Below are 144,179 nucleotides of genomic sequence, written 5' to 3' on the forward strand. Positions count from 1 at the left end.
TTGTGGCCCCAGATGTTTATTTCCATGCAATTGCAACTCCTTGTCACAAGGCTCAGTTTGATGTATTCACTCATCCCTGCCTTTCCAAAAGTTTACAATAAATAAATATGTCTATTACGTTTGGTGTGATGGAATTTATTCTTTCGGTTCAAGAGTTTTGAAGATTTTGCCGTTACTTGATTTCCAAGTAGCATTAGCAACAGAGGACTCAGGTAATGATCGATGACGTGTTGGTGAAGCCTTTTTTCATTTTTGAAAAGGAACTTTGTTAGGTATTTGCTACCATCACAGCTTCTCTACTATGCTTTTGTCTTTGGTACCGCACCACGTGATCAACCTTCATTTTGTTCTCTTCTGAAAAGATGGTTGGTTATATAAAGAGTATGTTCAGATTGTATCGAAGCATGTTATGTTATCAGAACAGAACTTGCTAAGAGGTTTTGAAACATTTTGTGCCCAAGGCACACAAAAGTAATCCAAAATATCAATCTCAAAACCTATAACTTGTTATCTAACTACTCTGTACATGTTTTTTTTGTTTTCCCAGCTTGGTTTTTAAATAATTTGTATTTATGGTATAGAATGTTCCTCTGTATTAGGAAATGAATGTGTACAAAGTACTGATATAGTAAATCAAAAACCTTTTCATTACTTACTGTAAAGTTGTGTATTGCAATAATATGCCATGGTTGCAACTAGATCCCACAACACACCATTTGTGAACCACTGTGTTAAGACACAAGAGGGCAGCATTGCTCCGAAAAGAAAAATCACAAGTGGATAAAACTCCCTTGTGATGAATGTTTTAAAACTGTGTGAAACTATAGCCTGTTCATGTGTTTAGAAAAATACAACAGCTTCCATGATGAGATCATCTTGAAGTGGTAAGACTGATATTGTACAAGGCGAGGCTTTTAAGTATATAGGAAGACAAAAATAATCACGTTGAGGAATATTATATATTCTCATCTTAAACAATAGACCACTTTCTTGAAATATTGTTCCAGTAAAGGACTAAGATATGATCATGGCATCACCTCAACTCATGAACAACAAATATTTTAACAGATAAAAGCTTCCTGTTGTGTGAAATACAGTTTATAAACAGCGCCAAACTGCAGTTTACCTTATTTATTCATTGTTCACAAGGAATTGTGGTTAAACCAACTTGACAGTACAGGATGACTTCTTGTGGCAGAGAGGATTTTCTCGTTTTTACCCTGAATTTCCATCTCTTTATCTGCCTTCTTAGAAAGTCCACACCTATGTTGATGGTGGCACAACTGGTGGAGACTACTCCAATGATGTTGTTGCCAGTGCTACAAAACCAATAAAGGCTATTAACAACACAAACCTCTGAAAAAATTTCCAACAATGCATAAGTAAACACTCTGATGTTGATGTGGGCCACGTGTTAAATCTTACAAATAAACATAATCCAAAGCAGAACCACTAATGACATATCTGTTTATTGGGTTGAGGGTTCAGTGTGGATTTGCAGAAATGTAAAATGATTGAAGAAGAAGTTGAAAGAATGGAACTAGCTGAAAGTAGTGGATAAATTGTGCTGACAAGGTTTGGCTGTAATAATGGATAAACACTTGAAAAGTCTGTCTTGGGGCTGCCCAAAGTGGTGCCGAATTATGCCCGCCATGAGGTTTGATGTGGCCTGCCAGATGTTTCTAGTAAAAAAACAAAACAGAACATGAATAAATAAAATGGCGGGCCGATTTGACACTTTGCGTAAGAAGCCAGTCAATTAAGGGAACTTGGGATCGTAGTACAATTTTGCATCTTAACAATACAATAGGTGTTTGCTTTTGGCCTGTTGCTCGCCATTACATTTCAGTTTTGGCCCTCCGAGGGGAAAAGTTTGGGCATCTCTGTTTCAGCTTCTTCAAGTGTAGCTAGTTGCATGAATGCAAACCTGACCAACACATTGACACAACTGGATGAAAACCTGGTGAAAAAATGTACACTTAAATCAAGGAACTTACAATGTACACTTTAATTATCATTTTGTAACATCCAGTTTAAACTAAGTCCAAATGAATACATTTGGAACATCTGTGATGGTGTCGATGAAGGGTAGGCCTGCTGAAGTTCATCAGTAAGGGGCTGCGGTTAGCCTATGTGATACAGAAAAACTGGGAGAACAGTTGGTGCCTGCAAACAGCTCTGAGAGCTGTCAAAAGACAGAAACACTCCCCAGCTGTTAATTTATACATGAGTGAAGTTCTCCCACACAGCAGGTGTTTTTCTTCCTGTATATCTTGTCTCTCTCCCTTTCCTTTTTGTTCACGCTCTCTTCCCTCATCACCCCATCCCCTGTATCATCTGCCTCTCACGTTACAGCTCTGTGGCTTGTGTTATAGCACGTGACTTCCGAAAGCAGTCGCGTCAAAGCAGATTTTGTCAAATTAGTTTGTTTCTAAAGGAAATTCCCCATTGGTGTCTGTAAGTAAATGAGACAGTAATTCCCCTCACTCCTAAATAATATAAACGATAGAGTTTGATCTGTCTTGAGGAGATCGGGACAAGGTTTATTCATAAATTGATTTATTCAGCCTAATTCATTTTATCATCATGGGACAAAAATATCAAACGCTGATAAAAATGTGTTGCCACTTGTAAAACTTCAGGGGCATGTAGTGTTATTATGTTCTTGTCTTCCTACACAACTGTTTTGCAGTCACACCATGTAGTTTTATGTCCTTGAATTAAGGACTGAGCATTCAGTAGTAGATTAGTAGATTCTGGTTACATTATAAATGTACGCAAATCTGATAAACATTGCATCTGTTATGCAAATCCCAACAGCTTTATGCCTTGAAGTCCTTATACTCTATTAATGAATGTGCTACAGATCAGCAATTCACTCCCTAAAGTCTCACCGATGTACTGATTTTGTCTGAAGTTATGTTTAAATGATTATCAGTATGTGAGAGATAAAAGTGAATTATGTTTAGCCTGTTAATATTTGTAAAAGTCTGAATTCTAGGTGGGCTGCAGTAAGTTGGAAAACTTTTTATTTTCCATCCACAAAAGACAACATAACAATATAGAACCACACCATTTGGCCACGGTTTGCAGATCTCTGACCACGCGTACGTAAAGGCTCCCGGGTCTTTTGAAAACACTGTAACAAACTCCAACTTTAACCCAGCACTGCTGTGTAGGAGTCAAGAAAAGACCCCTAAGGTTAAAAATACCAGCTGGCTATATAGTTTCCATGGCAATTCTATCACATACTGTACTTGGGGGAGTTTCACTGGAGGATACTGATCATGCTACACACTGCCGACCACACCGCCATCACATAATTTCTCCTCATAAATGGCTTCCACCCAACTATTAGGCTTGTTTGATGTCTCTTGGGTTAATAGGTAGGTGTTTGTCTGAAATGGGGCCCCCACCATTTGGGTGATTGTAGCAGCAGACTAGGATGGGGGAGTTTATATCCCTAAAACAACCTGGAATTTACAGCCTAGGACACTCCCTTCTCTATGAGCCTTTAAAGGGAGCAATTGAAGACTTTATGCATCTGTTTTGTGGGACATGATTAACTATTGAATGAGATTATATTAAATGTGAATGACCCCCACTGAGAAATTGGGTCTTTGCAGCATATTAACAGGATACAGAAAGAGAGATATTTGAACAAACAGAGTTTAAACAAATCAGCAACAAAAACAGTACAAACAAAAGTAAATAATGTTGAGATGAGACAAGTAAGACTACAAATGTCCAATTCAAAATGTGTGAAGAGAGAGCAAAACATTAAACATTAAATCTATACAGTATACGTAGAACAAATTGATTAATTAGTAATTGTGATCTCAAGGTACAAGTAAAATCCTGTAGGCTGTAGGTGTTAATCGTGTAATATAGACTGACATGGTGGAATGATTGATGAGCTTCAACAGAGCTGTTATGGTTTTAATTGGCTCCTGAGCAGCACAGACCCATCAGGTAATACTGAATTTTATATAACATAATACTGTATAACCCTATAGCCCCAGCTCAACCCTGACACACATCTACTGTTTGAAAAGTTTTGAAACATTTTGGCCATTTGATAGTAAGAAGGTAAGTGTTGGAGTCGCGCCTCACGCTTTCTTTTAGCTGAGCAGCTGCAGTGAAGATTTGCGATTTTTAAAGGGATCTTGAGCTGTACAGAGCCATTTTATGTTCTTTTCTGGTTGTATATTTATGTTTGGAAACAAGTCCCCATTTACTTCAGTTGTTTGGCAGAATGCTGCGACGCTGTTTTGCTGTGAAGCTCCAGAAATGATTTGGGTACTACAACACTTCATGGGTATGACGTTGAGTAGTTATGACTGAATTTTCATTTTTGGGTGAACATGTCCTTTAAAGTGGTACCTGACAGGGTTACATTATTGAATATTAGACTGGTGTAGTAAATTACCATACAGGCTAATTAACTTATTGCTGATTGTTTCAGCATCATGCACAAGTGACCAAACGACCCAGCACCTCTGAGCCAGTGATCAGTGACAGCCAGCTGCTCAGACGGAGATCCGGAGTCCCTCGAAGCCCCTGAGCGGGAGTGGCCGGTGATCCCTGCTCACCGCCGGCCAATTCTTCTCTCCCTGCCTCCCCTCGCTCCCTCTCTCCGCCCCCGCCCTCCCTCTCTCTGGTGTGGAGGGACGCATGCGGCTGGAGCAGAGTCCCGGCGACTCCTGGAGCTGAACCAACCACCCCAACGGAGGCGGTCTGTGTCTTCCTCCCACCCCCTTTAGAGGCTTCCCGTCGGCACGCTGCGAGGAGGGGAGCAGACGGCTGTCCCCGCGCTGCGCCGCTGACCGACAGAGAGCAGCGTGCCGTGCAGTGCCGTGCCGTGCCAGGTATCATGACGCACCTACAAAAACACACTTCCCCGGACTTCTCTCTCTGGGAGTCTGCCATGTGACTGTGCCCACGCTGTTCAGGTGGACTTTCACCGGCTCCCCCAGCCATATGAGACCCGTGCGTCATCCAGCCCGGTTTGTCATCTGCGTCCCGTTTTTTCATGTTGTTGTCAGTGTTTGATGATGTCATTATTTCTTTCAGATGCTCTGCTGCTGCTTCTGCTGCGTCGCATCTCTCAAACTGCGAAGACTCGCGCTGCAAACGTGCGTCCCCTGCCTCACTAACTTGGACCGCTGCCTCTGTTCGTGGCGAGATTTTAGCTGTGCAAGCATCTGCTGACTGAACGATGTGGTGTGACACCGCAGACGGACTTTAGAGCCCAGAAGTGTCACTGAACTATCAGCAAATCAACTTTTCCTCTCGCGGATGAAGATTTGTCGCGTGCGTGGACGCGGAGCTGGAATTAACCGGAGCGCGCGCACCTCTGTGTCATTTCACCTGGACTTATTTCAAGAGAGATACGCGAAGCGAGCACGATGCTCAGCTCCCCTGCTCTCCGCCGTTGCTGACGCACACAGGGAGCGAAATTGGATTGTAAACTATGTGGAGTCATTCCTGAGGACTGAACCGCTGCTCTCCGCGGCTGTATGGAGAAGGGCAGCCCGAGGATGACGGGCGGAACCCGGGAGACGCCGGTCAACTCCTCCCCGGCGGTGGCGGCCAACGCGGAGGGCGAGGAGATCGAGGTTTTGGAAAGCACCGACGTCCTCCCCGTGGCTCCGGAGGACGTGAGTCTCCACACAATTACAAAGTGCACACACAAGCACAGTGTCTCACCTTTTCACATTTTTTTTTTTTTTTTTTTTACAATCACGCAGCTTCACCTCCCTTTGCTCTGGAGAAAATCCAGGCAGTGCTTCTGATTTTATGAGGCAGACTGTCAGCATGAGCCTTAAATCTAAATGTCATGACATAACTCATAAGTGGAGTTTTACAGTGAAACCAGAGGAGATTTAAAGTCCTGAGTATCACAGTACAACACAGCATCCTTTCTAGGAATATCTGCACGCACACACCACTCTTGCTCCATTAGGTGCCTCAACCTACTTTAAGAGACCCCTCACACATAATGATCCACACTTTTCTACCTTATTATCTTTTGCTGCGGCTCATTGACCGCAATGATCAGATAATAACAGCATGTGAGAGCAGCAAGATGCAATTAAGGCAAATGCTGCCCAGAGAAGGAAAGAAACTCTCCTCTTGGCCCGACACAGGTGCCCTTCTCCGCTCTGGCACCTGTTTCTGAGATGTTTTTTTAGTGTCCACCTTCTTCTTCCTCCTCTCGCTCACTCCTTCACTTGCTTTTCTTTTTCTCTCTCTCCTTGTCTCAGCAATGGAAGTCTCTGTTTGACAAGGTATGTAGTGCAAGATACAGTGGCTTGAATGTCTCACCATTTATTCACCATTTTGCATGTCTCACTCATCGTGGAGCAGTTTTGTCTTAAAGGTTGTCGTGTGTGTGAACTGTTGGTGGCCTCTGACATAATCTCTGTTATCAGACTCAAGTGACACAGATGTGCTGAGCAGATTAGATGCTGCATTGTCCCGCTGAAAGGTCATGAAATATGGGGAAGATTTTGGATGCAATTCAATGTGGCGCCATGTGCATCATTGGGCACAGGGAAGCCTGATAAAGTTATTTTTTAATGTGGAAAAAGGTCAATAATTAGCGCTTTAGTGTAATGCATACCCATAAGTCACCTTCAATGGCGTGATTTTTATAAATTTTGTCCATGCATCATGACCTTGACATTGTACTTGTGTTGTAACACCTGCTTTATCACTAACGGATGTGACTTAAAGCTGCACTAGGAAGTTTTGCACATTGGTAGCAAGAGGCATCTGTGAGAAAAAATGTTAACTTCCATGCTTAGAAATCTTGTGTCGTGATGTTTAACTTCACACAACTTGCTTATGTTTGCCATCCCTGCTGATATGTGCTGCGTAAAGCATCCCCAAATATTTCAAGCTGTTAAACGAAGCTGTTTTCCAAATGGTCGCTCCCTGATGTCTGTAGTTTTTTTAATCATTGATTACTCTAATTTGCTTCCAAAACGTACTCCGCTCCAGATTTTTATTTGGCCAAATGAGGTGAAACTACCAGGTCTCAGCTGGTGGAGATGGCAGAGTCTTCTCTCTTTCAGGTCCAGACAGATTAGATAAATGTATTTTTAGATCAAAATCTTGCCTAGTGCAGCTTTAAATCCTTTCCCTGCTGGGTAACATTCGTGGCATAACATGTAACCAGGCCGCGGCTTTGTCCAACCAAACTCCTGCCGAGGAGTGGGAGCACACTGGAGGCTGTGGGTGTGTCGTCCGCTGACATTGACCCTGATAATGCAATTAGGGTGATACATAATCCTAGCTGCATTGATCTATCAGTCAGACCGCTCTTGTAAGAAACACATGCGGGCGTGCACACGCACACACACACACACACATGCACGCACGCACTCACTCACGCACGCACGCACACACACACAGAGTGACACACACATTGATATAGCCAAGAAACCCCAGGAGAAGAGAAACACAGACCGGCTGATCATGCAAGCAGGCGGTTGGACTGACAGACGGCAAACGGGCCCCCTGCTCTCATACACACACGCGCGCACACACACACACACACACACACACACACACACACACACACACACACTTCTAAACGCACAGCCACTACTCTGTGGGGATGCCGCAGCACCTGCCCACCCTGGGGCCCCCCTGCTTTCTCCAGAGGGGGAATTGTATGTGTGTGTGTGCAGGCGGTTAGCAGGGATGTATTTAGGGTTGAGCCAGAGGCTCGTGTCAGGCTCACTCTTTCAGGGAGAGACTGAGGTCCCCTGGGATTATGGTTTGCGAAAGGCTCGCTGGGGTGTGTGGGTGTGTGTCTGTGTGGATGTATTAGTGATGGAGCATATTCCATGGACAGGCATTAAGTGGGCCTCTCAATCCGCTGTCTTTATGCATGCGGAAAGGCTTTGAATGTCCTCAAGTGGACGTCGGTCTAAAAATGGGTCGGTTTGTCCAAATGGTGAGGTCGCTGCCCGGTCTGGTAGCAACAAATGTCCTTTCACTCTTTTATCCTCCTTCCCTTCTTCCTCCTTACAAAGAGTTGCTCCATTTGTCAAGGGGCTGACCTCGGAGACCCCCAGCTTCTGGTAAGCGACCAAGGAAGAGAAATGATGGGCCACTAAAGACAAGAAAAACAAGGATTTTAAACCAGTCTGGCACTGGGTCCCTGCATGAGAGACAAAAGACAAAGTCTGCTTGAAAACACAGCAACGCCTGGGCTTTTATATACCTAAAGATACACACTACAAGTGAATGTGTTATTTACCTTTTAGACCCAACAGATCCACAGATGATGCCATATCTACTGGCCTCCACTCAGTCTTCAAGCACCTGGAGAATGAGAACAGCTCACCCTCCTTCACAACTTCCCACAAAACACAATTTAATCAGTGGTTGTAATTTATTCAATTAGGTAAAATGTCCCACTGAGTGTAACACATTGACAAAATAAGACGTCTAGAGATGAAGACAATGATGCATCTCTTGTGTTAATCAATTCTGGCATCTCTGCCTTGTCAAATGCAGAGCACATTCATTTCTGTCCTTCCCATCAGGGATGTTTACACAGCAGAGAAAAGACAGGATCATATTCTCTCCCATGTTTTTGTTTGAGCTACTTACCATCAGATTCTTTAAAGCAGTTTGTGCTGTCTACAAAACCTTCCCCATCATATCATTTTTACCGGCTCCCATGTGAACTCGATTCATACAGCTATCAATTTCTAGGTTTCGGACCATCGGGGGCTGGAATCAAAGTGCTGCGTCGCTCTGTTCGCCGTTCCCTTCACCCCTCTCTCCTGTCCCCGGAGAGGATTTTGTTGCTGTATAAGTGCTTTCCTCCTCTGCATGCAGGAAGTACCTAGAATGCCTTTATTCGTGTTGCCCATCGCCTGAAACAAACATGAGGACTGAACACATAGAGAGGCGACATCTAATGAAGCAGAGAAGATGCTGTTAGGCGGATGGCAGCTGCACTGGCCTCTCTCTCTTTTACATTCAAAGTGTCCCAGCCTCTATCTGTCCTCCAGACACACATACACCAATCTGCAAAGACTGCAGTCACAGTAGCCTGATTACACACAATATGTATCATCCAAAAGAAGATATAGAGCCTGTTTTGGAGTCTCCGTCCTGTGCTGACTGATATGCACACTCACCACTGCCACTTCATGTTATTTTTTTCAAGGATTTCGGGGGATTTGAGGATGAACCACAGTTTAGGATTTATCTGATAAACCGTATTAAGCATGTTTAGATCGCACCCCAAAGAGAACCAAACACATATGTTTTGTACTCCTGGGAAGGCACATCAGATGGATTTCCTTGTGTCTGAAGGAATGAAATGTTTTACATTTCTCGTGCTGTGAAAAAGTGGAATCTAGAAGAGAGGCCAGAACAGAGAGTGATTTTGTAATATGTGGACTATAAAGCGCAACACCTACAGCACAGACACACACGTCTTTATCTCAGGGGACTGGGAACATCCCAGTGCTTGTAAAGCCTGAGATTGGAAGTCCCCAGGTGTACATGCTGGAAACCTGGCAGAATTTAAAGTAGATGGAGCACTTGTAGAGACAGGATGCACACAAAGCATCGACTGTCCAATAGAAACATGTTTTTTGTACACTTAAATGGATCCTCACTGCGGCCTCTCAACAGGAAAGGATCGAAGACTAAACCACTTCAACTATCACTGAACAGTGACATTCCTTTGATTCTGGTCTTTGTGTCTGTGAGTGAGAGAAATCCCTATCTGTGCCCACAGTTGCCGTTATGTTGACAGGCTGCTCCCAATGGCATGTTGAAATGCCCCAGGCACACGCCTGCAGGAGCTTAGTGATTAAACTCTTTCACATGGCTGCATACTTTCCATGGAAGTGTTTCCCCCTTAATTTCTTGCTTGGTGGCATTGAAAAGCCTCTGAATGCAAGTTATGATCCCCAAACCGCTCACTGTAACCGCACAAATAAAAGTCTTTCAGATCTTTCTGGAATGTCGTCTAGCCAGAGGGACTTACTGAGCCCATACTTTTGTACTAAAAACACTGTATTAGCCATGTGGAGCATGATTGATGATCAACCCATCTTTTCCTAACTTAATGACAGTGATGTCTGTTGTTTGAATAGCCCAGCTAGCGTCATTAATTAAAACAAGCAGGAATTCAATGATGGGGAAGCCACCTGTTCCCGGTGGGACTCGTGTTTCCCAGAGTTTCTGTCGTGCGTTTCAATGAGCTTGTTAGTTAGACATTCAGTGGCCATGGCTGAGAGAAAAGAAGGGTCATTATTTAAAGTAGCATTGTCTGGCAGTGCCGTCTCGCCTCATCGCATGGCACAGCTGGCACCTTTCTCAGTGTCGCTCTCCTTTCTTTTAAGTGCTCTTCAAATGAATGGACCACCACCCAGGTAACTGGCACTTAATGGATAAGCCAACTGGGAACCCTCAGCTGCGTTTACCAGTGCATGCAGGGATAGCATGTCTCGCCACGCCCTGTCAGTTTTAGCTACGTTATAAGCAAATGGAGGTTTAGACAATGAGATCATAGCAGTGGTCACTGCAATTACTGATGGCAACAGTTAGAGACTGTATGCAGCTGTTAAAGACATGATATCTAACATCTCTGCATGAAACGACCACACCTTTGTTATATATTTTGTTGAGTTGTTACAATATTCTTGCCAACAATGTTCAAATCCAGAGAAATATGTAGTTCTACTTTTATTCAAGGTAACAGTGCATTTCATTTGGTCACCTTGTGCTGTAACTGAGAGTCAGAGAATGAGGAAGGGAGTTGGCAACTGCGACTAAATGTAGTGTGAATGAGACTTTAAAACATGGTGGAAAAAAAGTTTTGCCAGGATAATCTTTCTAAGTTCCAGTAGTCAAACTCATGAACTCACTCATGAAATGACTTATGAATAAGTAAGTGAATAAGTGATTTAAATGAATAAAAAAACATATACTTCCACCTTTTTTCCTTTCCACAATCGTTATATAATGTGTTAAGAAATTAGGTTAAAATGTAATATTGGTTGCACTATACTATGTTGATTCCTTGGTCCTTTTTCCGCTATCTATACATCTATAGAACTGATGTGCTTATTAGCCTAATTGCCATTGACAGATACACAGATGGCGAGGTCACAGTCTGCTGACCTGCTCATCTGACACTACAGCAGTGATTGACACCGGCTGAGTCTTGGAGATAACCCAACAACAGACAGTTTTGCGGTGATGCTGAACTGTGTTGTCTCGATTCAGGATCGTAAAAAAGTAGCGGCAAACTGCATCCCCGCCCCATTCTATTAAAAAGCTCCCAGGCTGTGTGGTGATGAAATAACAGACAGAGCCTCAAAACATTTTCATTGAAAGATTTAATCAGAGCTCATCTTTCCCTGCTTCTCTGCCTCTCCCCTGCTCGGCTCTAAATAGATTTCCTTAATGAAAGACACATTTCCAGTTGGCAGAGTGTGAAAACAGTCTCTGCTTTTATGCAGAGGTAAAAATAGCTGCCCGTCGATCTGTAAATGGGAGAAAGAAGATGTGCCAGTTTACCCGTAATTGGCTACAGTGTGCAGACTCATAGCAGTGGTGTCATGAAATCGAAGTGTCTCTTTTGATGGTTGAGCAGCTCAGTGATCTAGCAACCTCCATCTGCTGTGTGTGAGTGTGTGTGTGTGAAAGTGAGTACAGTATATTTGTACCCACCAGACCTGAAAATGTAAATCCATTACTAGAGGTCGAGGGAGGGCAGTTGCAATGACAGCACACAACCCCCGCTGAGATTGCGTGTGTGTGGTTGAGGCCGTATGTGTCTGCTGCCTTTGAGGACCAGTGTCAGTGTGAGTTTGGATGAGGCTCCTGCACATATTAGCCCTGATTTGTTTGCTTTCCACCTTCCTTTTCATCTCTCTCTCACATCACTCTGTCTCTCATCTTTTTGTTCTGAAGTTTGATTCCTCATCAGAGTTAAGTGGGCGACACTGCAGATGTGAAGAGGGCTGGGTATCAGTCGATGCTTTCATCTCACCCCTTTTCATTAGCTCCATATACAGTTTTCCATTATCTCTGTGTACAGTTCACGGCTGTCACCGCGCGCTTGTTCATCAGTTTTATCGTAACAGCAGACAAACTGAAGGGCTCCAGAGCAAAAACATCAAATTAGGCTTTGATTTAGCAGTATGGAGTGTTTTTCATTGAGTTTGCATGTTGTCACGTTGTGAGTTCAACACACTGTTTGAAATATTATTATGTTTCAGTCAGTGGTTGATGCCTTAAAGGGGCACTATGTAACTTTTTTTTAACCCATATTCTTCAACTGTAGGACCTCTGTATGGACAAATGGCTGTTTTTCATCTCACCTCACCAAAACTCAAAATACATGCCTGTTTTTCTCTAATGCTTACACGTACAAATGTAAACATATGACTTTCGAGTACATCTAGAAACTCATGTTCGGTAGGTTTAAGACTTGATCCGTAAACGCCTCACATTGCCAGATAATCTCGGCCGAACAATAGTACCAACCAAGGTCCCAGACCAAATTTCTCCTCCAGTTGAATAGAATTAGGATTAAATTGGCCTTAGCTCTTGCAAACAGCTATTCTTTGTATCAAGAGCTCTGTCACTGGTGCATGGTGCACCATTAATGTTTTTGTCTGTGTTAAAGAGGCTGTGAGCAGGATTTGTTAAGCCTAGCCACATTAGGGATGGATGCCATCCAAATTTTAACCGACACAGTACAAATTCCAGGTACTGGCAACGGTACCTTTTTTAGTATTTTACTCTCTCTAATCATAAAAATGTAATTTCAGTTGTAAAAAATACAACATTTCAAATGCTTCAGAGTGTTGGCTAACATTAGTAGAAGTGCTTCGCTAATGTCAATCAAGACAGTGACTAAAGCCCACTTCTTTCCAACAACATAACCAACTAGTTAATTCAAGTGGAAACGGCCAAGTTTTCCCCCCATAGCATTTCCATGTGGTATTATTGTTGCCACTGCTGTCACAAAGACAACTGGACTGTTTCCGTTTTCCTCAGAGCAGCAACAACACAGGACAAAACATGTTTTCCTCACTCGAAGCGAGGGTCTAAGGACAGAGGATGTCGTTCACTGTACAGATTGTAAAGCCCACTGAGGCAATGTGATTGTGATTTTGGGCTAGATAAATAAATTTGATTTGATTTGATTTGATTTGATTTGATTTGATGTGAAAGCAGATAGAAATGGTGCCCGGCTGCCTGCCTGACTGGATCGGCAGTCGGCCTTTATTTTCCCGGGAGATTTCTTGCCCAGTGTTAGACAAAATAACATAGTCTTACGTTTATCAGGAACCAGTCTTAACCACAGATTTTTGTTCTATAGCCATTACATTGTGCAATCAACATTCACTTCATAATGATGTGTTAAAACAAGAAACTTGCCTATTGCCAGTTTAATTACATAAAGATGAGGCTGTCAGTGCCTCATTCAGTGCTAACATTAGCTGCGGCTGCTGCAGGGGACTTGGCTTTCATGCTATGAAACACTAAAGTCTTCACCTTTCAGATATATTTTTTGTTTTTGCCAGGTGGTTCCTCAGGTTAGATGTGTTGCTGTGGTCAGCATTGCATTTCACATTGGAAATATTCTCTGCAACAAGTTTTGAAAAATGTTGCCTTCCTTGCCGCTGCTGTCGGCTCGCTGCAGGGGTGATGTAGGGTCAAGCTCTCTCTCTCTTTGTCTGTAAATCCAGCCACAATCATCTTTATTACACTCAACCAAATGCACTCTCAGGCACTGAAATTTGGCGCAGATCAATTTTATGTAAATCGCTATCAGGTAGTACTGACGGTCGGTATCGGACCCCTAATTTGTTCTCAATCAAAAAAATCTTTCCACCCCATCAAGCCTAAAAACTAAACTGAAAATAGAAGTCATGTCTGAAGTCAAGTCAAGTCACTTATCAATCAACCAGCTTCCAGCGTCCTATTACAGTCCATCACTGATCCTTGGGGGATCAAAGACACAGTGCAGGTCCATTCATTCCTGATGGCTGAAACTGTAATACCTTCCCACAGGTTATAGTTACAGAGCTGTTGACTGAGTGATGTGCTGGCCATGACCCATCACACTAACACCTGGAGGCTTGTGTGTGTGGTTGTGTGAGTGTGAGCGTGAGATAGACTTGTAGGCCTTCTGTTTTCTAGTGACGGCTCAGAGGATCTGGGGACCTTTGGAAAATGGAAAATGTCTGTTCTTTGTCACAGAGGTTATAGACAGGAATGTTCACTGAGTAAGATCTCCAAGAAACACACATAGTTTGGGACACATTCCTGTACCATAGGCTGTGCAGACCCACAGTGAAGCCTGGCAGGTGCACTGTTGACACAGGTACAATAACCCTGTGTTTGCGGTGTACACCTGTTTGTGTGTGCGTGTGCTTGCTTGTGTTAACTGATTTCTGCCTCTTCAGTCAAGCGTTGCCCATTAGGGAATGTTCCACGGCGAGTGTACGACTCAGCCAACTCTCTCATTCCCCTCTGTTCTACATTTGGAAGAAAAGTTTAGTCTGTCCCGAGACAGATGGCAACGTTGACGACCACCACAAACAAAATCTGACAACCACCAGCGCAGATGTTTATGCCTGTGTGCAGGATTTATGACGCCAGCTACACTTTTTGGATTTGAACTCTAAATCGTTTGCTGGCTCTCATATCACTTTGTCTCGCTATGTGCGCAGCTGTCCGTGAAGCTCTGCTCAAACAAACCGCCTCAGCAGCATCTCCCTGTTTATGCCGCCTTCTCCTCCTCTCCCTTGAGAATCTGCACTGAAGTCATGGCAGACTGCGGTGCAGACAAGATAATGCGAGACACTCATAATTCAAAGGTAATGGCATTTTTTTGCTGCTTTATACGCGCCCACGCTAAACCTGTAGTTAGAGCACTGAGGTTGCAATTCAATGCCGCAGCTCTCTCTGGAGTCACTCGTCTCATTTTCTCAGAACTGTCTTTGTTTTAGGAGCATTTGTTGTCATTTTTTGATTAAAAATCTGACAACAGGCACAACCCTACGCTTATTCTCTTCCTGCAGTGCTCCCTTCTCTGGTTTGTGTTTACATGACGACTTCTAAGAAGCTTTAAGTTTTCCTTGCAACCAGCAAAGCAGTGTCTCCTTACTTGACACCTCACGTACAGGAATAAAAACAGTTTCCACTTGTCATAAAGCAGGTGGGGTCCCAGTCGGCTTTGCTCCTGTGATAGACTGTAATAAACACATTAACATCTCCGACAGCAGTCTTTCTCTCTGCAGCCCTGCATCAGATTCTTCTTTTTTGACAAGCACTGCAAGATTGCCCAAATAAATTAAGCACAAGGGTGGCTTCGCACTGACTCTGTGGATGTCCCAGTTTCAAGATCAGACTGCCTGAAGCAGGAACGACACTGTTTATATTCACAGAATATAGTCAGGTCTGTGTGAATAATCAGCTGAAAATGATTTAAAGAAATGTAATTTCTTGTAATGTTCAAATGCACTTATTTTAGTTTGTTGAGCTGTCAGTACAAGCTGCAGTGATACACACTCAGAAAACCCATATATATATTTAAAGTGGCTTTTTTCTTTCACTTAACGACTACAAGGGCCTCTGTTAACACACATCAAAAAACACCAGATATTTCAAGAATACAATTCAAATATTCAAAAATCTGAGAATAAAGACGGAATTTTACAACTAAAACCTGTAAGATATTGACAGTGAAGTTGTGACTAGAATGGCATGCAGTAGAGTGCGTACCTCGGCCAGAAAACCACCTCGGTACTATGTTCCCTGTCGTCAAATTGGCAGCCATCAGTCTCGGATGCTGCCGTCAGCTCTCTCATCACTTAATCGGCTGTGTTCACTGGAAGCTCCGGGTGACCCGATCAGACAAAGTCGGCTACATTCCCCCAAGATGCGTGCTGTGGTCACGCTGGTTATGTCCATACATTGATTATGCCTAACACTTAAAAATACTGAGTTAATTTAGGTGAAAATCAGATTACTATTATTTCAGGACATGCACTGTAAATATCGTCTGTGCCGTTTCTCCATGGCCAGCTGAATTTTGTAGGACACAGGTTAGATACGCAGGGTTTTGGTGTGACAAATAAAAGCATTCTTGGATACCCCTGGCTGTTTTGCTGTTGTCATGGCAACCTGGCCCGGCCCAGCCCAGCAGGCTCAGCAGATGCCCAAGGTGAGCGACAGTGCTTAGCTTTCACCCAGATCTCCGTTCCCCGTCCTGTCCCCTCCGTGTCGTCTTACAGGGCATCGCTGCCAAAGCCTGCCAGCCGGGCCGAAGTGCTGAAGTGGCGAAGTGTGACAAGGAGAAACCACATGACACAACACACACACACACACACACACACACACACACACACACACACACACATACACACACACACAAATACAGACCAAAAACTATAGCCATTTTTGACCTTTTACTTCCTCGTGTGATGTCTGTCTTTGTAGCAGTGTTGTTGGTGACTGCTGGTGTGTTTTCATGAAGAGCTGGAGAGGTTGGACTTTACAACATTCAGTTAAAAGCACTCAGCCAGATGTGCTGTATATGATTCATTGATGAAGGCTCTGTCTGTCCCACTGATAATGGTATGTAGTCGCGTGTACCATGACGATTCTGTGATTCCCTTCTCTTCAGCATATTCATGGCTGACATCAAGCATGTCTATTTATAGACAGATTATTCTGTTTGTTTTGATCACAATAAGAGATTAATCTCTGTTGTCTTTAAATTTGATACAGAAATGTCTTTGTGCAGAGATTATGTGAGTGAAGAGGTAATAAATCACTGAGGTATATCACAGGCCTTTTGGCTTTAGCTGGAATATCTTGTGACACTTGCTAATTTCATGGCTGAGAAGGTGGAAATTCTTGGAAATTGGGTGTCAGGGTCTTGAAAATGAAGACTGAAGGCCAGACATTTCACCTTCGAAGAAACAATGCACTGATTTAACTTTTTCTCTAGTATCTGCCAATAATGAATCCTGATCCGATAGAAGTGTTCTTTTATTCACCTATATTTTTAGTCTGTCAACCTCGTTGTGGGGAACTCATTTTAATTGTTTGGGGGTTTTTTTAGACTACTTTTGGGCAATTTTTTGCCTTTACTAGACAGCTGAGACAGACAGGAAACGGGGGAGAGACAGCGGTATGACGTGCAGCAAAGGTCGCCGGCTGGAATCGAACTGCTGATGCTGCGAAGGCCCGGTGGCTGTGTGACATGTACATCGACTAATCCGCTACTTCCATTTTAATCATTTTTACGTAAATTACAATGAGGCCAGAGATTGCTTTGGTACTAAAAACTGAGTCAACAGTCTAGTTAGTGGAGCCAAAACTTTAAAATGCTAATGGTATGTGATGTGGATCGGTCAGATCGGAGCATCTCTGCTTCAAAGTAGGCCTGCACGATATGAGAGAAAAACTGCAATGTGGGATAACTGTTTAATATTGCGATGATGTGATTCACAATAAATAAAATATTATTGAAGTGCTAGCTTGGGCTTCAACTGATCGGCCAAATGATGAATGATGCATTGCCTTTGTATCCAGGGCTCCATCCCATAGGGCTTACGTTGTCATGCTGAGAGTTTATCGTGCATGTTCATATCACAATGACGATGAAAATACCATTTGTGGGTCAACAGTGATTCAAAGTCTCTAATTACTAGTGTGGTGTGGTGCTCCGGCTTCCTCAGAGAAAGAAGATGAACCCGAGTGGTCCTGAGTTTGTCTCAGTGGGCTTTACAATCTGTACATTTTGCTAGAGTCTTTTCTATGGTTAACCTAGCTAAATTAACAACAATATATACATGACAATATAGATAACTATTTCCAAATATTGGAATGCATCAAATGTATGGACCTTTTGACACAGGTTTTGCATTTGGTGCACATTTTGTTTGAAAATTAATCAGGAAAGCTCAGAACCTCTCAGAGCTACAGGAGATTCTGGGCATTACTAATGCCACTACACTAGGACAGCACGTAACTCAGACCCTGGGAGAGCTGTTATTATCATTTTGTGCCATTGGGCAGAAAAAAATTATTTTATTGCACAAAGTTGTGTTTTCTTTTTCTTTTTTAGAGAACCTCCCCACTAGATGAGGAATTCCCACTTGCGGTACTTTTGCTGTTGCTCTACTGTCTTAAATACCAATGGTACCTGTTAGGATGACTTGGTGTAAGAACCGCAGATGAAGGAAGCTATCCTCCTTTTACAAGAGTAACTCTGGAAGGTTGTCAGTGTGTGAGTCTATCCCTAATTCTTGGCAAACCTGTGTTTTTATGTGATCATGGTGCCTCCTAATGTGGCTTTAATGATCACATCCCAGTGTGTCCTTGAAGTATTTTGTGTGCAGTCTCACGTGTATTTACAGCTGCCCGCTTGGAATTGGATTACCCGAACTGCATGTTAGTGCAAAGTGTGAAAACAGGGCCATGGAGAGCCTCTAGGCCGTCCTGTCCAGTGACAACATTATCACCCTGACAGTGTTGCTGTGTCTAATAGAAATCTTCTCAGAGTTTCAGGAGCAGACGGGGGGAAGTCTTATCTTTGACGCTGCATTTACCGCAGCCACAGTTGCAGATATAGCGGCTCATCAGGGTGCCTGTCAGGAATCTGGCACTGAGGGTGTCATTATGATAAGAATTATCTCCTTCAGGGGAACAGCTGCCACGGTTGTGATAACTTACAGTTCCATAACAGGTGGAATAAAGATCCCTTTTTTATTTGTCACTCCTTCAGCAGGGCTTTCCCAAAATAAACCTAACTTTTTTTAATTGGGTGCATGTAACTGTGTTTATGTGGGTATGTGGGTTTGTATGTTTGGCACTGAAGTGGTGATTCTTTAGTTAAGGTCAGTAGCAGTTAGTGGCATGTGTATTTGTGTTTGTCTGCATACTCTAATGAATCAGCTCTTTTTGTTTTCTGTCCGTCGTTCTGGTATTTTTTGTCTAAACAGTGACATCATGGTCCACAGTTCATTTCATTATCTTGGCTGTCACTGCAGATCTCATTATTTTGAGTCTCTTGTTCCTCAACAAGAACTGCGAGTTGTAAAGATATTGGCTCAGAGACTCTGCTCCAATTAATCACACAGGGAAGGATGGAAGAAGTAGCAAGCAATTTCACGTCCTCTGCCTCTTGAGCTGTCTCTTCTTTGAAACTTTCTGAAGACACAGGTCTATTTCCGAGACTTTCTGGAGTCTTGTCATCACAACAAGGAACTCACCGCTCCCAGCAGAGAAGGCTACAACCGGGGACTGCCCATTGTTCCAACAGACCATTATAGCACAGAGCCCAATAGTCCCAAAAATGTCCCACTGGACTGAAAGGCCATCATCCGAATACCTGTTATCCAAAAAACAAAGGCCCACTGCTCTGAAGGCCCGATGTGCTACAAATTCACACTCGCTATTTTGGATGTGCAGGAAAGGACAAAGCCAGGTGACCTTCATCTCTGTGGTAACATAGTCAGGTGACCTTTGCTGTCATGGCAAAAGTAGGGCTGGGTAGCGTTAAAAATATTTTCACACTGGTTACCAAGACGGATACTTTGACTTCGATACTAATTTAATGAAATCCGTTTCAACAAAACATTACACATGTGGTGAGCTCCGTCCTGCCTGCCTGTATCGAATGACAAGACTTTTTTTCAATACTTGATAGTATCGAGGCAATTGTTACGGTGCCCTACAACCAACACTTCGTCTTCATTAGGTTTCTGAAAAGATCAAGATTTGGGCTAAAATAAGTACATTAGTTAGTAAAGTTATGTACATAATTTGGCGATACCAATAACGGATGTTGGACGAATGGGCTTTGATTTCCTTTCGGACATTTTTCTGACTATCCGGGATTCTGAATAATGGGGCGAGATTTTGTTACCTTTGTACAGAGCCAAGCTTGCAGCTTCCCCCTGTTTCCAGTCTGCATGCTAAGCTAAACTATCCAGCCGCTGGTATCTACATATTTAGCATGTGGACATGACAGTGGTAGCAATTTTCTCATCTAACTCTGCGAAGTGAGCGTATTTCTCAAAAATGCTGAATTATTCATTTCAATGAAATGAAAAGTGGAAAAACGCTCAGGTATAGAATAAGAAACTTGTGATTTATTTCTAAAATGATTGGCAGCAACATCTTCATGTGAGAAAGTGATTTTCCTGTGAAAGACCGGGGCTCATTGTCATGATTTCATGCCTTTTCTGGAAGTTTCCAGTTTTCCTAACCCAGTAGTGAGGTTTTTTAAAGAACTCCAGTCTTGCCTTGAAAGGAAAGTGGAGTTGGTCCTAGAGAGAGCTGGACTGTTTCTTGCTCGCTGACCTCTGAGGATTATGGGAATAGGATTATGAAGTAGAGGGTGCCTAAGTGGGGTTTTCTACCACCACCAAGGATCAGGAGACAGCTGACTGGCTGACCGCCTGATTGTAACCGATTAGTAAAAGTTCCTACTTACAGAATTGCCCCAAAACAGCCCAGGAAGTGAAATGTCGGTGGTGGCAGAGGGCGTTTGTCCCTCACACTGCTATAATATGTCCTATTCAACCCCAGAGCCTTGTCCTTCTGGCAGGGGAGGGGCTCCTGGTAAAGATTGACAGACAGTTTGAAGGGTCCCACCCGACCCAGATGGCAACCTTGAAAGTGTTTCCGACAGTCCCTCCTGCTCCCCCATCCTCACCCCCAGCCTCACTCAGCTCTCCCTTTTTTAATTCCTTTTCTTCTTGAGATTTGAAGAAAATAAGTCGGGGGGCCTCCCCTCGGGGCATCCCAAGCCTCCGGTCCATTTGCCAGCTATTAGAGATCATAAATCTTGAGGGTGAATGGAACCGCCGCCATCAGTGGTGCAGGGTTTTGATGGTGTTGTGGCGGGGGGTTGACCTCAGGGCAGGCCTGGAGCAGGAGAAGGGGCTGAATGGGAGAGAAAGGCAGCCCGGGGACGGCTCCTTAAACAAATGTTTCTCCTTTCTTTTTGTTCCCCTTTTTATGCTCTGAAGAGCTGCTGAATGTGTCGGGCAGTGAAGGGATGTTTGATGGAGGGTTTGGCCCGGCGGTAATGAGGGGTTCTCACCTCGTTGTAAATGGGAGGTTTGGGGGGAAAAGGTCACCAATCTCCATCTTTGTCTCTGCGCTGACCTGCCTGTGCCCTATGCTTGAGTGACACAGATACTCCACCTCAGCGTTGTGTGTGTATGTGTGTGTTTGACAAGGATTTTGACTTTTGTTTGTCTCTCAGCAAACAGGGCTCAGATTTGTGTCTCAGTGAGAGTGACATTAATAGCCTGCTTTCCCTTCCTCGTGGGTGTTGGTGTGTCTTCCATCTTGAGTCCTGTTTGAGTGTGTTTCTGTTTGTGTGACATTGTCTTCATACATGCTTCTCTCCAGTGTGAATGCTTTCACAAGCAGCGACAGGGGGTAAAGTGTTTATTTGAACACATGCTTGAGAGCCTGCTGAGGGCCGTTCGACTGTCTGCAGCAATCCCCTCTGCTTCTGTAGACACCCTGGGGGCAGTACAGCTCTCTCCCACTCATTTAGTCTGTCTCTCCCAACTCTTTTAAACTATCAACCCATCTGTCTTGCTCCATCTCGCCTCCTGTCACACAAAATCAAACTGCATCCATACAGAATTTCCAAAACACATGTTTTTCTCTCAGTTTTGTCCTCTTATTTACTGTTAGATGTTTGGTTCTAAATGGAGCTTTTTGAGATTCTTTCTGAAGGAACCAGCTGCACTGAAACCCAAAATGAATGCTTTACCCTGCTATATTGGACAAGGCCTCTAAATGTGAAATAAAATGAATAACTCAATGTGTGAAAAAATGGTTTTACTGGGAAAACAGCGACCCACTACATAGCAAATAAAGTAAAACCCTTGAACTCGTTAAGGCAGTCAGTGAGTCCACTGCTCTACTATGATTATATGACAAAACAGGGACAAATGACGTGTTCACTTTTCTGTTTATACTACTCTGGGTGTCTGCATAGGTGGACAATCATGCATGATTGTTGTCAAGTAGTCTGCTGGACTGCAGGAAGTCACAAGCTTCATGTACACCATGATTACTTTGCATCTTTTCATCTCAGCCAAGATAAAAACTCTTTTACAAAATAATATTTCTTGCATTTCTACTTTTTTTCTTCTTGAAAATGTACATCTAAACGGGTGGATGGGAATGCACTTAGTCTTTAGTAAATTGTCACTTTATTAAACAACTTAATCACCAGAATTAATGTTGGCAATGGATGTTTCTGTATGTTGTGACGACACTGTGCTTATGATCTTGTTATGTTTAGGCACAAAGACCACTTGACTAGGGCTGGGAAAAGACCATGTTTTTGCTTAAAATACCTGGTTTTGTTGCCACAAACCTATCTGGAGATGTCATGAGGTCTCATCAGCAAACCTGAACCTGTTATGAAATGTTGTGCAACACGTTTATATGTCAATATGGTACGTAGCTTATGACACGTCATTTGCAGAAACGTTAACTGCAGACGTTTTTATCCTTGGTTATACTGGGCTGGTAAATTTTCAGTTCATTGAAAGAGGACAAATTTTGCAAATTTTTAAAAATGTGTACATCATATGGTGTGGATTTTTTCTTTTTTTTCTTTATTTGGTCAGAATTCATGGTAGTGAGAGCTTGACATACTTGCAGGATTATACTACTCCTATGGTAATGGTAAAGTAATCTGCTTCGGCCACCTTTTTGTCCCAAAGCTGAGCAGTGTCGGACCTGGATGGATTACATGTCTTGACCTATTCACCCAGAGGGCAATATACAGGCTTATCTCAAGTCACTGTGACTGTCGCCTTTTGCCTCCATGAAGCCAACAGCTTGTAGGGCTAGCATCCAGGACCGACAATCTTCCTATGCCTGATATGGCAGCATCTGTCGAATGAAAGCCCTGATGATTTTCTGATTGCATCTTTTCTGCAGAGTCTTGAGTGCCTCTCTGCCTGGGACAGCATGAAACCTGCAGGGGAATACGGTTTTAAACTGTAGGGACCGAGTTTGCAAAAGGGGAATGGGCTCTGTGCAATAACAGTGCAATGAAGTGTGCGCGTTAATGAATGCTCAGGGCTGAGACAGAGAACAGGGATGGGGAGTGGGCGTGCAGTCCTCTCCTGTAGTGATGGGTAATAGATCTCAGTGGCTGTCTGTGGAGCGAGCTGCTGTGATACATTGGGAATTAGTAAAGATGGCAGTGAACCTGCTGCTGTTTGACCAAACGTATTGATAGTGCGCTGCCTAGAAACATTTAATTTGGAAGGTGGTATCAGTCCTTAGGTATTTGTGGTGACATGGAAGAAAGTTTATGATGCTTCCTCTAAAAGAGTGTTTGCTTAAAGCATTTTTTTTTTCCATTCCACCTTAATTAGTCAAGCAAGATGAGGAGGGCGGGAGCACTGTTCACAACAATGGGCAGGCTGGTTGCCGGGAAAAGAAAGGTTGCACATTTCACACCTTCAGCAGAAACTAATATTACATGAGCCTCGCAAAGACCCGCTGAACACAAATTACATGACATATCAGCTCTTCAGACACCATTCAAACCTGAAGTGTCCATGACAAAGAAAAAAGCAGAGCGTGAACCTGAAATAAAGTGGACAGAGCAGTCAAATAGCAGCTTTGATATCCCTGAAAGCTTTGAGGGAACGAGACAAATATCATTATCTTGGTTAAATTGCCTGCCGTGCACAGATGGACTAAAATAATGACTGTGAGATCTATTTTTCTGATCTAGCTGATCCAAGGTTTCATTTATAAGATCTAAAGTGGATTCTTCCACCAATACCATTGTGCCCTGAAGGATTAACCTTGATAAAAGCACCTTGTTCAGTTATGATTTTCTTCTTCCGTCTCAAGAACTTAAAGAGTGCTTAACGATCAAGGTCACATGTGGGAAATGTACTTGATGGCGAACAGCAATGTGAAACAGCTCCTCTGGTTTGAAAGAAATGTACCTGTCGGATCAGAATTTGCAGATGAAATGAGTGTGAAGCTGCTCCAGTCTTGGTATATAGTGTGTGTGTGTGTGTGTGTGTTTTATGTGCTTCAGGTCCAGCACAGTAAAGGGGTCACATGTTCAGGGATTTAAAGTAATACTAGATGCCTATCCACATATCAAACCCCATTCTATGTGTGTGTGTACATGCACATGTACCCACTGAAGACATCTTCACACCGACCAACGTTGCCTGGTTACAAGCCAGTTGGCAAGGAAACGGTGACGGCCCATGCTAATTTGTGATGGCCTCAGTTGACTGTGTGTGTGCATGTGTGTGTGTGTGATGAATGCGGGCTTCTAATCTGTCAAGCAAGACAGGTGACCCAGCGCTCCGTTGATTATCCCAGACAGACGCAACGTCAGTCATCCCCACAGCCACCGTGAAACACATTTCTGTGTGATAGAAAACCCATTCAGGGCTGTCTGAAATCCATCCAATGAGCAATTTAGGTGACTCACCTATAAAATATAATTTGGGAACCAAAGTGTACCAAAATGTAACTGTTGGGCGGAGCTATATAGAAAGCTGAAATCTGTATTTTTATCATCAAAGTTCGGTTTAAATGGGATGAAATTCTTTCAGCCTTTCCTTGCTTTTGTGTGTTTTGCACCACAGGGCTGGAACCAAAAGAAACCAAAATTAGTTCTGCGTACAGAAAAGCACAACAGTGCAACAGATGCATGATCTGAAGATTCATTTAGGTCCCTGAATAAGGTTCTGCGTGAAGTCGGAGTAATCTCTTTTTTGGTGAGGAAGACAGGAAAGAGGAAAAGGAATGGGAGCAGAGAGTACATTAGACTGCATGCGAGAGAAAGCAATTACCTGTGGCAATCTTCGTGCATTTCCCATCACAGAGGACAGGAGAGTGGTGGAGAGAGGAGCGAATGGAAATGAAAGAAGAGAGAGGAGAAGAAAGAAGGACAGGGAAAAGAAAGTAGAAGAAGAGAGAGGAGACACGTACTGTGGCCGTCAGGGCCTGCCAGTCAGTTCTGTCTGTAGCTGCTGATAAGACTTATCTGAGTGAATATAGCTCCACAAGTAATGCCATGCACTTGAAAAATTAAATTTTTTGGCCCGATACTGGAACTCCAACTTGGTGTCTCTTGCAGGTCCAGGTAGGAGCAGCTGCTCTGCTGAGAGAACTTAAGCCTCACTGCAGGAAGGAGGCGGATTAGATTCATATTCCTCCCAGTTTTCCAACATGCATTCACATGCTTTTCCTCTCATTTTCCAATAACATGAAAGTCAGGCAAAAATCTAAATTACATTTGTGATGAAACAAAAAAAAGTGTCATATCGAAGAGAACATTGTCTGGCCTGTTTCCTTGTAAACTCACCAATCACCACCAGTCATTAAAAAAAAGAAATAACCATTGCCTTTTTGGCCTGTGTCTCCTCCTGGTTTTGTCTGCAGACCTCTTAACCCCTGTGATGCAATGCCACATTGTCTGTCTGTGTCTCCTCGTTTTAATTTTCCGAGTGAAACAAGCACACTGGCGATTTAATCTGTGTCGTGGAATGTTGCAAATCCTGCTGTTATGCTTCATTTATTTACCCACCATTGTGGGCTGGTGGCAGGTGCTAATTTCCAACCCTGGTGTCATTCCCGTATTTAAGGCTTGAACCAAAAATTTAGGTCTGCTAAGAAAAATGTCAACATTGTTTTTAATATCTAGACCCTGGAAATTCATTTGAACATCAGGCTTTTCAGGATTTATCAAACTGTTGTACTTCCAGACTGCTTGGAAGAAAGAGAGACATGCACCATGCATTGCACCTCAATTATTTGTATGTAGAGTACCTACTATGTACCTACTATTTTACCACTTCCCCTTCCTTCCCAGCCTTTCTATTTAAAAATGACAAACAACACTTCACAATCATCACCTGTTCATGATTAGTCCCCATCTTTCGTCTCGCTTCCTCTTCCTGTGTCTCTCACACTTCAAAGGACAGCGGATTCGTTCTGCTCCCTGTCCTCCAATAATCATCTCCTCGCACAATAAGCCAGGGAAATAACAAGTTCAAGTGTGCAGCCTGTGCAACACTTGCCCCCTCAGTCTTTCACCGGAGTTTCCCGGGGGAAACCACTGCTCGTATTCAAACATGAGTAACGAGGGGAAAGAAAGGAGAGTGGGTGAGAAGCTGTGGAGGAGTTTGCTGTTTAATGAAAATGGGTTATAATGGAGTGCTGTGCTGGGACAAGCGGGGTCCTCTCTCAGCTTGTTGATCTTGCTGATGTATGCTATGTCAGATTGTTGCTTAATTGACTTGGTTTGTGCCCAGCTGAAGGTTATCCTATCAAAGGCAGTAATTTCACCTGCCAGCTGCCAGCAACTGTGGTTTATTTCTGGCCTGCAAGCTAAGCTGATTTATTTCCATAACAAGTCGGAGTATTTTTTTAAAATTGTTTTTAAATACCGTTAAAGGAGATGTATTATGTGCATTTTCATGTTCATCATTTTACTTTTACTACTAGAATAGATTTACATACTTTGATGTTAAAAACACATCAGTGTTTCTCATTCAGCAGCACTGTATCCCCCCTTTGTCTGAAACACTCTGTTTTAGCTCCTGTTTTTGTCTTTAAGGCCTCCTTCCCAAATACCCAGTCTGGTGTTGAATAGCAGCTTCTAGTCCAAAAATTTCAAATACCGATATTTGTGGTTCAATTTTTCTAACCACTCTGTTCACCTCTCTTAAATAGGTGTTTGTCTGTTTGAAACACGCTTTTCAATCCTTTACCCCTTTTTCCTTTCATGCTATTTACTTTTCTGCAGACTCCACCACTTCTCTCCCTCCAGTCCTCCCTTCTCTCTTTCCTCACTCATCAGTGGCCTTGGCCTTAGCCTCCAAGTGTAGGTGTTGTTTATGGCCGTGTTAACAGGCACTGCTGTGGCATTTTGGGGGCTATTAGGAGTCTTGCTGAGACATTAGTCATGTCTTGCAAGTGTGACGTGGGCAGAGCACTGGCCGGGGGCCGTGACATGCATGGCGAGCTGGTCTTTATGCAAGCCAGACGGCTGACCTTTTCCTGCAGAATCATCCGCGACGGGAGAGGTGATGTCTGGGTAATTAATGGTGTGAACCCTCTGCGGCTCATCGCATCCCTCCCATCTGCATCCGGCCCTACTCTGCTGTCACTGTGTCACTCAGCTGTCAAGTGACACCAGTGGGAGGGTGGGTTGGATCTGCCTATCAGTGTTCACCCCAGGTGGAGATTTGTTCCCAGCTGAGTTTCAGGCAGAGTTCAATTTGAACGCTTTGATGATGATAAAATTGAAAAGAGGAATGAAAATCTGACTGAAGGCCGGACTGAAGAGAGTCAACTGGTATCAGTGGCACACGAGTCAACTTGAGCTCATCGTTTCCTGTCAGTGCAGGTGTTATCTTCTGAGATTTAACTGAAGAAAAATACACAATTTCCCTCTTGAGTTTGCACAATTAGATGCTGCAGCATTTCTGCATCTTCTCCATCGCCTCTGAATACTGCTGCTTTTGTCTGGGTAACTCTGAATTCTCTCTCTGTCAGAGAACAATGAAACAACCCACTGGCTACTGACTGGTACCCCGTCAGCATCAGTGCCTGCCCTAGACGGGAGCTGTCAGGTCAGACCCAGACTGTGGTGATTAGACCTGCTCATGTCAGATCGACCTCTGTGAGCATGGCGCTTTATTCGTACAAACTGCACTGATCGCTGTGTCGGCTTATGTGTGCATTTGTGTACGCATGTGTAAGGCTTCGCATCCATTTCAGTTTCTACAGTTTGCTCTTAATAAAAAGAATTATCTGTACTGAACACAAGGTGTTCTTTCGAGGGCTAAGCATGTGCACACTCGGGCAAATAAATCTGAAAACCCTGTTGACTGGCAAACAACAAAATTGTGCATTACAGCTACCATCTGGTAAGGAGTGGGACAGACGAAGCCCAGTTCTCAGTTTTCTCTCAGTGCATTAAACCTTTGCTGATTGTGACTTCTTTTATGTTTTCAGCATTTTTCTTGTTTGGTTTCCCTCCAAATGAGTATGAAATGGTTAGAGTCTGGCATATAAATGCTCCCCAGAAACTAAGGCAAACAGTATTTCCCGTGTGCAGCTGGAATGGCGTACACAATGGTCCACAGCCATGTCAGTGGCTCTGTGAGCATGTACATACTTGTGTTTGATGCTAGTGTCAGCATGCTGAAATGCTGATTTTTAGCGTGTACAGTTTCCCGCATCTTTGTTAGCAGGCTAAGATTTGCTAATTATCACTAAATACAAAGCTCAGCTGAGGTTGACAGGAGTCGAGTGGGGGTCGGGGCTCTGTGGTATTTTTTGGCGTATGGATGGTTCTTGTGGGGCTTTGGGGTGTGTCTGGGGTTGTTACCCTGCTGTAATACATAGTCAGATCTGGTTTGGGGGTTTCCTAGGAGCTTTGTTGGAACTGCTTGTGGACCGGGAGGGCCAGGGGCTTCTGGCTGTTGTGTGCTTTCCTGTGCAGTCGCGGAGTGATTGTGTGAACTTTGCTGTAGGAAAAGTGTTATACAAATAAAGTGTGATTAATTAATTTATTGAATGATATGTGGTCATAAACCAAAGTATTGGACAAATTAATACTTTGACCTGATAACGGCATTATAGGAAATGTTAAGGCGACACCTAAGTTTCATCCTGAGGGGAACATGATTGTCTATATCAAAGTTTTTGTCAATCCATCCAATAGTTAATGAAAAGTTTCAGAAAACCACAAATGTCAACCTCACGGTGGCGCTAGGAGGAAAAGGTGTAGGGTCACCAAAAGTTGTTATGATATATCCTCTGGGCATCATGAAAGACAGAAAGTATGCCATCTAGTCAGGTTGGTAGGTGTCAAAATTATCCCACCAACTAATAATCTTGTAACAACGGCTGTGTTTTTCTAGGTATGTCTGGCTTTATACAAGAAAAGACGCTCAACGTATGTAGAGCGTTGCTTTAATTTACTGCTAATGCAAACCAAACATTTCCTACAGCTGCAGCTTCACATTAAAAGCATTTAACTGCCAAAATGCAAGTTGACTTTTATTTTGAAGTAGGCTAGTCACAGGAAATGCAATGTGGTCAGTTAGTTTAGCACTTGCTGCCATCATTCTACTGCCAAATAGGCACTTTTGTTTTTTCGCTTTGACAAAATCCTCCGCCATCGTCTTGTCGGTCACCTTCCTATTCTCCTCACATTAGAATTGAAATGTGACTACTGCTACTGTATTCACATGGAGGTGAGGTGTGCTGTGACACTGCTGCTGGTGCTAAACTTTGACAATCTGGTTGTGCTAGATGAAAAATCCTAGAATCCTAGAAGGATTCATCCTCAGGACACAATGAATATCTGGATCCTCTTGCAGTGGTGCTTGACATAAAACCATAAGGAGTCCAGTCTAGGGACCATGAATGTCTGTTAATCCATTTGATAAATATTGAGATATTGTAGTGTGGTTGACCAACTGAAAAATTAGGACTGGATAAAATTCAACCCACCTCATGGAACCACTCTCTTCCTGACCAGAAGATTTCCATCCATGACATCTGATTGCCCCGCAGTCTTGACTGTGGCCTTCTGGGTGATGTCAGCTGTCACTTTGAGTGTTTGGCTTTTCACCTCTCCGTCACTGCCCACGCCCCTCCCATTCAGAGCCACCGCCCGCTGCCAAGCTGTCGACTCTACTCAACCTGAACTAGTCTCCGGAATGAGACGGAGTCTGGGCCACACCACCGGGTATGATAAGCCTAAAAAACCACAGAGCGTCTCCCAGCTTACATCGGCCAATAGCAATGATAAAGTACTCTTTCAGCTGTGTCAGATAATGACACAAAAGAGAAAGAGTGTGTGTGTGTGTGTGTGTGTGTGTGTGAGAGAGAGATAGAGACATGGAAGATATCACACAGGTAAAGACCCCTGGTGTCAAGGGCATGGTCTGAAAAGTCTGATTAACATGAGGAGGTGTGTGTGTGTGTTTCTCTGTGTGTGTTTCCATTCTACCTGCTCTGTCAGAGTGTGTGTGTAAGTGTGTGTGAGTGATGGCCAGTGAATTAGCTGCCCCTGGTTCTTGTCTGTCCTCCCTGGTGCTCCGGTGTAATTAGCGCAGAGACTAACGAGCTTCTCCCACTCTAACAGGCTGGCTTTTTATTAGAACTGCTAATTGCTCCATATCAAGGGAATACTGAGGCATTGTATTCAGGAAGCACCAAGAAACCGAGTAGCTGTGTATGAGAGCTCCCGTTTATAAAAGTACACTACCAGTCAAAAGTTTGGACACACCTTCTCAATCAATGGTTTTTCTCTATTTTTTATTATTTTCTACATTGTAGATCAATACTGAAGACATCAAAACTAAGAAGGAACACATGGAATTATGCAGTAAACAAAAATGTGTTAAACAAACCAGAATATGTTTTATATTTTATATTCTTCAAAGTAGCCACCTTTTGCTTTGATGAACACAGTGTGCAGAGAAAACTATGTAGGTATGGTGCTGAGTGTACCTGAACCTCATAGTTCTTGAATGAAAGTTGATTGATTGATTGATTGATTGATTAATTGTTTAACTTGCATGTTCCTTATTGCCGGCCACTGTTTCCTTTTCCTGCCCTAACCAAGACACTAAAGTCCCATTTGTATAGAATTACTCTAGGGCGATTGTAATGCTTCATATACTTTATATATAATATTATCAGTCTGGAGAACATACCATATATGTGTAGTGACAGTATTGTTTGCATTTTAAAAGTGTATCAGCACCAATCTCCTACGGTCTAGCATGGAAAGCCCTTATGACTGAGGGAAAAGAGAGTAAAGCAATTAGGAGAGTAGGACCCTCATTAAATGAGCTGTTATAATGTCAGCTACTGGTAATTGGTCTGTCCTGGCTAGTCTGCCTTCATACAATATAACAGATTTTATGTGTAGGGGTATACACTATAAACTCATATAGTAGCTACCCTTGAGATTAGAGGCTACAGGGATGAATTGAAAGTTTAAAAAATAGATCAATATCTTGTTTTGTCCGTGGGTCGGTGGATCAAGCAGGTATAGAGGCTGTGTTTTACTGCACAGTCCTTATAATAGCAACAACTCAGAGCTGCACACTGTCTGCCTCTGTGTGTGGATTGTAAGTAATTATACTGCTGGACAGGCTGTATGCTGGCCGGATTTTGCCACAGCAGTTATTTAACGAGAAGAAAACAGTAATAATATACCGAGACTCAATAATGGAGTCATATACTTCTGGGCTTAATACCCAACATAACAGTATATAACATACAGTAAATATCTGAGATGGGCACAGCTGTGCAGAATCATACTTTAAAGTCGACGTTGTTTTTCCAGACATGCAATTTAGTAACACTGATAATATAAGGTTTGCTTTCTAAGTGGTGACACATACTGCAGCTGTGGCTTAGGAGGTGGAGCAGGTCGTGTACTAATCACAGGATCGGATGTTCAATCCCGAGCCCCTACAGTCTACAAGTTGATGCGTCGTTGGTTAAGATACTAAACCCCAAATTGCTCCTGGTGGCTCTTCCATCACAGTTTGAGTCTCCTGCATCTCCTGCACCTATTATGCTTTTTAATATTTTTGGTTTCCTTCAGTGTTTAATATAGTTTGGCACGTAAGAATTGATTTAAAACAGCTGTTCAGGTGTTGTTAGCGGTGCAGGGTCAGGCGTGTGAAAGCTGACTAATCAGAGGAGACTGGGTACTCAGGAGGGGGGGCCTTAAAGAGACAGGAGCTAACAGAGGGGCAATACAGTAATAGCATGTATGTTGCTGCACTGGACAATATGAGAAAACATGTTTTTTGAGCATTAAAGCATGTAAACCTATTCTAGTAGTAACCCAAAATAAAATGATTAACCTGACAATGAGTGTGAATATGTCTCTTTTAAAGATAATCTATTTCTGACACTCTGTACCACTGTCATGATGGCCACAGAGTAACTCAAGGGCTATTGGAGGGCCTGTTGCTGAGGTGACATGTTATTACACCCTCAGTGAGTCTCGTCACGCGTGTTGCCATGCTGATTACCCATGGTCATGCCTGCTACACAGCCTCAGCCTGAAGGATGTTATTATTAAAAAGTGTGACGCCTCAGGCAGCAGCCATGGAGTGTGTTTATTGCCTCATGTCCTTGTCCACCAGCACAAGTTTGCTGTCATTTCAGGAAATGTAAGACTTTATACTTTTTTACTCTATTTCCACCTGTTGAAGTAGCATAACAAGCCCCACTTGCTGATATCCCCATGAGACAGGTCACATATGTAACGCTGGTGAATGACTGCTTCATGCCTGTTATTGCATGAGCCTGTGTGGTTGTATTATGTTCCTGTGTAAAATTGGATGACATTATATACAGTTTCCTGCCCTGTCGGTTTCTTTACTACATAGAGGAGGGACAGGATGACTCACGGCGAAAGTCTTTACACCAATTCAAAGCAAACATTTTTGATTACTCGGTACAGTGTGGGCTGTTATCCCGCAGAGCTCCCAGGGTGCGCCCTGTCTGATGATGCAGTTATCAAAGGTTTTTTGGAATCCATTTTCTGCCTATGCAGCATAAATGAGACACAAATTTATCTCTGGCAATGTAGCTATATTTAGATCCTTTGGATCCAAAAAAGGGTAGTCATGTTTGAGATGTTGTATTGGACAGATACAAACGAGAAAGGTTCTGATGTATTCACTGATCTCCAATGGAAGTTATGCATGTAAATTTTGTCCTACTGCTAAGTGATTCTCCTGCAGTGTTCTTACGAGCATACACTGCATGATTATCACATGCCAGCATTTATTACATCAGCTAATTAACACAGGTTTGGCATTTGTGATGTGGGTGTAAGAGGATTTGAGAGTGGCCACCAGTCTGGTGTTCATAGACCAGGAAAGAATTGAGTTACTCGCTCTTTCTCTTAATTAAGTCTCTTCATTCATGGTGCATGCTTCCTTCCTTCCTTTATCCTGTGTTTACTGTTCAAGACAACAGCTCATCGACAGCTCAAAGCTCCTGGACAGTGACCCGTACCAGTCTGGGTCAAAAGTCAGAGGTCACTGAAATTGTCAGAGGTCAGTCGGGGCTGAGAGTCAACGATGAAGGTGCTCACAAAGTCTTAAATGATCCCCTGCTAGGCATTTCTTTTTTGTCTTACTTTTTAAAAGATTTGATGGGAAATCAAGTTAATGACTTAAGATGAACATCCTGAAGTGCACCAGAGGACTCACCCCATGCTGATGGAAAGTCGGGTAAAGTTTTGCAGTGCACAAGACACTTCACAGCAAAACAGCATTACTGCAAACAAATAAAGTGGATGGGGACTTGTTTTAAAATGTAAAAATAGAAAACGAAACAAATAAAGAAAAGAAAAACATAAAGTGGCTCCATACTGCTTGTTTTTTAAATTAAAACGATTTCAAAAAATGTGATTTACACACTTGCACAATCCTTGTACTCAGGGCTTCCGGAGAGTTGGATTACGCCGAACAGACTGTATTCTTTTCTTTGTTCGTTTGTTTTTTGTCCCAATCTACTTCAGTTGTGTAGGAGAATGCTGTAATGTTGTTTGGTTGTGAAGCTCCATAATTGTTTTGTGGAATACAAAACTTCACCTGACTTTCCATCGGCATGAGGGTGAGAAGATAATGACTGAATTTTCATTTTTGGGTGAACTTTCCCTTTAAAATGACTGAATAGACCTTTTGTCAAAACTGAAAGGTATAACAGCAGTAAGAGTAAGTGAGAGAAGCTTGGATAATATTTCCCAGATATTTTACAGTGCATATAAAACAAGACAGTTTTAAAGGTCACAAAATATGATGTCTGCTTACTTTTTTAAAGGTCTTGTCATGGCTCAGTTTGTCACCCTGAGGGCTAAATATAATCAAATTTTAGGTTGTTTGAGTAGACATTAGTATATTTTATATTAACCATGGCTACCTCATTTCTTCAGGCTCTCTTTGCAAACTTGCATGAATACTTTTATTTGAATTAAACTCCCTGACCCTCACAGACTGCCTACCCTCTGGTTCCTTAATATTCAGCGTTATGAAAATAAGGCCGATGACAAAAAGCCTTGCATTGTGTCTGATCTGCCCCCCCACTCACTCCCCCACTCTCGCCACAGCGCAAACCAATCCTCCGTTACTCCCTGCTCCCCTCCCTCCCTCTGCTGTTTTTCACCTCTGCACTTACACCAGCCTTCCTGAGTATGAAAGCTCATTGGCTGTGAAGGTTTTGTGGTATTATGTCTGCACCAGGATCTGTGTGTGTGTGTGTTTGTGTGTGTGTGTGTATGCCTATTTTAATCTGAGGGATTTGCTCCCTTTGCTGCTTACAAAACAAGCCTTGTAGAACACAGAGACAATAACCTATTTAAAAAAATGAAAAATGTGCGGGGACGAAAGTTCAGTCAAATTCACAATCTGGTTAATGTTCCCACATGTACAAGCTAAATACTTAACGATATGTAACTACTGTATTACCCACAATCCTCCCCTCATCCATTTGTTCATGCAGTATTAGTTTTGCTCTGCATAAAATTTGTGTTGTTTCTAATGTTGTTTTTAACAGTTATAATAAAGTCATTGCATAGAGTGAGGACAGAAAAAATAAGTAGAGCTTACGATTGACATTTTTCACTATTCTATGACAGGTCATAGACCAAACATTTAATAAATAAATCAAACGAAAAGTGGCAGATTAATGAGTAATGCAGATGATAGTTATATTAGATATTTTTCCCAAATCCTGAACATATTTGTCTTGGATGAAGACTTATTCTTGTATCATATAGTGTCTTTATCGTGCCTTCTTCTCTGCATGGACCTCTGGGTTTCCGAAGGAAATGATCACTAATTGGAGTGAGCAGATTGGGTAAACCTTGCATGAAATTGCCATCGGAGGCCTCATTGTTGAGTGTGTGCGTGTCCGTCTCGTGCTCCACCCCCAGCAGTCAGCCTGTTGACTTCAGAGAGTGCTCACTCAACTATGAAGCCTGCGGTGTCGCAGAGCAGACTGAGAGAGTGTTTGAGCGTGTGAGGAAAATAATGTATGGCTGCCTGCGCCTGGGAGTGACAGTGGAAGAGATAACGGGCAAATTTATTGAAGTATTTATTTTTTCTTCTGAGGGAAGAAGCTTTCCGGAGAGGAGAGAGTGAGGAGAGAGAGTGAAGGAGAGGGGCATGAATGTAGGGTGAGGGGGCGGGGCGAGGAGGGTGAGAGGAGGCAGACTGGGGTTTTAGGGGTGTGAGTGTGTGTGTGTGTGTGTGTGTGTGTGTATTTGAGAGAGAAAGATGGGGGAGGTGTGTATTGAGGGCCTTGGATTGGACTGTAATCCTTTAGTCCTGGTTAGAAAAAAACCCTGCACAGTCTGGGACAAACAATATGACAGGGACACACACACACAACATATTGCTTCTCTCACACACACTGAGTGGTGAGAGCGACTTTGGCTGACGTTACTTCATCATGACAAAATGTCCTCGGCAGAAACTGGCTGATTACCTGCAAGAGAAGGTTGGTTCTTTCTGTGAAGTAGAGTTTACATTTGTATGCATCAAGTGTGTGTGTGTTTGCATTTGTGTGTGCCTGTGTGTGAGAGAGAGATGATTTGGTGTGTCATGCATAGGGAACTGGATAGGGTATGTATGTTGGACTCAGCAGTGCACTTTTTTTTATCATATTTAGGACTGTAAGCTCTTGTTTGTTTGCTTTTGAGGAAAAGCATCTTAAGAATATTCTCTAGTTTATAAGTTACGTCTGCAACACCTCCTTCCTCCTCCTGTTCTTCTGTCAGATGCCATGCTGCAGATGGCACACGTTCGGAGTGGTTGTCATTACTGAATCACTCACTTCTGGTAAGCGTATACACTTCTGATCCAAACCCGCTAGAATGCATAAATGTGTCTGCGTCTGGTTGCACCAAAATAGGATGTTACTCACTTCACAACTCACTGTCACACCTCCCGCTTTAGATAAACCACGTTCTCTTGTTTATATAGATGCAATTGACAGACGTAAGGCAATTAAAGTGGCAAACAGTATTGCAGACAAGGATTTTTAGTCATAAAACCTTGATTGTTGTTTGTTTTGTGAAGAAGTTTCTTAATTTAAAGCAACATCAAGTCACTTTTTACAGCTTCAAAGTCAATGTGATGGCACAGTGTCTTGTAATAGGGTGAATGGTGTTTCTGTCTGTCACTTGTTTCTGCACTATGTAACTTCAGTGAGAGGGTAGGATCACAGCGTGACATGTTTACTTCAAGTTAGTTTTCAACACATAACATTGTTATGAAGTAATGAGTTTTGTTTGTAGTTAGCACCTACATTATGTCTGACAAATTGTTACAAACCTGGGATTTTTATTTACAACAGTAATATTGCACTCAGAAACTGTGGGGGGCGCCAAATCGCACAGAATGCCAATTTCTACATAATGTTGCTTTCAGGGAAAAAACTTGGAAATTCTCTGAGATCTAAGTGGCACATTTGTAAGAACAAGAGCACTAATTTACAAGAAGAAAAAAAACAAACAAATATTGTCTCACATTATCAAGTCACAAATTTGTGAAGAAAAAAAATTAAACCACATCGCTTCACTTTGAAAGGTTGGAACAACCTCATTACACCAAAGACAGAGGTTTAACACGTGGTTTACTAATTGGAGGAAATTACTTTGTCTCGTTGAATTTTCTTCACCACGTGGGTATCTATGAATTAATATCTATCGATGAATTAATATTCAAATCTAATGACAAAAATTTTACAAACAATTATAAATTTTACTTTCACTTTCACTACAAGATATTATGTTTCCTTTTCAGGTCATTGTATGTTCTCGTTCTTACTTTACTAAACAGAATAAGTCCAAACACTTACCTGCTTTGCAAACACCCAGTTATTATCCAAGCTGTTGGTCATGAAAACTTTTGTCAGATCATAAAACACAGACACAGGAAAGAGAGGACTTTTACTAAAAAAATCTGCCAAATCACAGATTTCTGAGCGGTTTCTTACATGTTGCCCTCCATTAAACACATTAGAAGTTCTCAATGTGTTACAAATGTCGTCATGATCCCTCTATCCTTCCTCCCATCATGCCTTGTTGCACTCTGAAGGTTTTTCTCACTGTCTGCTCCAGTGACAGGAGCGATGGAGGTGTTGATGGAAGCACGTCCACCTCTTCTGAGTGTGTTATCATCCAATCTGGCCAGTTATTCTATGCCATATCTCTTCTTATGATTTTATGATTGAATAGTTTCTGCTATTGCATCAGCATGCTTGCAACACACACAGCGTTATCTACCAAAGGATGATTTGGGAGATTATCTTGTCATCACATTTTGGGAAAGATCACTACTTAGAATATTATTTTTTTTTGCCATGTGTGAATGTACATTATCAAAGCCAGATCTCAAAGATGATGTTGAGTGACAGCTGTATCTTTCGCAGCCAAGAAATTTAAAGAACCTTATCATTGTTAGGTGATATGAAGAAAAACAACACGGAGGGAGAGCCAAAACCTCTTCTCCCCGTCGTCATTTGGTGCAGCACAGAGCACCTGCTGCCAGCCTGGCTTTACTCAGCTTCTGCCAACACTAGCATATGGCAAACACACACTCACATACACACACAGACACACACACACACGCACACACACACACACACGCACAGACACACACACACACGCATGCATGTGCACACAGTCACTTTTTCTGGTTCAGGGGTGTTGGAATCTGGCAGGCGGCTCATAATGTCTGAATGTCACATCTTTATGCATGAATGCGCTGTATTTACACACAAAGACATGCTTGCGCTCACATACACACATTTGCAGATATACAAAAACACACACATTTTCACTTATACGGAGAGGTAGCAAACGTCTTCTGCCTGCATCCACAAACAACCTTCGACTCAAACGCTGTCATATTTTCGAGACAAGTTTGTCCTCAATTGAACAGACAAATGCTGTCACGCAGCTGTTGCTCCTCTTCTCTTCTATCCTTCTTTTAGGGGATCAAGAGCAGCTTGATTTTGAGGAAATCCAGGCAGAATTACTGGCAGTCTATTGCTTTGAAACAGAATAGACTAATAATAAGTGTCTTTGCTCACTTCTCGGCAATCAATGCGTCTCCTTTACAGCTTTTAACGCTCTTGGATACAGTTCACAACATGAAACACAAACAATATGTATGTTTATCTGGTGACAGATTCAGTCTAAATTGTCACTTAAGATATGAGGCGTCGAGCTACTAAGTGCAAAGCAAAGAAAAGAGTGTGTGGGATTGAGATGTCAGGGCTCTCAAAGCTGGAGAAAAGTGCAGTGCTCTTCTCGCACTCAAGCTCTCAAGAAGTCACCACTCTTTTGAATTCCGGCTTTTTAAGACTTTTTCGGTTGTGATGGAAAATCTTGTGTTTTTCAGATGTATTTGAATGCCTCCTCTGTTCTGGCTGTGAAAAAAAACAGCCTGTGGTTAAACGCAGCACTCAGTGTCATTTCAAACTGAAATCAAAAGCTGTTAAGAGTTACTGCTGCCTCTCAACAGTTGGGCCTTTTTGGAGCAATTAGGGCTCTTTAACCAGACGCTCAAACCACCGCTCGTGGGTTTTTGAGCTTTTGATGTTTGGCAGCGCAGAAAATTATGCACTGGTGGATACTGACCGCTCATGAAATTCTAACATGTTTATTTGCATCAGCTGCTTATTTAATACTCTGCGTATGTGTTGTGCCTGAAGTCTGCTGTCGGCCACATTTGGATTGTTTCAAGCAGAGATGTATTTGTCTCTATTCACTTCCACATTCTTACAGTTTGTTAGCTTACATAAAGTTCTTATCATTTTTGCATCCTCTTTGTGTGTTCATTTGCAGTACGACCCAGAGAATTCGGGCTTTATCAGTACGGAGCGGTTCAGGGACCTTCTGGCGACCCACGGCTCTGAGCTTGACCCACACAAACTGGAAGTCCTACTGGCCCTCGCCGATGGCAACGCTGACGGAAAGATCTGCTACCAAGACTTTGTCAACCTGGTGAGATGTTTTAGCGTTTAATAGGCTTGTTAACATCAGCATCCAGTGGATATCAATACTTCATCGGCACCTCTTACCCTGCAATTTGTCCTTATATAAATGTTTAGATTTACATTTAAGTATCAGTTGATACATGCAATATTGGCACACATGCAGGTGGTGAAAGTCACGTGAGGTGTGGGTTTAAGTCAAATGAGGCACAAGATTTACATAAACAGAATAACAAAAGACTTGCAACTCAAGTTTGACTTTGACGCCTCAAGACTTGTGACTTCATTTGGACTACAGACTTTGAAATAGGGATGGGACAAAATATCGATACAGCAATATATCGCGAAACTTCCTCTTAAGATATGATTATCGGTATGCTCGCCCCAATGATCGTTGCATGCTGCAACATGTGGCACATTGGAATGAGGGCACACGTGAACATGGAGTTCCCGTCAGTGTGTGTTATAAAAAGGCACAAAGCTGAGACTCTGTGCACGTTTTGTACATTGTTTCATCACAGTCAGTGTTAAATTCTGTGAAACTGACACTGCAATGCAGTGAATAAATACATAATTCCTGCACGTTGCCTTTTTAGGGGTTTTGTATTTTTTTATGTTTGAAAGACATACAAACTTTAAAGAGGCATTCATTATTTCTCTATATTCACTATACTAGCTTTTAATCATTTTAACATTTAAAATGTCATTTAAAAAAAAACAGTAAAGGTTGAATAATGACTTGTTTAGGACTTCAAACAAAAAGTGTAGGATTTTGTCTCAACTTGGTTCATGACTTGGGACTTTTGTAACCCACTCTTCGGTAAAACTCCACTGTCTAAATTATCTCCACTCATTTTTTATTTTTTTTTGTCACACATCAAACTTTTTGCTGTCTTTATATCCAGCCCCAAACAGCCATACTCCAATATCACAGCTCAGCTACAAGGTGGAGAGTCTTCCTAATAGGAAATGACTCTGAGTCTGGTGATAAATTCCCCTCTTAACGCTCACCTTGCTCCACTTTCAGATTCACCTTCACATCGCAGCCTGCTGCTGATTGTCCGAGGTCTCACTCAAGCATCTCCAGCTGTGTTCGCTGCCTCATAACCTTCTCATTTTCTGTTTTCCACTATCTCACTTGTTGTTCCCCACGGGAGGCTGAACTGCTGACCCAGGACAGTGTGGAGTGGTGTTGGAGTGGGAGTAGTTTTGTGGTGCACCATAACTACTGGGTGGCTGTGGGAAGGAGTGTGTGTGTGTGTGCATGCGTGTGTGTGTCTGTAGGGAATTCATTGTTGTCTGTGAGTGTGAGCGTGTCCATCTCTCCCTTTCTCTCTTGTTCCTCAGAGCTGTTTATTGTCTGATACAGTGGCTGAGGAATGAGGCCTGTAGGAAGCTTGGAAAAATGTCAAAAGGGCTTTTCACTGTTGGTGACCAGTTGGTGCATTCATGTCATGTGACAGGCTGTGGGTCACGGCATGCAAGTGGAAGTGGGACAGAGAGGAATGGGGTGCCGGCATCTGTTTGTGTACAGTCACTTTTTTTTTTCTTAGTCGCTATTGTGTTCACCCTCTCAATGGTTAATACATTCATAGAAGCTGCAGCAGAACAACAGGAGCTGAGCACAGAGAGGAATACAGGGAGAGAGGGAGTGACATGCATTCATGATTATGGTAATATGCTGTGCAATGCATGAATAAGTGCTTAAACAATTAGTTTAGATTACATTAATTGATTAGTTATTCATTTGTCAAGAAGAAATGCCAAACATTTGCTTGCTTCAGCTGCTTTTTTGTCTTCTGTCTTTTCTGTCTTAAATAAGTGTTAAATAGCTCTATATGTGTTTGGTCAGTAACCCATGTCTCTCCTCCTACTGCTCATGCAGTAAAAGAAATGTCCCTGCCCACTTTATCCTATCGGGACAGAGACCTCCATAAAGAGGCAGCCCTGTCTGCTCGTGAACGTGCAGGGAGCAGGATCCTCCTGTATCTGAGTGTTCATGTGGTGATGTAGAGAGGAGGGAGGGAATTGCTAACAGCAAAACGGAGAGGAACTTAGCTCAAACAAGGACAACACCTTAGCTTTAGCAGCTTTAAATGTTTCGGATTGTGAACTGTTGGTTGGAAAAACAAGGAAATTGATCACCGGAAAGAATTGCGATGTTAATTTTTCACCATTTTCTGTGTAAACTAGCTTTTTTTTTCATATGAATTTTTTTTAGCTATAAGAAAAACCAATCAGTCCTACCAGTTCATTAACACAAATAAAAATTAAATAATGACTAAATCAGAAGATGATAGAATAACTTTAAATGCTATGTGTATTTGTGACAAATGTAAGGCTCTGCACTAGGGATCGACCAATACTGTTTTTTCAGGGCTGATACCAATACTTTTTAAATTTCCTGCTACTTCCACCGCGCTACATTTAGGCCAATTGATAACTTTAGTAGCTGACTACTTCGCAGATTCAGATTTTCCAGTGTTGACAGGTTTTGAGACCACACAGTGGTGACTACAGACAGAAAGAAAATTATGCATCCAAGCCAAAGTAGTGCATATTTATATTTTATTGGCCATTGGACCTAAAAATCACCAAAACCAATAATCTGAAAATTGCTGAATATCGGCCCTGATAATCAGCCAGACCAATAATCGGTCTATCCCTACTCTAGGCTAAGCTAGAAATACATTTATTAACACATAAAGTGACACTTATTCATGATAATGTGCAGAAAAGACTATTTGATTAATCTGTCGATCAGCAGAAAGCGCGCTGACAGCTGCTATGATCTTCATTTAATTGGTGCAGTCAGGTAGTAGTAACACCAAACAAGCTTCTGAAATGTGAGGATGTGCTGCTTTTCACTTTTTAAAATCACCGTGAATTGAATATTTTTTGTCGGACAAACCAGGCAATTTGAAGACATTACCTTGAGCTCTTTAAAAATGTTACAGGCATTTATTACTTTTTCTCTTTCTATTTCAAACCAGCAAATGAATAAATGAATAGAAAATTCAACAGAATGAAAATTATTGTTGTTTTGTAAGAAAGTTTAAGCCCTACAATGAATACTACTTTTAGTTAAAGGTTATACTGAAGTTCAGGCTCTGAAAGTAAAAGTGTGTGTCAGGAGCCAGTGTTGAGGGTGTGTTATAAAGATTTCTGTACATGTAAACCCACACTTGAATATGATACAAGTATCTAAGGGAATGTCAGGTATGTAAACACAACTAAATGGACTTTCCAAGCGCAGCCATTAATGGTGTGTAAGATAAAGATCAAAAGGTTTAAAGGAACTCAAGAGTTATAATTCTTCCAGCAAGTTAATTGGCTGGTTTCTCATGGTACATTTCTATCTCTGCAACCCTTCTGCTTTCACAAAAGGAAGAAAAAAGAAATAAAATGTAAGTATAGAATTAGAGGAGGACAGACAGAGACAAACTGGGTGGGTTTATTTGTGGCACCATCTCTCCTTTGCACCGCAGCTCTTCCATCAATGTGATTGTCAGTAATTGCCTGCTCATTGCTCCGTCACAGTCAGCGTTCAAATCACAGTTATCTCCCTCTCTTAACCTCTTCCTCCCCCCCGTCTTCTCTCACTCTCTACCTTCTTCCTCCGTCTCTCTGCCTCTGCATCATAAGCTGTCTGCCTTTTCCCCACTGCTTCTTTCTTATCGGTGCCTTTCTCCTTCTTCTTTTTCTCCATCCATCTCTCTCTAATACATCACGCCGCAACTGTCCTGGGTAGCAACTGGCTCAGTAATAAGTTTATACTGTCTAAAATATCTACAGAAAAGGTTGAACCGCTTTGTTTTTTCCCCCAGTGGGTTGAAATTGTGGAATGATCATGATGGATTTGTGCAGGTTCCTGCAGATGCACTCACAGATGTCCTGATTTGGGTTGTTTGTGGTGATCCAGTTTTATTTTGCTTGAGTTACACTCTGTACTCGGGCTAGCTCTTTAGTTTTTCATCTTAGTCTTAAGTCTTTAAAACTGTTTTCTGAGTTTGGTGTTGAGGACGTTTGTAGCCTGATGTTTTCTATCTTTCTGTCCTTCCTTATTTCTTGTCATCTCTCCCCTGTCAACTGGAATGAGATGCCAGACTTAAAAAACCCTGGTTCAGCTTTCACCTAGCACTGGTGATATCTTATCGTTATCACAATATGAGACTGTATATCATCTTATATTTTGGATATTGTGATATGGCATAAATGTTGTCTTTTCTTCTGAGTTATTTTCTGAACTAACCTTACTTATATTTGCCTTTTCCCACTTTGTCACTATGCTCACGTTCCTGACGATGGATTACCGATGATTATTTATCAAAAATCTCATTGTGTTTGTGTTGCAATATTTGTGGACGTATCAACAGTCAATATTGTTGCCCCTTACATTTTTAACGCAGGGCTGGCTGCTGTTGTTGTTGTCGTGGAAAGCTTCTTAGAAGAATCGGGGCTGTTAGAGCAGCAGGATAATGACCATGGATTTGGAATGAGATTTTCAGCAATGACATATGGGTGTAGTGCTCAGGGCTTTCACTACGTAGTGTATTTCTGTTGTTAAAGATAGACTTCTGCTACTCCTGGTTGTATTTGCTCTGTACCAGCCTTCTCTATACTTCCTTCTTCCATCAGTCCATCTCACTGTCCCTCTTCTCTGACTGCGTTTCCACTGATCAAACTGTGAAATTGTCTCTCGCTGGCTGAACACCTATTTATCCCCTTCACCTCCTCTCCCCCCCTCCTCCCCTCTCCTCTCGCCGGTGGGTAAACAGACAGAACGTCATTCTTTCTTTTGTGTCGTACAAAGACGAGAGGAATTGCAGTCACTTCACACGAAGAATTGACTGTCTTTATGGAGCAGGGTTGCCTGGGGGAGGTCCATGTTTGTGTGTGTATGTGTGTGTGTGCGGTCTGGACGTGGCCATGGTAACCTGTAATCATTTTCCCACAGCTCTCTGGACCTAACACCAAGGCCGAAATAATTGGCTTTTCCTGAAGTTTATCTCCAAACGGTGATACATGCAGGGACACTAAAAGTCTCATTAAACGGTGCATTAAATCGGCCAACTGTTCATACAGAGATTTCGCTGATATTCTGGTTTTACATCTGTGTTCTTATCTGTATTTCCTCCTTGCTATGTTTGAAATGAATTATGATACGTACCGTTGTTTGCAAATTGTTCACAGATGAGTATGTCCACTATCTTCAAACGAAAATGTTCCTTATTTCCCTGATCGGTCTGTTTTTGTGCTTGAATAAACATCAATCACAGCTTCAAAACACGGGCAACACTCTAAAGTAGCTTTTGAAGTTATGTCCAATCGCCTTTCCTTTACTTTTATCACCAATAGCCAATTAGAAAACCATATCACTCATCCTCATTGCCTTAAAATAACATGCACTAACTGACAAATCTGCAGTCCTAGACACAAAAAACAGTAGTAGAGCTGAGAGTTATGGAGTGTGACATAAACAGAGCAGAGGAAGAAGGAGAGAAGGGGGGAGACAGACAGGCTGAGAGGGAGAGAGAGGTAATAAGACTGCGGGAGAGAAGTGAAGCGGGAGTTGTTGCGTCGTCTTGGTGAATCTTAAAAAGCACACAGCCAGTGTAATAAAAGGCACAACGCTTGGAGACAGCAGTGATTAAGGCACACAGCTGAGGCTGCCACACGAACCAGAGTCTGTTTCACGTCTATGCAAACAAATGGAACATTTTTTGTTCTTTTTATTAAGTGCTCTTAAAAGTGACAAGCTCAAAGCCTTACAGTGGAAGCAGGCAACTCAGCTAACGTCAACGCTAGCAGCCAGAAACAAGCATAGCAGTTTGTTTCTTTGGTTCCTGACTACCTCGCAGCTCCTGGTTAGTTTTCTGGTTGCCAGCGTTAGCAACATGGCTACCTCATGCGAACAGCGTGGCTAGCTACCGTCTAAAGAATCACAATTTGAGCTGCAAGGAAGCCTGGGAAAAGAATAAACAAACAACTATGTTCGTTTCTGGCTGCTAGCATTAGGTTTTTGGTTGTCTTCGCGAAAGCCTGATCTCAGTACAGGATGAGTAAGACACTACTTTAACACCAAAGTTAGTATGTGCAGGTTTTTTAAACGCAGCTAAACCTGATGAAAGAGGTTGTTTGCCAGTTGCCCATTTCAGGAGACGAGTTTGCCCTTCTGTTTTGTTTTTTTTTCCTTGTGTGTCATGTTCGTCTTCACAAATATGCCAGAAAAACAGGTAACAGTAGAAAACAGCAGATCCTATACCTCATCGGACTATATCCAAGGTGTTAAATCTTGTTTTCAAAAGTCTTTCTCAATAAAATTCTGAATTCTGAACCTGCTTCTTTCTAATCTGAATGCATGGACATGTTTCTGTCACTCAGTCACCCTCTTGGTCCGTTGAAGGGCCATGAATAATTTTAACCTGAATTTTACAAAAGGAAAAACATTCCTCATATTCACTCCAACATATGATGTGTGTCAAGCTTGCGGATGTACGCTCAATAGAAAACGTGTGCATGTGTGTGTGTTTCGACTTCACTGTCTGAGTGTGTGAAGAAATTCAATAGGAGAAGGCCACTGTTTGAAAAATGTGACACCTGTGTGGTGAAAACGATGCCACTAAATCAAAAAAAAATGACAGTGTTTTTGAAATGAGAGCAGAAATGTCATTTTGTCAGGTTTAAAAAAATGATACTGACTGACAGGCCCTTCCATCACTGAAAGGTTCTGAATGATGAACGTCAGGTGAGGTCTCCGCCCATAAAAAATGAACAAATATAAAATAAGATAAACACTTGTTGAGCCCTCAGTGGGGAAGGACAGATACGTGGAGAAAGTGAAAACTAATCAGGTGTGTATTAGTCTAACGAAAGAATAGAATAGAAGAGCATTTGGAGACAAAAATTACAAAATAAAGTGACGGTTGTGTGATTCATAGCAGCAGAGTCAGTGAGTCTGTGTTAACAGTAGCTGTACTAGTGTTTGTCTGTATTAATATAGAGCTGTATGATCAGTTTGACACAGAATATGATAAGTCAATAGGTAGTGTAGTATAAAATATTATATTATGTTATACTTTACTGTACTGTTGACTACCTACCTACTATAGTATAGTACAGCAATATAACATAGAGTAGAATAGAATATTAAATAATACAATTTGGGTATAATAACATATAGTATAGTATAATATTAAAACAAAACATATCAATGTATAGAGCAAGGTATATAATCAGTTTGTTGCCATAATTATATACAACTATATAGAAACAAACTTAAAAATCCATAATAATCTGACATTTTTGTCATTTATTTATATTTTGTGTATTTCAAAAATATCGGAAAAATCTGTAAAATAAAGAGAAAAAAAGTTTAATTACTTTTTTTAACAGTATGCATAGAGTAGTATGTTTGCATATAGTATAGGCTGCATAAATGTTTGCAAATGAACTCTTTATAGACAGGAAGGATGTAGAGAAAGTATTTGGTGGTTGCTAAGTGATGATAAAGGCATGCGGTTGCTATGACAAGGTGGGAGGGGCCTTTCAGTGTACTGGACTGAGATGGATTGGTGTGTGTGTGGCCTGTACCCGATGCGTGTTGAGGCCCAAGTAGTTCACTACAAAATGAAGTACGTTGAAGCATTCACATGTTAAATAAAACAACTAATTAGCAGGTAAACAGGATGCTCGTTAATGTCAAAACCTGCTGCATTAGTGATAATAAAGCAGTAAAATTCTCTGAAGTGTCTCTCACAACGCCGTCCTTCCCTTCTTCACTTTCCTCTTCTCCTTGCTCCTCTTCTCCAGATGAGTAACAAGCGCTCCAACAGTTTCCGGAGGGCCATTCTGCAGGGCAGCAGGCAGCTGAAAGGCTGCAGTCTCAGAGATGAGGTAGGCTTGGGGCTGTCCCAACGGCTGGTCCGACACGTCGCCTATGAGACGCTGCCCCGCGAGGTCGACCGCAAGTGGTACTTTGACAGCTACACCTACTGTCCCCCACCCTGGCTCATCCTGGCTATCACCATTGCTGAGGTAAATTGTGTCTCTTACGGTACGCCGTGGAGGTTTTGACCACTTGCAGCACTATGGAAACATGTTTTGATTATTCTGAGTGTGAACATTTGCAACAAGTGCAGAAGGTTGTAGTGTGAACTATGTATGCATGTGAGCCACGTAATACAAAGAAGAAGATGAACTGTCCTGTGTGATTGTAAAGGAACTGGTTTTTACTTCAAAGATTGTCCATGTCATGTCATGATTTGAGGTCCCCCTGTTTCATGCTATTCCACTACGAGTGCAGTATAAACAAACAGCAACATACGAGCCAGAGGAAGGAAAGAAGAGGCACCTAGGCGATTTAGATGTTGACAGAAACAATGCATGTTTCAAAATATTCCAAAAATTGGTCTTGCATTTATTTTGTGGGGATGGAAAATCTTTCAACTAGGACTGTCAAGTGAAAACAATCTGATTAATTACATGCTTTGTGATTAATTAATGTATCACACGTGGACTTACTCAGTCTGTGTAATAACCCCTGTTTAAGTGGGACCTCAAGGAAAACTTCATCCAAGTCACCTGTTTCTATCATGTTTATAAAGCTACTGTGGACGATTGTATGATCAGTCTTTATGGCTTCAACGAGCATCATAGAGCGTGATTAATCTGAGTTCATTTTATTGATGCATTTCTTTAAAAACCTATAACGAATTAATCAAAATGAACACTACGAAGCCACTTTGACAACCTTACTTTCAGCACTTTTATTTGGCCTCAAGGATGTGCAACAACTTTAAATATGTAAGCATTGCAGTCTTATGTTAGACTGCAATGCTCTGCAGTAATGGTGATTCTTACTAGTTATTAAGTGCATAAATTAAGTTTTTCCTGTGAAGTTTGGTAGAATAACTTGGGTCCGATATCATTATCTGTGTTAAGATAAGACAAATTACTTTCATCAGCTCTTAAAAAAGTTGATAATAGTCTATTGATTGTTCAGTTTCTTTTCTTCTTTCAAAGTTAATGTAATTTGACTGATAACTCTTGAGGATGAGTAAAGAAATTAAATTTAAAGTTTGTGCTCAACGTTCATCTAATTACTCGAGCAATTTGCTTTGATTTATGATGCTCAGCATCATTTCACTGGTGTGTAAAATGAAACGATTATTCCTGAAACCACTTGTTCTGTGTTTGCTCTGTATAGGTAGCCGTGTTCATGTACTACGGCTTCCAGCTGGACCGCTTAGTCCTGCAGGTGTCCAGCCCGTCCTTCCTAAAGAGCCCCTTACCTTACCACCCCCAGCTCCGAGCCCAGTCCTGGAGGTACCTCAGCTACATCTTCATGCACACCGGGTGAGTTTACATCTTGCTATTGGATTTCTAATCATGAGGCCACGCTGGACACAATTACGTGTTCGGATGCTGGAAATGCCTCAGTGACACATTTTGCACAACCTGAACTCCTCCTCCACATTTTGCTCACGTCAGTCTTGTGATCAGAGAATAACACCATGAAAAACACAAGCTAGAGGCACTGTATATCTGTGATGCCCCGAGTGGTTTGGGTGGTCTTAGTTAGAGCTTGTTACATAACGATTTCATTAACAAAAACTCACCGTCAAATTAATTTTCACCGAAACACAACTACTGAGGGCAATTAAATCCTCAGTCGTGAAGGACAAATGCAGATAAGCAAGAGGAGATGGGCAAATGAGGCATTGTGAGTCGCTAATAATGAGTCTTGGATGCAGTTCATGAATTGACAAAACAAACAAGTGACAAATAATCATGTGGGACACCTAAAGTAAGATCTTGAAAGAGCAATTAGTATTAGATTATTGGCCTAATGTGTATTTACTGCAATGCTGCTGTCCTATCTGAGTGTGGGGAACATTTGTCTCCATAATAACGCTCCTCTGCTCGAAGAAACCACAAAATATTGACAGATAATTTGATAAAACTAAGCGTTATACTTCTTTATCCTCCTCTCCTCTCCTCTCCTCTCCTCTCCTCTCCTCTCCTCTCCTCTCCTCTCCTCTCCTCTCCTCTCCTCTCCTCTCCTCTCCTCCTATTTTATTATCAGTTCAGGCCAGGTCGTCCAGGTTTAATTACCCTTCTGGGTAAACGTAGTCTCAGGCAATAGTGAGAACTAATAAAATGATAATTTAATTAGGAGGACGTGGAGGTGCCGGTGGTGATGACAGTGTGTGGTTAAAAGATGAACTCGAAGGGACGAATGGAGTGATAAAAGGAGAGAGGTGAGATGTTTAACATGCACTGATTACACAGGAACATCAGAGGAAGAGGCTGTGGGAATGAATCCGACCTGCCAGTGCGTCTGATTTTATGTGGAAATTGTTTATTTATTCATGTGATTCTATAATTTCATTATGCCTGCTTATGGTCAGTTGCTCCTGTTAATGCTATGCAAGTCCCAGTAGGCCTCATCATCCCTGAGTCTGAATCTGATTGTCCCAGTCAAACTAGAATAGGCTCAGTCACGAGGGAAATCTCATTGACTGTGGTCGCTGCGGTTTCTGGGAGCAGCCTAACATTCAGTACCGGCTACAAGTTGCACTTTGTGATCTTAGTCCTGCAGATTTTGTAGATTTGAAGGGTTTTCGTGATCTCAGCACACAGACTGCAAGAAATTTGCATCGCTGATCAAAAATGACTTTCAATAATTCAGGGAGTATAAATATGTGATTACTGCTTCATGGCACAGAAGAACGGCGGTCGTTATGTGCTGGCTGGCTTCACCACCTTAGCCCATTTGCTTATGCTGATACCAGAGCCACTGGGAGAGACATTCATTAGAAGGCACATGGAGACACATTTCTCAATGTCTCTGTACTCTAAATGATACAAGAGGATGATGTTTATGTAAAGGATCGAAGTGGTGAGCATGGAGCTTCATACATGTGACACCACATGTGGCTCGTACAACAATTAAAGCGCCCCCTTCTTGTAACATCGCAAGTGAAACGCTGCATATAATGTTGCACGATATGTTTGGTATTATTAATTACATTCAGACACTAAATGTGGTATCTCCCCCTACCATTGCATTCATGTTACAACACCACTGTTGTTCGAATCATCTGCCCCCTCAAGTGGTTTCTAGTTTGTTGCATTAGCTAACGTTGCTAACATCAGCTAGCAAGCATTGATGTCACTAACTAACGCTAGCTACCTATCGTTAATGTGACTAACGCTAGCTAGCAAGAGCAAAGTGAGCGTTTGGAGGACCTTAGGGCAGTACGGTATTCTGGGAGCATACTGTAGAACTCAACCATTTTTATGTTTTTCTTCCACAAACTGGCAACTACTCTCGATGCTGTCGAAACACAGGATACCGAAGACGTTATGCCATTGGCTGACAAACCTTGTTAGAGGCTGGAACCAACCGTCAGGATTCTTACACAGAGATGAACAAAACAATCATTTTGGACACGACGAACTTTGTCAAATGATTCATTCGCAATCATAATAACATTTTTAAGGAAAACCTGAAAGACACGACACTACATGGCTGTTACACAGTCAAGAGAAACAATAGAAAGTGGGGCGGTGAGAAGATTACAGTGTAAAATATTTTCTGTATGTGTTGCTATGTGTAACACCATATGAACACATACATGCATGTGATTTTGCTTCTTTTTTCTTTTTTTTAAAATTACTTTACTTGGAGTCCAACAGGTATTTTGTAATAGAATAGAATAGAATAGATTATAATAGAAAATACTTTGTCCAAGGCCGAAATTTGTCTTTGCCATGTCATTTTCTCTGAAAAAGTTATTAAAATCATCATGATGTGACATTTATTGTGGCCTGTACCAAATAAACATGTGATCTTACGTCTGGAGAACAAGATTTATTGGCCAGGGCATCTCTGCAGCACAACAGTACTTCATTATAATGCTGTTTTGTCACACAGTTGACCTAATTAAAGTAATATTTTCTTGGTTTTGGAGGCCAAGTTTTCTGAAGTAAGGGAATTCTTGTCTTTCCAGATTGATGCCAAAACTTACTAATGCTTGGATGGAATGACCTTTAACAAAAGTCAGGGACAGGAATTAAGAGTATGACACTGTGTACACCCTGATCCACTGATCCACCAGTACAGACAATACTGCTTCTAATCATTTATAATGACTCTGTCTTCTGCAAAGCTCTTGTGACTGACTGATACCACTGTTTCCATGTTTCACTTTTCCTTCACACACTCTCCCCCTTTCTTCCCCCCTCTCTCCCTCTCTCTCACACACCAGCAACTACAAACCATGTAATCCCATCAACAGCTCAGTAAGGCTGATCCTTCCCAATTCTCAACACCAAAACAGAGTGTAAATATTGGCCCCAAAACATCCCTCAGCACAGTGCATTGCAGACTCACTCTTCTCTCTCTCCCTCCCTCCCTCCCCCTTTCTCTCTATGTGCAGTGTGTCTGTAGTAGCTGTGAAAACTTCAGGAAGATTAGCCTCCTGCTAGATTAAACCATGACTTGAAACATTTTGCAGCAAGAAAAGAGCTTTATTTCCGGTTGCGTTTGTGCTGCTTTTGTCCACTCCTCATTATCATGCAGAGGTTTGTCGTCCAATAATAAATGATGCTGTTGCAGTACAGTCTGTGCTGTGCAAGTGTTGGCACGGTGAGCCCTTATTTTTTCTTGTTTCTTCTATGAAACTCTAATCAATTTATGTTTTGTTTCCTTCCTTTTTGTGAAAGCATCACAATATTTTCGTCACTTTGACGCAGCTAAAAGGGGCAAAGAGGTTTCACTGGGTTCTGATGTTGAATTGCGCAGAAAAATGAATTAATTGTGAAGCTCCGCTGTAGTTTGGTGGACAAGTGATAAAAAAAAAAAATGAAAGAACCAGGGTCATCTTGACACAAAAGGACCTCTCATGGGTTTTTTTCAAGTGCAGCCCATCCCTCACAGCCCTATTAGCAGTATAGAAATAGATAGCCACTGTTATTTGGAGTGGAGTTGTCCTTCTGCGTTTGGACAGGCCTCTCCCAGCCAATCAATATCCCCCATTGTCTCTGTGATCACTGGAACGATCCTCTGTGTCGGCATTGTGGTTGAGGCGGCTGTGTTGTTTCAAACTAAATAGATTATCGGCCTTGTCTTGTTTTTTTCATGTCTGTGTTGGGGGAATTGCCTGTGTGTGTGTGTGTGTGTGTGCGCGCGCGTGTGTGTGCGTGTGTGTGTGCTTGTTTGTTTACATTCATTTCTAGGATGATGAAGCTGTTTGATGTTGAGTTTTCTTTTTTTTCCCAGAATGCACCAACAGGAAACACACACAGCAATTCAACCGTTCAGTTTGTCAAACTGTCGATTGGGGAGAAAAAAAGAGAGAGTCATCTCTTTGTCTCTTGCTTCTGAACTGTCGTCTCCCTTTCAGCTAATGTGAAACAGTAATGACAGTATAATTAGGACAGAGAGTGAAAACAGAAGGGGAGAGTGATGGAGAGACAATGATGAAGATTATGAGAGAGAGGGAGAGAGGAAGCTGAGAGGCCGGATTATAGCAGCTCGCTGTCCTTTTGGATTCTGCTGTGACATCTGAATGTGTCTGTGCTGCTGCTGACTGAGGTTTGGCTGGAAGGACTTTCTAACCGTGAAGGGCACAGTCAGGGCGTGTGTGTGTGTTTGGTTGTGCATGTGTGTGACCCAGCTATCCCTTGTTTGTAGCCATCACACTGAAACACATGCTGTGAGTGGATTTGGGTCCATTTGCAGCTCTTTTATCGTGCAGTGTGTCTATTTCTATGTGTGTGTGTGTGTGTGTGTGTGTGCACCTCTATCTGTGTTCACATGTAATGTTTAAGTGCACTGGAGTGTGTTGATGATTATCTGTTGATGGCCACGACAGTGTGGTTTGATGAAGGAGCAGATGTTCCAGTTTGTGTGTGTGTGTGTGTGTGTGCATGTGTGTGTGTCTGTGTGTGTCTGTGTGTGCGTGTGTCTGTGTGTGAGCAAGCATAATAATATGGTCTTAGGTGATGATGTGCTATAATAAAAACCACACACTGCACACTCAGTGACTGATCTGAGTATTATCACTTTTAAAACAGACAGTGATCATTCTGGACAGGAAAATTAAAAATTATCTGACCATTTATTAAATTGTGCCACTCATCTTGGTGTCTCTTGTTTTTTTCTTTAATCATGTTTGTGCACAGTCAGTATAGTTTGTAGCTGTTTTTGCACAGCATGGTTTGATTTTGTCACAGTTTTTGTTTCATCATTGTATGGTGCCAGAATTGAGCTTGTTACCTGTCAATCTTCTGACACCTCACCCACGGGAGTGAAAGGAAGCATGTCGCCTGAAATATTGGCATGGAAACAAGTCATTTTCAAGCTGCTTGTGATTGCAAGTTTGCATAAAAATCTAAATATCATAGATTTAAATAAAATGATTGGAGAATGTTTAGCATTTGTAGATTCAAAGGTGTTTCTAGGTTGTTTTTTTCAGTGTTTGAAAGTGTGTCGCCTCGCACACATACACATACATGAACCATGTAATCCTGCCAACAGCTCAGCAACACTGATCCTTTCCAAATCTTAAAACCACAACTAGAGTGAATATTCGCTCAGAAAACAAACCTCAGTGGAGAACTGTGCAGACTTCTCTTTGTCTGTCTGGTCAGAGGTTTCACAGAATACACATGGAAATGTTTTTTTAAAGCATGACAAGGTTGATTTCCTCAAATTACAACAACATTTTAATTAAATGTGCTTTAATTAAATCAAATGCCTTGCTTCCAAGTTTGCCTAGTAGCCAAAAATGTCCCCTGCGGCTCAGAATTAATTTTCCCCATAGAGCACCATGGTGCTCTATAGGGAAAATTAATTCGGTAAAACTGTTGGCAGGACACTGTGAACAGCAAACAAGTTCTATTATGACTCTTTCTGTTCTGAATTTTGTGATCCACAGAGGTTTATATTTGTAAAATGTTCCTTGAGGCCGTGTAAAGTGCGCCAGGCGAGCAGTTCTCATCAGGCCGAGTAGGCGCCATCTTTGTGTTCACTATTTAGTGCTTTATAAATCACTAAATCACCACTAAATCCTACACACTGGACCTTTAGGATCTTTAGGATGGACATTTAATTTGACATGTCACTTTGGGCTCTCAAAACTGGTTAATTTTCACTATTTTTTTGGACATCAGTAGATTTATCAATCATGAAAATAATTATTAGTCCCAGACCTTGACATTTTCCCAGGTTTTGAAATGTCAATATCTAAGTTTTCTGCCACCTCCTACAGTGGTGGTGCTTCCAGCCTTAAACAATGACATTTAAAAGATTTGAAAAGCAGCATGTCTTTCCTGAAATTGTGTCCAGATTCATAGAACATGCCAAGGTTTTCATAAGGACTATTTCTTTAGTAAAAAGTTGTTCCAATGGAAAAAAGTTCACTGCATGTTTTGTGGATTATTCAGAGATGAACTGGGACAATGCTGCTGGAAAGACATATTGCTAATTTTTTAAATTTTATCTTTCAGTTCTTGAAGCAAAATGAAAAATATACCCTCTGTGTACTTTTAACTCCATTGAGGTACATTTGTAAGGCAAGTTTATTCATATAGCACCATTCAGACGGGGAATTCAAACTTTACAGGAGCAAAAAAATACATAAAAAAATTTAAACTGCATTTTAAAGACAATAAAAACAAGCAAATATGATTATGATCATGATCATGAATATGATCTATGATTCATTTGACTTGTTCTGACTCTCTCTCTCTCTCTGTGTGTGTGTGTGTGTGTGTGTGTGTGTGTGTGTGTGTGTGTGTGTGTGTGTTTTACAGGATTGAACACCTGAGCCTGAACATGGCCATGCAGCTGCTGGTGGGAGTCCCTCTAGAAATGGTCCACGGAGCCCTGCGGATCGGACTGGTCTATGTGTGTGGTGTGCTAGCAGGTGGGGCACACACACACACACACACGCAACAATTACAATCTCAATCATTCTCCATTCACTGCATACATTTCCCTCCCTCCTATCTACACACAATCTCCACCATTGTTCCAATCTGCTTGTTGTGTGTTTTTCATGCATTCAACAGCCTATCAGGTTACAGCCTGTGTGTTGGTGGATACTGGTCAATGAGAACATGTAGCGTATGTGTGTGTGTGGGTTGTTGAGGACAGATGGCCTTGTGTTTCTGTTTCCTACCAGACGTGGTGGGATGTAGGGGGTTGTCAGTGCCCCATCAAAGCCCCTCTGCATCCCCCTGCGGTCATGTACAATAGGTCAGAGCGGAGAGAGTTATCTCAAACGGAGCTCAATCAGAGGAACACACACACACACACACTTGCACAGCAATAATGGAATAGGAATGGGGGAGTGTGTGAGGAAGGGATGAAGAGCGAGAAGAGACAGAGGAGGGGAGATGAATTCATAAGTGTTGATAAATCAAGAGAGGGTTTGGAGAGGAGGGGCAGGATATGAGAAACATGGAGATGGGAGAGGAGAGGAGAGGAGAGGAGTTTCGGGAGAGCTTGCAGCTACAAATGAGAAAGAAAAAGCAGACACGCAGCTTTGAACAAAATGTCACTGCTCCCTTCCTGCTTCCCTATCAACCTCAGGCACTGGTGCAGTTTCAGTGCTCAGCCCTGTTTAGCTGAGACAGTAAGTCTGCATTTCTGTGTGTGTCTGTGCGTGTCTGTGTGTGTGTGTGTGTGCATGATCATGACCTCTGTTTCTCTTCACTGAATCAGTACTTACTAACAAAGCCTTCCACTCCCACTGTTGATTTCCCAAACCAATCACTTTTTTGTGCCCAGAGGTGACATTTTTTTAGCTACGAGATATCTGGAGTGGAATTATTGGGCTACTTTTTGAGTTGATAATTGGAGATATTTGGGGGGATGGAAACATGGTATCGAACAATATGCAGAGGTGGCAAAAGTACACACATTTTTTACTCAAGTAGAGGTACAGATGCCTGTGTTAAAAAGAGACTACTGATTCAACTTGTCTAATCGAGTAAAAGTAAGAAAGTGCAGGCTCTGAAATGTACTCGAGGTATAAAAGTTAGGACATTTCTGAATCTCTTGTCTAAAAGTTAGAACTTAAACTTAAAGGTAGAATCCGTAGGATTTGTCCGAGCTGTTCATAAATACACCAGAAAGAATGTTGATTGTTGAAAGCATCATAAATTATCAATAATTCCCCTCAAATGCATTAAAACTAAAGTAACAAGCCTGAAAATGTAGAGAGTAGAGTAGAAAGTACAGAAATGTGTGTTAATACATAGGGAGTAAGAAGTACTCAAGTACAGATACCAGAGAAATCTACTTAAGCACAGTAACAAAGTATTAGTAGTGTGATACTGCAACATGTGATCACATTATTCAATACTGCAATGACAATATAAGTTGCAATAAATAAACAAAGTGCCCATATTAGCTCTTCTCTTCTTCCTCAGCCATCATGAAAGCTAACCTCACAGCTGCCCCTGAATTGACACCAGTTATTCTGAGGGTAGCAGACGGATAGCTGGGGCTTCATCTGATTGGTCAAACGTTCGCATGTTGAGTGCGATTGCATGTGGCGTGTAATTAAAATGATTTTTTTGTATTCATCACGTCTCTTGCAACCTTTTTGCGATGTTTTTTTGATGATGATGGTAATGCAATTTATAGGTCCGCCCTAGTGATGTCTTGTGGCAGCGAGTATGTGGTGTGTGTGTGTATGTGTGTGTTACGCAGGGTTTGAATTTCAGCCAGTGCAATTTAATATTCATGAAAATGATGTCTCTCTATTCTCTTTCTATCTCTGAGTCTCTGTGTGTGTGTGTGTGTGTGTGTGTGTGTGTGTGTGTGTGTGTGTGTGTGTGTGTGTGTGTGTGCGCATATAGGGGTCAGTGACAAACACCCTTGGGATACCAGCTGCAGTGGCCTGTAGCATTAACCTCGCAGTGAAATGAGGAGGAAACACACCATAAATCACAACCCCTTATGTACACACACACACACACACACCAGCGCGTCTGCTGTTTTAATTAGATATCGACCACCAGCGGAAGAGAGGAGGCACGTTCTGGTTGTGTTGGTTGTAATATTTGGGTTTGTTGTGTCTGACTGGGCCTTTTTAAAAAATATTTTGGCAGCAGAAGGACTGTAGCCAAAGTCACGATTCTCACAATATTTAGCAACACGTGGGTGGATGTGATAAACAGATATTTGCTTCTCACTGTATATCAGTGTTTTATAAGCAGCAGGTTTATGAATGATTATTTCTATAAAAGGCTATACGTTATGAAAACGTGTACTGTAGGCCTAATTTGAAAAGAGGAGCAGAATTTAACTTAAAGATATTTTATGTGCTTGAAATTTTACATGTTGACTTTTGATCACTTTTTTGTACATGGCTTCACTGTTTTGAACTGAAGACTAAATTGACATCTTGTTACTCTCACTCCAACATGTCCGTGATTGAACCTTTTTAGACTGAATGCATTATAATGTCATCTGATCTGCTACTTCACTGCACGTAAACAACAAATATTACTCGGACCACAACAAAAAATTGCACATGAGCATTTGATATCCAGAAATTAAACTGACAACCTCAGCAATGTACTGGCCACATTTTCACACCTTGAGCAGACACGGTCCAGCCATACACTAGGTTTTAGCCATGTGTAGCTGGATAGTAAATAGTATAGAGAGATTGTAGATTATAACAGTTTAATTTCCAGTGAGGTTTACTGTTCATAATCTATTGTTATCTTTTATTATGTGATTTTGAAATCTATCAATCAATCAATCAATCTTCATATATATAGCACCTTTCAAGCAAATCAAATGCAATGCAAAGTGCTTTACAAGTGACTAACAAAACATGGAATCGATTTAGATGCACAAAACTCGTTATGTTACAAGAGGCTGTGCCCTCAACTTTTACGCCATTTGGAAAAAGATAGACCCCTCAGACATTTTAAATGTATAGATGCAACACCCTCCTTTTTAAATGTTTATTTCTTTCATTTTATTTTTGTTACCCCTTTCTTTCCCCCTCCTTTTTTCTTTTTCTCCTTTCTCCTTCTACCTCATTTCATTTCATACAATCGTGAACAGAGAGGGGCTCAGCTGGCACTTAACAGGAGTCAGGCCAGAGTTCAGAGGTCAAGTAATGACTCAGAGAGAGGTCGATGACCCTCTAGGGCCTACACACATTCTGACACTTTAATGGTAACAATGGACTCGCAAGTAAACACACAAATACTCACTTATGGACACAATAATGCACATAACGGGTCTGCATGAGCAGGTGCAGCAACAGGCAAGCACATGTGTGCAACAACAGAAAAAACTGACAAAAAAAGTAAACAGAGAGAGAGAAAGTCACAAAAAGTCACATATACCATCGAGTGAGTCTCATTATGAGTGCTGATGTGCATTGTTATTCCTCCTCATGTCCCCTGTTCGTTCTCTCCAGTTTGGAAGAACAGTCAAGATAAATGAGATGCCACTTTGGACTCTAAAAACTACAGGCCTCCTGGGGCCTGCTGCTGAGGCATTGTAAGAGACTGTGTCCTTGTCTATGTGTGTGCGTGTGTTTGTGTTTTTGTGTGTGCACGCAAATCACAATAATGTTATTAAAGCAAGTTAATTAAAGGGATGGAGGTCACCCTGCCCAGACACACTTCCTAAACACACGAACTACAAAAGGTGGAAGTGTCCTGAACCAGGTGTTTGAGTGTCTCTTGTGTTTGAAGAGGAAGGAAGTAGCGCAGGATGCTTTTAAAGGGTGTAACCTCGGGAGTGAAAAGCTTAATTTTATGATTGAGGGTCACAGTTAGATTCAAAATGATTTTAAATGTATTCAAATTAATTAAAGCCGCAGCCATTTTTCATAATTTTAAATGTTTATGTGCATTCTGTTATAGAGAGGAAAACAGTGTATATGCTCATTCCAGTGTGTGGTTGTGTGTTTGTGTGTAATCACCGAGCTGCTTAGATTACTCTGCAGTGTTTAATCACCTGGTGAGTCAAACGCTGCTCTTACACCACCTCGCTGTGCTGCCATTAGGGATCACACACCTGAGAAGGCCACACATTAGGCAAAAAGGAAAGTCCTATTTGGAGCTAAATGTCAGCTGCAGCTTTTCAAAGGTCCTTTCATTTCACTTTCTGTCACATATTCCTTTGAAAACACAGGGTTGGATGCCAGCACACTGACTCACTTGGGGTTATCCATGAGAATTGGAATAATTTCAGTGCAGTTTTCAAGTCTTATCAAACACAAAGACACCACACAGCGGTTTATAGATTTTATGACTCTGTAAAGAAATTACTGGAGCCATTTCTCCTCCATCTTGATGCCTTGGAGTTGAACAGCAAAATACATCACAAGCTGTTCTATACGCTGTGAACAATTTAGTGTATTTGATTCGCAAATAATGTCAAATCAGGAATAATTGAAATATGATTAGTCTAGTTTCATTTTTTACTAACATAACATTCTTATCATTCTTAAAGGGTAACTCCACTAGTTTTACATATTGATGTGAGTGCTACTGCATATGTGAAAAAAGTAGTATAAAGCCTTTTGTGGTTCCAGAAGAAGCTGCATGTAGTTGGATAAATCTGTCTAAGTTGCATCGTGGATAATGTAGCACCAGGTTTTGAAAAGGAAGACGAATGTGTGGAATTAAAAAGGTGATATCTCTTGTTCTGTTGTATCAAATTTGATCATTTGTTTTTAGGAGTGCAATGCTAGACCAGTGGAATGCTTTTCAAAAACTGGCGCCTACATTACCCACAATGCAACTTAGCAACTGAGTGACATCACTGGAGGCAATTAATTAGATTACATGCAGCTTCCTCTGGTGCCACAAAAGGCTTTATACCACTTTTTTCACATATGCAGTAGTACTCAACAAGACCTCTTAACACACTTGAGTGTGTAAAATTGATGGAGTTACCCTTAAAAACTAATTCCTGGGTTAATAGGCACATTTTTGAAAACACCTCGGTTTATAAAATATATATATATATATATAAAATATATATATATATATATAAAATATATATATATATATATATGTATATATATATATATATATATATATATATATATATATATATATATGTATGTATAAAATATATAGCCCCACACACAGTATAATACAACATCTGTATGTTGTATTATACTGTGTATGGGGCTATATATTTTCTCAAACTGTGTCTGTGCATGTTTTCTTTCACTTCATGCTGTACCCGCTTCCATAAAAAGCACCATGATTGAGATGCCATGGTTTATCCTATCATCCCTCCTTATGGTGATTTGATATCTGTGAACTCCAGAGCGCTTTCTGTCTTCTGTAATTATAAACCGTGTGCCTTTAGTGTAATATTCTCTGCTGTGAGAGAGAGAGACTTAATGTTGCTGGGTGGAATGGTTTCCTGAGCAGCGTCCAAACCATTAATGTGCACAGTTACGAGGTCGGCTAAATGTGCCTTAAGCTTAGACGGTTGATTTTACAGCTATTTGAGGGCCGAGCTTAGCCTGCAGCATTTTTAACCCGAAAATCTCACACAGTCTTAAATATCTGAATGGCATGTACTGCTCATGGGCCTGTTTATTTTGTTTATTTTCGTTTATCTGTCATGGAGTAAGTATTGTTGGTCCTTGCTCCAAAAGTACTGCAAGAAGTGGGATTATCAAGAATCACAGGATAATGTTTCAACAGATACAGTCCTCCAGGTTGAAGATTCGTTCATACATGTCCTAAACACCTTTACTACCATTTAGAATTTGCATTTTGTTATTCTACCTTTCTTATTATAGGGAAGTGAAATATTAGGCCCTTGAAATTAATTATAAAACGAGGAACACCTAAAACCTTAAATTCAAACAAAATGAGTCCACAGAAACAAAAAATAACTTGGAAGAACTGCAAATAGAAAAAGGAAAATTTTGGAGCCATTTGTCCCGGAGTGGCTTAGACTCTCATAAATATGATTTATGGACACAACATAGCCCAAACCCATAAACGACGCACATTTCTGAATCCCTCTTTACCATCCTCATTATAATAACAATAATAATAATAATAATAATAATAATAATAATAATAACTTTATTTATATAGCACCTTTCAAATCTAACAGTAAATAATGCTTCACAAACAAGAACAAGCCTCAACATTCAAAGAAGGGACATTGCTATTAAACTGTTCTAACCAATAGAAGCAAAACAAGACTAAAACAAACAAGTGACAGTTGTACCAAACTCTGTATATTCTGTGTATGAGTATATGTACAGTGTATAGGTGTGCATGCATTTATGCATTTATATGTTATGCAAATAAGGTGCCTTTGTGTTTGAGACGGTGTGTGAACATAGAGGGAAAGTATAGACCATTCATCAGCAGCTTCATGCGCTCTCCTTCTGTATGCAGCGTGGGCAGTTGTGTCTCATATACTTAGCATCAATAATGTACACAGGTCAGTGCCATGGAGACAAGGGAAGGAAAAGATATACTGAGAAATGAAGAGTGGATAGAGTGTGCGCACAGTGGAGAGAGAGAAATAAAAAGGAGAGTTTCTTTGCTTGATTTAATAGTTCAGCTAAGCATATCTCTCTCTCCTTTTTTCTGTCACCCTGACCCTGGCACCCAGTCTGACCACATTTCCTCTGTGGACTCCATCTCTGAATGACCCCGTGTTACCACTTCTGAATGCTTGAATAGAAATAAATAGAAATGCTTGATTGAATCTTTTGTGCACGTGATGAATTGGTGCTGAGGTGCTAAAGAGAGCAATTCCCTGTTTGTGGCAGCCCGATTTGTATGAATGCATTTGTTTTACATACAAATCACAGTGTGCGCTGGTACAGTATAAGCAAGCCTCTATTCATGAAGGCCCATTTATGACACACGCACAGTAAATAGCGAGAAGCAAAGCAGCCTTTATGCCATTCAGAATAGATGTTTTCAGTGCACAACGGGTCACAGTTTGAGCAAAAACAGTTTAAATTAGCCAGTTAGTCACAGTGTCTGCCAGTGTGATCCTCTGAGGAAAAAATATTCAAATCTTTCTCCTGAATAGTGGAAGTTCAGACTGAAGATTGTAGCTCGAGACACATTTAAAATAAACAAAGTACTGTATCATTTAGAATTGTACCACATTTTAGAAAATTTGCATAAAGTATATTTATTCATTTATCCCCACAATGGCCAAATGCCAGGCTAAACAAGTCTAATCTGTTTTATTCCAAACACTGTAAAGCAGCTATAATCAGTGATTTGATAGTAAAAACAGATCATGTGAGGACGTGTATGTGAAATGTGTCGCTCAAAGTGATGAACCCACAGAGAATTATCATCATGTGAACATAGTGGAGCATTTAGCACCTTAAGAGCCAGACATTTTGTTGGTTTAGACAAAAAACAGAGCTGAAAGGAGAGTGAATATTGGTGTTAAATATAAAAAAAATATGACTCCAACTGTTTGGTAACAGGTATCAACCTACAGTGAAAGTGTGTTTGTGCTGCCTTCAAGTGGTCAGAAAAGTAGAAGATTTAAAGACCAACTTGTCCATGTTGGCTTAAAAGACGAGATTCAAAGATCATTGCTGACCTTAGCAGAGTTTGTTTTCTGAATTACTGTTTCCAAGGTCAAAAGTGAACCTTGAACGTCTAATGTAATTTAATATTTCTGACTTTATTATTAAGCAGTTTTAAACTGATGTACAATTTAATACTGATGTCTCTAATTGGCCTGCATGAGCAAATGAGATAATCAGCGAGAAGATTGGCTATTTGCTTATATTCATAATGCATGTCAGAGGGTTGGATTCTCGCGTATCCTGTTTGGATAAATAATAAAATTAAACAATTTTTCAAGGTGGAGTGCTGCTCTGTAGTCGGCTGGTAGAAAGTTTACTTTTTTTAACAATCTTCATATTACAGTTATGGCTCTTACATAGCCACCGAAAGAAACATCACGTCATCGCCATGCATCCTGCAAACAGCTGTTCATGAAAGAAAAATAGTATTCCAAATACGTTGTGTCTTTCTTTCACTCGCCTCCAAAACAACTGCACACAAGCCAGATCAAGATGTTCAGACACAAGGCGGTGTTGCTCGTACTGCTTTTGTCCACAGGGGCCACCAGAATCAACATATAATCGAAGTTCCTTGTTGCTTCTGCACTCCTCATACATACCCCTCAGTATGATAATATTTAAAGGTGCACTATGTAGTTTTGGGAAAGAGCTTCATTGACTGATTTTTTTATGCTTTAACAAACATGAACAAACTCTTCATTTTCATGAATGAATAAACAGCATAAACAAATTATATAATATTTCATACTGTTTAACTTTGTTTATATTTGGCGGACCCTGCCACCTTTCTAGCTTCAAACAGTGTCCTGGGAACTGCTTGTTTATTCAGTTATGAAAAAAATACATATTTCTGAGTTTATATAATTAATATCATACATTTTTTAATTGAATTTCTTAGCCAAAACTACAAAGTGCCCCTTTAAATGTAAACTTAGTGGCTGTTTCCTCCCAGTTTGCTCCACAATTTTCTTATTGTTGCTAGTCATGATTTCAAATTTGGTTTGTAACAAAACAAACAAACAAACAAAAAAGTAACAATCAAAGGTTGAACGCTATTGTATATTTCTAGTTCAGCCAAAAGTTCAGTGTCATCTTCAATTCAATGACAGTCCCTTCCAGGGGTTTCTTGTTGCTTATTCTAGAGGTAGATGATACAAGAATGAAGAGGTCAGAACTCTAGCAATTGTCTCAAGTGTTCAAAAAAAGGAAATATTTGGTCCATCAACTATATAATATAATCTGGTGTCACCCATGTCCCCTATTGGACACTACCCTTCCCCCTCTGCCAGTTTGTAACAATGTTTGACCATACAGCCAACCCAACCTTGTAGGTGCCCCATTGGCTGATATGCGTGTCATTTCATACCTACCTTATTTAAATGTTTGTAATGTGTTTTGTGATGATCCTGATGAGTTTTGACCTCTTTAGACTGAACTCCCTTCTCCATGCACTTTGGATGTAGGTGAATTTGTGACAGAAAGCCTTAATCTGACATCACAAGCATACCACACTTGTTATTACCAATAACAAGTTGCTCTGTCATCACTACAGGGTCTCTGGCGGTGTCTGTCACTGATATGACGGCTCCAGTGGTTGGATCATCTGGTGGCGTGTACGCTCTGGTCTCAGCACATTTGGCCAATGTAGTAATGGTAAGTTTTTCTGTGTGTGCACATGTGCGTGCAGATGATTATCACATCACTCAGTTGTCCTGTCACTACAGAGCATTGCCATATCTTCACAGCAGCCTGTTTTGGGGCCCAGCAGGTGCTGCTCTATCTACAGATGCCACACATTCCTCACCATCACCATCACCATCAGTTTTTCCTTCTCCCAAAGATCAGAAAGTGTGTGTGCATGTTTATGTGACAGCATGTGAAGAAATCTCATCCCACTGCACTCTGACATCTACGTCTGCTCTGTTTGGTCTGAACGCCCCGTCCTGTGGGTCATCACAGACACATGAAGCAGAAGGCGCTCAGGTGAACCTCTGTTACATGTAATAGGGTACTCATCATGCACCCTGCCAGATCCTCCACAACATTCTTGGGGTCGGAGTTGAGGAGTTTGTCCTCCTCCTCCTCAGCTGAAACCTTATTATCTAACACAGCAAGAACAGATTGCAGGTCAGAGTGTCTCTGGGGCTTTTCAAAATTGACGTGAATTGAGACAGAGGGTGAGATCTCATGTCATTTTATGTCAGCATGTGTGTGTGTTTGTGTGTGTGTGTGTCTGAGGAGGACGTGACCTTCTAGCACAGTGTGTCTTCAGAACTTGAAAATGTCCTCATGTATTCTCCCTCTCTCTCTCTCTGTTTCTATAGAATTGGTCGGGAATGAAGTGTCAGTTTAAGTTATTCCGGATGGCCATGGCTCTGGTTTGCAGTAAGTCTGACTAAAGATGCCACACTCATCTTTGACCTCATCTTAAGAAGAGTTGTTTCTGTCACCAGAATTTAATCTCATATGGTCCCTCATTAGAGAGATATGATTTTCCTCCAAAAGCAACCATATTAAACTTTGTGGCAGTGCAGCTTCAGCATAAAGAGACCATGAAGACCTGCTGAGTGTGGCGATGCAGGACTGACCAACAGCACAGAAAGGGGAAAGGGATGATGTAGATACATATCTGTGGAGGAGAAGATCATCATTGCTGTTTCTAGGACAACTTTTTTGTATGTCCCTTCCCTCCAAGATTAAAGATTTTTGGCTCAAAGTCAAGTTAATTGTTGGAAAATGTGGTATGCTGCTTACATATACTGTAATGAGACTGAGAACAACCTCAAGGTCTAGTGGGAACTCCCCTGTTTTGTTTTATTTTCGCTGGCTAGTGGGTCAGTCTTCTGGTGTACCTCGACCACAAGATTTGTTTGCACCTGACCACTATTGTTCAGAAGAGACATGGCTTTGAGTCAGGAATTCCAGATCTCAAAACAACGAAGAATTGAAGAACATGAAAAGCTTTTATCAACTCAAACATTGTCCTCCTCACTCTCGCATTGATTTAGAAATGTTTTTAATGGAGTTTCTGTTTTAAGATTCAATTCAGACTCTTGGACAAAATTCTTTCTCCATTCGATCAAAGGATCGGTTCACATTTCTTCTCATTTTGTGCAAAAATAAAAAAAGCACTGAGTAACTATAACTATAGATCCTCACACTACATTGTGCAAGTGGAGAATTACATTTGAATTGTGTAATTGTCAGTACACACTTACATCTTGCTAATATTGTGTTTTTCCCTCTCTCTGTCTGCTCGCAGTGAGTGTAGAGTTTGGTCGGGCGGTGTGGCTGCGCTTCTACCCTCCAGCCTTCCCTCCGTGCCCCAATCCCAGCTTTGTAGCTCACCTGGGAGGGGTGGTGGTCGGCCTGACGCTGGGTGTGGTGGTCCTGCAGAACTACGAGCAGCGACTCCAGGAGCAGTCGCTGTTTTGGATCTTCTTCTGCGTCTACACCTTGTTTGTGCTCTGCGCTGTCTTCTGGAACATCTTTGCCTACAGCTTGCTGGACGTGCGACTGCCACCACCGCCGTGACTTACAGAGGCATATGTCAAGACACTGTATCCCCTCTATTCCTCCATTGGTAGATGCTTAGCTGCCTGGCTGGATGAGATCTGAGTTGTCAGCCACCATCCACTTCCATCTAGGGTGGCACCTGACATGCAGCAGCGCCTGCTGTCGCTCTCATCTTACCTTTCTCGGCCCGCCTGCTACCTTTTCGGGTTAAGCCTTACGATTGTTCCCGCTTCCCGTGCAAGCTAACCTCCACCTGCTCTTTGTCTACATTTCTGCTGGACGTTTGTCTCAAGAGTATCAGCCAGTGGGACATTTGTTTGACAACACTGTGTTGACAAATGAGAAGCCTCGGATCTAACACAACCACATGGCTTAACCTACTCTGCCTCTTCCGCCTCAATCCAACGGTGCCTTCTCGTGGAGACGTCGGCCTGATGAAAGTATTATTTCTGCACAGTTGCCTCTTGTGTAGGGTGACAGCAGTAAAACCCTGCAGTACAAACAGAAACTCTGTTTCAGACAGAGAAGTTCCTGAAAATCCTGTAGTCTGTCTGCACCCTCATAAGCAGTAAATAAAGAGTAAGGTCATGTGAGAATTTAGGTTTAGTTGGTGTTTTTTCATCGTTACAAGCAGCTCAAACGCCTGAGAGGTTTAGACTGAGCAGACAGCAGGATGTAGAGAGAGCATGGAGCCACCTTCAATAGTTATTATGAATTTACCTTTGAAGGAGAGTGTGGGTTACTTTTCAGTGTTGCCTTCAGCATTTGGCACTTCCCCAGAGAAGGATTAATTTGTGTTCAGCTCTATTTGAACCTCTAAGTCGTGTCTTTGACTTGACAATTGTACCATTGTGTGTACAGATAAAAAAAGAAGCAGAAGTGCCATTCAGACTTTAAGCTTTCAAAAATGATGCCAAAACATTGCGACACGCACCAGGGGAAGAGCACGTCCCCTGACAGGAATTGCTTTTTGTGTAAGAAAAATGAATCTAATTTTGTCTGTAAGCAGTCGGCTGAATGTACCATGAACATTTTCATGATCTCTAAAGAGTCTCTCTCTGGACAACCCCAGAAATGCAGTCAAAATCTTGTCATTTTTGTGACACCTCTTGGCATTTACAGAGAGTTTTTGCAATGGATGAGAAATTGCAAAGAAGTCACAGGAGTTTATTTATTGATTGGTGAATTAAGGAGAGTTGGTTTAGAAGAGTGAAAACATTCACGGATACAGACAGCTGGGCCATTCTGAAAAAAATCTAGTCGTTTTTCTCATTACCAAACGTAGAAGAGCACACATGCCTGACCTCGACTACATTCAGGCTGGGGTCGTTTCACTCTCACATCAGGAGGCAATGGGGGAGAGAAGTAAATCAATGCTCTCTCATTAGTTTTTGTCACACGTGAAAATGTTAATTGATTGAAGCGGATGGAAAACGACCCCAGCCCTGAGCTGTAAGTCTCAAATTGTACTGTACTTTAACCTCATGTTACAGTGGTAACTGCTTCGCACAAATATTATTATAATGTAATTATATACAGATTAATATTTTAACATGCATTTGCTGTTGATTTTTTTTTTTTAACTTGGTGATACTGGTATGTTGTGTAAATTGTTTGGTCGGTCTGCATTGTGATATGTTAGCTATATTCTGTATGTATCCTATTTAAGAGTGGGTTAAAAATGGTCTGGGATTGTACATAATAAGGGCTACGACACAAAAGGAGTGAGGGGTAAATCGCTGATAATATTTTAACATTGTGCATATTTTGTAGATTTGATATGTACATACTGGAGTACATTAAACAGTTTTTATACAGAAACAACATATGATCTCTTTGGATTTCTGTCCTCATGAACACTGTTAAGAATAACGGTAAGAAAACTATCAAATAACAATGCTGACAGACCATCAAATCCAAAGTATGTTACCGTTGTAGATAAATTGAATTACCCTTAATCAGGAAACAGTACTTAACTTTAATTGTTACTGCCATCATAAGTAGAATACACACACTTTAACTGTAAATGTACATAAATCTGGGTAAAATTCATGGGAAAATACCGTAATATATAATACAGTTGTATTGTGTTTGTCACTGAATTAGACTGTAATTAGATTTACAGAATATATGTTGTTCATTTTTAAAGCAAATTTCCCAAAACAGGTCTACAATAAATCTGTTTTTTTCATGGTAATTAAGTGTAAACAAAACATTTCTCGACTTACTTTTTTATAATAAAATTCTGGCAACCACAGCTGCCCATATTTTACTGTAAATTATATAGAATGTTTTTTTACAGTATATCAGTGTCTCATTGACGTCACTAGTAAGGCTGCAACAAATTTTCTCTCAAGTAATTGTTTAGTCTAGCTCATCATGATTTCCCAGAGCTCAAAGTGAAGTCTTTAATTTGCTTCTTTTGTCCAAAAACTCTTCATTTACTATCATAAATAACTAAGACAGCAGATCATCCTTACATTTAAGAAGCTGGAACCAGCAAATGTTTGACATTTTTACTTGGAAATGACTAAAACGATTAATCAATTAGCAAAATAGTTTATAACTAATATTCCTTTAATCGATGAATCGGCTAATTGTTGCGGCTGTATTTGTCCAATGTATCTGTGCTTCGGTGAATCTGAATGCAAATGCATGTCTGTGTGTATGTGAATGAAGGTTTTCAAGCATTTAAATCTAGTAGCCTTGCACAACTTCAAGGTCACACACACACAGTTTTATTCCAGATTCAGGGACAGGAATCACCCCCTATTGTGCAAAGTAGAGTGCTAAAACCAAACAGGTCTGCAGCCTTGAAACCAGATTAGCTTCAAACCCCAAACCTAAAGCAGACGTCAAAGTGATCAATGAAATGTGCGAGCATACAAGAATCAACCATAATTCATTTAGAGGAGGGACCCTTTAAGCTGTCACTGAACGTCTTCTCCATCTAGCCGGCACAACCATATGGAAAGTAGCGGTTTTGAAGGCGTACAATGAAAAATTCATTAGGCAGCCAAGGAAAGCCGCCTCAGTTGTGTTTCCCCTTCATAAATCTCCAATTTCAAAGGTAATCATTCACCTTGGTGAGAAAGAGAAGACAAGTGGAGCTGCAGGGAAGGAAAATCTGTCTGAATGCATTTGTAGTGTCTCTGCATTTAAGCTGCCTGCTGAGAGCAGCACTTGTTACAATTTGGCCCTGTTTTAATATGCATTTCACATCTTTTCAGGTAGAAGCAAGGAGCGGGACTTAAGTTGACAGTTTATACTCTGATGAATAATTATTACTAATGTTTCAAGCTGTGTTGATGCTGTGACAGTGGGATTGTTGTTGTAGTTCTTATCCATTTTGTGTACATCAGACTGTGCTTGGTTAACTCTATGGTCTCCAGTATTTATATGGCACAGGCAATTATGATGCCATGTGGCGAAAGTATTTTGACAACCAAACATTATTATGTTACACCATATGTGACTTTGAATGTGTTTTTCTAAAACTATTAATAAATATAAAGTCTCTACTCTCCCTGGCAGCTATGACCTGCTTCAATTCAGCCACATTAGTGAGGTTGTTGTCACAAATGATCCCAAGGGCACTGGTGCCCCCTTGTTTGAATTTTTTTTTTTTTTTTTAAAAGGTTGCAAATGTGCTGACTTGGATGCCCCTACGGTAGGTAAAACATGAGAAAGTACCCTCTATGGTGTCCTTCTTGTGAAGAAAATGTGATGCAGTGCCATAGAGGCTCCACTTGCTAGAAAAGGATTGGAAATGTTTTATCATAAATGTATCACAACATGCTGGTGCTCCACCACATGCAGCTGGTTCCTTTTTATTTTGCGGCAGACATAAATGGGGACTCAAAACCTAAAAACACAACTGAAAAGAAACCATAAAATGTAACCATACAGCTTGGCTGTCATAATCTAAGTCTCTAGAAGCTTCAAGCTTCCCAAATTGATTTGAAAAGACATTATTGAGACATTTTTAAAGCCAAAATCTTCACTGTAGCGGCTAAAATTAAAGCGTTACCCCATGAAGTGGGTGCACGAGCTCAGCTGCGTGTTGAGGTGTAAATAATGTCTATTGAAAGCAATTTGGGATCTTGGGGCTTCTGGAGAATTGGAGACTTGCTGACAAGCTGTATGGAGCCATTTGATGCCTTTTTTTTTGTGGTTGTTTATTTACATTCTAAAACAATTCCCCATCTACTTCAGTTGTTTAGCACATTGCCACATGCAATTTTATACAAATTATACAATCACAGATTGGATACTAAATGTCTATTTCGCCAACGCAGGAGACACAGTTTTATTTCTGCAACACTGTCTCCCTCAAGAGGACACTGATGATATAACAACCTGCAATAATGTGAACGTGCAAAGTTGTCTTGCAGGTCAGACAGCACACCCACAGTGATGGACTCACTGCTGAACAGTGTCCAGGTAGAGAGAGGGGTCTAGAATAGGTAACTGGACAGAAATAACACAGCAAGACAAATGTTTAAGTACTAAGAAAGGCCAGTTGCCAGAGGTAACATCTCTTTGACATCCCTTTGTACCTGATTGTTTTTTCTAATTCCTATCATTTAACTTAAACAGCTGATCAGATGCTTTAGGGAAGCTGAAAACTGTTGACCATGTTTGAGATGTCTGACACCATGCCATTTGGTAGGTCTGTAGTAAAATCAGAAAAATGACAGTCTAGCTTCTAGCCACATTGATGGCAATAAGCACCAAACCTGACTGTGGTTATCATAAACACACATTATAACTTCCTCTAATCACACATTTCATTGTTTCTTTTTGCTATTCATGTGTTTAATCATATGATATTAAATATATGATGTAAAACAATGTACAAGGCAGGATCTCACATATTAACAAAACTTGCAGTCTGTAAGAAACCCTCTAAAATCATTACAATATCTTTAAAGAAACTCACCAGAGAAGCCTACTGAGATCATATTTAGCCATCCGGCTCTAAGTCTAGGGGCGTGTCTGTGACGTGACGTCTATTTTCTGTCCTCGCGAGACTTCCGTGTCCACCACAACTTCCTCCAGCTAAGCGCCATTTTCGGCGTTGTCACTGGACTACAGCATGCTGTTGTCAAACAGATAATAAGATTGGTGTTTTGCGTTGTAACGCCTGTTTTTCAGTATTCCTCAAAAATGGGACGAAAAAAGAAGAAGCAGATGAAGCCATGGTGCTGGTATCCTTTTGACTGGATGACAAAACAACCAACGTAGAAATGCTAGAGGCTAACGTTAGCTCGACAAAAGGAGGGCCTAAGCTAGCCCCTCCGTAGGGTTGTCTTATTGTAAGCTAGCGTTAGACGCTAAAGTATTTGGTCATTGTAGGCTAACATCACCACTTTGCGGGTCGATTTTATTCAGTCTATATTTGATATATGTAATACATTTTGTGTCGAGTACATTTACGCTGCAGTTAATATCGTTTAGTTCAGAGGATTGGTTAAAAGGAAACAAGCGAAGCTAACGTAAGTTCCGTTGCGATGTTGGCTAGCTAACCCGATAGCCATGCATTGACGATACAGGAAAACAATTACGACCTAAGCGTCATTGATAATAACTCTGATACCTCGTTTTTTTCGAGTTGTTACGTAACCTTATAACTTGCAGTGCCGGGCCTTTAAATCCGTAATGTAAAGACGCAGGGTTTACAGTGGAGGCGACAATGACCTTTTGTTTTTCATGTGATGCTCTGCCTTGATTAACTTGTCTGTTTCATGGTATATTGTTGGTGCTTTGCTCATGTTTCCTGTTTCGTTCCCAACCCTTAATTCCTTACACAAGGTACTGTAATCGAGACTTTGATGATGAAAAGATCCTGATTCAGCATCAGAAGGCAAAGCATTTTAAATGCCATATTTGCCACAAGAAGCTGTACACTGGCCCAGGCTTGGCTATTCATTGCATGCAGGTGGGTGCATTTTCCTTTATTGTAAATATTACTTTATTTCCTTTGCTAAAGTGCCTTTGGTCCTGGAACATTATGGTACTCAAGTTTCAATTACTTGTCCTTTTATAAAGAGGGAAATGCATGTGCTTTGCGTGGTATGACCGTATACACTCGCTCACTTTGCATGTCTTTCAGGTGCACAAAGAGACGATTGACAGTGTACCAAATGCAATTCCGGGAAGAACAGACATTGAGTTGGAGATCTACGGTATGGAGGGGATACCAGAGAAAGACATGCAGGAAAGAAGACGAACGTTAGAGCAGAAATCACAAGGTTTGTACACTGAAATGTGCTTTTCTTGCAACTGTTTGTAAAAAGAACAAAGATTGTATCTTTGTGTACTTAAACTTAGATGACCAAATGTAAAGATTGTCGAGCAATGTTTTAAAGGGCAAAGTAAATCACAGGGTCTTGTTTAATTGAATAATAATATACAACAATATGTATTGTATGTTTTGTTTTAGAAGCTTGTATTTATTCACATTTTGTTTAAGTGCATCAGTTATCTTTTGGTATGAGTGTTATCTTTTTGTTTTCAGAGAGTCAAAAGAAAAAGAACAATCAGGACGACTCTGATGAAGACGATGATGACGATGATGAAGCAGGACCATCAGCACAGCAGGCTGCTGCTGTCCAGCCCCAGGCAGGCTACGCTGCTCCAATGGCCCAGCTAGGGATGCCCCCTGTGACTGGTGCTCCTGGGATGCACCCTGGAGGATATCAAGGCAAGGACCTCTGAGTTAACAGCAGAAATTGGGAATCAGCTTTGGTGACTCAGCTTAATAGAATAATCATAATATATAAAAAAAAAAAGAAGTGCTCATGAGTTCACTTTGAATTCGACTTTGATTTCCTTGATTTGATACTCAAGGTGAAGAATTGTAGTTGGTTCTGACAGGCACTCAGAAAAAACTTAAACAGTATAGTAGGACTTTCCTGAGGTGTCTTGATCGTTTATGTTAGGAAGTAGGAGTGAAGAGTTGCAGGATATAGATGGACTGGTTACTGTGGAATGAGAGTTGCCCAGATATCCTTTTATGTTGGCGATAATGAGGCATGAATATCTGCAGCAAGGCTGTTAATGGTTCACCAAGGAATATATTTGGGTAAAAGTATTGAGTACAGGCGTTCATAACTTATGATGCCCTGAAACTTATTCCATATTCGGAACTCAAGCTTCAGGGCTTGAGACTCGAATGTGACCTGTAAAACCTTGTCCTGGTCCCACATCTGATAATCAGGTAGTCGAATTTTTGGACACATTTTGTCAGTTTTTCTTTTTTTGATCTTTCATTTATTTATTCATAACGATGCTAAATTTAAACCTCTCCCACTATTTTCACATTACCAGCAAGTGTACTCACATCTCATTGATAATCTGTTAATGTTTTGACTATTTTAGACCTAAATTGTGTGTTTCAAATATCAGGATCTCCGTGGGGTCATACAGTATCACAAGTTGAAATATCAATCTAGCAAAAAACTCAAACCCTTTTTAAAAGAATATTTTAAAAGATTAAAATAATTAGACTTGAAAGGGTGTTGAAGTTTGAATTCTGCCCTCTTCCATCCTTATTGTAAGGCTTAAGTGCAGAGATCATACTTGGCTGTCGAGTGTTTGGAACCATGAAATGGGTCACGACATTTTTTATTGGGGTCCTGACAATGTCTTGCATTTGGTGTCAGGAAACGGTTGGAAACCCTTTGTTTTTTTTAGATTTAAAAAACACTGCACACTGTACTAATAAAACAAAGCATCCACAGTTCCACTAGGTTCAGACCAGCAATATAATATACATATGGCAAAACTGAGCTGACATTAAACTGTCTACATACAGCAGTAAGACATTGGAGAGGGTGTTGGATGATTGCACAAGTAATCTGCTGTGTGGTCAGTTGCCTGGTTATGTATCATTCTGTCTGGGCTGATACAGTTTAAGCTGCAAGTAAACAGAACATGTCCTGTGTCTCATTGTTACAGGAATGCCTCCTATGATGCCGGGTGTCCCTCCCATGATGCACGGCATGCCTCCTGCCATGCATGGAATGCCACCTGGGTAAGCACTCTCTCACTGACTGTGAATGATACACTTTTAGATTCGATAAGTTAATTTTTGTTTCTTTATTCATATCTTCATAAGATATCTAGGTGCACACTAGATGTAGTTTTACTGTAGTTATAGTGACGGCAAATCATAATGATCTTATTGTCTTCTGCAGCATGATGCCAATGGGTGGGATGATGCCTCCCATGATGCCAGGGATGCCTGGTATACCCCCTGGTGAGTTTTGGTTGTATTTTGGTCACAGGAGACATTTAAAATCCATTCCACTCACAGGTTGACAACATTGTCTTGGAAATATATGTATTCTAACAAATTATGACCTTAGAAAAAAAAAAAAAAACTCCCTCTACTTACATTTTTAAATTGTAGCTGAATGTGTTATTTTTTGTCTGTTAAATGCAAGATTTCACACTGACGTGGTATTCTAGCTGCATCTGTATTTTGCTCTTTATATGTTTTCAATGTAATATGCTGTAAGAAGGGTTTTTGACCCGTTTGGTTGATTGTTTAGGAATGCCACCTCACATGGCTCCAAGGCCAGGGATGCCCCACATGGCCCAAGCCTCCGCAGCAGGAGCAATGCAAAGTCGACCGGTAGCACCAGCTGCCCAGCCCTCCATCACTAAACCTCTCTTCCCAAGTGCAGCACAGGTGGGCACAATGTAACCCCCCTAACAAGACACACACAGACATTTCAGAGAGTTACGAAGTTTCTGAGGCATTGCTCTCATTTTCAAGGTAGACGGAAGCTTATTTTGAACACAGCACTTCTATTTCTCAACACTTCTGATTTCTATTTCCTCATTTTCTGTAGTCAGCTGTTCCTCTTTTTCAATTCCCCATTCCGTTTTTTCAATCAGTGTCACTATCATGTAGTATGTTCTGTTCTCATGATTGAATTTAGCTAGATTATGTGGACATGTTACATGCTGTACAACGCTGTGATCTCCTCTCCACCATGCTGCAGATGGGCTCTGGTGTTCATAGCAGCACAGCAGCCGTTTCCTCTCCACCTGCAGACCTTCAGTCTGTCTCCTCCCAGCCTCCCTTTCCTAACACGCCACAAGTACGCTCACAGACAGGACTTTGACTTGGACTGTGGCAGCTGCATGTTGCTTTACTTATTAATCTGCCTGTAAATTCTTGAGTTTTAAACTAGGCTGATTACTAACAGTATTTGTCATGTCGGCCTACTTGTGCATCAAAATGAGCACGTTGGCTTTGATGTTGGTGTCAGAGGATAATTATCCCTGACGATAACTGACACTTTTTTGTCTGTGAGCTTTATTTCTGTGCATGTGCTTTAATTAACACAAAATGAGGCATAGCAATGGATTTACATTGATCTTATTTTGCATCATCCACCCTTCCTAACCTCCTGACGCATGCATTCTGCAATGACGGCTCATCATGCTTTGAAATGAGTGAAACACCCTGTCAGTTTTTTATCCCACAATCTGAATTTGTACTAGTCAGTTGATTAGTTATACTTGTATCTCCGGTTTTGGATCTCACAGGGCTCCAGACCACCGTCCTGAAAAACTAAACTATCAACCATCCCCGAGTCAAAATACTGTTTCTTTATTTTATTGTCATCTATAGTTGTATAAGCATTCAAATTAGCTTTACTTCCAACCTTTAAAGTTACTCAGCGGAACTAATTCTGTAAATTTATTTAGTGTACACTTGTTTTGTTGTCACATTCAACTGCAGTTGATTGTTGTACGCTTCGCTTCTTCAGAACGGGAACTCGCTGCTGCTACTGTGTTTAGCTCTCCTCTTGCCAATTATCAATAAGGATCCGTATTTCACAATGTAGCGTCAAAGGAAAAATGGGTTGTGTATCCCATCGATAGTGAGTTTTCTGCATCCTCTCAGATTTTTTTTTCCCATAGCCACTGATAGAAGCTGTAGTAACAGCATGAGAAGACATATGCTGATGTAGTCAGCAGTTCAATTTGTCATTTGCTATGTGAAGTTATGCATACATAAAAAATGTTTTCCTCAATTCTGTTGGTCCCTCAAACATCTATCGTCCCCAGGACAATGGGACACTGTTAGTCTGGAGCCCTGTCATCTGATAATTTATTTACTGTTTTAGATTGTAAATAATTTCTATTGTGTCATGCAAAATTTGCACCTGAATGGTGTAGTTGTAAAGAGTGTTTAAAGAGTTTAGTTCTCAAAGTAAAGATTTCACTGATCTACTGGCATAATGTTATTCACAAGTCAAATTGCTGTATAATTTCCAAATTTAGAGCGAGAATATTCAGAGTGACCAGATAAAACGTAATTTTGAAATGATTTAAATTGAAGTTTTTCCTTGTATCTTGGAAAGGTAAGAAAGCAGCAGTTTGGACTTGACTTTTTTACCCGTCATATATCTGTATTTACCTGTATTGTGTCTTTGCACAGGCCCAGCAGAGCACTTCAGGAGCTGCCGCTTCAAACAGCACAGCCGCCTCCTCCGACCCTCCCAAAGCAACATTCCCAGCCTACACCCAGCCCTCTGTCTCTTCTTCCTCTTCCACTTCTTCTTCTAATCCCTCTAGCAGCACTGTGGCCAAACCCCCAGCCACAGTGACCAATAAGCCTGCCACCCTCACCACCACGAGTGCAACTAGTAAGTTGATCCACCCTGATGAGGATATCTCACTGGTAAGTTGCTTGAGCTTTCTATTTTGACCTTTCCACAGTAAGTAATGATTGATACATATAATAGTACATATAGTAATGGATGAGTTGGTGCTATATTTAACCACCAGTTTGGTTTTGAGTATTTGTTTCATAAAAAAAAGATATTAACCGTGTCAAATGGAGCATTTAGATTGTATATCCTTACTCTTTTGTGGTTATATTGAAGGTTGATTCTGAACTTGAATATCCTCAGTGTGAAATCAGGGCAGGCCAACATTGGAACCCAATTCCTAATTTTTTTGTGTTTATCTTTGTGCTGTAAGGGGCATAACAGCGTTTCCTTAGTCTGAGTGTTTGCTTTGTGTGTTGTCCCCACCAACAGGAGGAGATGAAGGCACAGTTGCCTCGTTACCAGCGTCTCATACCCAGGCCGGGTCAGGCCCATGTGGCTGCTCCCCAGGTCGCAGCTGTGGGCAGCATAATGGCCCCACAGCAAGGCATGCCACCACAGCAGCCTGGCATGAGGCATCCCATGCATGGTAAGGAAATGTTTGTTAGGAAATCAGTATATTTACAGTAGGGTTGTAACAATTTTTTCACGGTTATTTTAATACCTTGGTTTTCTTTGTCTGTTTATTTATGTAAATAAAAAGACTGCTGAGGAACAGTCTACATATTAACTAACTGAACAAAAAAATAAATAAAAATAAAACAATTCTCTTAAGATCAGTACATATTAGACATATGCAGCAAAAATCATTTTTACAGTTGGATGTGAATCAAATTGTACAGATGTAATTTCCTAGCAGCCCCTGAATGCACCATGTAGAGAGCAGGTAGTGAACAGAGGCAGTTGCTTACTGCAGGTTGCAAGAACACAGTCTGACAGAACTTGAGCTTCAGAGACAGACTGGGAGTCCAGTTTGAGAGGACACTTCAGTGTGTCAAGACAAAACTGAAAGTAAAAGAGGTGAAGTTTTATAATTTTTTTTATTACAGTATCAACACATTCTGCTCTCCATGTGCTCTCCCTGCAGGTCAGTATGGTGCTCCTCCTCAGGCCATGCCAGGCTACATGCCTGGAGGGATGCCTCCATATGGGCAGGGTCCTCCTATGGTGCCCCCTTACCAGGGAGGCCCTCCCATGGGCATGAGACCGCCTGTCATGTCTCCAGCTGGACGCTACTGAAGCAGCAAAGCAGCCACCACATTAGGTTTGGGGTTAACACCTTTCTCTCATCCTTGTGCTTATTCAAACCTAGCTGCAAGCAAAAAGCAGTCAGACCAGTGGTGGTGAAGACCAACTTTATTTGTTAGAACATGTGGACATTATATGTAACATCTTTATTGGAAAACAGCCAAACACCACACAAGTTCCTGAATGCTATTTTGTTGTTATTTGATTACATGTGAGGACATATTTTTTCCCCATAGGTTTCACTCAGGTTAATAGAAGTGAAGTGTGTTAAAATGATTCATATTTCTTTTGAAGCTGCTGGAGTTACATGAACGTACCAACCCCTTACAAAGGCAAGTTTCTCTTGTAAACATTTGTTTAATTTTATTTTGTAATTTTTTTTGTTTTGATAGTTTGATTGAGGCCCTCACAGCATGCTTAGGTGCTGTTGGACTTGCGTCCCCAACCTTGGTTGGTGAGGGTCTCAGTGATGAAAATGATTCCAACTAAGTAGTGTTACAAATTCATGACTCATCAGTCTCTAGCTTTACTCTTATTTCAGGTTTGTTTTTAATATTTCCTGGTCAGAAGGGTACCTGTATGCATCCTTTGTAATGTTTTATGAATCTGTTGTAATAAAATTCATCTTGAAATCCAATGCTGGTTTGTCCTGACGTACGTGGAGGTGAGTCATGAAGGTTTGTACTGGTGTTGTATTTCTAGACATCTTATGGCTCTTTTTAACTACAGGATTTCATCAGGTATTTGAAAACCAAGTTGGCCATCATCTGTTTATTGTAGAGTTCACCTTACATTGTCTTAATAAAAGACTGGACATTAAAGTATAAAATGAAATAAGTTTTGTGCGCTTATGTACCACCAGCCCAAAATATGATTTTGGCCAACTTCTGGTTTCAAAATACTGCATGTGACCTCATGATAATGATGGAAATAACTGCAGAATAAATAATGATACTTGTTGTTATACTGCCGTACACTTACGGAGCAGTGAAAGAGAAATTAAACATCGCTCTGGATTCATTAACTTTATTGTCCCTACATGCATACCAGTACTGAAACATGCATGAGTGCAATAATTTTAGTGTTTATCATTTCTCATAGTCATATCCCCATAATGCACTACAGTGGGGGCAAACAAGACAACAAACCCAGCAATGCAGTAGCTTTGTGTTAAATGCTTATTTTGTAAAGCTTAGTTGTTTAAGATTGAAAAGTTGACTCAGGATTTAGTTTAATTCTTTTGACCACAAGGTCGGTAATTCATTTATTTACTTTTAGACTTTTTATCTAACCAATGAGTGTTTGCCACTGTTTGCCATCATTGTTTTATCCCTGTGGAAATCTTAAATATGGGATTCTGACACACAGTTTAGTGGCAAATGACTATAGTTGTGATTTACAGAAGCAGGTCACTGGATTGCTAGTGCATCCATTTCTGCATAAGTATGTAATGAAGAAAGTAAAAGTTTCAAAATGTTAATGACCTAATACGAACACAAGAAAATCTGCTTTAGGAGCGAACAGTGGTCACAAGGAGACCTTCACCAGCACTGATACATTGCTAAAATGTACTTAAATGTACAGCCTAAGAATGAATGAATGTTTAATGCAGTGCTAGTTTGTATTGCTGGGTGGTTTTGTGTTTTATCCCACCTTCCTATTCCAAATTTTTTTACATAATCATAGTCCACTGAATACTATGCTGGAGATCACTGTACAGAAAGTGATCTCTCTAAGTAAACCTGAGTGTTCATATAAAGATGATCAAAAACATGGTGGTGCAAGAAAATACTTAAAGTTTTTCCTCTGCCCATATCACTTACTGCTTTGTATTTGTTTTTGTCTGTAGCCCCTCCATATCAGCCTTAAAACCCACTCAGCTGGCATGACAGGTCAGTTAAACCCAGTAAGTACCTGATCTTTATTATAGTGTGGGTCTGTCCTGTACAACCGGAAGCTGGGCCTTGTATTACATGATGTTTTTGGTTTTTTTTGTTAAAGTTTATTCCTAATTAAATGTACAAGACGGTGGAAGACTCTTGCATACGTGTTGTGTAAAAAATATAGAAGTGTTTGCCTTAAGTGACATGTCTTTATAGTTTTGTCCTGTCTGGTATGAATTGGACTAACATGGTAAGTAGTCAACCTTACAGGTGGTGTGTGTTTGAGAGTCTTTAATGTTAAAGGGTCAGTTCACTCCAATGAGAAAAGAAAATGTTCACTTTTCTTTGGTGGTGTCTAGCACAGTGGTTCCCAACCTTTTTGTCTTGGGGACTTTCGAGAGTGTTTTTAAAGAGTGCTCCAAATTTAAGCAGCAGAAGCTGTCAATATCAATAACTTAGCATTATTCATTAGACCCTCTCGGCCTGGTGAACATCTGTCTTTCAAATTAGTTTATAACTCAGACTTGCTGTCAAAAATATGAAGTCTAACTGTCGATCATTTATCTGATTTAAGCAGCCATGCAGAGAAGATATTACACAACTGTTTTCAAAGGCACATTAATAGTCCTCATGATGAGTGACTGATCTTCACATGTAACATCTCTGCAGTGCCTCCCTTTAAAATGAAGCAACTAATATTTGTGACAGCGTCACAGAAATACACTGGCCTCAGTGTGAACATGAAATGTGGGTTTTGGATGTTTGTATACGTGAAGAGCTGAAATTAAAATTTAAACAGTCCTCTAACAGAAATATAATTTGTTCTTTATTAACCTTGCAATCATTATTTGACCCTTCAGATTGTTTATGGGATCCTGAGCCCAGATTGGGAACCACTGATCTAGCAGATGGTTTTGGTTTTACAAGGCAAGGTTTTAAGATTTTGTCTTTACCCCAGGTGAAACTGAGGTGAACAGAATTTGATTTGTGGTGATCACAGAACTTCTATGAAATAACCATCTATTTCCAGAAACTCTTTTCCTGTTTGTCCACAAAACACACATTTAACACTTTTTAAAGGGACTTTATTTATTTTAATTTATTTATTTTATTATTATTTTAAACAATCTACTTTCACTGAAAAGGGATATTGTTTTTGCAAAGTTATGTTCCAGTTGAAAGTTACATGTAGTTTTTAAATGTAGTGAGCACCACCAACAAAAATGTATCTCAGTTGTGTTGCTGTATGAGCGAGACAAGTCAAAACGAAACCATCAGCACTGACTTGGGTGAACTGACTCTAAGTAAAAGTATTCTTTATGCAGATGGCTCTTGAAAATTAGTATGTAAGGAAAATGTGTCTTTGACACCAATGAAAGTTCAAATGTATGAAATTGTAGATAAATGTGGTTTGGACAAACTGTCATGAGCAGTTAGAATTTATAGTCTGTCACTGACACCTTTCAAGTCATTATCAAACTCTTGTTTTTGGACCAGGTGTATTTCTACGTAATGGGTAAAGTAACTTGATATTTGAATGAAAATGTGACTCATCACAATTTGTAATTTGTTTTTTTGTCTTTTTTTTTTTTTTCAATAAAAGTATAGCATTATTTTTCTGTCCTTTTGTTTTTCTTCATTCTCTGGATTCAAACTTGTAAACGGGAAATCCCCTGTTCTGAAGCACGTACACAAAAAGATCCTCTGTGTGTGGGGGCAATCAGCAACCATTGCACCACCTAGTGACGTATGGTGGTTATTACAGACCCCCTGCATCCACATTAGACCACCTGCTCCCAATGATAAAAAGCCAGAGAAACCATGTGGAGTTAGACACAGGGTTTTAAATTGAATGATTCTTGTATACTGTAATATGAGATGATGAGTATCTAGTATGTTTGTGAGCCCTGTATAGAGTGCTGTAGGGAGGCCGAGTGACATTTTATTTGCCTTCATTTAAACTCAGAATCATTGAGGACCGGCCCTTATTTACAGTGACGTTGAGTAAATGGAGAAATTCAATGTTTGTTCATTTCACGAGCCTCACTTTGGGCGTTTTAATATAGCGTCTTTTATACAAAATGTTAAAGATCAATGAATAAAAGTCATGAATATAGGGTAAAAAACAGTGATTATAATTTAGAACCTAAGGATGTAACATTACTCCAAACTTAAAAGTCAGGTTTAAAAAGATAGGTCTTTAATTTAGTTGTATATATCGAGAGAGCCGTCACTCTCATATCCCTTGCAGTGAGTTCAAAAGATAAGGTGCATAACACAAAAGTGAATCTTCACCAGTGCTTTAAGCGACAGGAACTTTCAAAAGAAAAGCAGTGGAGGACCTTAGTGATCTGGCTGAAATATAAAATGATAGACCGCTGCAGCATCCCTCAGTGTTCGCTCATAAGTGACTTTAGAAAATAAATAAATATATAGATTTAGGTTTTCTTTAGGTTATAAATATTTAAATAATTTGTTGAATTACAATTAGATTTTTCTGACATTCGCTTCATTCAGTATTGTTTTAATTAATACAGATGATTTTGCAATACATCACACAAGCTTTATATACGTTTTAAATTGAAATCATTACCTTTAACATAGCTTGGAAGTTCAGCCATTCGATGCTTGTGGGTGTTAAAAGTAGTGCAATGGAAACTTCTGGTGGACTGTTAGTCAACATTTCCAGGTATTAGTCAGACATCTTTTAACCTGATTTTGTGGTTAGAAGCAACAGTAAGGGGAAACATGCACTGCTAAGCCAAAATTGCATTGGTAGTTTTTTACCTTATAAACACTTTGTGTCACAGCCTTTAAATCCACCAATAAGTGTCAACAAGGGTGGGGTTTGAATGCACTCGCAGACAACGGCAGAAAGTTAGGCTGATTGATGAGAGTGATGAAATGCATGTAGAAGAGAAGACCCTTGAGCTGCAGCCTCTCAAACTGCAGCAGTAAACAAAAAAACCACGTGTTGTATGTGGTTTTTTGCTGGACGAGCGCAACACAATAATAGTTCCTTATAGCATGCTACATGCGTCACATTGAGACTGATCTTTTACACTGATACATAGTATACATGAACCACAGTGCAAACCGCTGGTTACTGATAAAAATGAATTTCTACTTTAAGCAAGTGAGAATTGAGTCTCAGCTCTTCTCAGGTTTTATAGATAAACAACTGACCGTGTGTGCGCAGTACATTTAAGCCATTTACTATCTTGTTTTCATTTCTTTTTGTGTTACAGCGCCGCAATGGTTAATTTCTTCTTTTCAAACTTTTTCCTTATGTCTAAACTGTAGTTGTGTAGTAGTGTGTGACCAATATTAAGATTAAAGTACCTGGAGCCTCTTGGTCACACCCCAGACAGACCTACAAATTTACCTCAATTGTGTGAAGTATGGAGGCAGAAACAGATCTCTCAAAACTTGGACACACAAAACCAAAATATCAGCACAGCTTGACACCACTGAAGATGGGTGAGAAGATAGTGCTCGCACTTAGATCTAAAGTAAAAATATTCATCATGCAGAATAGATCTTTAAAACTGTCTGGAAAATATTTAAATGACTAAAAGCTCCTCTCTTAAAGAGACAGGAGCTAAAACAGAGTTTAAGTCAGAGGGGGAATACAGTGCTGCAGCCCTGTATGTATGACAAAACACATGTTTTATTAGCATTAAAGCATGTAAACCTATTGTAGTAATAACGCAAAATACATTTATGAACCTGAAAATGAGCATGATATGTCTCTATCTTTCGCCCTGCCATGGTCAGTAACTCTCTGCACCGTACTTCTCATTTCTAAACTACAGTTGAGTGTGTGAATGAAATAAAAATGCCTGGTACCCTCAGAAACGGGCAGACACGAGGAAGTCTCCTGGGTGAGTGGCAAAAATTCAAGAATGAAACCGCAAATACTGCTGATTTTCTCCCATACTATTAGATGTCCAGTAACCAGAGTTTTCTAAGTCTTATAGAGGTCCAAGTGAAGCGTCACATTTCCCAAAAGTCAGTTCTAGGTCAAGTCACAAAACTTGAATAAGAAGTGGGGAGTTTTTAAATGTCTCATTACAAAACATTGAAATTGGAAGACTGTGTAAGAGGACAGGTGAACATCTTTTCTAATCTATCTCGAAACATTACTCATAAAAAGAGATTAGTTGCCGTAATAATTCCCCTTGTCCACGCAATCTGTGAAAAGTTTAATAACATTTCATTGTTTTTTTCTTTCGATGCACATGGCTAATAATCAAATATTGAAGCTGTGAGGCTGCACAGTGCCCATCTGATGTTTTTTTATTTACTTTATTATTGTATCAAGTTGTTCTCATGTTTAACCAGTCAAGCATTAATTCACACATTAGTCAGGGAAGTCAGTGTAAAGCCCACAACACTGTCTTTTGTGTTCAGTCAGTGGGCCTCTCTCAGAGTTGTCTGTCCACTGAAGCAAATTATTATCACAAGCAGACACATCCTGTTCAGGAAATCATTTCCTCTGGGACATGAAAAGATAATTTTGTCTGTGGAAAGTTTCCACCATGTAAAAGACAATTAACGCAAATATATGTTTAAAGAAATGTGAATAGAGCTAGTTGAACTGTGGACCTTTTAGGGCCCTCCATGCACATGCTTGTTCTTACAATGCAGATGCTTCTTAATTCTGATCCTAAACTTTCAGTCTCATCTGTGTCATCACATGTTTAATTCTATTAATAATATGTATTTCTGTGGGACGAGCTGACCCATCATACGTGGTGCTGGCTTGGCATGTGCTTCCTCTTGTGTTCCTCTTGAGATCTGAAGGCGGAGCTTCGTGGAGTTCCTCTTGGTTTCATTTACAGGCAGCCAAACTTTTGACACCCAGTCTTGAGTGCTTGTTTCTTTGCTGTCATGGTGGACATCATTGACCTCCCTCAGGGTCTTAATTAGTGTGTCTTCTGACAGTATTACAGAGATGACTGGGATGCGGTACCTGACCTGTCTGTGGATTCTGTTCATCACACACAATGGATGTGGTGAGTTTAGTTCTGATCATTTGCTTCCTTCGTCTCTGTTTGAATTGTACTTACAACTGAAGGGTGAGTGTGAGCGTTCACAAGGAAATTTGACATTTTTGGCTGTAAGAATAATTTAACTTTGGTCATATTTCAGGCTGCAGTTTGTAGTGGTTGTAAAGGTGTTGATGGTATTTAGTCTACCTAATAAATATTTAAGATAATTGCTCAGAGATTACTAAGTAGGATTTTAAAAATATGGGATGCATCTCACAATTTTTGTTTTATTTTTTTAGTATTGTGTGTGGTAATATTTTGCACACAGGTTGAATCTAACATACTAGTTTGCATGCTAGATAATAATGTATTTGTAAAAATAGTTAATTTTATTTTGAATTGTTTTTTTTCTTTTGGTGGGAGATTCATGTACTTAAGGAAAAGTAGTATTACTACGGTGTAGAAATCCTTGCTTACAAGTAAAAGTCATGCATTAGTTAATTAGTTAGTTAATTAGTTAAAGTGCTCATAATGCAGAATGGCATGTTTCAGAATATTAATGTGTTTTGATTACTGAAGGATTGCACTCATCACTTTAATGTTGAAGCCAGTAAAGGTAGTTTGACTACTTCATATAGTTTATCTGCTGGGTAGCTTGTGAATGTCCCGGCCTCGGGGATCAATTAAGTATTAAATCTTAATCTATAGTATCACATAATAATTCATTGTTTATTACATTTTGTATTATTAAACTAAACCTGCTAGTAACTAAAGTTGCCAAATAACTGTGGAGTAAAAAGTACAATGTTTGTCTCTGAATTGTAGTGGAGCAGATGTACAAGTTCAGGTACCTAGAAATTCTGCTTGACTACAGTACTCGAGTAGATGTACTCAGGCACTCTCCACCACTGATGTGCACATATCTTAAAGTACATAATCACTTCTCTAAAACGGGATGTTTTCTGACACATTTCTTTATTATTTTGATCAGTTTGCAGTGACATTCAGTTCTTTGAGAGGCAGGAGGGTGAATCTGTGGTTCTGCCCTGTGTGGTCGAACCGAGAATTCCTCCACCCTTTGGTTTGTACCTGAAGCGTAGCTGGTTGCATCACAGTAATGTGCTGTTCATGCACACCAAGAGCGACTTCCACGCAGACAAGGCCGATGACAAAAACCGCACGAGAGTCAGTGGAGACCCGAGCAGCCACTCTCTGAACGTGACCATCTCTCAGCTAAGAGCCAGTGACACAGACCGCTACTACTGTGAGTTTGTGGTGGACAACCCTTCCTCTGAAGATATACTACTGCCTGGAAAGACTGAGTTCTTCCTCCTTGTGACAGCTGGTGAGTTGTTTTTCTTTATTTCATCCCAAAGTCGTTTCGTCTCTTTGTCACTCACAGGAAGTTTCCAAAACTACCAGCCACAGTAACTAAGAACAAGAAGGTTGAAACATCCGACGCATAACCGCAGCAGGGGGTTGACATTTGTAGAGTGGGTTTGGTGCTCACACGAAGCAGCACTGTCTAATAGAGCATATTTATAAGGGTTGTAAATAATAATGATTGTCAAGAAATGAGGTTTAAGATAGATCTACTGCAAATGCTGGAGGAAGAAGGATATTTCACAACCTGGCTACCCCAAAGTTCCTCTTATTAATGGTCTAACTAATGTATAAACCCTTACAAACTATATATAAATGATGTCTTGTCAAAAATGGTCGCATGAAAGTCTAATTTTCTTTGTGGTGAGACTGTTGTCATGGTCTCTCAGCAGCTCCCGAAACCTCAACATTCAACACATACAGCTCTGATCATCTGATCTTGAAATTTGAGCTGCTTGTCTTCCATCATTTCAAACACAATCAGCATTTTGTCCACAGTGACTCACTCTGGTCAGCGATTTTCTGTTTGAAATCATGGGAGAAAAGCCTGGCCATGAAATTCCTCACCATGTTACATGGCGCTGGTTTTAGATCTAAAAATACAACACCGCCACCACAAACAAATAAAAATTAAAGTCATACTACATCTTTTGCGGAGGAAAAAAAAAGGTGTCCTGAAAACTCTCATAGAAGTCAGAATGATCTCACTGTATCCATCAGCACAAACATGTCGCAGGTCATATTCTAAGTTTTATCCCCTCTCCCCTCTGGAGATGCCCCTGGGTCGGTGGGGTTGGTAGAGACGTGCGCAGGGGGCTCGGCCATGCTCCCCTGTCTCCCCCCGAATTGGGAGGGCTTGGCTGTGGAGGGGGTGAGCCTGAAGCGGCAGAGGGGCCGGGCAGCTGTGGAGGTGTTGTACCACTCAAAGCATCACCACGGCAGCAGCCATCCATCCTCCTCCTCCTCCCAGTTTCCTGTCGAGAAGTTCCATCTCTCCTCTGCGCCCGGCCCCAGTGGCATCACCTACAACCTGACCCTGCAGCAGCTGCAGCCGGACGACAGCGGCCTGTACAGCTGCCAGCTGCTCCTGCGGGGCAGGCCCGACAGCAGCACCAGTCTAGGGAGACAAGTGTTCCTTGTTTCTGTGCAAGGTGGGTCACGGCAGGACCTGATGGCCAGGTTACTTCAACTAACCCACTATTATTTTTCAGGCTTTTGGAAAATGAAAATGTCTTTTCATACTAACTGTTGCTCTGCCATGTGTTTTGTTCCTTCTGTTTTATTTCCAACCTCAGTCAACTTCAGGATGTTGGCCTTCTAATAACACAACCACAACTGATGATATCAGTAACAGTTCTTTCTTTCTATCTATCCTTGCAACTAATCATCTAAATTGAGTAGGTTTGTGTTTCAGTTCGCACTTGCTCTGAATCCTCTTTCTCTCAGCACCATCAGTTTCACAATAGCAACACTCCCTTTTTTTTTCCTCTTGTATGTCTGAAGGTGTTTGCACAACTGATAACACGAGACAAAAATAGACATTGATAACGGATGAGATGACTATTTTTCTCCATATTTAAATGTCATGCATAAAATGAGTAGTATTAATTATTCAGTATTAATCTGATTCTAGCTAATAGAATATAAAGTGCATGTGGTTGTTGTGGTGTGATGTTTTATATCAAAATACAATTATAAGCTTTGGATTATTTTAGTTAGACTAATAAATGTGTGATTAATAATATGAGCAAAGTGAAAAACTGAAAGCTGCTGTCCCGCTACAGCTGACTATACAGCAACTTATCATAAATTGAATATTGTTTTGAAATCATAATTATGTGTCAAGTCTGGTGGTATTCTGTTATTGCAAAACAAGTCCCAATAACAGACTGAAAGCAACAATGAATTTATCCCACTAATAAGTATTGACTGTGCAGCTAATAATAATTTATTTATAGCAAAAGCACTTTTAAAAATAGTGCTTCAAATGGCAATGAAAGCAAGAGATGCGAAAGAAAAAAACATTATTAATATTAATTAGGGCAGCACAAAAAAGATCAATAACAAATATAATAGCTAAAGCCTGATATAGTTTGTTTCTGTGTCACAGAGCTCCAGTGTTGTGCATAACAAATTAACATGGCACTTACCGGACCTGTCCCTTTATCAAGATCCACACCAAAAGTTAATGGGATCTATTCTGGGCTGAGACCTGTCCTCCATCCAAGTTTGATGGAAATCTGTTGTCTAGTTTTTTGTGTAATCCTGCTGACAAACAAACTGACATAGGTGAAAACATAACCTCCTTGGCAGAGGAAATGAGCCACACTGTTGCACTGGCTGATATATCCCTTTTTCTTTTTTGGAGTAATTACAACCAGTAATAGATACTCTTATCTTACAATTTACAATATACACTCCGTTTGAGTGACAGTTTCTACAAACTACAGTGTCTAACTGTTTTACGATATTGTAGTGATGGCCGTTGAACTCATTTCACACTTTAACTGAGCAAACCAAAAAGCCACCACCTCCTAATAAAATCAGACCAAGCAGAACTCCAGTTTGATGATAACAGCCGTTGATTTGTGATCAGCATTTATCTTCATTCCGCAGTGAAAGATCATAAAAATACTCAAAATACTAATACTGTATATTGTAACTGCATCCGAGAAATGGGAAGGAAGTTCGGCTCAGTGGTTTTTGCAATCCCACTGAATGAACGTGTCATACTTGAACTGCCTTTTAACAACTATCTAACATGGACTGCTTTTATTTTCAAGTGACGATTTATCTTTGTGCACTTTATGAATGCATAGGTAACAGTCAGACACTGAACGCAGTGCAGCGAGGAAGCTGAATGGTGTCAGTGTGGTTACTCAGGGGCCGCTGTTGTTCTTATCTTTAATGTTCTCTCTCTGCTTCTTGACAGGAGGTCAGTGCAGCTGCTCCAGCTACTCTTCTCTGCTCTACGCTTTGTCTGCAGCCGTGGCCACCCTCCTCCTCTTCCTCCTCCTTGTGTTTGTGGTGATGTGTAAAGTGAGTGGACTCGATGTGCTGCAATGACACCACACAAGAATACAGAGTGAAAAATAAAACTGTATTACCATGTGCAGCACCTGCCTGCTGAGAGCGTGCCATAGAGTTCCTCTGCAGCTCACCACAAAACCACACTGGTTTCATAATATGTCGCTGTCAGTTGTCAGCATGTTTTTCTTCAAATTCAATGAGGAAGGCAGTGAAACCTCTATTCTACTTTTTAGTTTGGTTTTGAGAAGTTTAAACTGCTTATGAACAACACTATTTTTTTACAACCAACATTAAACATGTCACAGTGAGGAATAGGCAGCTTCCCACTAGAAATGCTGCCTCGAGAAAATGTGACAAACTCTGATTTTAACACAGGAAATCGAGAGTGCGTTTACTCTTGTTCCCCTCACTGATTTGTTTTCCTCCTGTCTCGGTGACTCTCAGGGCAAATCTCGCCGCAGTGTCAAGTCACACCCTCAGGCCCCCATCTACGAGGAGATGGCCGGGGTGCGGTCTGCAAGTCGTAAGCTGGTCCCTCTCCATCTGGAGGAAATGGAGTCTTCTGAGTACAGGAACTGCCCCGTGAAGAAATCCTGTCCTGATAACTATTATGAAAGCCCCAGGAAGGATTCTCTGAAATGAATTGTTAGGTCTTTTCTTCCACAGGTTTTAACAACAAAGATTCTCTTTTTCTCATATGTATTGGACTGTTGAAAGTTTGAAAGACTTTGTATTTTGGTATTTTCTTCAAACCTTGAATTTCATGTACATCGCTATTTAGAAAGTTGATGAAGCAATTATTAAAGAATAAAACACCCACATGCAAATGTTTTTGGTTTCTTCAACAAATTAAAGCTGCCATGTGTTGCTTTTTGTAAAACAAGTAATGTTTACATTTAATTATTCTCACCAAAATGCATTGTGTTCAGGTTGAATGCATTCTCTTACTCATATGTGAAGAGCAGGAAGTATTTGAAGCCTACACTCAGTTGCCAGTTTATTAGGTACACCTAGCTGAGACTAATATAATAAATACAGCCTTTCATGAAGGTTATAATGTTCGGTTTACGTTTGAAAAGAGGGATTACACAAAAACTACTGAATAGATTTCCACCAATCCTGGATGGGTCTCGTCCCAGAATACACCACGTTAACAATGGTGCTGATCGTGATGAAGGGACAGATCCAGGAATGTACTGTGAGGGCATTTTTTGACATTTTGTAATGCATGGATCTTGATGAAAAACATCAAACGTATTTAGTGTGCTGATATCTATGAGGGGCTGTTGGGCTTTGGCGGAGATACAGAGTACATAACCAAAAAAAATATTCAGAAAAAGAAATCCATTTTTGTGTTTCAATTTTGTGTTCAACATTCATTGATATAATAAAGCTTTTAGATCAGATTAGGTTTTTTTCTAAATGTAGATACAAATATTAATTTGTACCCATAATATTTATACAAACAGAGGAAGGACATAAATATAAAATCAAATTGGTGTATTTTTCTCCAGGATCTTATGGCTCATGTGTAATTGTTGATTTCATGATGTGTTGTGATCGTTACTTCATCAGTTACTGCTTCTACCCTTTGGGGTTTCTGGTTACTGGATGCAAAGAGTGCTTGGAGAACAAAGTGGCACAAAGCAGATTTCAGTTCAGCCAGTTTAATGAAGTGCACAGGAATATATAGTCAGGAACACAACTTACACAAAGCTTGATAAGAAATAAGCACATGGAAACAAGGAGGTAGTTATAAAATGTTAAAGTTGCTTAAAAACAAATGGGATGAGCCAGGAATGGAAACAGCTGGTGTCAAAATGAGTCAAGCTGTTCGTGTCCAGAAGGAAACGTCAACTGTGAATTGTTTTCACTTTAACGTAGTAAAGTTATGTCACGTACATAATAAAACTGAAGTTATGTACGTAACATAGGTAGGTTCGTCACACTCGCAATAGACCTCTTCAGATGTTTCGATACGAGGATGTGTTGCAATATCAGATTGGGACACTGTATCAGATACTCAACTATATCACAGCCACTAACTACATACCAAGAACCTGCCACTAAATGTATGATGTTAAGAGCTGAACCCTTGCTTTACAGTAGAGTCTTTCCTGTAAAGCCCAATATTATATTATTGTTTGTAAAATATGAGCTACTGTTGTGCAGTGTGTGTGTGTGTTTGGTACCATGATTGTGATGTACAATTTGGCATATGTGGTGCACACCAGACGAGGTTCAATCATAGCTAGCAGCAACAGTAACCGCTGAATTAATGTCTGGACCATTTTAAAACAAAATGACCAATGAGGCAGTTATTTTGCAGTTATTTATAGAGATACTTTCTACACCAAATTTCAGGCATGTTAGTAATGATTACAAATGTTGGTCCACATTTAGACTCATTTCATTCATATATTCAAATAACTGGTATCCAATAGATGCGATCACTACAGTATGACATCGTGCTAACAACACCAGTCACTTCTGGTTGACTTTCAGTTGATTTGCATCCTGGAGAAATGTGAAATCAGCAACCTTGTTTATTTCTGCTGTCATTTTCAGGTGTTACTTTAACATTTAAAGATTTATAATTAAGCATGATGGTCGGACCTTTCTGATTTTTCTGCTTTTTTATTTTAGGTACTTTAGGTCTCCAACCAAAGGTTAGTGAAATTGTTGATATTAGTGAGAAATGACAGCACCAGACATGCATTTGTTTTTGAAAACAAACATTGTCATTGTTGCTATAGCAACAACAGAGATTAAAGACAAGCTTAAAGGAGACTGGAACAAAGACCCAGTGAACATTCTAGAATGTTGGAAATGCTATAAAGATATGAATATATGTATATTTATGTCATTAGTACTCGGACCCTGGTTTGTTTCAGACACATCTTACCGTCTCACTGTCAAGTAGGAGAACAGAAAGAAGTCAGAGTAGACAAAACACAGAGGTTCAGTAGAAGACAAAGCTAGGAGACATGGAAAACAACTCCAAGAACGATGAATTTGCTCTGCTTTCCCTTCAAAGAAACATAGGGTGCGAGCTGAGGGACAGCAAGGTGAAGCTCACCCAAGTTGGATCTGAGGGCAGAGTTAATCTGGAAATCCAAGAGGATGCACTGACTTATATCCTTGATCAGCTCCAAGAAAAGAAAATGTGGAGCCGTGAGAAAGAGCTGATGGAGAAAGAGATATGTGGCCTGAAAGCCCAGCTAAATCAGGGCCAGGCTAATGTCCACTCCTCAAAGACGGAGAAGGAGGAAATGAAATCACAGATCAAAGTGCTCTGTAAGAAACCGTCTGACACTCTGGATGATCTTGATGTAAAGACTTCTTACAGCAGGACCCTCAAAGGCACAGTACAAAAGATGCATAAGGATAATAATCTGAACTTGAAGAAGATCAGAGATCTGGAATCACAGCTTGAAACAATGTCCGAGAAGATGGGGAAGGCTCAGAATGAACACGAGGCAGAAACCAGGAAGGTCGCATCTGCCCTGAAAAAGGCAGAGGATCTGCTGGAGACCAAGTGCCTCTGCTGGCAGCAAGAGAAAACCTCCCTGCTGGAGGACATGGAGAAATCCAGAGCTCTCTATGTGGCTCAGCTGGACGAGCAGAAACACGAGAACGCCACCCTCGTGGCTGCTCTGAAAAGCATCGACAGCCAAGCTGATGTCCACTCCTCAAAGACGGAGAAGGAGGAAATGAAATCACAGATCAAAGTGCTCTGTAAGAAACTGTCTGACACTCTGGATGATCTTGATGTAAAGACTTCTTACAGCAGGACCCTCAAAGGCACAGTACAAAAAATGCATGAGGATAATAATCTGAATTTAAAGAAGATCAGAGATCTGGAATCACAGCTTGAAACAATGTCCGAGAAGATGGAGAAGGCTCAGACTGCTCTTGTAGTGCTGCTTTTTAAGAACAAGGAGCTTCAAGGCACAGTGGACGAGTTTCAAGAGTTTAAGAATCTGAAGTTACAGGAGATTAAATATCTGGAATCACAGCTTGAAACAATGTCCGAGAAGATGGAGAAGGCTCAGAATGAACACAAGGCAGAAACCAGGAAGGTCGCATCTGCCCTGAAAAAGGCAGAGGATCTGCTGGAGACCAAGTGCCTCTGCTGGCAGCAAGAGAAAACCTCCCTGCTGGAGGACATGGAGAAATCCAGAGCTCTCTATGTGGCTCAGCTGGACAAGCAGAAACACGAGAACGCCACCCTCGTGGCTGCTCTGAAAAGCATTGACAGCCAAGCTAATGTCCACTCCTCAAAGACAGAGAAGGAGGAAATGAAATCACAGATCAAAGTGCTCTGTAAGAAACTGTCTGACACTCTGGATGATCTTGATGTAAAGACTTCTTACAGCAGGACCCTCAAAGGCACAGTACAAAAGATGCATGAGGATAATAATCTGAATTTAAAGAAGATCAGAGATCTGGAATCACAGCTTGAAACAATGTCCGAGAAGATGGAGAAGGCTCAGAATGAACATGAGGCATCAACCAGGAAGGTCGCATATGCCCTGAAAAAGGCAGAGGATCTGCTGGAGACCAAGTGCCTCTGCTGGCAGCAAGAGAAAACCTCCCTGCTGGAGGACATGGAGAAATCCAGAGCTATCTATGTGGCTCAGCTGGACAAGCAGAAACACGAGAACGCCACCCTCGTGGCTGCTCTGAAAAGCTTCGACAGCCAACGTATTGAGTGGAAGCAGGAAAAGACATCCCTCATTCAGGCCACAGAAGACTTCAAGAAAACTCTGCAGGATATGCAACAGGAGGAGAAGGAGGCTGTGAAAAGATCTCAGGCTTCCCATCAAGCCCAGCTTGAGGAACACAAAGAGGAAACCAGGAAGATCGCATCTGCCCTGAAAAAGGCAGAGGATCTGCTGGAGACCAAGTGCCTCTGCTGGCAGCAAGAGAAAACCTCCCTGCTGGAGGACATGGAGAAATCCAGAGCTCTCTTTGTGGCTCAGCTGGACGAGCAGAAACACGAGAATGACACCCTTGTGGCTGCTCTGAAAAGCTTCGACAGCCAACGTATTAAGTGGAAGCAGGAAAAGACATCCCTCATTCAGGCCACAGAAGACTTCAAGAAAACTCTGCAGGAAATGCAACTGGAGGAGAAGGAGGCTGTGAAAAGATCTCAGGCTTCCCATCAAGCCCAGCTTGAGGAACACAAAGAGGAAACCAGGAAGATCGCATCTGCCCTGAAAAAGGCAGAGGATCTGCTGGAGACCAAGTGCCTCTGCTGGCAGCAAAAGAAAACCTCCCTGCTGGAGGACATGGAGAAATCCAGAGCTCAGCTGGACGAGCAGAAACACAAGAACGCCACCCTCGTGGCTGCTCTGAGGAATGTTGAGCAGGAGTTACAGGGTCATCAAGTTGAGTGGCAGGAGTTAAAGACATCACTCATTCAGGACACAGAAGATCTTAAGAAGATGCTGCAAGAAAAGGAGCAGGAGTGGGAGGAGAAAGAAAGCTCCATGAAGGCCCAGCTGGAAGATCTAATGAGCAAGAAGAAGAAAAAGAAGAAATGGTACAGAAAGTTCTTCTAAGGCCCAGATCCATGCTCAGGAACAGAGACTTGCTTAGACACACGCATTTGGCATCCCTGTGCTGCGACGGGTTTTCTCCGGGTGCTCCGGTTCGCCCACTTTCATTGAAGAAGAAATTCTTCAATAAAAAAAAAAAAAAAAGGCAGAGGATCTGCTGGAGACCAAGTGCCTCTGCTGGCAGCAAGAGAAAACCTCACTGCTGGAGGAGATGGAGAAATCCAGAGCTCTCTATGTGGCTCAGCTGGACGAGCAGAAACACGAGAACGACACCCTCGTGGCTGCTCTGAAAAGCATCGACAGCCAAGCTAATGTCCACTCCTCAAAGACGGAGAAGGAGGAAATGAAATCACAGATCAAAGTGCTCTGTAAGAAACTGTCTGACACTCTGGATGATCTTGATGTAAAGACTTCTTACAGCAGGACCCTCAAAGGCACAGTACAAAAGATGCATGAGGATAATAATCTGAACTTAAAGAAGATCAGAGATCTGGAATCACAGCTTGAAACAATGTCCGAGAAGATGGAGAAGGCTCAGAATGAACATGAGGCAGAAACCAGGAAGGTCGCATCTGCCCTGAAAAAGGCAGAGGATCTGCTGGAGACCAAGTCGCTGGCAGCAAGAGAAAACCTCCCTGCTGGAGGACATGGAGAAATCCAGAGCTCAGCTGGACGAGCAGAAACACAAGAACGACACCCTCGACACCCTCCCAGGAGTGGGAGGAGAAAGAAAGCTCCATGAAGGCCCAGCTGGAAGATCTAATGAGCAAGAAGAAGAAAAAGAAGAAATGGTACAGAAAGTTCTTCTAAGGCCCAGATCCATGCTCAGGAACAGAGACTTGCTTAGACACACGCATTTGGCATCCCTGTGCTGCGACGGGTTTTCTCCGGGTACTCCGGTTCGCCCACTTTCATTGAAGAAGAAATTCTTCAATAAAAAAAAAAAGTTACATCAGTTCAGGCTGCATGCCACGAGCAGGCTCTTCTTAGAGAGCTTGAGCTGGGTACCTGTTCCTGATCTGGGTCTGCAAGGCCCTCTGTACCACCACCTGCATAAAATATAATTAAAACTGACCATAACAAAAACATAGCATGAAATAAAATCAGAGAAAAAAATGACATAAAAAAAAAAAAAAAATGTCAGTTGTTGTTGAGAATTTAAAATCTGCTGTAAAGCTTTAACCACATACAGGTCATTTGACAGCAAAACTGATTGTACCTTTACCTAACTAACTGCTAAAATTAGCAGAATCATTTTGGTTAAATAAAACGACCAATTTCAGAAACTTTTTTTTTCTATCAAGGCATTTCTTAATAGATAAATGGTACATATTAATTGATTTACTTATTTCACACAGCCTCTTCAGGAAGACATTCATAAGCTGTGTTTCTGTCTTAATTTTCATTTGAATTGGAAGCAAACTTTTAAAATGTCACAAAAAAGAAAAAGCAAATTAGAAGTGTTTCCGTCAACTTGTTTGGACTAGGCTACACATAGCACTGTTTCATCAGAAGCTGGTGGTATCAGCTATGTTATGCACGGTTGTAATAAACAGAGCATAAGAAGCCAATAAACCTCAAAGAAGAGGAGTAAATAAAACCAGTCGTTTTGGCCATCTATGAGAGAAAAATGTAGACGTCTTCAGCAATATCTTGGAACTGTGCAAGTTGTAATTACTCTTATGTCAGTTAGTAATGGTGTTTATATCTAGGAAGTTGTTAACAGAGGAAACAGCTTCTTCTCTTCAAGCAGAAACAGCTTATCAGTCATGCGAGTTCAATGTGCACTATGTCAGAGCTTACTTAAGTATTAAGTTTTTTCAAATTTTGTGGTCAATCCTTTAAAAATGCGACTAAAAATGGCTTGACGCAAAGTGTTGCACTTGGTTGTTGAGGCAGTTCTGATGAAGCACACTGATGCCCTTAAAAAGTCATCACTGCACGTGGGTCATGATTGGTCAAGAACCCCACAGGGCACCTTTAAATAACTGACGAATCAAAGTTCATTAACACATTGATGCTAAAAGTCATATGAAAGTCCAATATTTCCCTAAAGCATTCCTGTTACTTAATTTTCTACATTGCTTATACACCTTCATATCACCCATCCCCAACATATTGAACATTAAATATTCACTTCCATCTCTTTATTGTGCTTATATCCAGTATGCAGTACTAAAAATAAAAAATAAAGTACTTTAATATAATTCTGAATCATATGTGAAGCAAACTAGGAGCCCATTAAAAATGAAAGGGACAAGACACACAGTAACAGCCAAGAAAATTTGTAATTTATTAATATAGTCCGAAAGAAGCTCCACAATCCATGGAAACATTTTTTTCGGTGCATGTCCTTAACAATCACATTCTATGAGGAGAAAAAAGAACAACATTAAAAGCCACAACTTTGTATTTCAGTTACAGACATTTTCCTTAATGTTTTTTTTTTCAAATAAAGAGAAAGGCAAAGGCAAAGTACCCCCATTCCCCCACCCACCCTCCTCCCCTTTAAAAAACAGACAGCCTTGAAAGTCATGGGCTTTTTTTTTTTCAGTACAACCCACAGTGCTTTAGCAGAAGGATAAGCGCTCATTGGTTAAGGATTACACAGCATGGCGACGCAATGTAAAGTTTTGCTAAAACATTATGATGATGATGATGATAATAATGACGGGGGAGGGGAGGGGGAGAAAGTAGAGTGGAGGAAATTTGAGCAAGAGACAAAACAAGAACAACCCTACATCGAACCCTGAACCCCAGAGTGTGAGTCGACAAACGCCCGCAGTACAGCAGCTGGGTTTGGACTCTTCCCTCCCACTTGTGCATAGATCATGATCCTTTAAAAACCAGCTTTATTCCTCCACTTGAATCTGCCTCCGACAACCATCTGTTACATGTTAAGAAATCTCTCAACTATTGAATACCTGTCACAGGAACAGACATGTTAGCAGACAGGAGAGATGATTAAAAACAAACATAACTTCTTGCACGATGCTCCTGAACTACAGGATGGAAAGAACAAAACATACAAATGCATTTTCTGTCACTGTCTTTTTGACAATCAAAACCATTGATCGTTGTTTAAAATGTAAAGCGATTTCTACTTAGATTTCACATGTAAAGCACTCCACTTTATTCAAAGTTGATTCTCAGTCTTATTTGGTAAATATATAACTTGCTACGAACTTGTTGTTTTAAAAAAAACAATGGTACTCTCTATATTCTGTTAAACTCATAACCTTCAGTGCTTGCTTGGAGTTTTAATTGTTTTCAGTTGCTTTTATTTCACAAGAACATTTAAACCTAGAAATGATGGAGTTGGTATCTGGAACCCTGGCCTTCCTGAGACATAATCCACATCATTTTTTTCTCATTTTTTTTTTTTGAGTGTGCAAGATAGTGAGCAAACTGCGTCGCTTACAGAGAACATAAAATCACAACTCAAATACATACAGAGATAGTCTGTCGACACTGAAATCAAAACTTGAAATATGACACAACACTGATCAATCCCAGAGTTCTTAAAGTAGCATAAATCTTCATTTTGCAAGTTTTTCATGTCCATATTTGATGGAAGATGAAATTTGTCCTTTTTTTTTAAACATTCCTGTTAAAAATTTCTATCCTATTTCCTTGAACTTCAGACAAATGAAATGCTTGTAAACGACAGGTGACTTTTGCAACAAAAAACAGAAAAGATAGGCACCTCTGAAATGAGTCTTGTAACAAACTCACCTCCCACACTTTATCCCTTTCCATTTCTCCATGAAGTTAACATAAGGGATTACTAGTCCTTCTACAGCTATCTATGGCCACAGTTCTTTGTTTTTTTCCCATTTTTCTTTTGATTTTTTAGTTTTTTTTGCACTTTTATCTTTTTTGATTTTTTTTTCTCATTTTTTTGTATAATTGGAACAAAATGGTGCAATACTCAATGATAATCCTTGTATTGGATTATTCCACAATAAAAGCCACTATAAGGTAGATAAACTTTTTACAGATAGAATGAAAAAAAAAAATCCATTAAGTCCTTGAGTAAACATGTACACATGAATTGTCACCATCTCCCCTCCGTACTTAGACTCGTTTATCTACGATTAGCTGAGTGAGGGGTAGAAGACACTCAGTGCAACGTTAGAAGATAATAACAATGTCTATCAGAATAGTTTTTGACAGAAAAACAACAACAAAAAAAAAGATAAAAACAGACAAAATATAACATACTGAGTGGAACGTAACAGCAGGCCATGTGCCTGGTACACACACAGTTTTTTGCGCACACATTCATACAAACATCTGACGTTCAAGCACACATCTAAGATGACTTTTGCATTTTTTCTCCAAAGATTTTGTATTTGTAACTTAATGCAATACATTTGTAATATTCTCTAAAAGCCCCTAAGTGTACCTGTCAGATGGAGAGAACAAAAAAAAAAGAATTACTGACTTCACATTACGTTATTGGCGCTCCATGATTCAAGTATTTGTGTTCAATATTTTGTTTTTGTTTTGATATGTTTGTGATTTGTTTTATCAACTGCTTGGGCTGGGCTTTTAGACTGGCTAATTAACAAACAAATATACATATATACAGTACAAGCACTTCAAAGTACTGTAATATGTCGTCTAAACCAGAACGTGCATATCTGACTCTGTATAAGAAAGACGTAGCTTTCAATCAATCAAGTATCAGTTCACACCGGACCCGAATTCTTTCCTTCGTATCACTTATTTGCGGGGAAAATACATATTGCTCATTTTCAGTTGTATTAAACCAAGACCTTTCAAAACAACAACGAAAAGTTTCAGAGGTTACGATCCAAGAAGTCTGAAGAGGTGATACCACACACCATACTCACAGTATATACGTATATATATATGTAGTGTATACATATATACTGTTATCTAGAACAGAGCTGTAGAGAGGAGAGCCTCTCGATGCTGGTGCAGCATGGGAAACCCCCTTCACTGTCAGGGTTCTCCAGTTAGTACAGGATGCTGGGAGGTCCTCGGCTATTGGGTCTGTCTGAGCTTGGATCAAGGCAGTTACAGAAACAGGCAATAGTGATTTTTGCTTGTGTGCTGCAGGACTGCGAGTCCTGAAAAGGTAGCCTTTTCCCGTTTTCTTATTTTTTTTTTTGTAATTTTTAAAACTTTTTTTAAAATGTTTTTTTAAGACTTTGTACCTCTTGAAATGTGCCCCTCCCCTCCTGCTGATGCAGAATGAGGAGAGTGAGGCTGATACAGTGGGCCCAAGCCATCTGGGTCTGTGGAAATGTACAGTTCAGCGGGCCCCGCTTTGAGCAGGACACACAACATAAAAACAAGATAAATACAGCATCCACAAAAAAAGGCACCCCGGCCACCAGTCTACTCCTTTAGATGGTGGTAGTAGAGGCTGATGACCGGAGACGTTTCAGCTAGAAGTGCAGAGCTTTAACATATTATAGATCTTTTTTTTTCATTTAGATTTTTTAAGCATTTTTAAGATTTTTATGTCAAACTTCATAAAAATGACGTTAAAATGCGATTTCATTTTTGGTTTTTAAAAAAATATGTACCCGGGATTACCCATCATCAACTGTGCACTGTAGCAAACTGGAACCCCCAACTGAGTAAAGATTTTCTCCTTAGCATGGGGCATTCCCCACAAAATCATTAAAAAAAAAAAAAAAATCTCAGTCGTTTAAGGGTGTGATGCTGCCGCCCATTTGTTTGATCCCTTCTGTCCCCCGCTGCACCCTCTGCAAAGGTTATCAAAGCTCCTCCAAACAGGAACAGAAGTGCTCTCTATAAAGATACAGTATGACACAGCAAATTTATATTGGCACATTACGTTGGCATCTTTACATGCAATGAGGGGCCCCAAAACAGTAACAACAGGGCACCTTTAGAGAAAAGGATCAATACAAGCCTTTTCCCTTCCAATTAGGATTCGGTCGAGGCATGAGGTCTGTAAATATAGTTGCGCAGATGGCCTTTTAATTTAAGACTTTGCTCTCACAGTAGAAAGGACAGATACGGAGAGCTGCATCTCATACTTGGTATCATCAACTCCCCTACCCTGAGATCAAGCTGGACAGAAGTGTCTTCAGCGCAGAGAGAAAGGCTGACCTTTGATAAAGTGTTTGGACTTTAGTACATGACAGTGCTCTGGTGGCTTGGCCCGACTTTACAGAAACGGCGGCCATTCTGAAGTGCTGACAGAAGCGCACGGGGGGTGGGGTGGGGGTGGGGGGGTTTGCCAAGGTCTGGGAGGAGTGCTCATTCCCAAGTCAAGTTTGGCATGCTGTAAAGGGCCTCAGCCTCTAGTCTTTTGCATAGAAACAGATAGGAGGGCCTGTTGGTGCCTGGTGCAGGGGAGGGCTACTGGGTCTGGTTTGAGGTGGATGAGGAGGAGAGGAGGTCATAGCGTAGCAGCTAGGCAAAGGGCAAGGGGGGACAGCCTGCGGGCAGGCGGAGCAGCTTGGAGCGACAAACACCCACACCCCCCCTTGTCTGAGACACCCTATTTTTACACATCTCAAGATACTACCTGGAAGTACTACAGAATACTGTCAAACACAAAAGCATGATCAGTTAAAAACAAATAGACAATCAATAACGCTCTGTAGTATTGATCCTCGTTTTGCATTCAATACACAGGATGAACATACAGAGGCACCTCTGACCAAAGTGTTTCTGCATATGAACAGTGAAGGGCTAGTTCAGCAGCCAGTATTTTTGTAGACCACTGCATGTAGACAAAAATAACAATATAACACATTGAAAAGAAAAAATAAAGTCAAACGATCTTTTAAAAAAAAAAAAAAAAAAAAAATCAAAAGTACACTGGCAAAAATTCCAGAAATATGACTATAACATCTTCCAGCTAAAGTGATCTTTGTGTCAAAGAACTGAGAGATGGGGAAGGGGGCAGGAACGACAGCAGGGTCGAGCGGTGGCGGCCCCCCCACCCCATCCCCCGTCAGAGATGCCGTGAGTGGCGGAGAGCCGTGATTGGCCATGTCTTGGAGGAGCTGAGCCGAGGGAGGGTCAAGTGGAGCCCAGGAGGAAGTGCTGCGCTGTGGGACTGCCGCTTGACACCCAGAGGACCACAGCAGAGAGGCACTCGGTGGACGCTCCCCACTCCCTTCCTGACTCCCGACTGGCCAGCGGGCGTCAGAGACAGCTGACATTGCGAGTCTAGTGCCTCCAAACAGAACAAGGCTAAACATTTGGAGTAACAGTGATATACACTTTGATATTGTTCAAAGAAGGAAAAAAAAGATAATCATAGACTGCAGTTTTTTCCCCCACAAAGTCCAATGGTACATTTCAGTTTTGTTTCCCTTCATCCTGCTACCAGAGGAACAACGGCAGACACATTTCCAAGGAATAGATATAGTACATAAAAGAGCAGTATTTTTTTCTGTTGTTTTCAATGTTTTTGCTGCTCCTTTTTTGATTTATTGGATTGCAGTTGAAGCGATTTGCTCTTCATAAGTGCTATGATAAAACCCTTTGAATTTTATAAAAGTCTTAGTCTCTTCTGTTTGTACAGTACCAAACGCAAGGAACACTCGTAGGTCTACTGCATTAGGAGAAACCCCTCTTATTTGGTATTGTGCCAGATACCCAGAACCATCCGATCCCTGCTGTGGATTCAGTCTCTGTTGGGTGTGGCTGTGGCATGCAGAGAGGAAGTGTGCATTATTGTGTACCCAGTGTCACTCTCTAGTACAGTTTGCTGCATGCACACGTTTAACAGCTGCTTTCTTCCTCTTTGCAGAGAGTTTTCCCAACAATTTTCAGGGGGATCGGCGGCCTGGAGGGAATCCAAGTTTTGAAAAGGGGGTAAGGTTTTTTTTTGAAGTTCTGAAGTCTTTTGCTGCAATCAGCAACAACCAAAAAAACAAAAGAGAAACCAGCTCCGGTGGACATAGAGTATGGACGGAAGAAAGGTCTATGGTGTATATTGCACAATGTAACTGTCACATGAAGGTGAAATTGTGTTCTTTTTTTCCTCCGAAAACTGGCGGACCGTACATACAGCTGGGCTTCATAACAAAATCGGACACTAGAAAATTCAACAAAGCCCCCGTGAGTGACTGGGTTCCATGTTGAAGGTGACCAGAAGGATCTGGAATTGTAGACGTCAATGATTAGGTGCCACCGGACATACAGTACATAGACATGTACGGAGACACGCAGTGAGGTTGACAAATAATCTTCTCTCAGCTTTTATGTTGTGATAGATATCAAAAAAATGCGCTTGGGTCTAAAAAGAAGACAATCCCTTCGAGAAATTAAAAGAATTAAGCTGATGATTGGTAGGGCCAGTCACGTGGCCAGGCCTTCTTACTGCCCAGTGACAGAGTTGGTCACCAGTCATGTCCTGTACCACTCGCTGGCTCAGAGGGTGAAACTGTGCAAGATTTCAGCTATTTCTTCAATTACAAAACAAACTTTAAAAAACAAAAAAAAAGGCGGCTTGGGAAGGACCTGGGCCAGAGAGCACTTAAGGCTAATATTAGTGCTGAGAAACAAACGTTAACGTAACTAGTAAAGGTCTTTGAACCACATCATTGGCCATGGACATGCTGGGAATGGTCGTTTTTAAGTCTTATTTTGGGATGATTTTTTTTTTTTTGTTTTTTGTTTTGTTTTTTTTGGAGGGAAAAGGAAAGTCTCAGATGGCAGCTTTGATTGCTTCTCCTAAAAACACTTCACACAGAATGTCATGTATACTAATGGAAAAACTAAAAACACTTAAAAGGTTTCTTTGTGTTGTGTTCTCGTTTCAGTTTGTCTTTATATGATGCATTTCAACAATACCAAAAGAAAAAAAAAATTGCTTTTTTTTTTCTTCCAACAAAGGTAAACCAAAGAAAAAATAAGGACAAAAGTAAAACAGAAGGTCTGGAGTCTGCAGTCTGTGTGGTTGGGACCCCAGCCTTCTGATTTACTATTCACAGTTTATAACAGTTCTAATTGATACTGATTATCGCCACATGATTTGCTTGGGTTTGCTCCTGTTTTTTTTTTTGTTTTTTTTGTATTTTTTTCCCCATTCCACCCTCCACCAATGGCTTACATGACATGGTGGTGGTGCTGGGTTGGTTGGTTGGTTGGTTAGTGTATCGTGGCATCACCCTACATGGACTCCCCACTGAGCAGATCACCAGGCAGCAGGGTGTTGATCTGGGTGGGGCTCCCGATCACGCGGGCATCCTCCCCGCCCGGAGGTCCCCACAGGCTAGAGTATTGGGGCACCCCACCCCACAGAAGGTCGCCTCCGCTAGACTTGCCTCCACCGCCACCGCTGCTCCACTGGCCGATAGAGTGGGACTGTGCTGCCCCCATCCGGTTTTGATTGGTTCCTGGGTTGGCCTGCCAGCTAGTGGTGTTTGCCCCTAGCGACTGGCCTTGTGCAAAGAAGCGGTTCACCTCCTCCTCGCCAGCGAACTCCGCTAGGATGGTGGTGTTTCCAAGCACACACCTTACAGAGGAGAAAAGGGGAAATTATTCATCTTACAACAATAATTTAGCCAGGAATAAGGAACGAATACGTTTCATGAAAGTATGTTCTGTATGTTTTGTAAAAATGGGACAGCATAAACATGATATAGATTTTAATCGAATGGTACTACTTTTTTTAAAGACTTGATCACGCCATTATTCCTTTTAGGATGGTGCCATCACCACATTTTGTGCTGCTGATGATGAAGTCATACATTTTGCATTTAGTTTCCATGACAACCAGCTGCAGTGGTTGACAAATCTAAAAAACAGCCAGTCTGCCCCAAGAGTGGCTGAACACTGGCGTCGCCTCCCATTTCACTTTGATTATTGAAAGACTGACTGTAATATTACAATACAGCTGACTACAGCGTGACTCTCCACCTCTTCTTCCATGTGACTGCCCACAAGCAAAAATAACATTGTCTGCACTCAGAGAGAAAACTGAACTGATCTCATTATGGGAAATCACCAAATAAGAAACCAAGAACATTGGGTTTTCCCTAAGTGTTCCCCTTTTTCTTTCTCTGGTATTGATATGTTACTTCAACAGAAAAAGGCAGCTGAAGTTGAGTGACAGTAGGCAAATATTTCCTTAATTTGGGTCTTACATGTGCAGAGACTTCTGGGCCTTTGCGGCCTCGTCCTTGGAGCTGTAGCGCACCACAGCGTTCCCCTGGGTCAGGTTGAGGTGGAATGTGATCAGGGGGCCATGCTGCATGCACAGGGTCCGCAGAGTGGAACCATCAATCTGGAGCACAAGAGAAAAGAAAAGGGCAAAAAATTGCGTTACAACAAATATGAGCTTACTTATCTATATTATACTGTGTTTTTGTTTACCGTTTATTTCCCTTACTCACTGTCCATTCTCTATTATTATCCTTTTCTTTCTTTCTTTTATGCCTTTTTTGAGTACTGTTATACACATATTACATCTGCATAAGACCACAGATTTTTTCCTCACTTATTACATTTTACGTTTTTCTTCCACTCTGCAAATAAATAAATCCATAAAATGCAAGTATTAGTTACTAAAACAATGATTTTTTTTTTTTACATTTTGAGTATCCTAAACCCAACCTTAACCTGTTTTTTGATTGATTGACATGATTTGATTCCTAATATATACATGCTGGCTCTACTCATAATTCACTGTGGCTTCAATCTAGTAAGAATTAGCAACACAGCAGACGTACTTGTGGGGTGAGATTCCTCAGCACCAGCCAGCTGCTGGTCCTGTTGGAGCTGTCAGTGCTCCAGGTGGTTCCCTCTGAAACAGACATGTAGACATAGTCAAATATAATGTTAAGTGTTTTATTAAAAACTATTAAAGAAAAAGTAAAATAGTATAGCTGCAGGGTTTTTCCTTTCATTTTATACTCATTTAATTAAAAGCTGGTTCAAGTGTAAAACTTTAAGACAAAGGCAGTACGAGACAGAAAGAATAGAATTCTAAAATGGAAACTGTCGAAATCTAATTTCCTGTCAAACCACTGTCAAGGCACATTAGCTCTGTGCCACAGGTCAGAAAGTTTAACAGAGGAAAAACGTGACACTAAATGCATTTTTCGTCTGCACCACTACAAGTAGTCTTTCCTCTTCTATCTGTATGTTTTAGACGTGTCATGTCAAAACAAGGTCACATGTTTGATGTTAAAAGGAACCGGTAAACCTCAAGCTGTCAGTTTAACAGGGTGTTCAGCAAGCCTTTGTGCTTCCAGCACAGATGTGAACTCCACCACACCTATGCATCTTCACTCATGCCTGTGCTTGCTTGGGTGTGAAATATATCACATAGAGGTGATTTATGTTGCTTTCTCTTTGGTGCAAATTTTCTGCAAGTCAAGGCATTGCTGAACCCTTCTGATTTAACCTGACTGCAAACAGATTTTTAAACATTTTTTTAACAGCAATCTCACATAAAATCTTAGCAACATATTTGTTTCATTAGAAGTGAATGGACTAAAGAGATGGTAATACACCTATCAGTGTTTCTCATGTATAGAATTTATTTAGCCAGCCAACATAAAAAGGTACAACTCTTTCAATATTATGCTTTGACATGCAGCTGTGATTGCATGTTGGAAAGTCTGAAGGAATGGTGCATGAGTTTATATCTTCAAGCCAGTGCTCACCCGAGGAGTAGGAGCCGCTCCAACCTTGGGCCAGGCCCAGCGAGTTGCCGCCCCAGGTGGAGGAGGGCTTGTTGTTGGTGAGGCCTGGCGGGGGCCGGGAAGGGGCTGTGGTACTGCGTGGCCCTTGAGGGACTTTCCACAGCTCATGGGACAGAGAGGCTTGGCTCTGGGAGATGGGTCCTGGGGACCAGGTGGACTTCATCTCAGATAGTTTACCTTTAGATGGAGAGAGGATGGGCAGACAGTTAAGAAAAAATCAGGAATGTACGAAGATGTATCGTTACAACTAAGTTGGCTAGAGGCTCACAACGAGTTATGTATATTCTTGATCCTCCCATTGGTTCAGCTAATGCCACAAAAATTTCAGGGGTGGCTTCCTTTCTCCTGAATGTCAATTAATTGCAATCAGCCAATACTTAAAAACACGGAAAACAAGTTGCATATTGGATTGTTGTGCATCTGTGTCTACTGACTGAAATCTTTTAATTGAATAAGTGATTTCAGTCATCGTTAAAATAGACACAACTACTTATTGAAGAGTGTGTAGAAACTATATCTAACACTGCCAAACACTTTCAAGTACCACTGTGGAACCCCTGCCTTCCTTAAAATGTTTTGTAAAAGCAGAAGCTAGAAAATTTCCCTACAAACAGTGCATTTTAAGAATCACATCTCAAAAATTACACATTCACAAAGTAGAGAGCTGATTTCTTTGTGAATTTCTAACTTAAAGCACACACAAACACACACAAACACAGGGTGTGTTACTGATGTCATGACCAGCTGGGGTGTAGCTTGTTTTTTGTGGGTTGAATGAAAGAGGCACAGAGAGTTGAAGGTCATGTTTAGGTGAGGTCTTAGTATCGCTAAAGGTCTTGTTTAAAGGCACTGAGGGAACAAGTTTGGGTGTGACTATGGGTTAAGAAGGTTCATGAATACAGGTCAGGGTGAGGTTAAGGATAAGTAGGTTGTATCAGGGCTTCCATTAGGATGAGGGGAGGTTTAGCAGGTCCACACATGGAGGGAAGATACTCTGGATGTGTACCTGAGCTGTCTCCTTCAGAGGACGACAGACTGAAAGAGCTAGAGTAGCCACTGACTGGCCAGTCACTGCTGGTTGGAGGCAGAGAGCCATTCTGAAGCGGAGGAGCTGGGGAAGTGGCTATATGGCCGTAGAGGTAAAAGTGTTATGACCAGAGATGGAGAGAAAAAAAACAAGTTCATGTATGCATCAGTACAAGCACATGATAGTGGGGCATGTGGTGTGATGGAGACAGTAACATGGGTCAGCTTGTGTAGCCTCAGCGAGGTCATTAACATCTGATCATATTAAATAGATATTTGTAGCCTTGCCTCTGTTCATACCTCCGTTCCTGTCCCGCAGGAGGTATCGATTGACGTCGTGGATGTTGGTGTTGATGGTGGGACCGCTGGGGACGCTGCCAGGGGTCATGTTGGGATCATTCTCTGGGTCGATGTTCTGTAGGCCCTTCCATGGCACACCTGGGCAGAACTCTGGGGGAGAAAAATAAACTCCTTAAAGCCCAACTCCAGTGTTTTTTGGCATTTTTATATTTTATATTTTTGTGAGTCATTTACTGATAATGTTCATTAGCTACACTGTTTGAGAACTATTTTTTTACTTAATTTTGTGCTCAAACTTAAAAAAAATTGACCTGTTACTACAATGATCTTGAGGAGCCATCTCATGACTTCACCACAGTTCAATTCACACAAGATTCCTACAACTACAACTGTCTTCATACTTGTTACCCTGGTGCAACCCTGATGTATATTTTCCTGTAAGGACTTGTGTGGTGTCACAAAACTCTACATACCAATAAGAATGATGACACGGTAAGTTGTCTTGCCCTAATGGACACAGGTAAACTAACAATATAGTGAGGTTGGAGATTGGATGAGATTAGTGGGGTGAAAGGGAAAACACCTGTGTGGGTTGACAACGGATGTTTAAAGAGGGTTTTTTTTTTTTCCATCAACATGGCAAGTTTTTCCTCACTCAAATCGAGGGTCTTAGGACAGAGGATGTCGTTCACTGTACAGATTGTAAAGCCCATTGAGGCAATGTGATTGCAATTTTGGGCTATATAAATACAATTGATTTGATTTGATGTGATGTGAAGAGGTTTAAACAAATATTCATTTGCATCTTGTTCTCACCTGGGGGCCAGTTAATGTTGGTCCCATTGGAGATCTTCTCATTGGGGCTCTTGCCCTGACCCCAGCTGTCTGGGGGCACCAGGGGGCTGGTGGGGGACTCAGAGCTGGACATTAGATTGTAAGGGCTGAATGAGTCCTCCAGCTGGGGGGGCTTCCCAGGGGGGCCCAGGGTAGAAGCAGCAGATATGGCACCTAGTGTACACAAAGACAAATGAGAGAATGAACTGAAATTAGTTTACCTATTATAATGAAGGCAAAAAACATGAAAACATTGCAAAATTATAAAAGAGTATGCAGTTTATTTTGTTGTCATTTTATATATCAGCTAAATTTTAAGAGATTCTTCAGAGTTCTCTTGAGAGTTCAGTGCCAATACTATTAATACAGATTTCTATGGTATCTACTGATGCTCTGAGTGTCATTCAAGGACGTGGATACATCTCCAATAGTTCAGAAAAGGGAAGGCACACTTTAAAAAAAAGTGTTTGTGGCTGATAAAATTCTTATCTGAGTATCAGCTTGAAGTAAGATAGTGTGGGAAAAAGCCAAGAGCAGAAGCTGATGATATATCAAATGTAAATGGAAAGTGTAGGAGTCAACAAGTTGATGTCAGTCAGTTAGTTTCTCATCACAAAACAATATTCAATCCAAATGTGTTCTGGAAGGTGGCTAGCACATTATTCATTTGTGTAACATGTGTGATCTTTGTATTAACTTTGATGGTACTACATTAATAAGAATGAGGAGGAGAGGTTAAGCAGGTTGTGTATCTTAGCTATCGATAAACTACAAACTGAAATAGAAAGAGCAGCTTCTGTCTGAGGTGTCACAGCAAATGGGAGGCATTGTGACACCTCAGGGTTAGTGTTTCTGGCTTTGAATGAGCTTGCATAGAATGTGTGAAAAACACATTGAGAAAATGCTGACCAGTATTGTGATGAAAGATGCAAAGTGACAACAAGAACTGTCAGTTGTTGAATTTCTCTGCTGTAAACACTTCTAAGAAAGTCGAGTGTCAGAGCTGGTGGCTGGGGTTATCAACTCTAATCATGTTTCACAGCACTTGAGAAAGTTGCTGTTACTCGAACCTTCACCGTTGCATTTAAAAGCTCATCCATCGCTCCTGTAGAAAAAATAACTATTGTACCACATAGTGGTACTTTACAACACAACAAATTAGCTGGAATCTGTATAATGTCAACATTTATTTAGATAGCCTCGGAATTAATTTATATGATTTTTTTAAAGGCTGCATATGTGTATGTGTGATTAATGCATGCCTACCCATGTTTCTGCTTCAACGTACCGTGCTTATTGAGGTTGTTCTCCATGTTTGAGGAGTTGCCAGAGAGGCTGTCCATGGAGTTAGAGTGTGTCCACTGGGACAGGCGGGATTGGGGCTGAGGGGGCTCCTTCAGGGACAGACCCCCAACCTCCATGCAGTTTACATTCATGTTTGGATTCAGTCCAGCTGAAAACACACAATAGGGAATCATTTAATTTATTCATAATATGCAAGAATGTCAGTGCAGTTTCATCTATTAGCAAAATCTAAACCCTAATGTAAATCTGAATGTATCATTTAAAGAAAAGTAACTTTGGGCCGTTGCTTGCTACTCTCAACAAGCAAGCTACATTTTGTCAGATTATTTAATGTTAGCCCCATTCCACACTCACAGAGAGGGTAGGTGCTGTAGGCATTGGGCGAAGACGGCGGCTCTTTGGTGTGCAGAGTGTCGGCGAGGCCCGGAGCCTGGTGTGGGCCTGTGAAGGGGTCCAGGTTTGATTTGCCGGAGCCAGGGCCTCCGGTGGGGCCACCGGGAGCATGCAGACCAGCGGAGGAGCAAGAGGAGGAGGAATGAGAGGGAAGTTGCTGTTGCTTCATCAGCAGCGCTTGGTACAGCTGACGCTGGTGCTGCTGGATCTGCTGCTGCATGTTGGTGATTGTACGTGCAACCTGGGAGAGAGGAGAAACAGTGTCACAACACTGCATCATAAAATTACGTTTTGGGCAAGGAGGGTGAGGAAAAAAAGACGAGTTAAATTATTTGGTGGCATAAGCAAGATGGATGAAAAAATAAGGAAAAGAGGAAGAAGGAAAAACAGATAAGATGGGGAAATAGTGAGTAAATCAAAGGATAAAAATGTGAAGGACAAATAAAAGTGGGCAGTGAAAACTAAAGTGAACGCAGAAAAGAAAAGGTAGAAGGAGAGGTGATAGAGAATGATAAGAATATTATAAAAGGCAAAGCTGAGTTTTCACAAAAGGATCCTCTTTTTCAACACTTGCTGATATGTGTCTAACAAAAGAAGCCAAATATCCACAAAAAGGAGAACAAAGTCTTTCTCCTTTTCACAAGAGAGCCTTTTGTCATGTTCAAAGAGAAGTAACCCGTTCCCATGCAGATATCGTCAAGTTTGAGCAACTCGTGGTTACAACGTGTGTTGTTTCCTGTGTTGTTATGGGATCATATGAAAATCAAAATCATTGTTGAGATGCGTCAGTGTTATGAGTTGGTGATCACATGCAGTCACACAGTGAAAGACCTGTATGATCAGACTTCTTGTGGGTGTAACAATGCATTATGTTGACTCACTTGCTGCTCTTGTTGTCTAATTGGGCCGGAAACATTGCGTTGCGCCTGCATCATCTGCTGCTGGATTTGTAAACGCTGGTACGCCTGAAAGAGGAACAAAAAGTACAATTCACTTTTAAGAAAATACATTAATGGAAGGAAAAATCTGATGGTTTTTTGTTAATTTAAGCCATTTTGGCCCTTATTTCATAAATAGATAAATTCTTAATTCTTCTTGGATTGTCAGTCAATATCAGAATTTACATTAAAAACTAACATCTAGAAAAAAGGTGAGGCATGGCTTGGGTTCATCTCCATTTAGATAAGAGCCTGGATCAATTTAAAAAAGGTCCACACCACACATTCTAAACCACACACTTTGCTACAACTGAGGATGAAAAGAGGGACTCTGACTCACCATTTGCAGTTGCTGAAGTTGGTACAAGAGAGTCATTTGTTGAGGGTTTATTGGTGAGGTTAAAAGTGCAGGATTCAGACCAATGTTTTTTGCTGCAAACTGCAAGAGCTGTGCTTGGACCTGGGGGGTGAAAGGGAAGAAGAACGAGGAGGCAGAAAGGAGCGATGACAAGTTAGTCATTGCAAATCACAACAACTGCACAAGATTAGCTTTGGGCTAGGTAAAACTAGTCACAACTAAACGCGTGGAGGAGGAGACATGAAAAGTGAGGGTCTGCCAGAGAAGTCATAACACAAAGAGCCAAGTATGGTTCCCAGAAAATAACCAGTCTTCACAATATATTTTTGCTGGTTTATTTTTTAGAAAATTTGTATTTTTCGAGGCATATGATAGGCCGGGGCTCGACAGTAATGGTTTTGAGAAGTATAAAATATCAGGGCCAATACCGGCAACGTGATGAGTAATCATGGAACTGATGACCAATATTTGTAATCGATATACTTTTGCGGTAAAAATCTAAATCAAAAGTCAAAATTTTGAATAACCAGTGGTGGAATGTAACTAACTACACTTTACTCAAGTACTGTTCTTAAGTACAATTTCAAGGTATTTAAGATCCTTAAGATTTTCCATTATTTGCCACCACATTTATATCTAATAGATTGTTACTATTTACTTTGGAGACTCAGATTGTTCAGTGTTAATTGGCTTTACTTTACTTTTAAATTAACTCATTTTATAGGCAATTTAGACACAAAAAACACAATAATCGGAAAAATGATGAATATTTGCCCCCATAATTGGCCAGGACAGTAATCAGTCTCTCCATAAAACACAACTACAAAGAATTTTGTTTGGTTACTGTAATACAGCTTTTAAACATTCAGTCATATTTTCATTATTCAATATGATGTATATCTGCATAGTATCATAATTACTCAAAGTAAAAGTTGTCAGTTTGACAACCAATAGCTGATGCCTGGTCGCCAGCTTGGCAACCACTATTAGAAAAGTTAGCGTTGAGGCCTGTAGGCTGAAATGATAATACCGTTTTTTAATTATTCATCACAAAGCTTATCTCTCAGATTGAACATGTGTTGGAAAGTGTCAAGAAAATAAGTTGAGAATAAATCTTAAAGTCTATGATATTGTTCTGAGCTTTCATAACTTAAAAAAAATAAAAATATTTCAACATTCCTGTTATGAAGCATAAATAAATCCTATCCTTATTCATAAATTCAGGGGCCACGGGCCAACATGCAGTAGAAAGATGCACTAGTAGATAAATCAATATTTACAAATTTGGGTGTCAAATCGTGTTCCCTTGTTATTGGACAAATAGTTCATCCACGTCCGGTATGCACATCATTATGTGCTTGTATCTACCTGAGGGGAGAGAAACTGAGGCACTTGAGCACGTAGACTAGGCTGGGAGGAGCTGAGAGGTGGCACTGGTGGCTGAGGAGGCTGCTGCTGCATGGCCCGGGTTTGTGCTGCTCCACTACTGCCAAACATTCCACTGGGTATCTATAAGCAGGAGAAGTAAAAAGGCAAAATGAAACTTCTTAAAAACCTCCATGTTTGTTCAAATTGCTGAATCCATTTGAGAGCTTTGCCTTACTGAGAAGCTGCGGCACTGGAAAGAAATGTGTGGACTGTATTCTTGACCACTTCAGAGAACAGTTACAGAATACCTCAAGCAGACCAGCAAAGAGTTGAGCATTCAACTGTCAATTTGATCTGTTTGTTCTATACAAGAATGAGTGCACTTGAACTGGATGAGAAAGAAAACTTAAAGTGCACTCAAAAGCCTTGCATGGGTCAATGATATTCCCAGTCTACACAGAAATGTCTGAAAACATATTTCAAAGCATTTACCCTCAAGGTCTAGCTTCATAGTACACCTTGTGCAACAAACCACATACTGAACATTAACTAAAGGCAGCTAGTTGTTAGATCATAAAATTGTCATTATTTTGATTCATCATCAGATTTTCATTCAGATTTCAGATTCCATGTTGTTGAAGAGGTCTTTCTATTAAATAAATTTTAATAAAAGGCCTGCTTACAGTGCCTTTGTTTGGGCTTCAAGGACATACTGCAATTTTTCTGGGCCATGGCTGCCTCTGGGGGCGATATTTGATAGAGCATAACTATCTGATTTCAATGGGCACTTCAGGCAAGGTCATACACACAATAAGTGAGCAATAGAAAAGTGGGGATTTGGGAGAGGATGTAGGTAGAGTGGTGTGTGTTAAACTAATACGATTTATCTGTTGTTGCCATCACTAAATTATATACACTTAAATTTTACAGAAAGTCATTACATTTTATACATTTGCAGTGTGACAAACACATGCTGTTGATCAAAAAGGTTTTCCACTGACTAAGGAATGGTACAGTGATCTGTCAGTCCAGTCTGTTGTTAATAAAGCAGCTGTTTCAATGTATTCAAGGCCTCAAATGCTTGTGTATTATTGTTACTGGTGTAAATACTTGCAATTTGCATTCACTTCTCATCAAAACAGAGAACAATAAAATAACCACTGCACAAAAAAGGTAGTTTTGATTGAGTAATACTGTAATTTTTCCAGACTCAAGTTTAGTGCACCTGTGTGTGTGCACGATGTGTTACCTGCTGTCTGTTGTTCAAGTTTTGCATGGCCAGCCCCGGGTTGCCCTGTCCCAGACCCTGCCCAGGAAGGCTACTGTTGGCCAGGGGGAGCTTCAAGCTGGGGGAAGGCAGAAACGGTGATGGGGGGGCGTCATCTGACAGAACACCATCCTGGACAAGGGCAAAATGGGTGGGTGACGGGCGATAAAAAGACAAGAAAAAGGCATTACAACTCACAACTGTGATTCATTGAGTGAGTGAAGATCAAATTATGATTTGTACAGACAAGATGATAACAATCCTTAAACCTTTCTTTGAAGCATGAATCAAAAATATTAATATAAAAATAAAATAGGCAAATGCCCAAAAAATATGAAAAAAAACCCCCCAAAAACTATACTCATCATCTCTGGCACATGTTTGGGAAAGGTCTGATGGCTGGTCAGTTTAATTACCTTGTCAAGAAAGGAGTTGCGGTCAGAGGGGTCTTTGGAGAGTGCAGAGGGCCGACACACCATGGGCTTGTTCATGCCGTTGCTGTAATCAGTCATGCCCATGCCCCGCTTGTCCAGGTCCGTCTTCTTCTCCAACAGGGCGCCTAGGAGCAGAGAGAAAATTAATTATCAAATTTAGACCAGGAAATATACTGCAAGATGTACTTCAAACGTCCTTTGTTTCGTGTATACATATCAATATGTCTTTATAGACTAAGCTATGCTGGTATTTGACTAGTAAGAAAGTATGGCTAGGCAGTATTCCCTGTTGAAGGGCAAATGCGGCAAAAGAACTGAATTCTGATGTAAGCCTACTTTCTAACACAACGTAAATCAGTTTGTGTTGTCGCATTCAGTAAATGCATGTTATATTAGCATTTTCAATACAGACACAGGGACAAAGACTCTAAACAAGATGCTGGTGAACTTACTCATGGCCTGGTCAAGGTTCATGTTGTTGCTCTTCAGAGCCTCCTCAGCAGGGTCTCTCTGTAACACATGGATAATATAGACCTGTCACTGACTACAGATTTACTGCCTTTTTAACAGTTTCCTCAATTTTAGATGACTGTATTTATCATTGGATGGTTTATCTCCACCGAGCAGGGAATTTTGTGTTTAATCCAAATTTCAGAGATTGAAGAATGGAAAGTTTGTGGCGTAGTTGAGTAAAAAAAAAAAAAAAAACTTGAAAGACACATCTGCCTAAAAGAGAGTGTCAGTGTGAGAACTTCTTTCTAAATATATTGCAACATACCGGAAAGCCCATGTCAGTGAGCTGTTTGATGAGGCGATTCATGATCCAAGCCTCATCTGGCTTGTTGACAATCTTCCCCTGAAAATACACGAGCAAAATATAAAAAAAATGTTTTTAAATGACAACAATTCTCATCATTAACACCAGCCAGTATGTTTAAGAGTCAGGTGTGTTCTCTGACCTTGCTCGGGCCCTTCTTGGGTCCATTGCCCCAAGAGTTGCAAGAGGAGCTGCTCTCCTGAGAGGTGGGGCTGTTCCACATGTCCCCATCCTCTGTGTCCCATTGGCCAGTGGACATGCCCATCTCCTCTCCTCCATTTCCCCAGCTATCTTGCATAGGTTTGGGCCCTGAGAAAGAGATCAAATAATATCAAAGGCTTGGGGCCTCGTCCTCGCTGCAGCAGCCCCAGGTTCGAGTCCCAGCCTGGGGCTCTTTATTGCGTGTCACTCCCCCTCTCTCTCTCATCCTGTTACCTTGAGCCTGTTCTATCAATAAAGCCATATAAAAGGCCAAAAAAATACTTATCAACTAAAAAATAATATCAAAGGCTTATCTGTGACATTGTTTTACTGTTTGTGAAATTTCTTACATGCACATTGAGGATATGCAATCCATTTCAGAGGGTGAGCAGCAAGTAATTTTCAATCTGGCCACTTGGTGCCACTGTTGCCATTTGCAATGCTGTATTTTCCCCCTACACCTCCCTCTACCATTTCCAACATTTCATACAAACAGCAGAAATAACCAAGACCTACTGAGGCGTGGAATTGCTTTAATCCCAGCAACACTCCAGTAGCACCAACAAAAACCTTCAGAATTGGCACAAATGGTACAGAGGTCTGAAGAAATTTCCTGATTTTTGTCCTTTCAACTAAGTGCGATACTGAACACATACTGGGAATCAGTCTTTTACAGGAGGTGTGGTACCACTGGACACAACTCAAATTTTAAATGTCTTAATTTTCAAGTTGACAATATACAAACAGGCTGAAGCAGAAAAGCTAAAAAGTGTTTTCATTTTCTAAATGCCACACAATCTGTAGCAGCACCTCTGAAACCAACCTGAAAAAATAATCTGCTCCGTGTCACAGTTTGCTATGGAGGTATAGCAGCCAGAAGGGTTGTGTGAGTTATCAATCAATGTTACTGAACATAGTCCTGCATCTTGGTACATGCTGATTTCCAGTGGTTGACACTAAGCATCACTGAAAATAATTACTCTTGATGGGTATTACCTGGCTTGCAGGATGCAGAACCTGGGGGTCCATTGGCTCTGCCATAGGGTCCAGAGGGCTCATGGCCACCGTCTGCCCATCCTCCCACTCCCCCCTGGGGCTTGCCCCAGGCGGAGGTGCCATTGTCCACAGCTGATGTTGGAGCTGCTGGCTCTCCCCAAGCAGGCTCCGACTTGGGTTGAACACTGGGAAGCTCTCCCCAACCTGGAAGAAAGAGGCAAATTTTAAATTTAAGTTAAGTTACACTCCAGTTTAACCATCAACCACTAGTAAGTTTTACTTTAAACTTGCAGTGATATATCATTCCCCTTAAGTCCTTCCTTGAGTACTTTACTATAGAAGGATGCTCCTAAGCGGAAAAATGGCATGTCTGAAAACGATCTGGCTTCAGTTAAGTCTGGAAATCTGCATTATACTCATGCCCAAGTCAGATCTTTTAACTTTCTTTTACCAAAAACTACATTGGGATTATCCCAGCAACTGAGAAAAAACAGCACTACTTAAAACTTTTGAAATTTCATATCTCTTTTCTGTCACACTGTCTTGTGAGGCCTTCGTGATGAGCAGTAGTAACATGCTAATCAAAGTAAGCTTGTCTGTTGAAATAATGCCATGCTGTCTATGGATCGAGGCCTTTCATGCCAGCCTCCTCCTGACAGCAGCAGGTCCATGACCAGCTCAGTCTGCCTTGTCAGGTGTGGTGTTTGTGTGTGTGTGTGTGTGTGTGTGTGTGTGTGTGTGTGTGTTCAAGCAGCAGCTCAGGCCAGCCTTTGCACACTCTTCTACTCCATCTTTTCTCTCACTCCATCCAGTGTATCTTAAGGTAGTCATAATGCCCTTTGGTAAGTGAAGTGCAAATGGCAAACAGCAGGGGGCAATGGTCTCATTCACAATCAAAAGGAGAGCAGTATGATGGGCATTAAAGCTGTGCCATATCTATATGCATGGCCTTTGTCTTCGCAATGACTTATTTGAACTGACTGCAACGCCAACTTAAGCTTGCTACAGAGTCTTAATTATGTATGTGTTACCATTAGGAGGCACTCAGAACCTCTGTGATGATCTGTTTAATAACAGCTGAGAATTCTTTTAAGGAATAATCTTTGAATGGAATTACCCACGCTGCCAACGATGCCTTTTCAAGGTAATTTTGTCACTTTATATGTCGATGAGCGCAAAAAAACTCTCTATTATTTTATTCAGCTCATTATGAAGGCCGATTCTGGAGCTTAATACTATTCAATAAAACATACTGCTGTCAAATAAACACTTCGGATCCCTAATAAATTTGCTTTATACATACATACATAGTGCATTTTTGACATTCCCATGTCTTTTGCATCAGTCTTAAAGACAATAAACTTCTCATTATTTTCAGAATATGAAATATTACTTTAATTTAATAAAGTAGTATACAAATTCGAGGTTGCTAAGACAACAGCACAGCCATACTGTGTTACCTGGGTTGGCGAGGGGAGGTCTACCCGGGGGCGGCGCACCTGGATGTGAGGCACCATTGCTGGGTGACCCATTGTTATTTCCATGGTGTTGCAGAAGAGTTGGGGGTTGGCCATGATGAGGATGATGGTGCATGTGGTGAGTGTGATGATGATTGTTGTTGCCAGGGCCGACAGAGTGATTGTTGTTGTTATTGTTGGGGATAATCACTCCACCATTCTTACTGGGAGGTGGGCCGCTGTTGCCTGGGTTATTATTGGGATTGTTGCGGTCCCACATGTTGACAGTCTTGTTGTAGGTGGTGGGATCGCCCCAGGTGGACGTTCCATCGTCAATCTCCATCTTCCTGCGGATAGAGGGAGGGGAGGGCTCTTCCCAGCCAGTGGGCTCCATGCCCTGGTCCTGTTTGCTACCATTGCCCCAGCTAGATGTGTTCTGCTTCACAGAACCCGGACCACCCCATGAACCAATGCTGCCACCTCCTCCGCTGCCAGTGCTGCTGCTGCTGCTTTCCTGGGGCTTTGAAGAGCCCCAGCCTCCCTGCACTGGGCCATTGGTACGTGGGGTTTCACCCCAGTTGCTATTACTTACAGTAGGAGCAGGCTTACTCCAGCCTCCTCCTCTATTTCCTCCTCTGGGGCTATCCTTCCATCCACTATTTCCTCCATTCCCTCCTTCTCCTTCCCACATGCTGCTGGAGGATCCATTGTTCTTGACCTCTGCCTCTCCCCACTCCCCTGTGCTGGAGTTGTTGGAGCCCCCATTATTGTTGCCCCAACCATGAGAGATTTTGGGGCCCTCTCCCCAGCCAGAAGGTTGACCTTTCATCACGCCATCATCCCAGCTTGATTTCTTGTCCTCAGAACCCCAGGATGGGGTGCCTCCATTTCTAGGATCACTGGTAGGCATAGGGTCTCCCCAGCCACTGGTAGTGCCATTTGGGGCTTTGCTGAGTGACTGTGGGGTGTCCCGCCATCCTGATCCAGGCTGCATTGGCTGAGGTGGAGGGGCTCCCCAGCCAGAGGAAGATGATCCTTCACTGTCATTTTTTCCTCCAGACCCAGGCCTCTGGCTAGGGCCAATGTTTGGGTTGATGGTTCCACCATTCGTGGATGAAGGTCCACCATTAGAGCTGGAGCCTCCTAAGGTGTCTGAGCTGCTGTTGCCCTTCCCATCATTGGAGTTGGCTTCTTCCATCTCCCATACAGTGTGCTGCCGGATGGGGGTCTGTCCCCAACCTGTGTTACTCAGCACCCTTGGGTCCAGGTCCTGCCGGGGTAGCACAGGGGTATAATCCATGCTTGAGGACCTGTCTCTGTGATGGGATCGACCTTCACTGCTGTCCCCACTACCCTCGCTTGCAGGGGCTGTTCCAGGCTGCTGGCCCCATGAGCTGAGATTCTGCTCTTGGCCAGAACCAGAACTACCAGCATCTACCGAGTCCCAGCCTTTAGATGCATCTCCGCCACCAGAGGATTTCCCCCATTCGCCCCAGCCACCACTTCCACTACTTCCACCACCACTGCCTTGGCGGCCCCAGGCAGAAAGGCCTCCAGAGGGAGTTGAGTCCCAGCCTGAGTCCTTGGGAGAGTCAGCTGCCTTGGTTTCTCCACTTCCCCATACAGAGCTGCCTGTTGTGTCCCCATTGAGTTGAGATGATTCAGTGGGTGACTGGCCTCCCCAGCCAGTTAACCCATGGATAGGGCTCATAGGCTCCTGAGCTTGCTGCTGTTGCTTAGTGTGGTTTGGTCCATCAGTGTTAAGGTTAGCAGGTTCCATATTGAAAGACATGCTTGTCTTGTTTGACGGGTGCTGTTGATCATTTTCATTAGCACTTATCATGCCACCCCAACCTCCCCCACCATTATCTGCACCTCCAAGGCTTCCATTTCCCATGTTTCCATTGCCATTAATACCTGGTGGGAGGGATGGGGAGTTTGACACCCCGTTGGGGCCAATACCACCACCTCCACCACCCTCATGGCCCAGAACAGGCCAGGCTGATGGGTTGGCATTGGGATTGAGGTTCAAGTTAAAATTGGGAGAGCCCCAGTTATTGGGTGCTCCTACTCGGCCACCATTCATACCATCTTGTTTCCCATCTGAGCCCCAGCCTCTGTTACTCGCTAATGTGTTGGCTGACCCAGGTCCCGTCATCATGTTACTGTTAGCTTTGAGAGAGGGGTAGTGGGCCTGCTGGCCTGCGGCACCTGTGGCCATACTCAGAAAACTACTACTATTGGTGGTAGTGACAGCACTGGTGTCTTGGTTAGAACTAGCTGAGCCTAAGGGGCATTCTTGTGCTGCAGGGTGGCTGGAGTCACTACTGCGGCTGATGGAGGGCCAAGCTTCTGTATCACTTCTGTCAATAATCACTTTGTCCCAGCTGTTGGCACTGGAGGGGCTGTCAATTGGCAAAGAGGCTCCCCAATGAGAGGTCTCATACTGGGCAACAGGGCCACTCTGGAGGGATATGTCTACAGAGAAAATGGGAGAAAGAGAGGGAAGACAGGTTAATACAACGGGGAACAGAGGAATACAACATAGGATGTACGTGGAGGTGGATCAGTCTGAGAGAAACAAAAGAGGATTTCAGTGGCAGAAGATGCAGAAATGAAAGAAATGAAAAAGAGATGAAGTATGAAGAGTAGAGACAAAGGGTAAAAAAGAGAAAACAAAAGAGGAAGGGAAAAGGGGGGTTGGGTGGGGAAAGAAAAAATACATTAGGTTATACGAAGGAACATCATGTAATACAGCCCCCGTTAGTCCCCTGGACCAATTTTATCTTCTTGGTTGGTTAATGCTAGCTATCAGACTTGGCAGGATGAGATGGGCACACACTTGCACGTTTCACAATCCAACACATAATCAGGATGCACAGCCAAGCGTGCTACATGTCATATCAGCTATGGCATATCCATATATCCTTGCCCTAGTGCAGTCAGCCAAACAGAAACGGGGAGATGGAGCCCTTACTTTCTCTCCCTTACCCATTCTCCTTTCATCCTCTCTTTCTCCTCATTTTTCACTTAACTTCCTTTTCACCCCCCCAAACTCATTTCCTCTTACCTCACAGTCTTGTTGTGCCCCTACCTTTCTTCTCACTCTCTAGTTGCCCTTATCTTTTGTACAACTCCTCCTCCCCCCTTTCTCTCTCTGTACATGTGTCCTCTCTCACTTTTTGCCCCCACCTCTTTCCTCACCCTTTAATTTCTCCCTCTCTCCCCTCTGCTCTCCTCTAACACCCAGCGGTGAGAGGGCCATCCGTCTCCATCGTGGCTTCGCTGGCTGGGGCTGTGAAGGGAAGCCCAAGTGGAACGCCGCTCATTTATTGGAATGAAACCAGGATGGCTCCTCATCCATCACTCCCTACGCTCCGCCGGGCCTACTCCTCCTCCAACTGCACTGCACTAAGAAACCACAAAACACTTCCTCCAAGTGTGTGTGTGAATATGCATGTGTCTGTTGCCTTCTCACTACCTGCACAGACATTATATTATATGTGTATGCGTGCCCATTCTTATCGCAATCTGAGAACTGAGGACTGCATGTAAATCTTGTCCTACTAATTACAGACCTTTAAGCATGATCTACACATTCAGTAACACACTACCAAAAACAGAGCATATCCAATGATTCTTTAGTCAACATGGTACCACACACAGGCAATTTCATTAGGCGTAAAAGCATCCCATCAGAGGGGGAACTAATAATAGACTGATTTGATGCTGTAAAGGGGTAATCAATCAGCGGGAGGCAGCTAATCAATGATCTTATTAATGCTAGTGGGTGAGAGCAGGGAGGTTATCGATCTAGCATGCAAACATCCTAACCACAAGGCCAGCCTCATGTAATGGGATAAAAACCAATGAGAACTGCTCCGAACTTTCACCAGCACACAGGCCAACCAAGTATATGAGGAGAGAAATGAATGCAGTAACTCTCTGGAGGAGAAAGGAAAACTAATGTGTACACGAAAGCTAGATATTTATCTGACTGAGGGGGTTTTCCAACATTCAGCATCGGTGGTTGTATAAGTTGTAAAACAGTAAATATTTTACTGCCCATAAAGTACAATATATTCTTATGCAAACAACATGTTCCTTATGAAAATATACAAGGCCAAAACGTTTTTACATTCCTGCAACATAAAGTGCAATGTCAGACCATATACAACACAAACAGTCCTTTTCAACAAGCATCAGAAGCCTAATAGACAATTTCTGGCTAACCTTTCTGCACAAACGCATTAAGCTTCACTAACCTTCACTTAAAAAGACCCAGGCTGTGTTTGTTAAATATTTGCCTTGTTTGGTAATTAAGCTGCCTTACCTTCCATTACTCTGCCATTAGTTTCCATCAGATTGTTACAGTGATTTCCATAATAGCTATAAGCTATCCATCATGAGATAAAGACCCAGTGGTCAAAACAATCCAGTCGAATGTGGGAAAGGACCATTTGTTTGAGGTGTGTGGACACACACACAAATACTGGCATATATGTGGCTTTAAGATACTGCGCAACACACCACAGAGTGGCTACGAATACAATTTTGCCTGAACACACTTATCTCCACTCCCCAGGCAGCCTTATCACACAGGGTCGTCAGACTGATGGCGCACACACACACACACACACACACACACACACACACACACACACACACACACACACACACACACACACACACACACACACACACACAGACAGACACACACACACACACACAAAAACTAGTCAGTTTGCAATCAGTTGAACACAGAGGAAAACTACTAAAACATCACAGCAAAAGTAATCCTTCACAACTGCTTTAACAATGCCATTTTGGGGGGAAAGTTAAAAGTTGTTCAAACTTAAAAACAAGCCAGATGTGAGCCTTCAGTTAGAAAGGCATTATCTCTGCTTCAATGATAAATGTCTAAGGTAATACAGAGTGGATACATACAATTATTTAGGTGGAAATTGCCCAATCTAATATAGCATAAAGGAATTATTGAGGAAAATATTAAAGGGACTTGGAATTTAACTCCAGTTGATTTGTGAGTCATTGCATATTGAAGGATGAGATAAGTTGATTAACTTATTTCTTCCATAGGAAAGTAGTGAATTTTTACTGAATGCTAGAGATGTCAACATAACTAAACTACTGTATTCATTGAACAAATGGGTCCTAGAGGTTTAAATGGGTTGATTACTTCCTCTTTAGAATTGGTCACAGAGGGACAGTCTTGTTGTGAAAGGACAATATCCTGTCTCTACATTCATATTATTGATAAATGCATCTAAACCTACAGTAGCTGTTTAGGTGTCAAATATCACTATTTGCAACACTGAAGGAGGATTGAGTTCCAACACAATTGTGTGTATAAAGTGACTGTTTAACAAAAGGCTGGTTTGGCACAATTTCAGAGCTATTGATTTGGCGCATGCCTGCTTGCCATCCAGTCAAATTGTAAAGAAAGGAATGAAACAAAAACCCAAACGGTTGGTCTTTTCGGTTACCGCTGCAAGCTCTCAGTGGCTTGTAGGTGTTTTGTTTTCAAAACGCAGAGAAGGAAACATGACAGCATCATTAGAAGCCATTGATGTTATTCTCTTTCTGCTGTCCCAGCTCTGTCACTGCTAGCTTTCCGAGCAAAGAGGAGGTGCCATTTTATCAGATTTGAAACATAGCCAAGAAGCTCAGAGGCTCGGTTTATTCGGTCGACCCCTCACCCACCCAGTGTATCTCTCTCTCGATGTCTCATTTGCATATTTAGTTTCCTGAAGAGCGGAAAAATAGGTTACATGATAAGTTAATCAAAATCTGGACAGAAGCCATCTTTTTATCACTCCTGTCACACACAGTATAAACAAACCACATTTCAGAAAACAACTGAAAAACCCCATTTAAAACAAAAAGAAAAAAGGAGTGTGTTGCATGTGGTGGAAAAAAAGGGGTCAGTCAGGGAGAGAGCAAGAGTGGAAAAATACCTGAGGAGAGGTGAACAAGCGCCACTCTCAAGAGTGCTTACATGGATCCATGCAAGGATGGGAAACAGCAGACATCTTAGTATGTCTGTGGCAGCTACTCTAACAAACACAAAATCTTCACAACACTGCTGCTACTGGGTGACAGAGTTGTATCTAGGACCTACAGCATGTGCAGTATGTGCATGCCTGTGTGCAATGGAAATAGAAAATGAATGAGATCCACAAAACAAAGATTTACCACTGGACTATTACATTGGATTGCAATATACTGTATGGGCGCTAATGCTATCGTGTCTACCTCTGTAAATATGTACATGTGTGGACTAATGCAAAACAGGCTCTTTTTCCTTTCACCTCAACATGCCTCGATTGTTCCCTTTTGAAATCCCTCCCCAGACATTCCAACAGAAAGGTCTTGCTGATTCTTGGCAAAGCAGTGATTTGGGTGGATGGGGGGGAGCAAGCCGAACGTGAAAAACAAAGAAAAGGGGACAATTATTTCCATCCACCATTTGCAATCATGTGTCAGTAATGTGGCGCTTTCATTCTGGCTGCAATTAGGAGGGCCGGCTCTGATTACGCTTTGTGAATAAAAAGGGTCAAAAATAAAAAACTATAAAGGGCCCTCTGTGGTTCCTCGTGCTTCCAGCAGGGAGCACAGCTGCCTTTTTGTGTGCATGTACGCGAAAAACCCTGCGTGCCACATACGGGCTTGCTCTCTAAATAGAACCTGGACTTCAGCTAAATAGTAACAATTTCCGAATGATGAGCACACCAGCAGCGCTTAAAAGAAAGTGGCATTAAACAACGGCAACAACACATTGTAACTGTGATGCCAGCTTGCCAGAGTTGAAGCAGAAATAAGCAAGAGATGAGCCTCAGATAATGAAACGAGCTCCCATCATAGAAATGGGCAGGTAGCCAAGAAATAAGTGCCTCCCCTCCCCTTTGAATGAAAGGAAAGGCAGGGTGACAGAAAGAGAGAGGGAGAGGATGGTAGGGAGTGATGGAGGAAAGTCTGGGGGGATGGGATTGGCATTCGCAATGTTGAGGGAAAAGACAGTGAGAGAGAAAGCACGCACAGATGCAGAGAGATGATTTTGGCAATAAATGGATTCTTTAGTTGTACTGTGAGCTTGGTTTTCTCAGAGCCGCTGTTGGGTGACATAACACCAGAACCAGAGCAGGAGGGGACGTTTAGTAGTCTTTTGTCCACCCAAATAGACCCTCTCTATCTCTCTTTGAGGGGTGCTTTACGCCCACTTGGATCAAAGACGGCGCGATACTTGTTTTTCCGGAAGTGGTGAGAAAAAGAAAGACTGAGGGAACGGTCACAGGAGGGTTTAAAAAGCTCATCATTCATGTCTGTTTACCTCTGCTGAGAGAAGAGAGAAAATAGGGGAGCGAGACCATGGTGACTTCTCTGGTTTCCCTGACAGAGGCTGGATTAATGAAGCCACTAGGGGGTTCTCTTACTTGTGTGCGTATGTGTGTGCAGCCTGAGCAAATGGGGCTATCTATATATACCTCCCTGGCATCATTAGAGCCAAGTAGTCTTGTGATTATTTGATGATTTTAAAAAATACAAATTACCATGATCCAAGTAGTAGTTATTATTATTTATTTATATATATATTTTTTTACATCTTAATGGTACCAGGACATGCATGTGCATGAGATGGTCCTTGAATAACATAAGGAAATTGTTTAGTTAAAAAAAAAAGAGAACCTCATATTTTAAACATTAAAGTTATTGACTTACTCAGTAAAACATTTTTAATTAAAAGCAAGTATTTAACTTAAATAAGATATGCTCAAAAAACAAAATGCGTTACCTGCAAATCAAAAGGGCCCAAATGAAAAGGCCAAGTGTTTTAACAGCACCCAGCAGAGTGCCTTCTGGCTATATGCTCTGTCTGGGTGACCAGCAAACAGCTGTTGGGCTGCAGTTCCCACAGTCTTAAAGAGACCCCCCACTCCAGCACCTGCTACTGGGGAGCCTGTCTGGTCGGCTGCTAGCTGCTCCGGACTACTTAATGGTCCCTAGTCAGCTGGAGAGACGGGGATGGTGGGTGGGAGGGAGGGAGGGAAAGAAAGGAGACAGGGGGTCTCTGTCTGGTGTTTGGGACAATTAAATGAGGTTCAGAGAGTGGAGGTTACGTGGGAGTGGTGTGAATGCCCTTGAATTTGGAGGGGGAGGTTGTCTTTGAGACTTTGTGGATGGGGTGGTGTGTGTGTGATAGCCTGCTGGAATGTTATACATCACACACACTAAAAATCATCATAAGACATGCATTTAACCACCTTAGGATATCTAGCCAATAATACTGCAGTACTGATGCCTTATATAAACTAAGGTGTTTGTGTGTGTGTGTGTGTGTGTGTGTGTGTGTGTGTGTGCGTGTGTGCGTGTGTGTGCGTGTGTGTGTATGCATATATTCCCCTTTAAACTGTGAGCCAGCTGGCCTGCAAGGCGAACGCAGATCTGAGAGGACACAACTAGGTCAGACTAGTGTGTCCTTACCGCTGCACAGCCACTACATCTATGTGCTGCATGTGTTGCTGTTTGCATGTGCACAAGTGAAAAAAAAAGAAAGTGTTTGAGTATCCGAGTGAAGGAACCGTGACAACATCACATCCCTTTGGGCCACACTAACCTCAGCAAAGAGGTCAGAAATGTGTCCTCAGAACAGAGTTCATCCCTCGCTTACAGTCACACTGAGGAAGAAAAACTTCTGTACTTGTAGGCAGTGTGCATCACATTATACATAAGATGGTGCTGTGTTTTTGTTTTTTTTAGTTGTACAGGTTTAGAAAAAGCCTTAAAGCATTCTCTAACCTATGATAATGATGCACATATCTCTTCGCTGGACTAGTAACTTATTTCCATGTACGTTGTTTACATGGTTGAGTAAGTTCAAAACACAGACTTGCAAATGAGTAGTCTGACAAAAATAGAAGTAATACATAAACCAGCATAAACCATCAGGACCTGGTGTGGTTATATTATGATTATGTGTGGGTAAATTTGAAAATGAGTCATTTGCTAAAGCTATTCTACTCCAAAAGTGGTATTTTATGTAAATAAAGCAGAGGCTTGGGCTTATATCTTCAAGTGCAGGGTAATAAGTTTCACTACAATGTCCACTCTCGAAATTATGAATGCCAGAATCATTGTGACAACAGGACCACTAGCTTGAGGCTATTAGCTGAGCAGACAGGAAAGAACAGGTTGTGAGGAGGAAGCCCTCGGGACAAGAATGAGAGAGGATGAGGATAGAAACCGAGCCGGCGGCTACTCAGCCGGCTGTGTTGTACTGAGAGGCCCCTGGGAAGACCAGGGCCAAACAGAACAACAACTGCTGGACTAGGACAATAATAAGGACATTACAGGTTCATACACTCAGAGCTTAACTGGTCTGTAGCCAAAAGGAGAAATATATTCTTTTAAATCTAAAAGGCTTAGAGGTATTGCTTCTCTTGAGTGAGCTAAGCCTGCAGCCAAATTTAGATCCTGGCACACAGCAGAGGAAACCCTGCACTAAACAGCTGAGCACAAATAGGAAGTATCATAACAGAAATTGGAAGTTTTAGCTTCTGAACTAATAATCAATAAAATAAAATAACATTCTAGGATAAAGCAAATGGGTCTCAATTCTTGATATTTAAATATGGCTTGTGAAATGCTAAAAGAGAACCAGAGAGTAATTAACATTTTTCATTAAATTTTAACTGCACAGAAACACATTTTAAAAAGCCCCATAAAACTGTGCAAGTATATGGACTAGTACATGAGGCACAACTTGCAAAAATTACCAACAGGCTACACATGCTTTAAGCTTGTGTTTGATACTGTGATTGGGCGACTAGACAGAGCATACAAGGAACGGTTGCCTCTGTGATGCAGAAGGCTGTAGATTGCTGACTGGCTAGCTGTACGCCACAGCTGCTGCAGATTTGTTTACTGAGCGCTCCATGTTCTCCCAGCAAATGTTGAGTCAGTAATGAAAAGGCGGCACAGAGCAGCAAAGGAGCATTGATGAAAAGGAACGAAAAGAGGGGGAAAATGAGCGTGAGAGAGGAGAAACTCAACAAAGATGTGAGCACACACTCCTGTTCAAAAGCCTGAACATGAAAACATTGTGCAGTGTGCTACAGAGGTATCCTTGCTTATTTGCCTTCAAAGTTACAGTGAGTTGTTATAGGATGGCAGGTAAGTGGGGAAATGGTTATGACTGATTTACAGACAGGTAAAAACAGGGAAACCTTTTGAGGAATGCAGGGAGAACACAAAAAACAGAATTATTGTGTGCATGTGAAAGACCATTGACTGAAAGAAATACAACTGTAATAATGATATAAATAACTTATGGCCATCCTTTATCAACACATTACTTGCATACAAATACACACAAGCCATGCAATGAGCACCTAAAGGCAAGTTCAGTATTAGTGATCTTAGGGGCCACCGGTGAGTTCATTAAAAAGCTACCGCTGGCTACAGAGGTCTGACAGTGTGTGTGTTTGTGTGTGTGGTCCTGCTAGTCTAGAAAAAGAGCATGCAGAGGCTTAAAAACAACTGAATTATGTTCTTCCAACTTAGACTAAAACATCTAAACAAGATTTTCAGAGGCTTTGAAAGAATTTAGCATTATTATTGGCAGTGTTATAATAACAAGGATGCAGACTCACAGACTGCAAAAAACACAGACCTACTTTGGAAAAAGCGATCAGAATTCTTTCAGAAGGCCAAAGGAAGGAAAAAGGGAAAAGCAGGGGCTTAAATTTTGATTTAGTTTTAATTTGGTCAGCCAACCCATACAATTAAGGGGCTGTATCTCGTCATTACTTTACAGTGACAGGAAGCGAAGGTGAGCTGTACAATTATTATCACCATATTTTATTAAGCCTACAATTCCTATAATGCAGTAAATCTGCCATTGCTGCTTTTCATGCCACTGCGTCTGTGCCAAGGCAAACTGATACAAACTCTGTTACGAAGCTAAATGTTGGACTCCTATGAGACGCTATTTTTAAAAGTCAACATGTTACATTTGTCTCACAAAATGAGGGAAAATTAAAGTGAGAATGTTTGAAGCAGAAAATTACTTTTAAAGGGACGATTTACAAAGTGGAATGTCACTAGACATGCAGCCAAAATACAGCCAAAAAAATGAAAAACAAAATCAAACGGAATGAAGTCGTGCGGTGAGAAAATTTGCGCACAGCCACCACAGAAGCGTCAAAACAAAATACTTATTTGAGGCCATATTTTGTTTACAGTATAGACACAAACCTGGGTGGCGTTTGCCCGCGGAGGACGTGGCAGAGTTTGGGGTAGTGCTGCTGGTAGTCGTAGAAGAAGAAGAGTAAGATGATGAGGGCGAAGAGGTGGAGGAAGAGGAAGAGGAGGAGGAGAGGGTGAGCGCGCTGAGGGCTCCTGCAGGCAGTGGCTGGCCTCTCTTCAGTAGCTGCTTGTGCTCCTGCTGGCGGAAGCGCGGGGGCACCTCTCTGGGCGGGTAGCGAGGAGCACTGGCAGAGGACAACTGGCACTGCTGCTGAGAGGGAGTCTGAGTCGGGACTTGGCTACTGGAGGAGGCGCGCTTGCCATTGCCAGAAGAAGAGGAGGAGGAGGAGAGGGGCAGCGTAGGGCTGGCGGGGTGGAGGTGGTGGGGTGGTGGGCCGAGACTGGGCTTAGTGGGAGCAGGTTCTGGCACTGGATGGATACAATACACAGGCACGCATACACACACACACACACACAAACACACGCACGCACGCGCACGCACACACACACACACACACACACACACACACACACACACACACACACACACACACACACACACACACACACACACACACAGAAAGACACATGCAAGGTAGTAAGGTATTAATGTCTGTGTTAACTCACTATTAGACCTTCATATAACACAAAGTAGGTTTGGGTGAGTAGTGCTGACATTGACAACAGGAGGTAGAAAAATAAAGGAACAGTAGTTTTTTTTAAATATTGTAATGTCTGTAATTCTCAACAGTGCGGTTTGATTGTTAGTCTAGATTAATCAATTCCCTGGTGACCCAAATTGCTTTTTTTGATCTAATAGTATTACAATATTAACTGCATATGTGGATATAGCACAGACGTACTATACTTTTTTATAATACTTTTGCCCATTGTTGAACTGTTGTATGACAAATTAATGAATTAGTCATTAAACAGTTCCCGAAAGAAGTCCAGTAGTCCCCATATTTTCTTATCTCCAAGAATTCTATGAGTTAGATGTGTAGGTAGAGCTTGCGCTGGACCACAAACTTAGTGTGAGACAGTCTGCAGTCTGGAATTATTCAAGTCTCAACACAGAAAAACAACAGAGCAACATGTAATGTGTGTAAAACCAACTATCTCAGAGGTAGAAGTTGCAGTGCATGGTACAATACTACCAAATGGTTGTATCAGTATTAGGTATCGGAATCCGATCAGAAATGAAAAATATGGATTGGTGCATATAAAGCGTACACAGCATGTGCTAATAGTTAAATATGTTATGTTGTCTGGACTGTATGTTGGTGTGGACCTTCCCTTTAAATTAACTGCCTCATGCAGCCTTTTGTCGAACATATGTTACTGGCCTACACGCACTCAATGAAAAGGTCATATTTTTTCTGCTGACTGAACACAGACGCACACACAAACACACACGCCGAGACACATCCTTTCCTCTTTATTACCCTCTCCTCTTGCTCTCCCCCTCCACACACACAAACACACCTTTCCCTGCTGCTTCGGCCTCGGCTTGACCCTTTCCCTGTGGTTGCAGTGACCAGCCAGCCGTCTAATTGAGCGTTAGCTTGAAAGGTGTTATTATTAGCGGGACCTGGATAGCTAGCAACCAAACAGATTGGCCTGGCTAAAGTTTCCTCTCCAGGGTGCTGCAAGACCGAAGAAAAAACCTGCCTGACCTATATGTACTGAATAATTCTTATTAAGGAAGCTGAAGAGGATGATTGGGGCGAGTATATGAACCTATGAGTGTGAGTTCAGGTGAAAAGGGAAACCAAACTAGATGTGGTATAGCAGTACTTTAGCTGAGAGTTCCCTGCTGCACAGAAATAGCTGCTTTCATAATGGCTGCCAACAGCCAATGACTGACAAGCTCCACGAAACAGTGGGAATTAGATGACATAGAAATAGTTTGTTAATTAAAACGCCGCTCTGTCCAGTACGAGAGACTTAACTATTGGTACAGCAGTTTTGTGCTGCAATGCTGGCAATTAACCACACCGTGACATTCACACACAGCCGTACACTGGAGGTTAAAGTAAACTCAGAGCGCAGAGGTATTCACTGTGCCTGCCAAGAGCTTGTCTGAAAGCACGGCTAAAAACAGAGGCCCTCTTAGTGATCATGACACTAATCCAGATGGCTGCCTACCTGCTGACACACAGAACCAGCAGGGATATGTAGGGAAACTCGATTTTGCATTAACAAAGACAAATCCAAAACACTTCTACACAGACAGAACTATCATGTATAAGTATTTTAACGCAAAACTCTCCTCTCTTATCTTCAGTGCCCTTCAGAGACACACACACACACGCACACACACTTCCACAGAGGCACAAACGTGTGTGCCATTCCATGTTTCTAGAAAAAAAAACACACACACAAAAAGGCACTTTCACAGTTGTTCATCACCGAAATTTTAGTTAAACACACATGCAGAGAGACGGAGAGACAGAGAGGGAGAGAGAGAGAGACTGGCTGGCTGGCTGTTGGCTTGGAACTGCAGCTGGTGACGCACATCTCTGATTAAATTCAGCTCAGCCCGCCTGATGCTGCCTCGGCCAATCAGACAGAGGGATGGTGAATACACGCTGCCCTGCCTCCTTTCCTCTCTGTCCTCCCCCACTCCATTTTCAACCCCCCCATCACCACCACCTCTGTCTTTCCATCAGCCGGTCTCTCCAAAACCTCACTGCTCTCTCCCTCTCTCTCTCCCCCTCCCTTTCTTTTTTGTGTCTACCTGTCTCTCAGCTCGGTGCTCTCCGTTATTCTCCCTCTGGGCCTTTATCCATCTTGATCCCTCATCTCTTGTGTTTCTGTCTCTTTTCTCCCCTGTCTTGTTTCTGTCTCTTTACCTTGCCAATTCCCTGTTTCCAGTCCTCCATCTCCCCACTCCAAATCTCTCTCTCTGCTTACTTTCTTTCATCTCTTCCAATTCCAACCAATTTTTCTACCGAGTGCACATTTTTTTGGTCCCCCATCTCTGTTTCTTTTCTCCTGCTGTTAGGTGTTACGACAGTGACAAAAGGAACCCTGTAACCTCTCAAAGAGCTTGGAAAGTTTAAACTTAGTTCGAGTTTTGGTTCCTGGACTTGCACTCTAGGTAGTATTCTCAGATGTTGCTCACTGCACCAACAGAAGTCTGTGGAAATTTGTGTGAAGAATATATTCAGATTAAAGGCACAAACTGGATCCCTAGACAGGAATTAAATTAAAATTTTCTTTTTATTTACATGATAATGCAGCCAAGTCTGGACTAGCAAGAAACAAAACTGAAAGCTGACTGTCTTTACTAATTGTTCTGTTGTGGTTATGCACATAAGCAGAAAATTAACCACAAAAAAAAAAAAAAAAAAAACTTCTAGCAGGCAACCTTCTTCAAACACGTACATTCTGGCTTTCTGCCTCTTAAAATCGACTCCACCTTTAAACATCTCCTGTCTGAAAAACATTGTAGTAACACAATAGCTTGCAGTCTCAGACAAAAGGAATTCCTTTTCAATCTGTTATGTGTCTAAATTGCCAAATCACACAAACACAAACTCACGAAAGGAACTTCCTGAGCTCTTGGGGATGTCCTAGTTCCCACCCAGAACCTTTTGGTCAAAAAAGACACATATGGGTGGTACTCAAGCCAGCTCACTGTTTATTTCTGCTACCAGTCTGGTAGAGGAAGCAGATGAGCCCAGAAGACAAACACTCCAGCATGCCTAATACACACCCTGCTTCATACTGACTGCGTTTGTGTGTGTGAGCGTTTATTCATGCTGCAACTCCCTTATGTTGCAGATGACCACATCTAATTTCTTGTGCACAGGCGGTGACACATTTCTCGAAAATAAACACGATTCACTTAAAGCCACAGTCATAAACCTGTTCAGTTAGATTATTCTATGTTTGCAAAAAATAAGTGCTGCTAGAACACTATCCAGCTGGGTAATGTGTAACCAACTATGGAGTAATCTGTATTTAACAAGTGTATGAGTGAGAATTAATGTTCTCCTGAGAGGGAAGGTGTGTATGTGTGCATACACACACAAATGGGACTGCGAAAATAGCAGCCTGAATGTGTAATGTGTTTTTAAGAGGAGAGAAGAATAGTATATGTTGGAGACACAGCTCCCCTCTGGCCTGAACAAACATAAATACATTTAATGAGACAAATCTTTTATTTTGACGAGGAGGGATCTTTCTTTAAGCCATGATGAATGGGTGAGTGCATTTGAAGAGGTGAGGGTGGGTTTTATAAAAGAAGACTATGAAAGGAAAAAAATGAAGAAAGTGGGGAAATCCCTCAGATGAGAGTGTGTCTATAAAACATTAAATGAGGAAAGTGAAGGTTATGCTGGTTACACTCCCTGCCAGTGAAAGGCAATGAAATCCACACAGTAAATTAGTGAGGTTGCACTTGAACTCAACTGGATGACTCACGGCTTACGCAGGGTTTCTCTGCTTATTAAGCCCTTGCTGTGGGTGAAGTTTCTGTCCATAACTACTAATTGACACCCTCAAATATCAAACATGTTTTTATAATTATCTACTTACAGGAAGCTTTTCAAGAAATCTACCATCTGACATGTCCCTAAGTCAGAAACTGCACACATCTGGAGCTTTATATAAATGATGAGTAATCACCCTCCTACCACAAAAATGGTGAAGACACAGAATACTCCACTGCTGACTACAATCTATCCGTTTTACCACATTAGATATCGGCAATAGGGATGTCCCGATCAGGTTTTTCTTACCCCAATCCCGATCCGAGTGATTTAATATTTAGTATCTGCCGATACCAAGTCCCGATCCGATACTTAGCCCTAACTAATATTTTCCTAGATAATACAGCTGCATTAAGAAAAAAATACCTGCATCCAAGCTGTTCCTTAATAGGTTTTTTTATTTTGTTGAATCAAAGTAAATACTTTCATATGGCTCTTTCTTATTCTGCATATGCTATTGCAACATTGGTTTTCATTTGTTTTTTTAACAAAAACAACCAAGTAAACAAAGTCAGTAACTAAACCCTGATCCTCTACCACAGAGATGGGCTGGTTATCCAGAGCGATGAATTCAGTTCCCTTCTCTGTAATATTTTTGGCCATGTCGCTGTCTCAAGGATATTTCTCTTTCCTTTTGAAAGTATCCGTGAGTGTTTGTTGCTTCGGTGCCTTTGCCTGTATTGCTTGAGTGAACTCGTTGTGGTCCTTTGAGTGTTTGTTTTTTATGTGCCGTATCAAACTTGTAGTATTAAATGCAGCTCTTTTGTTACCAGCTCGCGAAACGGTCATATTGCAGATGTTACATGTCGCCGTTGGACTGCTTTCGCTTTCTAATTTAAAATATTTCAACACTGCAGACATTTTATCCACAGGGTTGCAAGAGTAACGTTACGCTTGCGTCTGCGTTCTGCCACAAATTGTGCTCCGTTTACAGCTGACGTAAAAATAATCGGGCTTGGGTCCACGTTCAAAATTGCCGATCCCAATCAGTGAAACAATGCCCATATCAGCCCCGATCCCGATCCAGCAGATCGGCTCGGGACATCCCTAATTGGCAGTTTAGAAAATAGATTCTTAATAAGAAACCAATTTATAATACAGAACACACTGTGACAATACTGGAGAGATGACTTCTGGTACTGTCACAAAATATTAACAAAATGAAATTTTTGAGTGGGTAAAGGAAAGTATTATCACAAGTAGAATAATCTGACAAATTGAGAAAATTACATCACTTCATTGTGACACAGCCTTTAAAACCAGGAAAAAACACTAATGATATCCAAAATCAAAGACTATAAATATTTTCATATCAAAAGAAAGATATAATATTAATATTTTGCTTAGTCTTTATATAAAGTGACAAAAACATGGAAAAACTGACCAATTGGCCAAAGTAAATACAAAAATATTTACAATATTGTTGTGAAAACAAAATTTCGACTTTTATGTGGTGGTGGTGGCCTTAGTACCTCTAATTGAAGCTGAAAAGGAAAGCCAATTAAATAAGCATTTGTATCAAGTGCACTGTAAATTCCATTAAACCTTCCAGCTGAGGCGCTCTCTGCAACCTTGCGCCAAACTTTTAATTACAGCCCTTCTTCACACTAAATGGTTAATTACACACAATGAGAGCGAGCGGGAGAAAGAGCAATGGTTTAAGAATAGAGAGCAAGTGAGCATAGATGAAGGGGGAAAGTATTCAAGGCAGAGGGAAATGCTTGAAGAAATCAGATATAGATTAGAAAATCCATGAACACGGCATAATAGGCAAGAAGGTAGGTGTCTGTTATTGTAAAGAATGACTGTGATTTGTTCCCTGAGCCTAGTGCCAGGCAGCGCAGGTTCCCACATCCCTTCTGTCTATTGTCTGCAGAGCCACTTTATTATGCAGCCCTGTTTATAGAAGGGGGAGGGACGGACACAACGCACAGGCCTCTATGCCCTACACAATGGTGCATTTCTTAATCCAGTAAGAGCTAACATTCAGGGAAGGTAAGGGAAATGCAGCATGTCTTAAAGTGGGTTTACATCCATGTGTACAAGTATTTTATACATGCTGCTTTCAAGCAGCTTTATTGTATGCATCAATTTTTTATTTTCGCTTATGAAAACAAGGTGAGGAAACTCCTGGTGTGCCTTGGTGAAAGAAGCAAAACCATTCAATTTGTTCAAGAAATAGGATCAAAACAATATGGAGGAGTGGCACAAATAGATAGGTCTGTCATATGCATGCAATGCACACACTGAAAACAACATGAGCATAGACTGAGTTCATGACCTCATTTATATCACACCTCTCATTTCCTTCCGTAAACTCAGTCGAAGCAGATTTTGGCTTCCTTACTCATCTCAACAGCAGTATGACTGCTTCTCCCTCTACCATGGAAGTAGTTACTCATTACATTACATGACTCAATATTTTGACAGAATTGGTGACTATATTCTCTTTTGTAGAAATTCTAAATAAATAAATATTTATTTTAATGGAAAAAAGAAAACACTAATCTCTGTTGTATTGAAATTTTATAACATTTTGTCGTGTATTTTTGCAAACAAGGTAAATAAGTAAATAAATTTGAAGCAAATTGCAACCCTCATAAATACCTAAAGTAACTACAGGACCACACAGAAATAAGACTACAAGAGGACCTTTAAGTCATAGAAGGCAAATGTATGTGTGTGTTCATGCACGAGGGAGCGTTACATGGGTGTGTCTCTACGAGATCCCATCTGTCAGTATTAGTAGGGAAAAACACCCTCACTTGCACACAAAATAAAGGCAATGTTACTCACCCCTCACCCTTCCTTTATCGGGCCTTTGCTACTGAGACTGACAGTTGCCTAACGCAACTCCTTTTGCCTCTTGTGACCCCCCCTGTGCCTCCTGTGACCTCTTCCCATGCCACGCCTCTTCCACCCTCTCTCTCTGATTAGTGCCCCCGCCCCTCTTCCCTATGCCAGGCTCTTTACTCTTTCAGCTGTGCCTCTCTGGCCCTGAGAAGATTAGTTGCCCCAAGAAACCCCTTTTCTTGCTGTTTTAGCCCTAATAGTTGCTAACTCACGCTCTGGGTAAAGGGCTTTAACAGGATCATACCACACCTCCATCTGAGGTCAGTGCCTGAGGGCAGCAACTGCCTGAGGAGACATATCTTTTGAATTTGATAAATATATAGCATGATGTGAGGTATTTTCAAAGATGCTTACACACAAATGAGATATGTGGTCTCTCATGGCTAGAGCCCCAGGGTCATACTTGGATCATAGTAGGAAATTGGAGAACCGCTCATTTGGGTCCCAATGAAAATTTCTCATACGTAGGTCTTTTATGATACAAGTTTTAATCTAAGGCATTTCAACCTTACACTATATACGATTAATAGTAACAATCTAATCAAGTCAAATTCAACTGGTAGAAGTATTATGTGGTGTTTAATCTTCTACGGTCTAAGTGCTGTTTGACAATGGCCTGAGGGAAGAGCAAGAGGAGCCCCTTATGCAGGTACAGAGGCAGTCTTTGAACCTTACAGCCCAGGCTGTACTGTCATTCACATCAGTTGAGCTACATCCTATTAATCTGCCTGATATTTGACATGAAGCAGCTCACTATTGGCGGAGGAGTAGATGACAGGGGAGGGGAACGAGGCACCAAATGGACTCTCTTGTCATCAGCTTGTGAGTGATCATACAACACAAATATGCAGAGAAGAAAGCATTGTTTGAGTTTGTGTGTGGCGCCCCTCTTGTTTCCTTTCTCTCTGCCCCCTCCATCCCTCACTCTCCTCTAGCATTTGACATGCAGGCGGGGTGAGCACACAGGGGGTAGAGGAAAAACAATTATGCTCGGCAGTCATAAATCCACAGGACGTAATTCACGAGCTATTTACTATTAATTCATTGAGTGTTTATAAATGTGGTTAACAGAAGAGAAAAGCAGGCCTCACGCTAAAGTAAATTAGCCTCTAATTAGATTGCAATTCATGAAAATTCCCTTTCGAAAGTGTTTGACGCAATTAATAGCATGTGAAATTGCAAATTAATCCAATGCAGAATTATACGACGCACTCGTGTTTATGTGTGTCTCTAGCCCACTTTGAAAAATATAATGCTGTTATCGCCGCGGTGACACCGAGCAAATATGTTTCTCCTCAGATGTGGTCGCGGAGGCCAAGCACGTCCAGGGTAAAATGAAACAGGCGGAAGAAATGGCGCGAGTATGGAGGAAAGAGAGAGAGCGAGACGAGGCAGTGACAGGCATTAAGTTTGTTCTCTAACCTTTCGCCAGTGAGAAGTAAGCGAGCAGCAAAGATGGAGAATGCAGATTTTCTGATTATCAGGGTGTGGGAATGCGACAGGCACGCTGTGGTATTACTGTGGCTTTCTGTGCTTTTGTGTAGCCACACATGTAACTTCCTGCTTGGGCTATGTTTTCTCATAACTCCCATAATATTTGTATGGATATGTGCATGCCAAGAGCCACCACGGCTGGTATATTACTGCTATTTGTTGTTTTGCAGTTCCACAATGTAAGCATTTGCTTCAGCTTGAGAATAGATTGAAAGTTTCAGAGTTGCTGTAGGGAGGAATGTGTTTTAATGTGACTGTGGGCATCTAGAAACATACTTTTGCAGCTAGGCAGATACTAGTCTTACATAGCCAGAACTTTCTTTAGTGCTCTGGCTTGTTTTATGTCTTTATATCAATGACATTTGTCTTGGGCAGCGCTATACCCAGGATACAGCAACAGTGCACCTCCAAATTAATGTCAGTAAGAGCTTGTTTTGCACGTGGGGAGACCAGCCCCTACACTAAAATGGCAAAAATATTGCAAAAGAAAAGTTAACAGCTGCTAGCTTGTTTGCATTCATACTGGTCGCGTCCAGGTTAGGGTTGGGGTAACTTGCCATTTTCAGCATGTAGATTGCTAGCTCTGTAGGTTGTTGTTTCCCATAACGATTGCTGCCCAATGGCAGGCTTACACCTTCAGTCTGTGAATCAGACTATAGAAAAATATGTACATTTGTCACACACTCCTCTATGGGTGCATGTGTGTGTGCATGTGTGTGTCTTGGCATGTGCATGTTATGTTAAGGGTGGCCAACTAAATGATCGTGATTGCAGTGGTGGCAGAGATTGTGATGATGTGCGTGTATACTGGGGGTGAATAATCAGCATCCCTCTGAGGTAATGGGGAATAGGAGGGAGGGTTTGGAGGGCTCTGCGTCACAGGTCCAGCCTGTGTGTGTGGGTCTGGGGGAGGTGGGTTGGGGCAGTGGGACACTGGCTCCTGGAACCATGCGTTCGGTGAAGCTCCATGCCTAATGGGGGGCAGAGAAGTTAATTCCACTGCGTGGAAGCTTTATCTCATTTTCATACATATGAGCGCGCCGGGCCGAGATCGATTACCGCAAACAAATTGAAATGCCTGAGACCAAGGAGGCCTGCAGAGAGGAAAGCAGAAAAAGATGCCGAGGATGGGGGGAGGTGGTGTGCATGTGTCTATGAATTTCAGAGAGTGTATAAGGAAGGCAGAATTCACCGATATGGATGGAAAGGCACAAATCACTACCGCATACTGATTTTCTCTCCACCCGCATACACACACACACCTCTATTATTTAGTGTCACGCATTAAAACTCAACTCATTTCAGTTGATGCCACCCTCCTTTTAAGAGATAATGCATATGGGAGGTTATGAGCAAACTCACAAAGGTCCTGATGGTTTGCTGAACAATTAGTCTCAAATGGGCCCTCTTTCCCCTTACTTTTCTTCATCTTTCTGTCTGCATGAATACTCAGTACATACACACAATCACTTTCTCAGTCTATGTCGCTTTCCCTCTCCATCTCTCATTAAACATACCATAAAATAAATGTCCATGTCATTAGTCCTCTTCTATATTAGTGCTGTCATTGACTCCCGACTGTCATTTTTGGCACTTGTCTAAAGTACTCACTGCTTCATTACTTCCTTTTCTGCCTTTCCTTCCTTCATTTTTGCTTTTATCTGGCCACAGAACGCCCTGTTGCACTTCCTCTCCTTTCCTTCCTTCTCCCTCCTTCTCATTCATAGCTGCGCCCCCATCCATGGGCCTCTCTTACACACAGAGTTTTCAAAATTTCCCCTTGGACTCTCAGCATTTCCTTTCCTTTCCTTGCCTTTCCAGCTAGCAAAACTTGGTATGGCCCACATACGCATATTATACATTGTAGTTAGAAAGTATTAGGATGTGATACCCTTTCCCTTGTTTTGGCTCTAATCCGGCACATTGGATTTTAAATGAAACAATGAATATGTGAATGTGGGCTTGATATATACTGCCTGTATTTTAGAATGCAGAAGCACATAGGTCATAAACAAATATAGCAGACAACCAATGAGGTTTTCTATACCTAAATTATAACCAAAGTCACCCACCTGTCTTCCACCCATTGGAACTTGTCCAATGACTATCATACCACTAAAATTGGAGGACTATTTTGTTACCACAACCCCAAACTGTTCATCTACTCTCAATATTAAAAGTCTCAACAGCAGCTGAAGGTCTGCACTTGAAACTCTCTTCAAATCCAATGTGCTGCAGTACAGAGCTAAAACAAGAGCAATCACAATTGTAGTGCTGTAGTTACAACTGAATGTTTAAACACAAGGCACCCCTCAGCAATATACTGCTGAGCAAGGCATTTAAACCATAATTGCTCAAGTAAAAGTGTTCAGCATCCAACAAATATGACACATGAACTATGTTAGTGTGAAGCAGGGTATTCCTGGAAAGGAGCAGTCATACTAAGCCTGTGTAAATAAATAAAAAAGAAAACTGCACACATTAAATCTACTTCTCTCCTAACATTGTCTGTTGCTCTCTAAATACTTGTGCTAAGGATCCTTTGTCAGACTACTATAAATACGGATATTCTTCCATTTTTTTTAATTGAATCATAATAAAGCACTGATTTATTCTCAACTTGAGCACAAGAACAGTCGCACTAAATGCTTATTCAAATCAGAAGCGGCTAGCTTCGTGCAGAAGCTTTGAAACTTGGTTAATAGGCTGAGCTCACAGTCAGGGCAGTAAAGCATGGGGAGGGTAATTAAATAGACAGGTTATAGTTCAGGGCAAGATATGGTGACCTTGTTGAAGCCTAACAGTCATACCCAGATGGCCATGCTGCTGCTCAGAAGGGGGAAGGACAGGCGCTAACAGACAAAGCCACCTTGCTTGGATCACTCAAATTACAAAATGTGTTGCAAGCATTTTGCATTTATTACATCATCTCCAACTATAAATCCAGGAATCAGATCAGAGTGATGATGGGTGAAAGACAATGAAGCAGGATGCAATGCATGATAATGAGCCCTGGCCAAGATGCGTAAAAATTCAGGTCTAACAGCAGAGACATAATGCAGGACAACAGGAAGATTAAAGGGCCAAAGATGGAGGAGATATGGCCTCATAATCTGCTTAGGACCTGACTCACTGGCTCACACAAACACTCATTTATTTGAATTCATTCCTGTAGATTTTAGTTCCCTTAATCATGCCACTAAACACCAACGTCAAACCTAACTCTAAAGTCTAAATCTATTCTTAAAAAGTGGTGTCAATTCAAATGATTAGACAGATGTTTATAAATCTCTCACCTCAACAATTCACATGTCTGTCTGTGAGACAACTGAGAGCAACAGATGTAGTGCCAGGTATTTTGTTGACATTTCAAAGGAAACTGAAACAAATTTTTCAGCAATACAAAGATAAAATCGAATTGGGCATCTTAAGAGAACACCAGGGCACGTGAGGACACTGTTCTTTCAGTACTACCCTCCCTTCCTCAATCCCCCATCCCCCTGCCCACATCACACTCAGTGTGCTGTCTGGGTGCCCTCATGCTTCACTGCCTGGTGCTGCGGGCGTACTGGGCGTCACTCTGCATCACTCTGCATTACACTCCACAGTATTCGCTCTGCAGCCTGTGTGCCCATGTGTGTGTGTCTGAGAAACAGAGAGTGAAACGGCACAATTGTGCATGCATGTGCAAACTGTGTGTGTCCATCTGGGTACAAGAACGCTAAATGCTTTGTGTGTATAATGCGTGTATAATATATGTATGTGTGTGTGTGTGTGTGTATGCCTTTTCTGGGTCAGCGTGTGTTAATCAGAGCTGATTAATGTATAATCAGAGGTTGGAATGCAGTTTTGGAAAATGAGGCAGATGACGGGGTGCAGTTCACTTGATCATGACACTCACCTTTGGGTTTCTGATCAGCAGCCTGCAGGAAAAGAGAGAGAGAAAAGAACTTAGAAACTTAATACAGGGAGGTTGAAGTTTAACGATCATTCAGAACAGCAAATAGTGTGCCTTCTCAAACCATTTTTTTCCATTTAATGGCAACTTCAGTTGTTAGTTCACCGGAAGTTTTCTGCATAGAAATCAGCCAAAGCTATTGATTTCATGTAAAGCCATTGATTAGAAAAGATTGAAGATCTACTGTATAGCTCACACTCACAGTGCCAACTTAACTCCTGCTAGCAGAGACAAAATAGATATGCACAGCTTCTTTAATAGGTAAGTTGTGTGAACATGTGCCTCATTTTCACCTTTTTCTGAGCGACGTCCGTCTTGGTCTTTTCTTCTTGTTTTTTCTTTTTCTTTTCTTCCATCAAATGGTTCTCTTTCTTCTGTCGCTAGCTTCTCTCAGCTGTCCAAGAACAAAGGGAAAGAGTAATGAGTGAAGCATGAAGGAAAAGAACTAGGATCCACTTAAATGCTTACTTGTCCTTCACTTTTTTATTATTACAATTATGTGGACCCGTGTGCATCACACACTACCGAAGCATATTCATCTTGTCCACCAAGTGCACCAAAGAATGTGCACGATAATGTTTGCAAACAGACACTCGCATAATGCGCATATAAACTCTCAACCCCTTCCTTTTGATCCATGTGTAAGTCAGAGCCAAAGTGCACTCAGTGTCTGGAAAACCTCTTCCATCCACAATCATCACTTCAAATAAAAATCACATCAGGCAGTTCAGAGGAACACTTTCCCTTATGGTCAAAACTGAAAAGGAAAAGAGGAAGGGGTGGGGGTGGTGGGTGGGTGCAAAAAGGGAAAAAGGAAAATGAAAAAAGAAATGAAACATAAAAAAGGTACATTTATAAATGTGAGAGATTTAGACAGAGGGAGGGAAAGAGAGAGAGTCAACAGTAAGACTGAAGGCCAAAGTAAAAGGGCTGGTTTAAGGACAGCAGGAAACAGCATGAAAGTAAAAAGAAAAAGGATTAAAAGGGACCGAAAGGAAGTCGACGCAAAGGCCAACAGACTTACAGAGTAAGACATGAAGCCGTTTTTATAAAAGATCTGTTTCCAGTGGGCGTGAGTCAAACTAGCTAGATACCTAGCCCGGGGGCCAGGGAAACTAAGTGCTTCAGTTCAGCCTGTATTTCCTTTGGCTCAGCTTTAGTGACAGCTCCTGGAAACTATTAGAAGCATGACTTGGGCCATGGGGGCAGAATGTGTGTGTATTTAGACTTCACCAAGTGCAATGGAAACTAATCTATAATACAACACCATCTCATGTCAAATCAATGATGGAACTCTCTAAAATGTGGAAAGAGATTCAATCATAACTATGTCAGTCTAAAATAATGGCCTGGCTCTTTTTTGCTGGCCGTCCTGATAAAAGTACATGTATACACACTAGGGATGTGCTCGACTTGACTAGACGACCAGTCAATAAAATTTTGTCACTCTCTAGACAGCACCAGAAATACTTGTCGGTTAAACTTATTGTGACAATTAGCACCAAAATGTCTTCCTAGTCCAAATCATACTTATAAAAAAATATGATCATCAACAACGATGGTTCACTCATGCATGCAAGATGTTACACAACCAACCGCTACTATAATATATGCAATATTTTTAATTCTATTATATATGCATTACTCTTCCAGACAATGTTTAACCTTATGGTTTACATCGTGCTTAGTTTTGACTGTTTTCTGATTGTTGTCTTACTGTTAGACGAGTGGAAAAGTCTAAGTTTGAACCTCAGTGCAAAACGCCAGGGAAATTATTAGTCATTAGGAAC

At 41.4% G+C, this 144,179-nt stretch overlaps 4 protein-coding genes across 9 annotated transcripts in view; 3 read left to right on the forward strand and 1 right to left on the reverse strand.

Moving 5' to 3' along the window:
* Positions 1 to 4,739: 4,739 nt before the first annotated feature.
* rhbdl3 (rhomboid, veinlet-like 3 (Drosophila)) lies at positions 4,740 to 68,044 on the forward strand. 4 transcript variants are annotated; one of them, XM_073482716.1, is made up of 9 exons: positions 4,740 to 5,660; positions 6,267 to 6,290; positions 38,954 to 39,112; positions 46,915 to 47,139; positions 48,311 to 48,459; positions 54,928 to 55,040; positions 64,255 to 64,355; positions 65,027 to 65,087; positions 65,965 to 68,044. In XM_073482716.1, exons 1-9 carry the CDS (start codon positions 5,520 to 5,522, stop codon positions 66,234 to 66,236), a joined length of 1,245 nt encoding a protein of 414 aa, XP_073338817.1. In that variant the 5' UTR covers positions 4,740 to 5,519; the 3' UTR covers positions 66,237 to 68,044. The 4 variants fall into 4 exon arrangements, 2 of the variants coding, with proteins under 2 accessions (XP_073338817.1, XP_073339995.1); XR_012180150.1 differs by having other exon boundaries at positions 64,255 to 65,087; positions 65,965 to 66,000; XM_073483894.1 differs by lacking the exons at positions 65,027 to 65,087; positions 65,965 to 68,044 and adding an exon at positions 64,471 to 64,629.
* Positions 68,045 to 71,268: 3,224 nt separating this feature from the next.
* Positions 71,269 to 78,737, forward strand: znf207b (zinc finger protein 207, b). Of its 2 annotated transcripts, XM_073468898.1 has the most exons (11): positions 71,269 to 71,428; positions 72,033 to 72,159; positions 72,334 to 72,472; positions 72,739 to 72,924; positions 74,181 to 74,256; positions 74,420 to 74,481; positions 74,777 to 74,916; positions 75,233 to 75,331; positions 76,681 to 76,923; positions 77,285 to 77,441; positions 77,940 to 78,178. In XM_073468898.1, exons 1-11 carry the CDS (start codon positions 71,388 to 71,390, stop codon positions 78,089 to 78,091), a joined length of 1,422 nt encoding a protein of 473 aa, XP_073324999.1. In that variant the 5' UTR covers positions 71,269 to 71,387; the 3' UTR covers positions 78,092 to 78,178. The 2 variants fall into 2 exon arrangements, with proteins under 2 accessions (XP_073324999.1, XP_073324990.1); XM_073468889.1 differs by lacking the exon at positions 75,233 to 75,331 and having other exon boundaries at positions 71,284 to 71,428; positions 77,940 to 78,737.
* Positions 78,738 to 79,921: 1,184 nt separating this feature from the next.
* On the forward strand, positions 79,922 to 90,217 carry cd7al (cd7 antigen-like). Of its 2 annotated transcripts, none has more exons than XM_073468910.1 (6): positions 79,922 to 80,006; positions 84,931 to 85,001; positions 85,969 to 86,322; positions 87,134 to 87,511; positions 89,293 to 89,399; positions 89,835 to 90,217. In XM_073468910.1, exons 2-6 carry the CDS (start codon positions 84,941 to 84,943, stop codon positions 90,030 to 90,032), a joined length of 1,098 nt encoding a protein of 365 aa, XP_073325011.1. In that variant the 5' UTR covers positions 79,922 to 80,006; positions 84,931 to 84,940; the 3' UTR covers positions 90,033 to 90,217. The 2 variants fall into 2 exon arrangements, with proteins under 2 accessions (XP_073325011.1, XP_073325018.1); XM_073468917.1 differs by having other exon boundaries at positions 79,936 to 79,992.
* A 7,006-nt stretch (positions 90,218 to 97,223) lies between these two features.
* tnrc6c2 (trinucleotide repeat containing adaptor 6C2) overlaps positions 97,224 to 144,179 on the reverse strand; it is a 57,425-nt gene continuing 10,469 nt past the window's right edge. The window contains exons 2-23 of the mRNA XM_073468928.1: positions 142,683 to 142,783; positions 142,333 to 142,354; positions 129,595 to 130,014; positions 118,327 to 120,801; positions 116,867 to 117,070; positions 115,812 to 115,978; positions 115,631 to 115,708; positions 115,305 to 115,362; positions 114,835 to 114,977; positions 114,401 to 114,550; positions 113,152 to 113,292; positions 111,766 to 111,885; positions 111,369 to 111,452; positions 110,449 to 110,728; positions 110,078 to 110,242; positions 108,772 to 108,963; positions 107,956 to 108,105; positions 107,636 to 107,752; positions 106,591 to 106,806; positions 105,652 to 105,725; positions 105,067 to 105,206; positions 97,224 to 104,435 (exon numbers count right to left, since the gene is read on the reverse strand). Coding sequence (XP_073325029.1) covers positions 104,090 to 104,435; positions 105,067 to 105,206; positions 105,652 to 105,725; positions 106,591 to 106,806; positions 107,636 to 107,752; positions 107,956 to 108,105; positions 108,772 to 108,963; positions 110,078 to 110,242; positions 110,449 to 110,728; positions 111,369 to 111,452; positions 111,766 to 111,885; positions 113,152 to 113,292; positions 114,401 to 114,550; positions 114,835 to 114,977; positions 115,305 to 115,362; positions 115,631 to 115,708; positions 115,812 to 115,978; positions 116,867 to 117,070; positions 118,327 to 120,801; positions 129,595 to 130,014; positions 142,333 to 142,354; positions 142,683 to 142,745 — 5,805 coding nt within the window. The 5' untranslated portion in view covers positions 142,746 to 142,783 and the 3' untranslated portion in view covers positions 97,224 to 104,089. The remainder of the gene's footprint in view (positions 104,436 to 105,066; positions 105,207 to 105,651; positions 105,726 to 106,590; positions 106,807 to 107,635; positions 107,753 to 107,955; positions 108,106 to 108,771; positions 108,964 to 110,077; positions 110,243 to 110,448; positions 110,729 to 111,368; positions 111,453 to 111,765; positions 111,886 to 113,151; positions 113,293 to 114,400; positions 114,551 to 114,834; positions 114,978 to 115,304; positions 115,363 to 115,630; positions 115,709 to 115,811; positions 115,979 to 116,866; positions 117,071 to 118,326; positions 120,802 to 129,594; positions 130,015 to 142,332; positions 142,355 to 142,682; positions 142,784 to 144,179) is intronic.

This window comes from Pagrus major, chromosome 1, assembly GCF_040436345.1.
Source record: "Pagrus major chromosome 1, Pma_NU_1.0".
NCBI classification, from domain to species: domain Eukaryota; kingdom Metazoa; phylum Chordata; class Actinopteri; order Spariformes; family Sparidae; genus Pagrus; species Pagrus major.

Coding starts and splice junctions, on each gene's coding strand:
- znf207b (XM_073468898.1), top strand. CDS start 71,388: ATGGGACGAAAAAAGAAGAAGCAGATGAAGCCATGGTGCTG. Junction 75,332..76,680: donor CCTTTCCTAACACGCCACAA/GTACGCTCACAG, acceptor GTCTTTGCACAG/GCCCAGCAGAGCACTTCAGG. Junction 76,924..77,284: donor CTGATGAGGATATCTCACTG/GTAAGTTGCTTG, acceptor CCCCACCAACAG/GAGGAGATGAAGGCACAGTT.
- rhbdl3 (XM_073482716.1), top strand. CDS start 5,520: ATGGAGAAGGGCAGCCCGAGGATGACGGGCGGAACCCGGGAGACGCCG. Junction 39,113..46,914: donor ACCAAGACTTTGTCAACCTG/GTGAGATGTTTT, acceptor CCTCTTCTCCAG/ATGAGTAACAAGCGCTCCAA. Junction 65,088..65,964: donor GGCCATGGCTCTGGTTTGCA/GTAAGTCTGACT, acceptor GTCTGCTCGCAG/TGAGTGTAGAGTTTGGTCGG.
- cd7al (XM_073468910.1), top strand. CDS start 84,941: ATGACTGGGATGCGGTACCTGACCTGTCTGTGGATTCTGTTCATCACA. Junction 86,323..87,133: donor CTTCCTCCTTGTGACAGCTG/GTGAGTTGTTTT, acceptor TCCCCTCTGGAG/ATGCCCCTGGGTCGGTGGGG. Junction 87,512..89,292: donor GTTCCTTGTTTCTGTGCAAG/GTGGGTCACGGC, acceptor GCTTCTTGACAG/GAGGTCAGTGCAGCTGCTCC.